This window comes from Dromiciops gliroides, chromosome 2 (genome assembly GCF_019393635.1).
Source record: "Dromiciops gliroides isolate mDroGli1 chromosome 2, mDroGli1.pri, whole genome shotgun sequence".
Classification (NCBI taxonomy): Eukaryota; Metazoa; Chordata; class Mammalia; order Microbiotheria; family Microbiotheriidae; genus Dromiciops; species Dromiciops gliroides.
This window is the reverse complement of record NC_057862.1, coordinates 307,122,572-307,266,750: the sequence shown is the minus strand read 5'-3', so window position 1 is coordinate 307,266,750 and position 144,179 is coordinate 307,122,572. Positions and strand designations below refer to the sequence as shown.

General features: G+C 41.9%; 2 pseudogenes; both read right to left on the bottom strand.

Moving 5' to 3' along the window:
* Window positions 1-10,290: 10,290 nt before the first annotated feature.
* On the bottom strand, window positions 10,291-10,685 carry LOC122743760 (annotated as a pseudogene).
* Window positions 10,686-24,748: 14,063 nt separating this feature from the next.
* LOC122743549 lies at window positions 24,749-131,259 on the bottom strand (annotated as a pseudogene).
* Window positions 131,260-144,179: the final 12,920 nt, after the last annotated feature.

The window sequence follows — 144,179 nt, the reverse complement described above, 5'->3', positions numbered from 1 at the left end:
TCATTCATTTCTTGATCCCAAACCATATTTTCCAACATACTTTTCATCATCTTTCCCTCAGCCCACCTTGGCATCAAGGTCTATGTTGATGTATACATGTTAGAGAATCTTGTCAGGTCCTTTATTGAATTGAGCTACTTCATCAATTGCAACAGAAGTCGGTTCATAAGCCACAATTGTCTTCCTGAGCATCTGTTTGCTTATGTTCATCCTGAGTGCTGCAAGGCATAATAAATGTGTGCCCTACAAAGGGTGTCTCCTGCTGCTCTGGGATGCATGATGAGAACAACTCAAATGATGGAGTTACAGGGTTTTAGAGTTATTAGGGACCCAAATGATCATCTAGGCCAATCCATACCGAAAAGGAGGAATCTCTACTATAAAGTAGATATCCAGCCTTTGCTCAGAAGCTTCCAATAAGTTGGAACTCACAATCCCCCCCAACCACCCAAAAAACTATCCATAGATGGAATGCTACCTTGTACAGTAGTTCTAATTAGAAGTTTTTCCTGTTATCAAGTCTAAATCTATTTCTTTGTAGCTTCCACCAGTGGTGCCTGGTTTGCCCTCTGGGGACACACTGAATAAATCTTATCCCTCTTCTACATACTAGCCTTTCAAATACTTGAACACAACTACACTGGCCCCCAGAGTCTTCTGGTCTCTAGTCTCTGCATCTCAAGTTCCTTTGACTGATCTTTACATGGCATGAACTCAAAGCTCTTGACCATCCTATCTGTCCTTCTTTGAAGACTTTCAAGATATCAATGTCTTTTCTACGACGCTGAGTGAACGGGATGTTCTAGTAGTGCTCTGCAGAGCGTGATGGGATCTCCTTATTCCTGGTAGGTATGTCTCTCTGTATCATATTAGTTGTTGTTGCTGTTGTTTTAGGCTGCCACATCATACAACTGATTCATATTGAACTAAAATCCTTAGATCTTTTTTGGATAGACCACCAACAATGATTCTCCAATTTTATGTTTGTGAAGTAGATCTCTTGAACACACGTATAAGACTTTGCATTGATACCTATTAAATTCTAACTTATTAGATTCAGGCCTAGTGTTTGAGCCTGGCAAGATCTTTTTGGATCCTGACTCCATCATCTGATCCCTGGCCCTTGTAGCTTCCTGTTATCTGCAAACTTAATGAGCATGCTATCTAAAGTTCCACCTTCTGCAACAAGCCTTTCCTAGTTGTCCTTAATCTTCCCTCTGAAATTATCTCCAAATTAACCTGGATGTGTCTTATTTGTACATAGTTGTTTGCATGTTGTCTCCCTTGTTAGACAGTGAATTCCTTTAGAGCAGGGACTTTTTTTTTGCCATTCTATATATGCCCAGAGCTTAGCACAGTTCCTATCACATATCAGGTGCCTAATATGTTTACTTGTTAATGACTAGAAATCTATGCTTTTATTCAAGCTACTGGAAAAAATATTAAATGGCACAGATCATTAGAGCATTCCATTAGAGACTTGTAAAATTAACATTTAAAAACATTTTTGTGGCAGCTAGGTGGCAGAGTGGATAAAGCACCAGCCCTGGATTCAGGAGGACCTGAGTTCACATCTGGCCTCAGACATTTGACACTTACTACCTGTGTGACCCTGGGCAAATCACTTAACCCTCATTGCCCCTCAAAAAAACAAAAACAAAAAGAGAAAAACAAACCAAAAAAAACCATTCTTGACTACTCTGAATTTGGTCATTCAGCCAGTTCTGAATCCCACTAATTGTACTATTGTCCAGGTTACATCTCTCCAAATTTTCCAAGCATGGTATAGTCTTAAAGGTTTACGAAGCACTTGACTTATATTATCATATCTGATCCTCACAATAATCCTCTGACATAGGTACTATTATTATCTCCATTTTACAGATGAGGAACCTGAGGCTTAGAGAGGTCAAATATAAGGCTAGAAAGAAAATGAGGCAGCATGATGGAGTCTTCTTGACTCCAAGACCAGTGCTCCATCCTCTACATATCCTAGCTGTCTCTAGAAAGCCAACTCCCATTTTCAAGGTACCACCTTCTTAGTCAGCTGTTCACTTCCCAAATTAAATTTTCTCTTGTTTATAATGGGCAATAGTGAGGCAAACACAACCTGCATGTTTCTCTCCCAAGGCTTCATCACCACTGGCATTCCTTTTCAGATTCCTTCTGCCAGCATCAATTGTGTCCATATCAATTACCAGAAAACGGGTAGTTGTCATCTGTGTTGCTGAGCCTTGGTTCTCTGTTGGGAAGTTCTGTTATGTTTTGGACATGTGCCTGGGAAGACAGAAGGCATTTCTATTGTTATCAAAGCAACCGAGTGCTGCTTCAGTATCTTTTTGTTTTGGGGGCTTTTTTGGTTTTTTTTGTTTTTGCAGGGCAATTGGGGTTAAGTGACTTGCCCAAGGTCACACAGCTAGTAAGCGTCAAGTGTCTGAGGCCGGATTTGAACTCAGGAACTCCTGAGTCCAGGGCTGGTGCTTTATCCACTGCGCCACCTAGCTGCCCCTGCTTCAGTATCTTTGAGCAGGGAATAACCAGTAACTTCTATTCATCTATCCTTCCTCTGACCCTTACTTGATGAGCTCTCATCTAATAGCTTCTTTGGGTTTACTCTATTACTCTTCTTCTTCTTCTTCTTCTTTTTTTTTTGCAGAGCAATGAGGGTTAAGTGGCTTGCCCAGGGTCACACAGCTAGTAAGTGTCAGGTGTCTGAGGCCGGATTTGAACTCAGGTCCTCCTGAATCCAGGGCCGGTGCTTTATCCACTGTGCCACCTAGCTGCCCCCTACTCTGTTGCTCTTTCAACAGCAAGTAGCTTCTTGCTTCTTCCTCTTAACCTAGAGCATCCAGCTCCTTCCTCTTCAGGAATGCCCTCAAATCTGTTTTTATGCTCTAATTAGACAGATATACTTTCCTTTCCCCTTCTTCCCATTTAACACTCTTCCACTCTCCAACACCCTACGTGACAAGGGTCAAATCTCCCCTCGTTGACTGCAGATTGCCTTTTCTTTCCCTGAACTTTTTTCTTGTCCACCCAGATTCTGGTCATTCTCCCTCCTTTTTAAAATGAGCTCACTGGCTGCCTCATAGTATTTCTCTCCATCCTAACTCTTGCCCCACTATAAGTGACTTCAATATACACCTCAAACTCTCCAATTTTCCAGGTCCTCAATCTGCTCAGTTCTTTTTACCTACTCCTCTATTCTGGGCAGCTAGGTGGTACAGTGGAGAGAATGCTGGGTCTGAAGTAAGGAAGACTCATCTTCCTGAGTTCAAACCTGGCCTCATTTACTAGATGTGTGACCCTGGGCAAGTCACTTAACCTTGCTTGCCTCAGTTTCCTCATCTGTAAAATAGGCTGGAGAAGGAAATGGCAAATCACTCCAATATCTTTGCCAAGAAAATCCCAAGCGGGGTCACAAAGAGTAGAGCAGGACTCAAATGACTGAACAACACCAACTTTCATCTACTCCACCTCAGCTACACAAAAATAATCTAACCTGTGATCTTGCCATCACCAACAAATGTTCCACTTCTATATCCATCAACCCTAGAATTCCTTTCTTTGATCATATTCTTTTATCATTTCATCTTTCCCCATGCCTTGAGATTCTTAACCCTGTTCTTTGTCCTCACCAAGACCTCCTATCCCACCACACCTCAAGACTTTCCCAGGCCATCACACTTGAACTCCTTCATCCCCAATTTCAATCCCTTGGCAAGCCAGTTCAATTCCATACTCTCCTCTGTTCTGGAATCTCTTGTTCCCTTTGTCCTTTTGCTGATCACACCTTGCAAAAACCCATTCATGCATTGCTGAACAGAGTTGAAGGAAGTAATAACTCTGCCTATTGTGTCCACTACAAATTTATGTTATCTAATCCCAGTTGAGCTCTTACCTGGCAAAACAATCCTTTTACTCTTTGTGTATTGATTCTCTATCCCACTCACACAGAGGTTGTTTTAAAACTCTTCCCTCCCAAAGCTTCTAATAATACTCCCTCCTTCACCCTCTGAAACAGCTGAGGACCCAGCTTCAAACTTCACTGAAAACACTGAAGTCATGTACTGAGTGCTTCCTTTTCATCTCACATCCCTCTGACATCACGCCCCACTATCTTCTCCTTCACTCCTTTCTGATGAACAGTTAATTCTTCTCTTTGCTAAGGCCAGCCTCTCTATTTGCACCCTTGATTCCATTCCCTTTGGTCTTCTCCAGCAAATCAGCCTTCTTTAATTCTCAACCAGTCTATAATTTTCAGTCTCTCTCCTAGGGCACTGAGGGATTATCCTCCATCCATTCTGTATATATCTTGAATGTCCCCATTTGTTTACATGTTGTCTCCATTAAGCTCTTGGAAGCCAGCTTTCTCTTGAGAGAGAAACAGCGAATGCCTTTGTCTTTTTGCCTTTCTTTGTATGGCCAGGGCTTAAATAGTTCCTGGCATATAGTAAGTAATAAATGCTTATTGATTGATTGATTGTTTCCTTTAGGAACAATTCATTCTCCTTAACAACCTGGAGTATAGAGAGGCATTAGTATTGTCCCTTCGACATTGCTTCCAGGAGAGAGATTGGTGTGAACTTGGATAATAAGTAGCAGCCTCTTGATGATGGCAGAAGATGATGGCAGAAATACAAGTGCTGTATACTTGGTGCAAGTCACTGCAGAATTTCCCCTACTTTCATTAAGGTTTTCAGCCTTGTCGTTTTGTTGCCTTATGTATAAAGCATCACCAATGTGCCCCATTCTATCCACTCTGTTAATCAGCTTTACCCTCTAGTCATTCCATTTACCTTTTCTTACTTGCCTTGCTTTCTAGTCCAAGAGCTTCTCCTGTGTCTCTTGTTTGCTTGATCAAATTCTACTCCCTAATCCCCTTTAGTCTTTTTATATCCTCCTTAATTATTTCCCTTTCAACCTGGAAGGAAAATCTGGACCAGAACTCAGGCCCAGATACTGCCCTTCAAAAATTCCTCAATTCCTCTTAAATTTTGCCAGATTTCTCCTCCCCAAATTCAGTCTCTGACACGCTTCATTATCCAACCCCCCCAAGTCACTTATACCATTTCCTACTCCTTCTTATCAGACTCAAGTCCCCTTCTTTCACTCTCTTCACACAAAGAGGCAGGAAGTGGAAAGGAGATTGTTCCCAGCAATGTCCCCAGCAGCTCTGATCCATGATCCTATGTGGGGTGGAAGAAGGAGATAGGAAAGCCAGGTGGCATGGGTTGATAAAGCATTTGAGTTGTTATGTTAGAAAAGAAATATATCTAATTGCATATTCTATTTAAGCTATCCTTATGCTAATGAGATCATAGATTTAAAGCTGGAAGGGACCTGAGAGGCCATCCAGGCTTGCTCTCATTTTACAGATGAGGAACTAGGGCTCAGACAGGTTAAGCAACTTTGCCCAAGGTCACAGAGGTAATAAATAGCAGACGTGGGATTTTAACTCAGGTTCTCTGACTCCAAATCTAATACTCCTTCCAGGTATTTAAATTGCGAATTCTATTTTTTTAATAGAAAGATCATGTTACTCCTTTAAAAAGAAAGATAAAGTTAACCATCTAGATGTGTGCAACATATCTGGCTGTTTCAAAACACAAGATCATATACAAGGTATTTCCTTCTCTCTTGGGCAGCTAAGTGGCACAGTGCTTAGCCTGGAGTCACAAAAACCTAAGTTCAAATCTGACCTGAGATAGTAGCTGTGTGATCCTGGAAAAGTCACTTAACCTCTGTTTGCCTTAATTGACTAGAGAAGGAAATAGCAAACCACTTCATATCTTTGCCAAGAAAACCCCAAATCGGGTCACAAGGAGTTGGGCACAACTGGAAGGACTGAATGCTATCTATCTAGTAGCAGCACAGCATAATTGCAGATAAAGTACCTCTGAGGAAATCAACACCTCATTTCTAAATCTAAACCCATAAAGTGATAGAAAACATATATCATCTATAACACAAAGAAGCAACATATCTATTCAGCATTCAATTATATTTTTTCTCCATCCAGGAAAATGTTAAAAGCCCAAAGACTCATTTTCTGTATAAAAATTCCCAGGTGGCACAGTAGATAAAGCACTGGCCCTGGATTCAGGAGGACCTGAGTTCAAATCCAGCCTCAGACACTTGACAGTTTACTAGCTGTGTGACCCTGGGCAAGTCACTTAACCCTCATTGCCCCACCATATATAAATAAAAGTTCCCAACTATTAAAAAAGAACAGTATTTTCTCCTTTGTTCAGGTTTCCCCTTGGACTATGTTACTGCTCAACCTAAATGGATAAGCATGGGATCTCTTGTAGAGTCTAGACTGACAAGGCAGAATTTTCCTGAAAGTTTGCATATTCTAATGGTAATATGTAGCACTAGGGACACAAGTCCTTAATAAATTTTATGTAATAATTATGTCTAACATAATAAAATCAAAGAATAAAGGCAAAACCATAGCTGAGTAATGTCTCAAGTCTGTAGCTGAATAACCATGGCAGGGAACTCAGACCAATGGTGAATGTGCAGTTCTGTCACTCTGAATCTACAGAAATTTTTAGCTAGCTGTGATGGCTAAAGCCAGCAGCAGTCTCCTGGAGCTTCAGCTAGGGGCAAGGCAAGAGTTGTATTGACCAAAACCAAAACTCAGTTAAGATCTTGCAAAGTTCAGACCATGAGGGCAACAATTAGACTTCATCTTGGTTCAGACAGTTTTTGGGTGCACTGAAAACTTGCAGATCTGAAACCTCCACTGCCCCTGAGATACTTGAATATAGCACTTAATACTCAGAGAAAGCAGGGCATCAGAGAATATAAAACAGGATCGACCATGGCCCAGGCATTCCTTCCAGAAGTTTATAGATGCTGGAACTAACACAAAGCACAATTCAAGAAGTCTGGAAGAATGACTTTTTGAAGAAAATAATTCTACCATAAAGAGCTATTATAATAACAGGGAAGGGGGCAGCTAGGTGGCACAGTGGATAAAGCACTGGCCCTGGATTCAGGAGGACCTGAGTTCAAATCTGGCCTCAGACACTTGACACGTACTAGCTGTGTGACCCTGGGCAAGTCACTTAACCCCCATTGCCCCTCAAAACAAAAACAAAAACAAAAACAAAAAAACCAACAACAACCATAATAACAGGGAAGTCCAAAACAAACCCAATACAATACAAGCACAGCTAGAATTCTTGAAAGAAATGAAGCAAAAGTTTTAAATCATTTTATAAATGGCATGAGAATATTAGAGGAAAGAACTAGAAAAGAAATGAGAGGTATAGAGGAAGACTTGGAAGAAAAATTAACAGTTCAGCACAAGTACTACAAACCTTAGCCAACAACAGATTTCTTAAAATTTTGAATGGGCCAAACATTGGGGTTAATGGCTTCATGAGACAACAAGAAATATTAAAGTCAAAAGAATGGAAAAAAAATGAAGAAAATGTAAGGTATCTTATAGCAAAAACAACTGGCCTGGGAAACAGATCAAGTAAAGATAATTTAAGAATTATTGGACCAACTGAAAGCCAAGATAAAAAAAAAAAACAAACCAGCCTGGACATCATATTCCAAGAAATCATGAAATAAAACTGCCCAGATCTATTATCACCAGAGGATAAAGTGAGAATAGAAATAATTCACAGGTCACCTCCTGCAAAAAAACCTAAAATGAAAACTCTTGGGAATGTCATAGCCAAAATCCAGAGCTTCCAAGTAAAAGAAAAAAAAATACTCCAAGCAGCCAGAAAAAAAGGAATTGAAGTACCAAGGAGTTACAGTCAGGATTACATAAGATTTAGTAGGCATCACTTGAAAGGAGTAAAAAGCTTGGAATAAGATATTTTAAAAGGCAACATATATAAGCTTATAACCAAGAATAACATACACAGCAAAACTATGTATAGTACTACAAGGGCAAAAATGGCTCTTTAATAAAACAGAAGACTTATCATGCATTCCTGATGAAGAGACCAGAGATGAGTAGAAAGTTTGAAATACTTTGAAATATAGGAATCAAGAGAAACATGAAGTTAAATAGGAGCAAGCAACCATAAAGGACTAAACAAGGATGAAGTGGTTACATTCTAATAGGAGGAAATGATACAAGTGTCCCCTCAGAACCATATTATCATCAGGGGCCAGAGAGGGAGTTAAATAACACAGAGGACCTGGGAGTTTTGTTTAAAGAAGAAAAGGAGAGAGAAATAAATATATCATGGGAAAAGGAGGAAGGAGGAGTGTGGGTAATGATCACACATAAAGGATGTAAGTAAAAAACTATATGAACAAAAAAAAGGGGGGAGCAGCTAGGTAGAGCAGTGGATAGAGAGAGCACTGGCCCTGGAGTCAGGAGTACCTGAGTTCAAATCTGGCCTCAGACACTTAACACTTACTAGCTGTGTGACCCTGGGCAAGTCACTTAACCCCAATTGCCTCACTAAAAATAAAAATTTTAAAAATTAAAAAATTAAAAACTATATGAACAAGGAGGAAAGGGTTGGGAGAGAAAACATTTGAATCTCACTTTCATCTGAACTGACTAAAGGAGAGTAGGATAAATATACATACTGGGTTGGGTATTTTCACAGGGAAGAGGGAACAGGGAGAGGGAATAAAAGGGGCTGTAAAAGAGAGAGTAAGCAAAATAAACCCTAACCATGGATGGGGGATAATGAAAAGGGGCTTAAAAGGAAAGAAAGGGTAAGAACTTGTGATTGGAGTATGAGTGAGTGAAAGAGAAAAGGGAAGCAGACTGTATCAAGTATAGAGTACTAGTTCTGAGCATAATCCTTTTTGCTTACCACTCTCTTCTTTGTAAAGAGAAGGCAGGAAGCAAAAAGGAAAAAGTGAATAGGATGGAGGAAAATACACAATTAACTGTTATTACTGTAAATATGAACTGGATGAACTCTCCCATAAAACAGATGAGGATGGATTAGAAAACAGAATATAACCATATGTTGCTTACAAGGAACACAACTAAAACAAAGATTCACACAAAGTTAAAATAAAGAGCTGGAACAAAATCTATTACACTTCAGTTGAAGTTAAAAAGGTAGGGACTGCAGCCATGATATTAGAGAAGGTAAAGCAAAAATAGACTTGATTAAAAGAGATAAACCAGGAAACAACTGTATCCTGAAAGGTACCATAGACAATCTATCAGTACTAAACATACACGTGCTAAATGGCATAGCATCCAAATACTTAAAAGCTAAATGAGTTATAGGGAGAAATAGACCTATAAGTTTAATAATGGGGAATCTCAATGTATCTCTTTTAGATTTAGACAAAATTTAAATAATAAGACGTTAAGGACCTGAAAAGAATTTGGGGGAAAGGGGCAGCAAAGTGGCATAGGCCTGGAATCAAGAGAAACTTGGTTCAAATCCAGCCTCAGACACTTAACTAGCTGTGTGACCCTGGGCAAATCATTTAGCCTCTGTTTGCTTCAGTTTCCTCATCTGGGAAATCAGGACAATAGTAGCACCTATGTTCTAGAGCTGTTGTGAGAATCAAATGATATAATAATTATGAAGTGCTTAGAACAGTGCCTGGCACATAGTAAGTGCTATATAAATGTTGACTAGAATTATTTTTTGTTTTTTTTTGGTTTTTTTAGTGAGGCAATTGGGGTTAAGTGACTTGCCCAGGGTCACACAGCTAGTAAGTGTTACGTGTCTGAGGCCGGATTTGAACTCAGGTCCTCACGAATCCAAGGCCAGTGCTCTATCCACTGCGCCACCTAGCTGCCCCTTGACTAGAATTATTATTTTTATTATATGATAGGCCTCTGGCAATTGTTGAATGGGAATAGAGCAGAGAATACTTTATTTGGGGGGGGGGGTAGGGCAATGAGGGTTAAGTGACTTGCCCAGGGTCAGGCAGCTAATAAGTGTCAAGTGTCTGAGGCCACATTTGAACTCAGGTCCTCCTGAATCCAGGGCTGGTGCTTTATCCACTGTGCCACTTAGCTGCCCCGAGAATACTTCTAAAGACAAGCAACTTTGAAAGACTCAAGAACTCTAACCACTTTGCTGACCATCATTCCAGAGGACCCAGGATGCAACATGCTGCTCACCTCCTGACAGAAAGGTGATGGACTCAGGGTACAGATGGAGAAATTTATTTTTTGGACATGACCAATGCAGGAATTTGTTCCTTGACCGTATATTTGGTTTTTGGGGGGTTTGGGGTTTTTTTTTTCAGGTCTTTTCACATTTTATTTGACACAGTGAAGGTAACCCACAGTCTTTCCCTCCTTTATTCCCTCTCCAACCAGAGAGGTCAAGCCTTTCCCATAGACCCTGCCTTGGCAGCCTGGGCATGCTGGAACTCCTGCTGCAACTGAGCCAGGGCTTCACGTTGTTTTTCAGTCTGTTTCTCAAGGTCTCGGAACTGAGATTCCTATCTTTTCATCTCTGCTGTGATATAGTCCAGTCTCTTGCCCACAGTAGCTTGAGCCTCCCCCAGTTCCTGTTTGACCAACACTGGGCCCAGAAACTTAAACACCACATTGGACCCATCCAGTAACACTAACTCCTCTTTCATGATGTTATTTTCTGTCAGTTGTGCCTCCAGCTTCTGTCGACTAGACATAGACTTACTCAAGTCCTTCTGTAGCTGCTGGTACTTCTCCAATTCCCCCTGAAACTTCTTCTGAATCACCTCCGCCATGGCGTGGAGAGGGGTCTGGGTATCACACAGAGAATAGGCGTGGGAGAGCGTCACTGCACAACTGGCAGCCTGGCACTGCCCTCTGCAGAGCCCCGTGCTTGTTCCGGACTGCCTCGGCCCCTACACGCGCCCCCAACCCTCCAGACCCAAAGAAAGCTCCCGAGCCACCGACCATATATTTGTTACAAAGATTTTGGTATTTTTCTAATCCAGAGGGATGCAAAATAGAGGTTTGTTAATTTTTTTTAAATGAAAAATTTTAAGAGAATATTCAACAAGTATACTTAAGTACTTAACTTTGATAAAGTCTGCTCTCCTAGTCTCCATATAGAAATGTGCCTGTTCAGCAGGTCAGGGTGTTGTGATTTATGTGACCTTGGGCATCTGCCAACTCTGACAGCCCCTTCTCCAAATGGGTAGGCCTTTTATGCCCTTAGGTGACCAGGAAGCCAGATCAATATGGCCAGAGGCCATATAGGAAATTTTCTCAAGGGAAGTACAGCTTGAACTCAGCCCCCTGGGCCAATCAAATTCCCAGGGACAGCTTTATAGCTTTTTAGGAAAAAGCACCCCAACTTGCATGGGAGAGAAGGTGTTAGGACATTGCTCCCACCACATCCCTGTACTTAGCATAATATTTTTCATGTAGTAAGTGATTAATAAATGTTTATTGGATTGTATCAAGAGCATAAGTGGAAGGGCTAGCCTTGGTAAGAAAGGCTACCTCATCATCTGAGACCAAAAGAAAAAAAAGAGAGCGGGGTGGGGAAAAAAAAAAGTTTTGAGGTATGGAAAAGGGGAGATGAGGATGCTCCAATGGATGTCCATAATTTCAATAATGTAGGAGATAAATTTCTCTGCTGAGAGAAAGGAAGGGTAGAAGTAAATTCAGAGACCAGAAAAGATTTAGGACAGTTGCTGAAATGATAGGCAATCACTAGGGAAGAACTCCAACTTTGAAGAGGATTTAGGCTCCTGTCCTACCCTGGCTACCCAGGTGACCTCAAACAAATCAGTTACCTTCTCTGGGCTCTAGTTTCCTCTTCTGTACAATGTGGGGTTTGAACTAGATGACCTTAAAGCTTTTAAATCTATGCACTCTGATCCTCTGAGTCAACCAGGTGAATAAAAGGATGGCCCAGGTAAGGTGAGATACCATGATTTTGTAGGGCAGCCAGCCAGCCCTGAAGAAGTAAAGAAATAGAACAAAAGGATGGATTTTTCAGCATCTTAACTGACTAATGAGGTCAGCCTGGTTCAGAAGATATGCCTCTGTGTCACCTGCACCACTGTATCCATCATGACTTTCCTATCAGGAAAATGGGACCAGATGCCAGATCATGTATCTGTCAATAATATCTTGATATTTATTTTTGTCCAAAAAAACACCATTTGTATCCAAAGTAGCTTTTTAAAAAATAGAGCTAGATAAGAATGGAATGGATTTTGATATCTACTTTCTTTTTATGCTTTTCATTTTTTTTCTTTTTGCTTAGCATCATACAGCAGAACTTCCAGGTAGATTTCTTATGCTGCTATCTAGCCCTCCCCCTTTCCTAGTCCCCTCTAATAGAGGAAGCTGATTGGTGTAGATGGTGAGCTAAATTTTAAATAAAAAGAATCAAAATTGGTCCCCTGACATTTTTGGAAAATATGTAAGAGGGTTTTTTTTAATTCATGTTACTCATTTTAAAAAACTCTCTTCAAAGAAATCTCAATCTCCATTTTGCTCTTAAATTGGGTTGACAGTGGGTGTTCAGTAATTCTTTCTCCATGATACTATCAAAGATTTGTACATAAAAACAAACACGCTGCTTTTGGGCTGTTATTATTGCTAATAACAAAAGGAGAAAGAGAAATGGGAAAAGAGCTGTGACAACCGGAGTTTTCTCTAAAAAGAAATCTTTTTTAAAAGGGGGGGTGATTTTTTTTCTTCTCTTGGGCCTTTATTGTAGAAACCTGGCTCTTTGTATTCAACGTTTTAAAAATTATTTTTGGTTTGGCATTTTATGATTTTTTTGGATGTGAAAAGGACTATCAGAATAGAGATTGCTGCGTTGTAATGGCAGCTGAAATAAATTAATACATTTTATGGCTCAGAAATATTGGCGAATGAGTCATCTGTCTCCATTCATTGCTTCTGTTGCCTGACAACAGTCTAAAAAAAAAAGTCAAGCCCTACAAATTTGAAAAAAACCATAGATTGGGAGGGAGCTGGAAGAGCTTTCTGCCTGGAACTTTTATACCTCCATTTTATCCTTATACATGCTGAGGACAGCAAAGATTAAAGTGGAAGCCCTGGCTGCTTTTGTTTTTTCTTTGTCTCTGTGGGTTTTTATTCAGTCCTGGCTAGCGGCAAGGGGTTTGACTGAATAATCTCTTAGCATCCCTTCTAGCTAGAACATTCTATTATTCCATGAAACCACAGCCCAATCAGGAAAGGTAAAATCAGTCCTGTGTTCTGGATCCTTCCATGGGTCCTTGCCAGCCCAGCAACGTTGTTCATTTAATCAGGGCACAGGGAGAGCCAGTCAAAATTAATTGCTCTTCAAGGCAGCTGCCTATGAGTCTGGCATTGCCCTCTTCTCTGAGTGATAACAGAAGACCATCACCACCACCACCATCATCATCATTTATTAATATTTGCCAACCCCCTCCATTCATGGAGCACTATCTGGCTGAGCAGCACTCCCTAAATGAGGTTCATGCCCTCAATGAAATCCCTTTTGGTCAGTCTTTTAGGATAATTTATGCCACTGAACTGAATGAGAGCCAGGTTACTAAATGACATGGGTCTGTTCATTACTTCTCTTCCTCCTTAATAAATTTCCTACAGGACCAAGCTGGGGAGGTGTTGCAAGGGTCATGAATTTTGAAGGCTTCTGACTTATTCAACTAAGCACCAAACTATTAATACTTTCAGGGTGGACCACACCAGGGAATCCAGCCACTCTTGCCTGACTGGCCCTGACATGGAATAGTACAGTACAAATTCAGCTTAGATTTCAATAGTTTGTTCTTTCTCATTAATTTTCTTAATATGAGGCTATGACCCCCCCCTCCCCTGCTATTATTTGCACTCAGCAGTTTTGCTCTCACCTTGAACTATTTCAAACAAGCCAGCTTCCATTTCTAGGAGTGGGCAATGTCTCTCAGCAGCCCACTTCTCTAAAGGGAGCCAAGCTGAGGGTTATCACCTGCTTCCACTGACTATGATGATAAGGGGACCAAAATAGCAATATTTGGTCCTGAGAAACCCCAGCAGAGAAAATTCACAGTAATTTGTATTGCAGTGTTAGGAAGGGTTCTCATTAATTCAAGCCAAGGGTGGGAGATAGAAAGGTGACATCAACAAGAGAAAGAAAATATTCCTAATACAAGCTAGAATTTACATTTGGAATATAAGGAAATTACACAAGTATTTAATTCTGACCACTCAGAACAAACAAATACTGTACAAATGGAGCTAAAGGGACCTTCTTTATTGTGAAGAACTTGGAAATTATCTAAAACAAAAACACACTAATCGAGATTTAAAGAGCATTTAACCACTCTGTACACAGACACATCTCTTGCCTGGACTATTGGAAAGGCTTCCTCTTTTGCTTCTAGTTTCTTCCATCTCCAATCCATGCTATGCAGCTGCCAAATTAATATTTTTAAATGTTAGAACTGACCATGTTACTCCCCTCTCAAATTCATTCAGTGATTATCTATTGCCTATAAGATAAAATGAAAAATTCTCAACCAGGCACTTAAAGTCTTCTACAACATGGATACCCTCTGCCTTTCTGTTCTTATTTCACATTACTACCCTTCATGAAATCTGTTTCAGCCAAACTGGCCTGCTAGGTGTTCTTCATACAGGATACTTCATGTCCTGTCTACATGCCTTTATATAAGCAGTCCCTCATGAGTGGAATCCTCTTGCTCCTCACCTTTAACTCCCAGAATCCTTAGCATCCTTCAAAACATAGTCCAAGGTCCACTTCCTATACTAGGCTTTTACTGATCATCCTAATTATTAGTCCTCCCTCTTTTCTTGATTTTTTTTTTGGGTGGGGCAATGAAGGTTAAGTGACTTGCCCAGGGTCACACAGCTGGTAACCCTCTCCCTCTTGAAATTAATTCTTATTATTCTGTAAACTTTGCTTCTCTTTTTTCCTTCCTTCCTTCCTTCCTTCCTTCCTTCCTTCCTTCCTTCCTTCCTTCCTTCCTTCCTTCCTTCATCCTTCCTTCCTTCCTTCCTTCCTTCCTTCCTTCCTTCCTTCCTTCCTTCCTTCCTTCCTTCCTTCCTTCCTTCCTTCCTTCCTTCCTCCTTCCTCCTTCCTTCCTTCCATCCTTCCTTTGTTCCTTCCTTGCTATCTTTCTAATTGTTGTTTAGTCATTTTTTCAGTTGGGTCTGACTCTTCATGACTCCATTTAAGGTTTTCTTGGCAAAGATACTGGAGTGATTTGCCATTTCCTTCTCCAGCTCATTTGACAGATGAAGAAACAGAGGTAAACAAGGTTTAGTGACTTACCCAGGGTTACACATCTAGTAAGTGTCTGAGGCCAGATTTGAACTAACAAAGATGAGTCTTCCTGACTCCAGGCCCACTCCATCTACTGTACTACCTAGCTTCCCTTTTCTTTCTGTGCCATCCTCTTATTATAGATAGGTGTTCTAAACCCTTTTTATGTCATGAAACCCTTTAACAGTCTGGGGAAACCTTTGGATCCCTTCTCAGGATAATGTTTTAATAAAATAATATACATAACATTACAAAGGAAGACAATTATACTGAAATAGAGTTATATATATATCTCTATCTCTATTTCTATATCTATATAGATATAGATATTTGGGGTGGGGCAATGAGGGTTAAGTGATTTGCCCAGGGTCACACAGCTAATGTCAAGTGTCTGAGGTCAGATTTGAACTCAGGTCCTCCTGAATCCAGGGCCAGTGCTCTATCCACTGTGCCACCTAGCAACCCCCAAAATATATTTTTTAAAAATTCACAAACCCCCAAGTTAAGAATCCCTGGTAGAATGTAAGCCCTTCTTTTCTATCCTGTATCTCCAACATTTTGCCCATGGTGGTGTTTGTTAGATTGTATTATTCGGTATTTTGTCAGTTATGACTGACTCTTTGTGACCCCATATGGGGTTTTCTTGGCAAAGATACTGGAATGATTTGCCATTTCCTTTTCCAGATTATTTTACAAGGAAACTGAGACAAACAGGGTTAAGTGACTTGCCCAGGGTCACACAACTGGGAAGTATCTGAGGCCAGATTTCAACTCAGAAGGATGAGTCTTCTGACTCTAGGCTCAGCCTTATGTCCACTGTGCCACCTAGTTGCCTTGGGTAAGTCCAGGACAAAGCTAAATATGAAGAAGTTAATCGAGCCGTATTGGTTAGTGATTGTGGCAGTGTTTCTTACCCTAAAGATGTCTCAGCTAGCAGACGCTAAAGCTGGCTTGTTTCCCAGATAAGAGGAAGACACATTGGGTGCATGTGACACAATATAATGACATCTCTTCTAGTCTTTTCAACTATTTTTTTTAATTAGACCTGTGATTTTTCAATAGTATATCAAACTTACAGTGAGAAAAATCCTTTTAACAATGCAGATGAGCAACTGTTCTGCAATTTGCAGTCTTAGAGAGTTGCCTGGGGGTTCTCAGGGGTTCAGTGCCTCATCCAGCCTAATATAGCCAATGTATGTCAAAAGTAGAATTATATTTAGTGAAATCTGGGGTCCTGCCACAAGTTTTCAAGAATGAATCTGAAAAGGTGGAGCCACATGGCAGAGAAGCAGGAAGAGGTACAGCAAGCTCCCCTCCCTGCAAAGAGGAACTTCAAACAAATCTAAAAAATGCATCAGACCAAATGCAGATCAGGAAATCCAAGAAAAAAAAATCACAGTGAGTCATTTTTTTCCAGCCCAGATGGAAGCATGAGGAGGCAGAGATATAGCTTTGCAGACACTAGGGATGGGGTTTGGCCAGTATTTCAGCACAGGGAGAGGTTATTTATCAGGGCTAGATAAGGTCCCAGATTCTGCACAGAAGGGACTGGAACCCATATCATTAGGCAGTTCTATTACTTATTCAGTTCTGAGTCACAGATTCAGGAAGGACTGCAGAGGAGACCTATTGAACTGTTTGAGAGCTGTTGTGGGACCTAGTCTGTGTAACAACAAAGGAATGAGTACAGAAACAAGCAGCAGTTGTATGGCTTTGATTCCAGGAGCTGAGCAGGGTCTCGCTAGATTCTAGCCTTTAGCCCAGACTGAAGCTTGAAGTGGAATAACCAGGGCAGGAATCCCAGCCTAAAGGAGAGCTTGTAGTTCTGTCACTCTGAATCAATAGAGCTTTCCAGATGTTTGACAGTAGCTGAGTCCAGCAGCAATCTACTGGAACTCCAAATGTGTCAAGCCCACAAGCCTGTTGCTCAGACTTAAACCCATAGCAGGAACTTGCAGTGCTCAGAGCAAGGTGGGAAATGATCAGAATTTGCCCTGGATCACATTACTTTGGGAATGCTGAAAACCTGAAGGTCCCTAGTCTGAACTGATCCTGAGATACTAGAGTAATACAATAGCCAATACCCCAAGAAAACAGCATTAGGACCAGTCTAGACCTTCCCTTCAGAAGTACATAGAGCCTGGCCTTAACATAAGAGTTCAAAGTTAGGAAGTAGGCCAAAAGAATGAGCAAGGAAACAAACAAAAAAGAATCCTACCATCAAAAGCTATTATTGTGACAGACACACTCAAAACATAAACCAAGAATAAGAGAATAACTAAATATCTACAAACAAAGACTCAAAAAACAAAAATTGGGTGAAAATTCAACTAGAATTTGTGGATGAAATGAAGCAAGGGTTTAAAAAGTCATAACATGTTCATATGAAATGAAAGCACTAGAGAATAAATTGGAAAAGAAATGAGAGCTATGGAAAAAAGAATTGGAAAGGGAATTAACAGCATGGCATGAGATGTACAAAACCCTATCTGAGCAACAAAATTCCTAAAAATTAGAACCTACCAAATAGAAGCTAATGATTTCATAAGATAACAAAAAACATTAACACAAAGTAAAAAGACTGAAAAAATAGAATCAATAAGGTATTTTATAGCAAATACAACTGACCTGGAAAATAGATTGAAGGGAAATTTTTTTTTAGAATCATTGGACTATCTCAACACCATGACCAAAAAGAAAAAAAGAGCCTAAGCATTATATTTTGAGAAATCTTAAAAGAAAACTGTTTAGATTTCTTAGAACCAGAGGGCAAAGTGTAAATAAAAAGAATCTATCAGTCCCTTCCTGAAAGAAACCCCCAAATGAAAACTCCCAAAAACATCATGACCAAAATTCACAGCTTCCAAGTCAAACTACAGTACTGCAAGCAGCCATAAAGAAAGAATTAAAATACTGAGGATCTACAGTTAAAATCACAAAGATTTAGTAGTTACTTCTATAGAAGAGTGGAGAGCTTTGAATCCAATACTCCAGAAGGCAATGGATATAAGCTTATAGCCAAGAATAATTTACTCAACAAAACTGAGTATAATCCTATGGGGGGGGGGGGAATGGATTAAATGGAGAACTTCCAAGCATTTTTTTTAGTGAGGCAGTTGGGGTTAAGTGACTTGCCCAGGGTCACACAGCTAGTAAGTGTTAAGTGTCTGAGGCTGGATTTGAACTCAGGTCCTCCTGGCTCCAGCGCTGGTGCTCTATCCACTGCGCCACCTAGCTGCCCTTATGTTGATCTGACTTCTTAAGTCTTTCAAAATTGTCGATTTTTTTCAGTATTGTAATATTATAAATCATTCTGGTTCTGCTTACTTCACTCTGCATCAGTTCATACAAGTTGTCTTCTTCTTCTTCTTCTTCTTCTTCTTCTTCTTCTTCTTCTTCTTCTTCTTCTTCTTCTTCTTCTTCTTCTTCTTCTGGAGCAATGAGGGTTAAATGACTTGCCCAGGGTCACACAGCTAGTAAGTGTTGAGTGTCTGAGGCTGGATTTGAACTCAGGTCCTCCTGAATCCAGGGCCAGTGCTTTATCCACTGAGCCACCTAGCTGCCCCATTCTTTCATCATTTCTTACAACAAAACAATATTCCACCGCATATACATATACCATAATTTGTTTAACCATTCCCCACTTGATGGCTAACACCTTAGTTTCCATTTCTTTGCCACTATCAAAAAAGTTGAGATATATATATACATATGTTATATAGATATAGATATACATATGTATATGCAAATACATGTGTATATCTGTATACATGTGTTTATCTCTATCCATACCCATACCCATACCCATACCCATACCCATATCCATATCCATATCCATATCCATATCCATATCTATATCTATATCTATATCTTCTATATCTCTCTATATTCCTTTTTCTCTGTCCTTGATCTCTTTGTAGTCTCTTTGTGGTATTACTAGGTCAAAGGATATGTATAATTTAGTGACCTTTCTGAATATAGTTTCAGTTTTCCAGAATGACCATACCAATTCACTGCTCTACCAACAGTATATCAATATGCCTCTTTTCCCACAGCCCCTCCTATATTCATTATTTTCTTTTTTTGTGAACTTTGCCAATCTAATGGGCGTATATTACAACTTCAGAGTTGCTTTAATTTTCTTTTCTCTAATTAGTAATTTGGAGCATTTTTTCACATGGCCGTTCTAGGTATTTCTGGTTTCTTTTTTTGAGAACTGGCTTTTCATATCCTTTGACTACTTATCAATTGAAAAATGGTTCTTATTTCTATAAATTTCAATGTTTTTATATATCTTGGAAATGAGACCATTATAAGAGAAACATGCATAACATTCAAATTTGTTTTATTGATCTGTACTCTAGTGTTGTATATAATGCTTTTCTGGTTCTGTTTATATCATTCTGTGTCACATTAAGTCTTTTCATGTTTTTCTAATTCTTCATATTTGTAATTTCTTATAACATAGTAATTACATTACATTCCTGTACCATAATTGGTTTAGCCATTCCCCAATTGTTAGGAATCAACTTTATTTCCAGTTCTTCACTACCACAAGAAGTTCTACTATGAATATTTTGGTATATATGGAGCCTTTCTATCTTTGACCTCCTTGGGATTTATATCTGGTAGTTAGGTATCTAGGTCAAAGGTCATGGAAGGATATTTTAGTTACTTTTTTTTCAACCTTAATTCTTATTTGCTTTTTAGAATGGTTGGACCAATTTACAGGGTATCTGTATCTTTTTACAAGAGTAGATTTGAATCCTGTCTGACAGCAAGATCCTACTTTCCAATTATAGTTTCCCAGAAAATATCATCTATCAGTGTGTTTCAATTAACATTTCAATTTTATTAACTTTCTTAATTGGCAGTAGTAGACATTTTACTTTTTGAGTCACCATAATTCTTGTTGGCCACATACATATATATGTATATATGTGAAATTATTCAATGAAATGATATAAAAAAGTCTTAAATGTGCTGACAAGCTCTACCATCTCATTAAATCTGAATATCTTTTCAACGTAACTTCATTTTTTAAAAAATGTGGTAGGAAACAGTGACATGATATTTTTAGGAACGTAGGTGAGGCAGGCGCCCACACACGCCACCACATCCCCTCTGAAGAGCAGAGACAGCTCCACACTCCTCCTTGAGGATGAGGAGATGTATCTGAAATGGCGGCAACACTTGTGTAACACATTTTCCATGATAAGCCCCCCTACACATTCTATCCCATCTGCCAATGAGCGACATTATGAATGTTGCCCCATTTCAAAGAAGAGAAGAACAGAGAGAACATGTCTTAGAGAAGTTATCAGTGCCCTTAAGATATGTAACTACAGAGACCACCTGCTACCCAGAGACCCCCAGGCTTCCTCCACCAAAGCTTGGACTATACAAATGCCCTATGGCAGTGGCTGGGTCTCTTGTTGATCTCTGCAGCCAGCTCAACACTGCTAAGCAAAAATAAGCAGCAGCAGCAGCAGCCTCAAATATAAAGGGTGATGTGATAGAGCAAATGTATGCAGATGTATACAGACACAGATGGGTACAAGTGTATTTAATTGTAAATGAGTCAGAACAGAGAAAATGAGACTTCCCTTATATTTGGGTTTTTAAAAATTAGAGAGAAAATTAGCTCATTGCAGAAAGAAAAAAATGCAGGAGGGGGTTCTGAGTCAGTGCAACATGTTGGAAAAATAACGTGGGTGTCTGCAAATCCAGAAGGCACTGGTGTTCTTCTATAGCCCCAATTGTTGTTTTTTAAAATGTCTTGGTTCTAGAGAGATTATACCCTGAGGCCCCAAAGGGTCCATGCTGCTAATTGAACAGAAACAAGTACAGACAACTAGAGCTAATGATGCCTTTGCTTCATCCAGTCTCCATGTACTAAAAGCAGATGGAGAAAAGAAGGCCATTGATGGTGATGACTTTCCCCAAGGAATGATCCAAATACCAGTTTTTCAACCTTTTCATGAAGAAGCTGAGAGTAAGACCTTTTCCCCAGGCCTGTATGACTCTTAAGAAGGAACTAGACTGTGATAGTGGAACACTCTCGGTTTGAAAAGCACTTTTTAGACCTCCAACTTTCCTAAAGAATACTTTCTAGCACAGGGCCTGCTGGGGAGCAGGCACTCTGTAAACACACTAATGAATGAATAAATATAAAGCTTATCCTCTCCTTTCCAACTTCTTCTAGAGAGTGGTACCTCGTATGAGAGAAAAGTGCCAAATTGAATTACCAAAATGGAAAGGCAAATTTGTTCAGTCCTTCCAAAGAGAAAAACAATTAGTTGTGTCTTGGGGTCTATCTGCCTCTTTTGGGAGAGAAACAACAGGCAAGGTATAAAATATCAATGAACTGACCTCCTAGATCTTGGAGCCAATGGGCTTTTAGTATAACATATTGCAAAAGAGTATTGAATGTAGAACCCTGGCTTGAAATCCCACTAGTGACACTCACTAGGTTTGGAAATACCTTGTAAAGATCACCCATATTGAGCTTGTGGTCCACTAAGATATCCCATATCTTTTTCATAGGAACCATTACATAGTCGTGATTCTCCCTTTCTGTCTTTGTGAGGTTGATTTTTGAACCCAAGTGCAGAATTTTATATTTATCTCTATTAAATGAAATAATTAAATTTGGCTCATTCTTTTTACCTGTAGAAATGTTTTAGACCCTCATTCTGTCATCCAATATATTAGCTATCTCTCCCAGCTTCATATTATCTGCCAATTTTAAAAGTCTATATTTCATGGCTTCATCAAAATCATTAATAAAAATTTTGAAGAGCAGAGAGCCAAGGACAGATCCCTCAGGTACACCACTAGAGATGTTTCCCCATATAGACATTGAGTCATTAATGAACATTCTTTGGGCTCAGTTGTTCAACCAGTTCGGAATCTGCCAACTGCTATCAACAAGCACCCATCCATCTTGTCCAGAAGGATAACATGAAAGACTACAAAATTTTTTGTTGAAATATCTAAGTATAGGGGCAGCTAGGTGGCGCAGTGGATAGAGCGCCGGCCCTGGATTCAGGAGGACCTGAGTTCAAATCTGGCCTCAGACACTTAACACTAGCTGTGTGACCCTGGGCAAGTCACTTAACCCCAATTGCCTCATCAAAAACAAAAAAGAAAAGAAATATCTAAGTATACTACATCAATAACTTTCTCTGGTCTACTGGTTCAGTTATGCTCATAAAAAAGGAAAGCAATGAATGAAAAAGCATTTATTAAGCCCTTACTTTGTGCCAGGTACTATGCTAAGACTAGACATACAAAAATAAGCAAACAAGACAGTCCCTGACCTCAAGGCACTTACATTCTAATCATAGACAGTCAGTTGACAAGCATTTATTGGGTGTCTGCTATATGCCAGCCACTAAGTGCTAAGTGCACACATATAGGACACAACAGGCATAGGAAGGGTGGTTGTCAGGGAGGAGTTTGGGGACAGAGAAGTCAGAGAAAATGATGAAGGGGGTAATATGGCAATTGATTGCCACATCCTTACCAGAGATGACAGTGTTGATTTGATTATTGCTCTCCACACTAAAGTAGGAAAAGAAGGTGGGTATGGAATGGAAATGGTGGGGAGGTGTTATAGTGGGTCTGAGACCAGGTGTGATAAAGTCAATGCTCACCAGTTAAAGCCCAGAATCATTCTACTTCCTGCTGGAGGTGAAGATTAGAAATAAGGTTAGTGTGGGATGATCTACCCCTGATAAAGCCATGTTGGCTTTTAGTGGTTGCAACTTCCATTTCTAAATGCTCATAAAGCATCTCTTCAAAATTGGGTTCTAGAATTTTGCCAAGAATAGAAGTCAAGTAAGCTGATGTATAGGTTATAGACTCCATCCTCTTTTCCTTCCTTCCTCCTCTTCTCCCATCCTTCAAGACCTTTCCGAGTCACATCCCCAATCCTAGGATTCCTTTCCCATTCACCATATAGTGCTCTCTTACCCTCTGCTTAATTATCTCTAGTTTCCATTCTCTGTTAACCCTTCTTGTTCTTTATTTTCTAGGTCGTTTTCTTTGGAAGAGAAAATAGAAGCAAATTAAAAGCTTAGTTGTTCAGGTTTCTTCTGTCATATATTCTCAGCAACCCATTTACCAAAGCAGTGATTCAATTCCTTCTTTGATCCTGCTCTTGCCCTAAATATAGTGGGGTGGTTTTTTTAAGGCTTTTTGTTCTTCCCAGCATTCCTCAATAGCTTTGGGGCATTGACTTTCACAGTGCTGCCTATTTTTACTGGACTATATTATTCTTTTATATTCCTCTTCAGTTACTTGCCCTTTCTTCCATCTTCTGTACTTTGTCTTTTTCAAAATCTGAGATGGGTTTTATTGAAATTTTTTCAATTGATATTCATTAATGACATTGGTCTGTGGTTCTCTTTCTTTACTTTATCTGACTATATTTGTCTCATCAAGAGTATGACTGTTTTCTTTCCAAGTTTTTGAGAATAATTTGTTTAGGATAGGCAGGGGTGTGTTGGAACCAGTATGAACCAGCTCACTGGGGCCAACTGTTAAATTTTCAGTGTGAACATTTACACCTTTGAAATTGGAGAAGTCTATAAATCTATTGTTTTGTTGGTTATCTAGACTTAAGAAAGTGATAGAGAAAATGTTAAGATTATACTTAAAAGTATATCATTGGGGGGCAGCTAGGTGGTGCAGTGGATAGAGCACCGGCCCTGGAATCAGGAGTACCTGAGTTCAAATCTGGCCTCAGACACTTAATACTTACTAGCTGTGTGACCCTGGGCAAGTCACTTAACCCCAATTGCCTCACTAAAAAAAAAAAATTAAAATTAAAGTATATCATTGGGTACTTTTTTCCCCCCTGGAGAGGCCATTCTTAAACATTTGCTAGCACACTGATTAATATAGGTATCAATTATCCTTGAAAAGTTTGATACCATTTGCCCATAAATCCATTTGAACCAGTTGATTTTTAAATTTTTTTAAAGGACAATTAAAAACTGAAACTAAATACTGTATGATTACAATAAGTAAGCCTGACCCTCAAAGAGGAGCTATGAGAATATACCTCCCTCCATTCTTTGAAGAGGTGGCAGACTATGGATATGAAATTTTGCATATATATGCAGACATAGTTACTGTGCTGGTTATTTTTTTTTCTTGTTTTTTTTTGTTTGTTTGTTTTTCAGGGCAATGAGAGTCAAGTGACTTGCCCAGAGTCACACAGCTAGTGTCAAGAGTCTGAGGCCATTTTTGAACTCAGGTCCTCCTGAATCCAGGGCTGGTGCTTTATCCACTGCGCCACCTAGCTGCCCCTGCTGGTTAGTTTTTAAAACAGATAGTTTTCCTTTTCTTCTTCTTTATTATAAAGGATGGCTCTCTGAGTGGGGGAGGAGAGGCATATACTAGGAAATGAAAGTAATATAAAACAAAGTTGATCAATGAAAAATTTTAAATTAACATAAAAAAATCGTTTGTTTTTTTTTTAAAGGTAAACCAATCATTTTATTTTCCTCTGATTAGTTCAGGAATTTTGATAGGCAGATAGATCTTTACATTGGCTTTGGAAGGGGTCTGGGGGCAGCACCAGCAGGTCTGAAGCGGGGTGGGAGTGTCCAATCCTTTCGTGCCTCACGAGACCGATTCCTCACTACCTTGCTGTGGATTGCGCAGCTCACACACAGTAATGCAGTTTCACATAAAGTTTGGGGAGCACATAAGAGTCGAAAACACTGGCCTCAGAGATGTCCCTGACGGCCGCTGCTTCCACGATGTTGCGGATGACGAACTTCTTGATGGCCTTGACCTTGGGCACACAACGGGCACAGTTGGTGCCGCGGGTGGGCTGCACTTGGCTGCAGCCCTTCTTGGCGTGCCCGTTGTTCCTCCTCTTCTTGGTCATCTTGTAAGTCAGAAGCTGAAAAAGAACATAAAAAATCTTAGTAGACCTCTAAGTCACTAGTGCAACCAAACCAGTTTCTTTAGGCAGCTCCCCATTCTCTGCTTCATTGGAATAATTTCTACTTAAGTCTTCAGAATTTCATTTGAGAATCAACCCATCATCTGACAAGCATTTATGAAGCACTGTGCTAGCCACTGTGCTGGGTATTGAGGAAAGCAAAAATGAGAGTTTCTGCAGTCAAAGAACTTAACATTCTATTGGAGGAAATAACGTGAAAATAAATATATGTGCACATACATATATATGTGTGTGTAGGTGTATGTATATATATACACATACACCTCTTCCCCATAAGGTTAAAAATCTGTTGAGAAAAAAAAATTGTCTTAAGTGTTTCTGAAACAATTGCTATATGAGAATTGATTAATTAAAGGATGTGGGGAGAAGAAAAATAAATAAATATATGAGAAATAAATACAAAATAAGTGTAAGGGAGTCAAATATGATGTACTTAGTGGGGCAACTAGGTAGTTCGGTGGATAGAGTGCTGGGCTGGAGGAAGACCTGAGTTCTAATTCAGCCTCAGACATTTACCAGTTGTGTGACTCTGGGCATACAACTGTTTGCCTCAGTTTCTTCATCTGTAAAATGAGCCACAGAAAGAAATGACAAACCACTACAGTATCTTTGCCAAGAAAACCCCAACTGGGGTCACAAGGAGTCTAACATGACTGAAATGACTGAAACAAAGAAGGAAAGGAGTTAGTGGGGGGAGGTACTAGCAGTTGGTGGGATCAGGTTTCCATTCCTCTTGGGGTGACTCCTCTGGCAATTTTTTTTTTGCAAGGCAATGAGGGGTTAAGTGACTTGCTCAGAGTCACACAGCTAGTGTGTCAAGTGTCTGAGGCCAGATTTGAACTCAGGTACTCCTGAATTCAGGGCCAATGCTTTGTCCATTGCGCCACCTAGCTACGCCCCGCTCTGGCAAAATTTTAGTCCATTTGACACCTCTCCTTTCTCTGAACCCTTTAAAACCTGTTCTCACAAATCTAAGTTTCTCCTTAGACTATGCCTGACTTCCTTCTCCTTCTCTATTATGTGCTTGGGAATGGAATTGTCACTTCCCTCTAGGGTTCTCATCAGTTCTACTTCACAGCCTATTCTTCCTGGTTAGTTAGAAGCAGCTCCAGAATAGCAGTTGCCATTGCTATTTCTTCCACCTCTCAAAGGATGAAATTACCATTAAGGCAAGACCAGAATTATCAGCTGCTCTGCTTGTGGCAGAGAAACCTGTAGTACATCCAGATTGTCAAAAACCCTCCATCTCCATATTTTCCTGCCTGTGTGCCAACTTTGTGGTCTGTTTCTCTAACTCCTCATCTAATTCTCCTTGCTGTCTAGGTGGTCTATAGTGTATTCCTGCAATAAAAGTTTGGATTTATGCCTCCATTAATCCTTGCCCAAATGTTTTCCATCATGTTTCTACCAATGCCAGTTTGCAGATTTCCTCACCTGTGCCACAATGTAAGTAAGGCAGCCTTTCTCACCTTGGAGTGTGAGTTTCCCTGGGAGAGTACTTCTTTTCCCATTTGTATGCTGGTCTATAAGAGATTATTCTCCTATTATTCCTTATTTATAAGGAAGGAGAACTTATAATGATCCTACCACATAGTTTTCCCTAAAAGACTTCACTACCATGTTGATCCAACATTGAGTGGAGAATTCTAGTTCTTTGGTCTATTGATCTTTTTTTGTTGTTGTTGTTTTTTTGTTTTTTTTGTTTTTTTTTGTTTTTGCGGGGCAATGGGGGTTAAGTGACTTGCCCAGGGTCACACAGCTAGTAAGTGTCATGTGTCTGAGGCCAGATTTGAACTCAGGTACTCCTGAATCCAGGGCTGGTGCTTTATCCACTGCGCCACCTAGCCGCCCCTTGGTCTATTGATCTTAGTGGAAGTTATTTTGCTACTGTGTTTCAATGAAATGTTTAATATTTGATTTATGGTTCTTCCTTGGTCTGTGAGTAGTCTTCAATGAATTGAGATCTATATTTTCTACCTGTTTAATCTGGGTAACATTATGGCAAAACCCTATTCCTGCGTGTATGCATACACACACAGTGCTGCTCTACCACCTCTTTTATTTATTTTGGTCCTTTTGAATAATGAATACCCTTCTAGGACCATACTCTTTTTTTCTGTTTGTTTTTATTTTTTGTGGGGCAATGAGGGTTAAGTGACTTGTCCAAAGTCACACAGCTAGTGTCAAATGTCTGAGGTTGGATTTGAACTCCGGTCCTCCTGAATCCAGGGCTGGTGCTCTATCCACTGTACCACCTAGCTGCCTCCTAGAACCATACTCTTGTCATGGGTCCCATCCCAGCTAGTCTTAGCATAGTCTTTAACCTAAGAAGTAAAATATGCTTCCTTGCATTATCCCCTGGTTGTCTTGGACTGTTTATTGCCCCATTCTTTGTGCATTTGTATATAGACAATGAAGAACATGGATTTTATTACTAACTCTTTTCATAAATAGAATTTCCCATGAATTACTGGTCCTCTATTCTGCTAATATTCTTTTTATGTTGTCATCTACTACCCTCATGGCACTAGGTTTGGCAGAGGTATATGAGCAGTTTTCTCTGCCCTCCTCCATTTTCAGTTTAAAGTTCTCTTCATTAGATTTACAAGTCTCCAGACAAATGTTTTTATCACCTATTGCTAGGCACACCTCATCCCTGGCTAATAGCTCCTTAATTCCTATATTTTAAGCATATTCCAGAAATCCAAATTCATTTCTCAGATATCATATTTTTTTCTCAAAAAATAATTTAACTGGTACCTTTTGTTTATATATCACAGTCATCCCCAAATATGTCCTTCCCTAACTCCCCTCTCAAAATGATCACTACTTTGAAATTACTATTGTTATTAGACCTGTTGCTAGATATAGAATTATATCAGAAATTTGTTTTCTTCATATCTTGATAACTATATTTCAGTATAATTGATTTCTTTTGTAATTCTATGTATTTTACTCTGTGTATAGAAGGGGTCCATAGGATTCACCAAACTGTCAGAGGGGTCTGTAACATGAAGAAAAGTTAAGAATATAGCTGTAGAATATTGTTTGCCACACCTTTTTCTTTATTTCTTTTTTTTTTTTTCAGTGAGGCAATTGGGGTTAAGTGATTTGCCCAGGGTCACACAGCTAGTAAGTGTTAAGTGTCTGAGGCCGGATTTGAACTCAGGTACTCCTGACTCCAGGGCCGGTGTTCTATCCACTGTGCCATCTAGCTGCCCCACCACGCCTTTTTAATCCTTCATTAAGAATGCTATTTACCCATTATGCATGTGGGCAGCTAGGTGGCACAGTGCATAGAACACTGGCCCGGAAGTTGGGAGGACTTGAGTTCAAATCTGAGCTCAGATACTTATTAGCTGTGTTACCCTGGGCAAGTCACTTACCCCCAATTGCCTTAAAAACATCCAGGGCTGGGGCAGCTAGGTGGTGCAGTGGATAAAGCACAGGCCCTGGAGTCAGGAGGATGAAAGTTCAAATCTGATGAGCCCTATGGGAGTAAGTGGCAGAGGTGAGATTTGAATTCAGGTCCTGTGACTCCAAGTTCAGTACTCCACATCATACCATGATGTGCACTCTGTTCTCCATCTAAGCCCTGGATAATCTCTCTCTTTCTCTCTCTCTCTCTCTCTTTGGTGGGGCAATGAGGGTTAAGTGATTTGCCCAGGGTCACACAGCTAGTAAGTGTCAAGTGTCTGAGGCCAGATTTGAACTCAGGTCCTCCTGAATCCAGGGCCGGTGCTTTATCCAGGGCCGGTGCTTTATCCACTGCGCCACCTAGCCGCCCCCAGGATTCTTCCCTTTCTTAAAGCAACGTTTAATTCTGGAGTCCCCAAGCATGCTCTTTCAGCTGTGTTCAGGAAAGAAACTAGAAGAGGTCCCCATCCATGAGAATATTTTATTTTTTGAGAGAGAGGACTCTCCCCATTATTAGGTTTTGCTTTTATACTGCTTTCTCAGTAGTGGTTGGAATAGCAATAAGAGGGCACCTCTGTCCTCACATGGACACACCTGTACAACAACCAAGAAAGTTCCTCCAGTAAAATTTAAAATTTAGTTAAATAACAAAGAGGGTCTTGGGGCAGCTAGATGGCACAGCGGATAGAGCGCCAGCCCTGGTGTCAGGACGACCTGAGTTAAAATCTGGTCTCAGACATTTGATACATTAGCTGTGTAACCCTGGGCAAGTCACTTAACCCTCATTGCCCTGAAAAAAGAAAAAAAAGAGAATTACACCCTCTAGCACACAAGCAAATTAGAATAAAATAGTCTTTTATTTGGGGCACTAGAGAAAGTTGACCAAGAGAGAAGTCACTGGCTTAGAGATCACATGATTGTCAGAAATGCATTTCTCTTCAAACAGAAGAAAGACCAAAGCTTTTATATGTGGTAGATGGGGTGGACAGATGGGGTGACCATCTGACTGTGGAAAGTTCCCTTTGGGAGTGGGGGAAGCTGGAATGAGGGGAGGTGGTCCTGACTTCTGGAGTTATCTCTGCCTCCTGGCTCAGATCAAGCAGCAGCCACACCTAATGGGTTTATCTCTCTTTTTTCTCAAGGTGTGTCTGTCCTTTAGTTTAGCTGGAAAGTTTAAACTTTCAAAGTCCCAAATTCCTTGATATGTCCCAACCCCATAATAGTCCCTTTTCTATTTCTTCTTGCAAAACGTCTAGATTTACAATACTAGAGTCAAAATGTGGCCTCTCTCTCCACTGTCATAAATGTAGGAATAAATTTGTTCTAACCTTTACATTTCCTCTCCATTTTTTCATGTCTGTTCTCTTTTCCATTTCAACCTTATGAAGCACCTCCTCTGGGCTGTCCCTTTTCCAGTTTGGAGTCAAAAGTTGGGTCTCCTGGGAGATGACTACCTCAGAGTGAAGGTGCTTTTTAGATCCAAACTCCTAAAATTTTAGCTTCTGAATGTCCAGTGATATATTAACTCCATTAATCAGCCAAAGAACACAATTAGCTCAAAGCAAAGGAATTTATTGAAATGGTAAAAACCATAAAACATTCCCCCCTAACAATTTCGGGCACACTTTCTTATAAATACAGACAGTATCAGTAGGAAGAGTGTGTGTATATGTATATGTGTATACATATACATACTTGCACACATATCACTAGTAGAGAGGCACAAACATAGGAAATGAACATGGCCAAGGCAACTTATACCTTCTGATATCTTTTTTCTTCTCATGGTATTAATGCTCAACCTCAGTGTTTCCCTAGGGGCAGTATATCTGCTAGCCGATAAACTCCACTTAGGGCTGTGGGCTCTCTTCACAATTCAATTCCATAGTTGGACCTCTCTGAGATTGCTCTTCCAGAATCTGACCACTGTTGCATCTCCTAAGGAGTAAGCTACTTTGCTGATATTGATGTAGGAGGCAACAAAATAAAGGGGAGGGGGGGTGTTAACAGAAAAACCCAAGACCTGAGCTCCAATTTAGATCTGAGCTCTAAGAGAGATTCAGACCCCAGTTAATGGATAACTTAAGATTTGAGTCTTCATTAATACAAGTCAGAGCCTAGGTTCCCGTTACCCACATTAATCAACACCCATAACAAGAACATAAAGAGGCAGGTCATAGAGGCCTTAACTTAACAATGATACACAGCCAGGGAATAGAAATTTTTTTGTTTGTTTGTTTTTTGTTTTGTTTTGGTTTTGGTGAGGCAATTGGGGTTAAGTGACTTGCCCAGGGTCACACAGCTAGTAAGTGTGTAAAGTGTCTGAGGCCAGATTTGAACTCAGGTCTTCCTGAATCCAGGGCCGGTGCTCTATCCACTTCGCCACCTAGTTGCCCCAGGGGAATAGAAATTCTAACTGATAAATGAAAATATTTCAAAACTAGGCATGGGAATGAAAAGGAGACACGCTCAGAAAAGGCCAAATTTGTCCCCAGATTCACCTTATGACCTGTAAACCCCAAAAGCACACCTCCACAGAAAAAGGTACCAGCCTTGGGAGTTGGCTCAAGCCTCCAGGAACTCCAAATTAGGATAAGCCCTCCCTTTACCTCCTTAAATGGAGATTATTATAATGAGACTCATAATCAATTTATCCATACTAGAAATCTAACTGTCTTGACTTTCCCTATTCAAGAGACACCTCCATGATGCACTCCCTGTGGTCATTCACAGTATTGCAATAAAACTTGGGAAAGTGAGTCACTGAGTCTTGTAATTCTTTTGGAACAACTCCTGATCAATTTGATCCTAAATCCATCCCACATCATTTGGCACCCAACATGATCAACTGTGAATGATTTAGCTATTCTCAGCAATACAATTGATGTAGGAGGTAAAGAAAGGGTTAATAGACAAACCTAAGACCCAAGCTCTAATTGAGATCTGAGCTCCAAGAGTGGCTATAACTTACAGATCCTGGTTCTGAAAGGGATTAATGGATAATTTAAGACTTGGGCCCTCATCAAAGTCAGGGCTTAGATTCTTGTTAACTGTTACCTGGAGGTCTGGCTCCTATTAATTACCCCCATTAATCACCACCCACAACAAAACATAAAGAGACAGGATACAGAGATCCTAACTGATAAATGTTAATACCCAGAAGTTAGGCCTAGAAAAGAAAGAGATCAAAAACACAAAAGACACTCTAACCTTGGAAAGTTAAGGTATGTTTTTATAAACATGCTCAGAAAAGGCCAAATTTGTCCCCAGATTCACCTTATGATGCATAAACCCCAAAAACACATCTCCAGGGAAAGAGGTAGCTGCCTCAGGGGTTGGTTTAGGCCCCCAGGAACTCCAAATTAGGATAGGCCCTCCCTTGTACCTCCCTAAAGTGGAGATTAGGATAATGAGACTGATAATCAATTTATCCATACTATAAATATAACTGTCTTCTCTTTCCCTACTCAAGAGATACCTTTCCATTTTTCTGGTACTCTCCCTATGGTCAACAGTCTTTCAATAAAACTTGGGAAACTAAGTCACTAAGTCTTATAATTCTTTTGGGATGACTCACGATCAATCTGATCACCTTAATTCCATCCCACATCACAATGATGAAAGACAATAATGATAGAGTCATGAGGAAAAATGCTATCCCACCTCCTGAGATAGAATTGATGGAGTCTGAATGCAGATCAAAGCATACTTAAAAAAAAACAACAACTTTATTTTTCTTGTTTTTTTTTTCCTTTTTTGGGGGGGAGGTATCTGTGTTCTCTTTTGTAACATGACTAATAAGGAAACATGTTTTGTATGACTGCACATATATAATCTATATCGAAGAGCTTGCCTTCTCAAGGGGGGTGGAGGGGAAGGAAGGAAGGAAGGAATTTAGAACTCAAAAATTATAAAAAATAAATGCTAAAAATTGTTTTTACATGTAATTGAGGAAAAAAATTCTTAAAAAAAAAGCATCCATAGCTGGCTTTCTAGAAATAGCTCTCTCTCTAATGACTTTAGCAACAAAGCCTTTTTTTCCCTGATGTTCCTATCTAGGGGACAAAGCCTAGGCAAGGTGGAAAGGGCCTGAGAAGGTAGGATGGATCTAGCTCGGAGGCTCCCTCCAGAGGTGTGCCCCTAGCTGGAGGGAATAAATCTATGTAAAGTACTATGTAAATGTTGATTATCATTTAGAGAGAGTACAGAGCTGGCTAGCTAGCTTTTTAAAAGCCACTGGGAATGTGGTTGATTGTTCGGCCTACCAATGGATAGCTGCCCTATAATTCCATCAAGCTGATGTAGGGACTGCTTTATTCTTCCTAAAGGAACAATCAAGTATAAATACTTTATAAATAAATATAAATACTTTAGCCTTTCTTTAAGAGCTTTGAATGGGCCACTCCCAGTTATGCAACCTTTAAAATCTGTCAGTAGGCCACTCAGGGTCCTTTACAAGCAGCAAAATGAACCATTCAAAATCTGAGAGATCTCCTCAATCTGTTCAGTTGTGTCCAACTCTTTTTTTTTTTTTTTTAGTGAGGCAATTGGGGTTAAGTGACTTGCCCAGGGTCACACAGCTAGTAAGTGTTAAGTGTCTAAGGCCGGATTTGAACTCAGATACTCCTGACTCCAGGGCCTGTGCTCTATCCACTGTGCCACCTAGCTGCCCCATTGTGTGTGTTTGTGTGTTTGTGTGTGTGTGTCCAACTCTTCTTAACCAACTTTGGGATTTTCTTGGCAGATACTGGAGTAGTTTGCCATTTCCTTCTCCAGTTCATTTTATAAATGAGGAAACTGAAGCAAACTGGGTTAAGTGACTTGCCTAAGGTTACACAGCCAAGAAGTGTCTGAGTCTGCATTTGAACTCAGGTCTTCCTGACTCCAGGCCCAATGCTCTATCCACTGTGCCACCTAGCTGCCCCATGTATGCTGTATCTATTTGAGTCTGACACCACTGTACTACTACCATGCTGCTTGTTTTTATAGGATTTATTATTTTTTTCCTATAAGTTCCCCCCCAATTATCAAGCATTTATTTTTTTGCCCTCCCCACTGGCGGGAAAGGGGAAAGGGGAGGGAGGGGGGAAGGAATACAAAACTCTTGCTTTTAAGTAAAGCAAAGTAGCACCCAGGTCCTTGCCTTCATTTTTCAGAGAGCATGAAGTATCAATATTCTTCTTGGGGGGAAAGTGCTAGAGGAATCTTTCATCCCCAGCCAAGTATGCAGAGCTGAGATTCTTTGGCTTCTCTCCAAAAGTCAATAAAGAATACAATACTAGCCTTATCTTCCCAGAAAGACCCAAGGGCTAAGTTGACCCTGCTGAGATTTGAACCTGTGGCCTCGGTTTGGCATTTCAGGTCAGATGAAAACTGATACTGATATGACTGATGTTCAGTCAGTGCAGCTCCACCAGCTATGTGGAGTGCGAGCCTGTCTCTGGCTGTGAGCTCCTCAGACCCTGGGAGAGAGCATCTGTTTCGATGTTGTCATTCCTAGGAGCTTCCTTCCCCCTCCTCCCCCACCCTGTCAGTTGCCAGGAGATACAAGAGCTAAAAAGGAAGGGTGGGGGGAGGGAGACACACTGCATCATCCACTAAGGTTGTGGGCAACAAGGGTTTGTCCCTCTGGTCCAAGGTCACCTGAAGCCAACCTCTTTCATGGATGGGTTTTACTTACAATAAAACGATGGTGAGTCGGACCAATAATGACAGATGTACTCAAGTGTTCATTCTTCACAGTTGTTATTTAACTGTTAGGTTATTTAACCATTTGGATCTGTTTACTAGATCGCTTCTCCCCCCCCACTCCCCCCCCCCCCCATTTCATCCCACTCTTCCTATTCTTCAACATCAGGCTCCATGGGCTCTAGTTCAATTCAACAAATATTCACTGGGTGTCTATTAGTTAGAATGGTAGGGCCCAAGTACTCTTGGCTCAAGAACTCACTTCTCTGACTACACATGTATAACCTATGTCAAATTACTTACCTTGTCAATGGGGGGAGGGGAGGGAGAGAATTCGGAATTAAAATTTTTTTTAAAGAATGTTAAGGGGCAGCTAGGTGGCTCAGTAGATAGAGCACTGGCCCTGGAGTCAGGAGGACCTGAGTTCAAATCTGGCCTCAGACACTTGACACTTACTAGCTGTGTGACCCTGAGCAAGTCACTTAACCCCAATTGTCTCACCAAAAAAAAAAAAAAAAAGTTAAGATTGTTTTTACATGTATGTAACTGGGGAAAAAATAAACTATTTTTTTAAAAATGGTTAGATTTGTTCACAACTTCACCAGCAGTGCATTATTGTCCCTATTTTTCCATATCCCCTCCAACGTTTAAGCAATTTAATTCTCATGCATATTTTAAAACCATAATAAAATGTTATGACAGCTGTGGAAGGAAAAAAACAACAACAACTTACGGCTCCTTTTAAAGATAGCTTCACAGAATCATGGATCCAGAGGCAGAAGGGACCTCAGAGGCCCTCTAGTTTAACTTTTATCATTTTACAGATGAGGAAACTGAACTTTGGAGAGGTTAAAGGGATTTTCCCAAGGTCATACAGCTAGCAAGTATCAGAGGTGGGATTTGAACCCATGGCCTCTGACTCCAGGGCCAGTGTTCTAGATATTGTATTGTGTGGGTTTCTTGTGCCCCAAATCCTCTCTTAAGTCCTTTTTAGTGTCCTTCCCTCTGTCTAACTCTGCCCGCTGTTCTTACCTCAAACTCCTGGTCCTTTCATTTCATCCTAGCCTCCCTAGGGATCCTATATCTATCCCTTGCATCGCTATGACAACATCTCCCTTCTTCACATCCTTCCACAGACTCTCAATTGCTTTCCACATCACATTTACCTCCTATCCTTTTCCTCACAGAGTTACCACATCTCCAGTTCTGAAGAAATTATTTCTTTTATCTCCTTTGACTCCTACTTCACCCCCAAGGCATTTTTTCCCACCATAGTCCTTGAACCTAGAATTATTTTTTTCACTTAACGAGCTTTTGTTCCATCTTCAAAATCCTCCTCAGAACTTGCTTCTTACAAGTCCTTCCTGTGCCATTTGTTAGCTGTGTGACCTTGGACAAGTGACTTTATTTTTCTGGACCTGTTTCTTCATCTGTGAAATGAAGGTCTTTGGCTCAATGATCTCTGAGGCCCCTTCTAGCTCTAAAATTCCATTCCATGGTACCTTCTACCTTTTCTCTTTTCATCCTTCTCCACCATCGTTTTCACCCAGTATCCTACACACGTGCATGTGTGGGTTTTTGTGGGTTTTCCTGTATATAACTTCTTTTTTACCTCTCAATGACTGATAGTGCTATCGGTCATCTGTTGGCCACAATCAAAAGATTTGTCTGTCTAGATCTCCCTGTTTTCTTAATATGTTTCAATATAGTTTAGCTAGCTATTAGACTTTCCTATGGGATGTCATCCAGTTATCTGACCTCTGGCCCTTGGCCAAGACACTAGGATCTAGCCAATATAGGCATCCTGCCATTTGTTCCACTGCCACTTGCCCCTTGCCACCAGGAGCAATGCCCTTCTGGACCTCAGAGATTCTGCACCACGCCCACCCTAAGGAAGTGAATCAATTCTGCTTTGGAACTGGTCCTGGGGCAGAACTGCCCTGGCTACTGATTAGAAGAAGGTGAGGTAATCAAATCACATTTCAACTCTGTAACCAGCCAGGCCCCAGATTAAGCCTCATCCCATTTAGCCATCCTGCCTCTAGCCCCTGATCAGGACATTGGGAACCTGGTCAGCACATACACCTGGGCATCCGTGCCTCTGGAGCCCTCAGACACAGCCTCTCCTGTTTACCTCATATATCTGTGACTCAGGCTGCCCAGGCTGAAGCTTTCTTCCTTAGCCTCCACTCTCAGAAACCTCATAAACTGTCCATGTCCACCCTATCCCCATTCCACTCTACCATCCCCTTCCTTTATGTGCTCTGGAAACTGATTCTATTGTTGACAAAGTGTCTTTCCTATTAGACATCTTCTCGTGTTCTTTTCATCTCCTAGCAGGTAACAGAAACCACCCAGCTCCCCTAGCAGACACCCCTGGACAATCTATCTAGGCCTGGTTACATACCCTTTCTCCTGCCCCTCTAACACACTGGTCCAGGCAAGGGGAGTAGGCGTGATTTTGTTATTCACAGCAACTTCTAGGTCTTCCTTCCCCTACCACTCATTCTGCTACCTATTCTCCTTGGAGGTTAATCCACATGAATACATGACCCTCTCTATGTCCCGGTGGCTGTTATCTGCCAGCCCCCAGGTCATTCTCCCTCCTTTCTCAAAGAGATGAATAATGGGGCTAACAGTCTATGCTCCAACCCCTGCCCTTCACTTGGGGGTTTCATATGACCTGTTAATGTCCCTTCATATACCTTTGGTTCACTAATCTCCTCAACCCCCATGATCTTTCAGTTCAAACATTTGCTCCAGCTCAGTCACACACTGGGTTGATATCATCATCATGCATAAATGGTCCATAGCCACTATCCATACTCTATATGTAAAGATGGCTCAAATATTCTCCTTGGAGAAATGAATAAAAGTTAGAACATGGCTTTGGGTTTTGCTTTTTTTTTTCTGGTAAGTTTTTTGTGGGGTGGGCCAAATGAGGGTTAAGTGACTTGCCCAGGGTCATACAGCTAGTAAGTGTCAAGTGTTTGAGGTCACACTTGAACTCAGGTCCTCCTGACTCCAGGGCCGGTGCTTTATCCACTGTGCCACCTAGCTGCCCCTGGATAGAGAGGTTTCTAAATGTTTCCTATCCTTCCACCCCTTCCTAAGACTTTTCTCCTTCCTCGCATCAACCTCTACCCTCTCGTTTTGCAGATGAAGAAACAGAGGCCCCCCCAAATTGGTGTGAAGTTAAATGACTTGCCCAGGAGCTCACAGGTAGCAAGTGATAAAGCCAGGATATCCCCAGGCTCTTCCCTGTTGCCTACAAACATAATAATAATAATAATAATTGCCTATAAACATAACAACAACAACAACAATAATAATAATAGGGTTGGTTTTTTTTTTAGGCAATGGGGGTTAAGTGACTTGCCCAGGGTCACACAGCTAGTAAGTGTCAAGTGTCTGAGGTTGGATTTGAACTCAGGTCCTTCTGAATCCAGGGCCGGTGCTTTAACCACTGTGCCATCTAGCTGCCCCCAATAATAATAATAGTTTAATATTTATATAGGGCAGCTAAGTGGCACAGTAGATAGAGCACCAAGCCTGGAGTCAGTTAAACCTGAGTTCAAATCCAGCCTCCAGATACCTTCTAGCTGTGTGACCTTGGGCAAGTCACCTAACCCTGTTTGCCCCAGTTTCCTCATCTGTAAAATGAGCTGGAGAAGGAAATGGCAAACCACTCCAGTATCTTTGCGAAGAAAACCCCAAATGGGGTCATGAAGAATCGGACACAACTAAACAGCAACAGCAAAAATACTTACATAGCACATTTCTATGTGAGGCACTATGCTAAGTGCTTGACAATTATTATCTTATTTAATCCTCACAGCTCTGGGAGGTAAGTGTTATCTCCATTTACTGATGAAGAAACTGAGGTTAAGTGACCTGCCCAGGGTCACATAGCTGGTAAATGTCTGATGACAGATTTGAATTCAAGTCTTTCTGACTCCAGGCCTAGCACTCTATCCACTGCACCACCTACCTACCTACCCTAAATTTCCTCCCTTTTGTGTGTGTGTGTGTGTGTGTGTGGCAATTGGGGTTAAGTGACTTGCCCAGGGTCACATAGCTAGTAAGTGTTAAGTGTCTGAGGCCGGATTTGAACTCAGGTACTCCTGAATCCAGGGCCGGTGCTCTATCCACTGTGCCACCTAGCTGCCCCGCTGTCCTCCATTCTTTTTTTTTTTTTTTTTTTGCAGGGCAATGGGGCTTAAGTGACTTGCCCAGGGTCACACAGCTAGCAAGCATCAAATGTCTGAGGCCGGATTTGAACTCAGGCACTCCTGAATCCAGGGCTGGTGCCTTATCCACTGCGCCACCTAGCCGCCCCCTGTCCTCCATTCTTAAAAACAGACAAATGAAAAAAAAAGAACCCTACTTCTCTTAACTCCACTATTCCTTCAAATTATTGTCCTATATCTTTCATCCCTTTCGCAGGCAAAGAGTCCTAGAAAAAACTGCCTGTACTCCCTGCTTCCACTTTCTTATCTCACACTCATTTATGAACCCCTTGGCTTCACTGTCTGCCTTCACCCTCCGCCACTCAACTGAAACTGCTCTCTCCAAGGTCACCCATGACCTTTTTATTGCTAAGCACCATTACCTTTTTTCAATACTCTTACTTCTTGGCCTCAGAATCATGGATTTTGAAAATTGGAAGGAACCTCAACAGATATGTAGTCTAACCCATGCACAGAGGGAATCATCAATAAACATGCCCCTGAAGCATTCATACAGTCTCTGCTTGAAGACCTCCGAAGAGGAGGGAAGGGAGAAAGAAATAAACATTTGCTAAGCTCCTACTATGTGCCAGGCATTGTGCTAAGCACTTTACAAACATTATCTCATTTGATCCATACAACAATCCTGGGAAATAGGTGCTATTATGATCCATGTTTTGTAGATGGGGAAATTGAGGCACACAGAGGTTAAGTGACTTGTCCAAGGTCACACATCTGAGGTTGGATTTATTTTTTTAGAGGCAATCAGAGTTAAGTGACTTGCCCAGGGTCACGAAGCTACTTAATGTCTGAGGCCAGATTTGAGCTCAGGTCATCCTGACTCTAGGGTTGATGCTCTATCCATTACATCACCTAGCTTTCCCTGAGGCTGAGTGTGAATGAATTCAGGTCTTCCTGACTTCAGGTCCAGCTCTCTATTCACTGTGCCATCTAGTCTTCTTGGAGCTAACCAGCTCTCTAGGCCAACCCATTCCACTTTTAGACAGCCCTAATAATTAGAAAGTTTCTTCCTGATATCAAGCTTTTTTGCAAATTCAACCTATTGATCGTGGTTCTGCCCTCTGAAACCAAATGTAACAAGACTATTTCCTTCTCTACATAGTAGTTTTTTCAAATACTTAAAGGCAGCTGTTATGTTTCCCCTGACATCATGCTGGTGGGGGTTGGAGGTGGCAGAGTGAGGACTTCAGGCTAAATGTTACCAGTTCTTTCTTTTACTTCTATTCCTTTTTAAAAATATATTATTTATTTTTAACATTCATTTTTATTTTAAAAATTTGAATTCTGAATTTGTTCCCACCCACCCATTGAGAAGACAAGAAATGGGATATAAATCGATCCTTATATGACATGGACTCATAGTCCTTCACCATCCTGGCTGTCTTCCTCTGGGCACTCTCTATCTCTATGCAAATGACCCCCAAATCTACTCATTCACCTCTCCTCTCTTTCCTAACCCGGCTTGCATTTCCAGCTGTTTCTTATGTGCTTCTTGTAGCAGGTGACAATTGAATTGTTGGGCAGGAGGAAGAGAGTGGGCTATATTGCTTTTAGCAAATCACAAAGATCTCTTAGTGCCCCAAGCTTATCATGAAAGCCAAGCTCCATCTTTCTTTCTTTCTTTCTTTCTTTTTTTTTTTAGTGAGGCAATTGGGGTTAAGTGACTTGCCCAGGGTCACACAGCTAGTAAGTGTTAAGTGTCTGATGCCGGATTTGAACTCAGGTACTCCTGACTCCAGGGCTGGTGCTCTATCCACTGCACCACCTAGCTGCCCCATAAGCTCCATCTTTCTAATACCAATATTCCACTAATTCTTCTGAATGGCAATGAGAGAAGGAACATCAGTATCAGGGAAAAATAAAAAACAAATTATTGCCCATAGGGTAATGGGGAGGCCCATGGTGGATGTGGGCAGGCTGCAACATATAACTAGTGAGGAGCTTGAAAAACAGGAGTAAAAGATATCATTAAGGAGGTGTATGATAGGAAGAAAAGATGGACTGCTTACAAGGCAAGAGCAAAGAATGACAGGGGGACTGCCAGAATGCTCCTGTGGTACACCAGCAACATCAGGAGAAAGGGAGGAAGGCCTTCAGCATGCTGGCTGGAGCCTCTGTGGCAAACTGACAGGAGGATGCAGGTAAGAGGCACATAGGATGGGGAGTCACAGAGGGGTTGTGATTTGCCTCATTAGAAGGAATTCTGAAATTGAAGAGATAAGACATTCATTTGATCTTTTGTGTATATCTTGTATTTATTTATCTATGAATATGTTCTATTGGTATAGTGGATAAAGTGCTAGGCCTAGAGTTAGAAAGACCTGAGTTCAAATCTGGTCTTAGACACTTACTAGCTATGTAACTCTGGGCAAATCACTTAACCCTATTTGCCTCAGTTTCCTCATTTAAAATGAGCTGGAGGAGGTAATGTCAAATTATTCCAGTATCTTTGCCAAGAAAACTCCAAATGGGGTCATGAACAATCAGACATGACTAAAACCATTGAATAACATCAACAATGTTCTATTCCCTGGATAAAATGTAAGCCCTTTGAGGGCAGATACAGTTTCCCTTTTGTATTTGTATTTCCAGCAAACAACATAGTGCCTGGCTGTAATAGGCACCTAATAAATGCTTATTGATTGATTGGTTGATCTTTGTATTACCTGGTTACCCTAAGCAGGGAGGAAGGCAATGGATCTGTCCTGCAGAAAGGCATCAGTTTTTTTTTTTGAGGCAATCAGAGTTAAGTGACTTGCCCAGGATCACACAGCTAGTGTCTGAGGTCAGAACTGAACTTGGGTCCTCCTGACTCCAAGCCCAGCACTCTATCTACTGTACCACCTAGATGCCCCTATGCATCAGCCAATAGTCTTAATGAAGGTAGGGTATTAGCATCTCTCCTACTCTCAGGCTGACACTAAGTAGCATATCAAAGGGGCTTCTTGGTGGATGGATAGAGTGATTCCTTATACTGCAAATGCAGAGTTCTATATATTCATAGACAGGAAATCAAGAAAGCCAGGTGAGAACTTGTGTACCAATGAAGCTTTGGGACTATAGTACTCCCGGATAACTTTCCTTGTGTGTCTATAAACCCCTGTGCTGTGTGTATACTTGAGAAAGTCCCGTGCAGTGGTCTGTGCTTTGCTCTTGGGCATAGAAAACACCTAAGGGATGTATTACAGTTACTATGTGACCCAGAGTTGGCTATAGCTCTACCCTTGACAAGAGCTGAGTCCTTTCCTCTTCTCTTGGGTTTACCCATGTCAGAGTTCCAGGGACTCTGGAGGGGAAAAAACAAAGCTTCAGGACCCCAATATGTGCCAACCTGGCCCACAGTTAGCAAATAGCAGTTAACCGACATGTTGCTCAACAGGCTAGCAAGAAGTGGTATCAAGTCATGCATCATTCAAAAGTCAATTGCGGGGGCAGCTAGGTGGTGCAGTGGATAGAGCACCGGCCCTGGAGTCAGGAGGACCTGAGTTCAAGTGTGACCTCAGACACTTGACACTTACTAGCTGTATGACCCTGGGCAAGTCACTTAACCCCCATGGCCTCACCAAAAAAAAAAAAAAAGTCAATTGCATCAGGCCAAAGGTGCAATTCATTTATTTTTCCTCAAAAGTACCTTGATTATTTCGGGGGAAAAAAAGGCCCTTCAAGTCTGACCTGGGTTCTCTGCTTGTGGTCTCAATTCCAGTGCTTTCTCTCCATTAATTATTTCTTATTTATCTTGGATGCAGCTTGCTTTGTATATATTTGTTTGCCTGTTGTCTCCTCCATTGGATTGTAAGCTCCTTGAAGGTAGGGACTGTCTTTGGCCTCTTTTATCCCCAGCACTTAGCTCAGTGCCTGGTGCATAGTAGCCACTTAATAAATATTAATTAATCAATCAATTCTCAACAGGGTATACTCCATACCAGGCATCCCCATTTTCAAAGGGATCTCAATGGGTAGCAGCTCTGTTGCCTGATTGAGTCTGGGGGAATCCATTCGGAATCTGCCAGCCTACTACAAGTCAGAGCCCTGAACAGTAAGTGCCATTCCTTTCCCTTGGCATTATTTGGTGTTAAAAGGGGTGCCTTGTCATCACACTTCCACCCTGTGTACATAGGTGGCATGAAACAAATTCAGAAAGCACTCTGGTGATGTCAACACTCTCTGTTTACTATGGCAGGCTCAGCTTTTTAAGACTAAAGTAGTACAGAGAGAGATCTCAGCTGACTCTCATGAGAAAGGTCTTTATTTCTTTTAGGAAAGAAGCTTCTACGTCTGTCACTCTGAGGCAGAGCTGTAACTAGGAATGATTTTCTTTTCACCTGGAGAAAAAGCAGTTCTGGGCAGGGGTGGGTGGGAGGGGAGTCCATTGGCAGGGGACAGTCTGACTGGGTGCAATAGTGCCAAGAGAAGGGGGGTATCATCCTCTACCTATAGAGAATTGGGCTTAGGATTTAGGGGAGGAAAGGCTGGCCTGACAAGAGGGACACTGTAGCAACATGCCCCCAAGGGTGACAGGTGGGGTCAGGAACATAGTGTGAGGCAATGCTGAACTTAGAGTCAGATCCCCACTCTGCCAGGTAGTTGTCACCTGTGTGACCCTGGGCAAGGGACTAACTAACCTCTCTGGTCCTTACTTGCCTCCATGATCTCTAAGGTCCTTTGCAACTCTAGAACTATGATCTTATGACCCTGTGACATGTGATGCAGAATAGTAGAAGCAAGAGTTGTGGACAGCAATCTGAAGACATGCAAAGTCCCACCCCAATGACAGTGATCTGGGGGAAAGCCCTGATTTCCTGGTTCTAGTTAAAGCTCTGCTCTGAGGTATCTTCTTATTCAGTGGTGTCAAACTCAGATAAAAACAGATCCATTCAGGCCACATAGTGACTGAGAAAAACACAAATTAATGTGCAGTATTATGTTTTTATTTATTTTGTTAAACCTTTCCCAATTACTTTTTTTTTTGTGGGGGGGGGGGCGCAGGGCAATGAGGGTTAAGTGACTTGCCCAGGGTCACACAGCTAGTAGGTGTCAAGTGTCTGAGGCCAGATTTGAACCCAGGTACTCCTGACTCCAGGGCCGGTGCTCTATCCACTGCACCACCTAGCTGCCCCTCCAATTACATTTTAATCTGGTTCAGGCCCTATTCTCAGTTTTGTTGGCTACTTGTAAATTTGACACCTCTGCAATTATTATTGTTCAGTCATGTCCTACTTTTCATTACCCAGTTTGGGGTTTTCTTGGCAAAGATCACTGGAATGGTTTGCCATTTCCTTCTCCAGCTCATTTTACATGTGAGGAAGACAAGGTCAAGGGACTTGTTCAGGGTCACATAGCTAGTAAGTGTCTGAGGCCACATTTGAACTCAGGTACTCTATCCACTGTGCCACCTAGCCAAATTTGAACTCAGGTTTTCCTGAGTTTAGGTCCAGCACCCTCTCCACTGTGCTACCTGGCTGACTTCTTGGTACTCATAACAACCATAGTTTATGTTTATGACAGAAGAATGTTTGATTTAACCATTATTTTAGGTTAAATTTATACCTCAAATATCTAGACACATGTGCCCAAAGTTTAGCCAACAAGAAAAATGAACTAAAAGTCATAATAAAAGGAGACAGATTTAACTTAGTAGGTACCACTGAGACTTGGTGGGATGGAACCCATGTCTGGAATAGAGTAAAAATGAAATTGGTAAGATAACTTTGTCTTATAAATAGAATCAAGGATCAGAGGGGGAAACAGTAGAGTAAAGATCAATAGTGGGAGAAACAGAAATGATTTTGCCATCAGAGTACACAATAGACCACCTGGACAGAAAGAGGAAATAGATGAGCAGTTCAGGAAATAGACCAGAACCCTGTATTAAGGGTTAAAATTCTAGCTAAACTGTCTAAAATATCTAATGAGTGGTCGCCAATAAATTATAAGCTTTAGCAAGAGTTAGACTTTTAAGCATTTATTAAGGAGAATAAGAATTTGGTAAAGAGAGAGAAAAAGGCCTAGATTTCTATCTATTAAAGGGAGAGCACATTTCTAGCTCCCTTCTCCACCAGAGTCCAGAGGAAAGAAGCGCGAGACTGAGCGCCAGTCTCTTCCTTCCTCCTCCCACTAGCCCGCGTCACTTCCTGACTCCTGGTCTTGCCCTCAAAGACCTTCCCTTCATGGGCAGAACTCCTCTACAGTAAGTATCCAGCAGGTGGCGTTATTCCAATCGTTACAGTCCCCCCTGTTGTTCCTCAAGAAACAAAATGTTTCCTTGACGGAACAGTAAAAACAATATGATAACTATTGCTAACTAATAATATGTGAACAACAATATAGAAAAGGAAGAGAGGAAAGTTTTGTCCAGAGGGGCGATTTTTTTTGTCCTCATGAACCGACGCTTTGACATTAGTCTTGCAAAGGGAGGGCCTCTGCAGAGAATACATGTTACAGATGGTGTATATTATAACAGAAAGAGAAAAAAACCAACAAAAAGAACAAATCAAAACTGTTCATTTAAAGTCTCTGAAAGTCTTTTCTCAGATGTCCTCTAGGTGCAGTCGTGGAATGGAAGTCTTTTCAGGGGTTGATGTGTGGATGCTGGTAATCAGCCAGGAAAATTTCCTACAAAATTGAGCTTAACACAACTTTAAAATAGCTTTGTCAATAATCAAATCAAACAATGAAAGTTCTCAAAAACATGTCTAAGGGAATTCAGAATCTTAGTTGTTACACATGAAACATATAATAAAAAAAAAATTGAACCATTCTTTAAAATTATAATATTACTATAGTCCCCCCCTTATGGAGGGTAATTGAGAAGATAATTGCTGCGATATTAATTATTAAAAATAATTTTTTATCTTTGTTTCATCACTTTTTGCATCATCTGCCTAATTATCCTCATGCCATTATGAGAAATTAAAAAATCTAATATAATTGGTAACAGGTGTCAAGGCCAAATTCAACACTGTATTTATCATGACACCTGAGATAATTATGGGGGTTACCATAAAAGAACAGAGAAATGATGGGATATGAGCATTCCCACACTTGAGCAGTATGTACTGCCCATACAGTATGCCAGGCTTAAAAGAGGTGGATGGAATATATGTCCATGCCACCGAACATATTGGAAGAAACTGAGTCAGACTTAATCAGATGCATGGGATTGAGATGTCCATGGCATCAGGCATATAGGAGGGAGCATAGAAGCCAGGTGTAGAAGTGAGATGGGTGGGATCAATACTTCCAGCCATCTGTACAATATTGTGGGGAAAAATAAAATAAAATATTAAACCAAGAGAATCCAACCTCAACATTTGTCAAAAGCCGTTCCCTTGGCCATACCTTGACTTCATGCATGTCTCCCCTCATGTGTATTCCTCTTGTGATTGGATGGCATCTTGGCCAACTGGCATCTGATAACTCAGAATAAAGGCAATTAATGTCTTAAATGATAAGTTCCCATAATCCAAGTCTCATATGTATTTAAAAATTGAGGATAATAAATGATTGCAAAAAATGTGAATACATCTTGACTCAGAACACAATATATAATTATGCAACAATTTCAAATAATACCCCTTTTTTAAAAACTTAGTATACAATTACTTTTGTGAAAAATCTGAATATATTTAAATACAAGTTAAAGCATAACAGAATCTCAAAGAACTTTTTTTTTTTTTGAAAAAAGAAAACTTTTACAAATGTTCCCCTCTTTTTTTTTTTTTGGGGAATATGCTTATCAAAAATAATACTTCTAGAATCAATTTACACTTGCCATGGCAACCAATTTGCCAGGGAAATGCTTTAAAGAGTTTGATCAAATAATCAGTTGAGGAAAAAAATAGCAAAAACAAATAACTCAGAATATGGGAGCACAATACTCCTAGAATTAACATTGTATTATGAAATCAAAACCATGTTTCAAAATTAGATAGATGAATGAATAGAAGAAAATACACGTGGAATAATAAAAGACAATGAAATTCAAACTAGGGAAATCTAAATGAATATGAACTTAATATTAATAAGAGTATTACAAAATATAAACTTGATCGCATGACTATAAAAAGCTTTTACAAATATTCTCCTTGTTTTAGAAACTAAGTATAAGACACAATCTCAAAAGCATTAAAATCTCTATGAAAATAAACCTATACCATTAATTCCAAAATGTATATGTAATAGCATAGAAATCCTATGTAACCTCTGAACTGACATTAATAATCTGAGTGAATTCAGAACACTCTTGATTCCGATATCTAAAATCCCCAATACTCATATCAATACCTTGCTGCTTACTTCTACATTTCTGTAAAATATATATCCTTCCATGCCAAAAGAAGCATTGTCTTGAACTATGTTGATGGTTGTCATTCTCATTCAGCTTAAGTTTTTCTTCTTTAACCCCTCTATATTGTCTGTCAGTCTTTTCACCATACAAATGCTTTATAAGATTACTAATTAAAGACAAAAGCAGGTTAGCAAAATTATGAACAAAACGAGCATATCTGGAATTTAAAGGGCTTTCTAAGGTTGTCTCAGAAGCACAGCCAGGCTGGGGAAGGGCTGAGCCTGAAGCTGCAAATGTAGTTAGAGAAAGTTGCGCATGAGCATTAGATCTCTGGACTTTCCAGGCAGGGGAAGCAATGGGCTTGGCCATGGGAGGAGTAGAGGGTGGGGTCTGGAGAGGAGGGGAGGGACCAGAGCAATTTGAATCAGACTTGATTTGAACTCAGGCCTGGATTCCTCTTCCCCCACTTTGCCTCCAGGTGCTAGGGGATTAAAAGCTTCTAGAGGGTGGGTCATTGCCTCCAGGCATGCAAAATTAGAGCAACAATTAGTGTTAGAACTGGGAAAAGCTGCGGGAATCTCTACAGGTTTCTCTGAAAAAGCATGGTTGGGAGAGGGAGAGATATTTCCTTGTGTGAGTAAGTTGCTGGCTCTTTTAACAAAAATAAAAAGAAAAATAGAAAATCCACAAAAACAAAGCATTAACATGATCTTATCTCCCATTTGTCTGGTTAAACAGACTAAAATCAAAAATAGGATAATTAGGGAGTTTAAAAGGTCCATTCGAAAAAATTTAAAGGAAAACACAGCCAGTACACCAGTACTTAGCAGTTTAAAGGGTAGGGGAAATTTCTTACCCAACCGGAAGATCAGAAGTGAGGTTCAGCTTTCCTCTTCGTGGTCAGCCATCTATTAAGGGTTAAAATTCTAGCTAAACTGTCTAAAATATCTAATGAGTGGTCGCCAATAAATTATAAGCTTTAGCAAGAGTTAGACTTTTAAGCATTTATTAAGGAGAATAAGAATTTGGTAAAGAGAGAGAAAAAGGCCTAGATTTCTATCTATTAAAGGGAGAGCACATTTCTAGCTCCCTTCTCCACCAGAGTCCAGAGGAAAGAAGCGCGAGACTGAGCGCCAGTCTCTTCCTTCCTCCTCCCACTAGCCCGCGTCACTTCCTGACTCCTGGTCTTGCCCTCAAAGACCTTCCCTTCATGGGCAGAACTCCTCTACAGTAAGTATCCAGCAGGTGGCGTTATTCCAATCGTTACACCTGGTAAAAGGTAAAATGCAGTAGTGATGGGAGACATCAATTATTCAAACATCTGCTGGGACTCTCTGACAAAAGAGGAATAAGTAATGACTTTTTTGGCATTATCCTAATAATAATTTCATCCTTTAAAAGGTGAAGGAAAAAGGGGAGGAGGAGGGAATTCTATTCTAGACCTGAGTCTCACTAATGGGGAAGAATTTATTGCTGAGGTAAAAATGATACCTTGAGGGAAAGTGACCACTCCCCGCTAGAGTTTGTGATGAAGAGGAAAGCTAGATGTAATCTGACATGCACTCTAGCTTTTGAGAGAACAGATTTCAATGGCTTCAAAGGAATAATGGGTAAAATACCATAGATTAATATTCTATAGGGAAAATTAGTTGACTAAGGATGGGGAACTGGCAAGAATGAAATTCTGAAAGGAACAAGTATAGTTCTGAAAGACACAAAGGGAAACAATTCTGATGAGGAGAACCAACAGCAGTTTTCTGAAGATACCAGATACCCAGAAAACTAAGAAGTCAACTGATTTTTAAAAAAAATTTTAGCTTATATATTTTTTTCTTTTTCTTTTTTTCTTTTTTTTTGGTGAGGCAATTGGGGTTAAGTGACTTGCCCAGGGTCACACAGCTAGTAAGTGTTAAGTGTCTGAGGCCAGATTTGAACTCAGGTCCTCCTGACTCCAGGGCCGGTGCTCTATCCACTGCACCACCTAGCTGCCCAGCTTATATTTTTTAAAGGACATATACAACAATGGAGATTTGAAGTTTCATATACAATCTTCTCTTTTTTTCATTCTGTATATAGAAATGCTCATTGTGGCTGGTATTTGTTAAAATGTGTTAAAATAATAAGAAGAATAACTAACATTTAAATATTATGTTTCAGGTATGGTTACACACATTTTTTAAATGTCATCTCACAACAACCCTGGGAGGTAGGTGCTATTATTATCCCCACTTTAAAGTTGAGGAAACTAGGCAAGAGATATTAAATGACTTGCCCAGGGTCACACAGCTGGGAAATGTCTGAGGCTAGATTTGATCTTATGTTTTCCTGCCTCCAGGCCCAGCATTCTATCCACTGAGTCACATAAGGACAGGTAAAAGGGATAAATGAGTGTGGCATGGTCCTGTAAGAATAGTATTAGGCATGCTAAAACTAAGAATGAGCCAAGAACCACAAAAGGGTTTTATTTTGTTTTGTTTTCAGCTCTATTGTGGGAAAGAATAGGATCAAAGAATAAATGGTAGGGCTCTCCTTGGGGTGGAGAGGATGAGAACTGACAATAAAAAGAAAATGAGGCAGGTTCCATTCTTATTTTGCTTCTGCCTCCTCTGCCTCTACAGATGACCTGGAAATGGCAGAACAAAAATGGATAATGAAGTCATCCCTGTGATAAGTAAAGGAAATAAGCAAGAGAGCACCCAACCTATCCTTGCTGGATTCAAGTCTCCTATCCAACTGATTGGTATTCTTAGATACTAAAAGCACTGGTGGATGTGTGAGTTACTGTCTTGTATTTGCAAGACTGTAGAGAAAGGGGAAAGTACTCCAGGATTGGAGAAGGGGGTAAATGTATCAATTTTTTAAAAAGGTGATAGGCTTTTTAACTTGATTCTAATTTCTGAGAAAATTCTATCAGGGATCAATAAAGAGATGGTTAAGGAACATCTGGAAAACAAAATGGTGACCATCAAATGGTTACTATTTTCCATCAGCCCCTCTGCTTGATTTTGACTCCAGGGAACATCAATGCCTTATCCAGGATAAAGTAATCACCTAAAATCTCATCACCACTTTGATCAACTAGTTTTGGATACTCAAACTTTCTCAACCCTCTCAGCTGCCTCTCTCCTTTGATTGGAGGGTTGGAAGGTAGAGAGTTATAGAGGGCTCAGATCTGAACTCTTCAGGTAACTGTCCATTTTCCATCAGCAACTCTATTTGAATATTCTATTCTCCCCCTAGTCCCCGTTTTTTCAGTTTCCTTTTGTGTTGTTTTCCCCAATTAGACTCTAAGCTCCTTGAGGACAGGGACTGTCTTTCTTTTTCTTATTTGTATCCCCAGTGTCTGGTACAGTTTCTGGCACATTATAGGCACTTAATAAATATCTATTCAATTGAATGGATCACAGAGAGTCATCCAGGAAAAGATGACATATGAATTAGATAAACATAGACTTAAATGGAGTTGGACCTGGTTGACAAAATGCAGGGTTTCTTAAACTTTTTCTACTTTTGACCCCATTTTGCACGAGAAATTTCTATGTGATCCTGGGTATAAAGGTATATAAAATGGGTATACATAACCTTTTACTGTTGCCAAATTTTTTGCAACCCCCACATTCAGTTACATGACCCCATATGGGGTCTCTACCCACAGTTTAAGAAGCTATGACATAGAGTAACCATCACACAAATGGACTCAAAGAAGAGCCAAGTTGAATATGAATTTGGCAGGAGCTATCCTAGTGCTCTTCAGGTATCTGGCCCTGTGCTATTTGGTATTTTTATGAATGACTTGGATATAGGCAGGCATGGCAGGTTCATCAAATAAGCAGGGTCACTAAGCTGACACAATGTCAAAACGATTAACTCTGGATAACACTGACAACGTCTAATAAGGTCTTGATAGGCCAGAGGATTGGACTGAATTGAATAAGATGAAATTCAATGGAGATAAATGTAAAGTCTTACTTACAATTGGATTCAAAATGTCAACTTCAAGTAATTGTTAGGGGAGGCATAGTTAGATGGTAGTACCTTAAAAAAAATCCGGGGGTTTTAGTGCACTGCAGGCTACAAAATTAGTCAGTAGTGTAATGTGACAGCTAAAAATATTAATACAATCTTGGGTTGCATTGAGAGGCATTGCTTCCAGGAATAAATAAGTAATAGTCCCACTGTACTTTGCTCTTGGTAAAAAATAATATTTTGTAGAATTGTGTTCAGTTATGGGCACCATGATTTAGGAAGGACATTGATAAATTGAAGAGGGGACAGCTAGGTGGTGCAGTGGATAAAGCACGGGCCCCGGGGTCAGGACTTGAGTTCAAATCTGACCTTAGACACTTACTTACTAGGTGTGTGACTCTGGGCAAAATCACTTAACTGTGTTTGCCTCAAAAAAATGAATGAACTGAAGAGAACCTAGAGGAGGTCATCCAGGATGTAAAAGGCCTTGAATTCATGTCATATGAGGATTGGTTGAAGAAACTGATAATTTTTAACCTAGAGAAAAGACTACGGGTAGGACATAACTGTCACAAGTATTTCAACAACTGTCATATGGAAGAGTGATGAGACTTGATCTGTTTGGCCCCAGAGGGCAGAACAAAGAACAAAGAATGGAAGTTACAAAAAGGAAAATATAGGCTTAATGTCAGAAAAAAAATCCCAAACTTCAGATATCCAAAAATGGTGTAGATTGTTTCTGGAGTCAGTGGGCTTGCCCTCATTGGGAAATATCCTATCTGCTTCTTGTGATGGGCTATTTGACAATGCCAAGGACTTTGGAAATAAGAACTTTCTTTTCTGGGACTTGTTCTGTAGCCATGGCGGCTGAAGAGGCAGGGGCTATGATAGCATATCTACAAGGGTTGCTCCCCTGGAAAATAGCTGGGGGGCAGAAGGGAAAGTGGTTTGGATGGAACTGGGGCTGGTGGTTAGTGGGGCACTGCTATTCCTAGGGCTCTTCGGTATGGTGTTCTGAACTGTTTGCATTTAGATCTGAGGGGAAATAGTGATCAAGGTAGTGGTGGTGGTGGTGGTAGTGGTTTGAGCTGTCTGGCATATGCTGTTGTCTCCTGTCTCTCCCTCAGGTTGCCTTTCTACTCCAGTCAGATTGGCTTACCTGTCCCATTTGTGGCAGCTGGTGGTGGTGGTATCTGAGATGTTGAACCCTTTTCCCACAAGAGTTACCCTGCTTAATGATGGATGTGGAGATTAGCCTAAAAAAATGGCTGGGGACCTTGGGTATGTTGCTCTTCCTGTAGCTCTCGGCCTTACCTGGTCATTATTGGTTATTGGCCTGCAGTTGGTGGTAGCGATGTTGGAAATGTCAGGCCCCTTCTCCATAAGGGTCGCCCTTTGTTGGCATGTAAATTTGTCTAAGCCTCAGATGAGAGGACACATAGAACATCTGAAACTTTCCTTCATTCTGTTTGCTAGCCCAGGAAATATAGCTTCCTCACCCCTTTGAGGCTTTTTTCCTCTTAGAAAGATATTACCCTTTTACATCTGGGGCCTGAGAACAACCACACTGCTTGATTTCTTGTCCTTTATCTTGCTATTCTTTATTAACGAAATACTTTGGCTATTTGATTTAAAGGTCCTGCCGGTCTCTAACAGAGTATATGTGCTAGGAAGGGGGCTCAAATCATATTTGCATAATTCTGATTATTCCAAACACCACACACTGAACTTTGAGATAGCAAGGAGTTTCAGAGTTGAGGGGGACTTTGTCACAATATAAATAGACTTAACCTAGTTAAAATGCCCAAATCTTCTTGAGAAGACTTTCAAAGGAATGCCATTAAGAGTGAAATTTTCATGCAGATGCAGTGGAGGAAATATTTTTAGTCAGGGAGCCTATCTGGGCCCTTGGATCACAAAAGATGACCTATATTTCTGGCTACTCCTGCCTTTGCCCCTCCCTCCAGCTCTCAGACACATCCACATAGCCCAAATTTAGAGTTATAGATAAGAAATCAAAGAATAGGAATAAACTGGTGGTTAGACTGGGAGCTGAACTCATAGACTTCTGTTCCTCAGATCATTTCTATTATCATTGGAACCTTCCATTTCCTTTGTCAGAAACATGATCATTCCCTTAACACCTACTATGTACTCTGCAAGAGTATTGTGTGGATGATCTAAGACAATCCCAAAGGACTAATGATGAAGCATACTATCCACCTCCAAAGAAAGAACTGATATTGATTAGACACAGACTGAAGCATGCTATTTTTCACTTTATTTCTGTAGGGGGAGCTAGGTGGCATAGTGGATAGAGCAATGGCCCTGGAGTCAGGAGTACCTGAGTTCAAATCTGACCTCAGACACTTAACACTTACTAGCTGTGTGACCCTGGGCAAGTCACTTAACCCCAATTGCCTCACTAAAAAACAAAACAAAACACAACGTTATTTCTTTCACTATTTTCTTTTATTCTAGTTTTCTTATAAAAAATGACTAATATGGTAATGTTTTACTTAATTGCACATGTATAACCTATATCTGATTACTTACTGCCTCAAGGAGGGGGAGGGAGGAAAGGAGGGATAGAATTTGGAACTCAAAACTTTAAATAAAAATCTTTATTGTTAAAAAAACAAAAAAAAATTATTGTGTGGGAGGTACAAAGAGGAACAAGATGAAGTCCCTGGCCACAAATTAAAGAAAGGGAACATAATCATGAGACAGTTATAACTGAACAAACTATGGAATTTGAATGGAATGGGAATACTGTTGCACAATAAGAAATTATCAGTATGATTAATTCTTTTTTTTTTTTTTAGTGAGGCAATTGGGGTTAAGTGACTTGCCCAGGGTCACACAGCTAGTAAGTATTAAGTGTCTGAGGCCGGATTTGAACTCAGGTACTCCTGACTCAGGGCTGGTGCTCTATCCACTGCGCCACCTAGCTGCCCCAGTATGATGAATTCGAAGAAACACAGGAAGACTTGTAAGAACTGATACAGAGCCAAGGAAGCGGAATCAAAAAGAACAACATATACAATGGCTCTAATAAGGCAAATGAAAAGAGCACCAGAAGGAAAGTGAATTCCAAGTAAGTGTCATGACCAATCCTGGTTCTAGAGCACCTTTCACCAGAGAGGCAGGAAATGAGAGGGGCAGAAGATAGGATCACATATGGTGTTTTTGCTTAGCTGTTTTTTGTTTGATTTTGGGAGTGGGAGGTAGGGGAGCTCTATCCAGAAGTGACTATGATACAAAAACAAAAGGCCTCCAAAGGCATTTTTAAAAAATACACATCATATTTTTAATAACTATAAGCTCATTGAGGGCAGGGTGAGCTTCACTCTTGTCTTTTTTTTCTTTGCCCTATTCTAGTTTAACCACCAAGGGGGTGCTACCACCAAGTTAGTGATAAGTAGCCCAATGTTGAGAACCTCAACAGTAATGCATTCTCCCCACCACCAGAGTGCACTTGGAAGAAATGCCAAGTTTTCTGTCTTGGAGAGTTGCTATATCTAGACTCTGGCTCTGGCCCTTTTGTGGTTGGAAGTGCTATTCTCCTTAGTGTAGGAGGTACAGTCAGTGTGGATTTATCCAATTAAATTCTTGGCTTGGCCTTTACCCAATGGGAAATTCTGCTTTTTACCCTTCATGATACATATCAATAGATACTAATTTTTTGAGCATGGCATAATGGAGTCAACTACATGAGCAAAGTTTGGCTGTGTACCATATTTTACTCACAACCTATGTAGCAAATAACCAAACATATATGGCAACTGTGAGGAATACACAAGCACTGCCCCTCCTAAAACCAAAAAGTCTAAAATTAGTCTGTAAGCACTCTCTGAACACTGGAGTTCTGAGACACAGTTCAGGTGCTTGGACTAAAATCTCCTCTTCCCCCCAGGAGGAGGCAAGGATCCCCAATCTACTTCTCCACTGATGGCCCAGGCAACCTCTATCTGATTTTCCATTTACAGCTTTCTGAAGGATCAATATCAAGTCACTGAGGAGAACTTGGTACTCAGGGCATTGATTGTTCCTCCAACTGATTTTCCTTGCTCATTACTCTATTGCTGCCTGGAAACTTCAGTTCTGTCCTTTATATGCTTCCTGGGTTGTATAGGACTCAGTGGTTTTTGTTGACTGTTCTCTAGCAGAATGGCATGGGAGAATCAAGGTAGTAAGGTGGTCCAGTGGATATAATGCTGGACCTGGAGTCAGGAAGACCTGAGTTCAAATCTGACCTCAGACACTTAAAAGCTGTGGCTCTAGGGAACCTCTGTCTGCCTCAGTTTCCTCAACTGTAAAGTGGAGAATAGTAATAAATAGTAACTACCTCACTGGATTGTTGTGAGGATCAATCAAAATAATATTTATAAAACACTCAGCACAGTGCCTGGTACATATAGGACCTTTCCTTTCAAAGTCAAGTTCAGGTATAGAGAACAACTCCTTCAGTTGCTCATCCTCCCTCTCCTTTAACTAATGCCACTGCTTGAATGTCTACATTCTATATCTTTTTAAAAAATAAAATTTAAAATAATTTGTTATAAGCATCACTAATTTTCTCCCCAGGGAAGATTTCCCACTTTTGTTCCCAGAAAGCCATCTTATATAAAGAATAATATTTTAAAGACAAAAAAGGTGGTACAATGGTACAGTGGATACAGTGGTGGTACAATGGATAGACAGCACCAGCCCTGGAGTCAGGAGAACCTGAGTTCAAATCTGGCCTCAGACACTCACTAGCTATGCAACCCTGGGCAAGTCACTTAGCCCCAATTACCTCTCAAAAAAAGTCAAAAAAGGGAAAATGTCAAAACCAATAAACACATAAAAAAGTTTGAGAATATGTGGCAAGCACCATATTCATGGACATCTCTCCTCTGTAAAGGGCTGGAGTAGGGATATCTTCTCTTACCTCTTCCTTTGAGTCATGTTTATTCTTTGTAAATCTGAAACCTTCAGTTTTGACATTTTGGGTAGTTATTCTTTCTGTTTACATTGTTGTAGTCATTAGATAGATGATAGCTACGTAGATAGATAGATAGATAGATAGATAGATAGATAGATAGATAGATGATAGATATATTTTGCTTTCTTTGCTCTGCTGACTTCACTCTGCATCAGTTCATTAAGATCATTCCATGCTTCTCTGTATGGATCACATTCATCATCTCTTTATAGTACAGTATTATTCCATTACATTCACGTACCACTATTTGTTTAGCCATTCCCCAACTGATGAACATCTACTTTGTTTTTATTTCTTTGCTCATACAAATAGTGTTGCTATAAATATTTTGGTGCATATGGGGACATTCTTCTTGTCAATGGTCTTGGTATATAATTCCCCTTCCAGTCATTTCTGCCTAGTGTGATACAGCAATTTTCATAGTCTTGGCTTCATGGGTGGGTCCGACCCAGGATGGAAGTCCATGCCTCATTAGGTAAGACACAGATACAACCCCTGCTAACAGGCATCTAAAGAACTAGCCATTCAACTATATATTGGTAGGCAGGAACAGTAAGACTGATCTTCCTCTGAGTTCAAGGAAAGTGACTCAAACCTCCCAAGCGTTACTTCTGCTTTGGGCATTAGCGGGGAAAGGAGAGGAAAGAAAGTAGGACAGGCAGAATAGGGAAGAACATGGGGAAATGAGCTCTTCATTGAGGCACCAGACATGAAAGGCAACATGGTGGAGTGGAAAAGGGCACTGGACTAAAACGAGGGGTTAGATCCAATCTTCCAGCTCTAGGGTTCTGATTCTATGAGGAACCTAAGGACATTAGCCATACTAAGTTTCTCAATCTCAGGAAGACCCGAGTTCAAATCTGACACTTCCTAGCTGGGTGACCCTGGACAAATCAATTGTGCCTCAATTTCCTCAAGTGTAAAACGAGGATAATATTAGCACCTATCTCTCAGGGTTCTTGTAAGAATGAAACAAGATACTGATTGTGAAGTGCTTAGCACAATGCCTGGCATATAGTAAGTGATATAAAAACGTTAGCTATGATGCTATACCCATCCTGCTCCTTTCTCCCAAACCGCCTTGCTGCAGCCCCCTCTCCCTCTTGCAGGCTGCTCCCATCGCTAGTCTGCTTGCTAACATCTCTCTGCGGGGTTTGGAGGAAACTGTGCAAATTGAGCTCTCTCGGTTACAACATGATGCCTGGTGCTGCCTTTCAAGGCTTCAGAGCTGGCTGAAACACCAAGTACATTTTTCTTTTCCCCCAGCAGTTTTCTCCCTTAATTTATAATCCCTTATATAGTTCAAGGGGAAGAGAAGCAGCAAGTTCCTGATTCATTTACACTCACCTCATCCCCCTGTGGCTCTGAGAGAGAGGTTTGATGCGTGAGATGCTTTTCTCTGAAGCTGTTAAAGCTTCTCCTCTATTTGTGAACCAATGTCGAATGTTTGCCAAGAGTAAATGGAGTTTGGACCTGAAAAGGTTGGAGTTGGCTTTAAAACCTGGAATTGGTGTACCCTAAGGGGGCTCCAGAGTTGTCACGGGCACTTCTCTTCTCCCAATTAACATCTCTGCCCCTGCTGAGCTGTGTCTTCCATCTAAGCTGCACCAGTCCTTCTTTGGGTGGTACCCTAGGTGTACACAAGGCAAGAACCCAAAAGGCCTGCCTACTGCCTTAGCCCATGGTTTGACTTGGAGACAACAATTTCTTTCTTTCTTTCTTTTTTTTTTTTTGGCGGGGCAGTGGGGGTTAAGTGACTTGCCCAGGGTCACACAGCTAGTAAGTTTCAAGTGTCTGAGGCCAGATTTGAACTCAGGTACTCCTGAATCCAGGGCCGGTGCTTTATCCACTCCGCCACCTAGCCGCCCCTTTCTTTCTTTCTTTCTTTCTTTCTTCCTTCCTTCCTTCCTTCCTTCCTTCCTTCCTTCCTTCCTTCCTTCCTTCCTTCCTTCCTTCCTTTCTTTCTTTCTTTTTTTGAGACAACAATTTCTAAGATTTGAAAGTCCAGGGGCTCAGGAGGGAGGGAACAAGGAGAGATGCTTCCAGCTCCTGCTGCTGATTGCCCTGAAATGTGGGATTAATTCTTCCCCTGTTACCCTGATGTCTCTCTTTCTTCCTCTTAGCTTTGCTCTTCTTTTCTCTTCTTCTCCCCCCCTTTTTTTGTTTGTTTGTTTTTGTAGGGTAATGAGGGTTAAAGTGATTTGCCCAGGGTCACACATCTAGTGTCTAGTGTCTGAGGTAAGATTTGAACTCAGTACCTCCTGAATCTAGTGCTAGTGCTTTATTCACTATGCCACCTAGCTGCCCTCTTCCCTCCCTTTTTTTAAGCTTACCTTTTAAAATATTTTTTTTTTGGTGAGGCAATTGGGGTTAAATGACTTACCCAAGATCACACAGCTAGTTAGTATCAATTGTCTGAGGCTGGATTTGAACTCAGATCCTCCTGACTCCAGGGCCAGTGCTCTATCCACTGTGTCACCTAGCTGCCCCCTTCTTCCCTTATTGAAGGGTGGGGCATGGTCTGGGATGAGAGGGGCAATAGCTGATTTAGCTTAGGAGAGGGGTATCATTCAGGTTCCCAAATGTGCCCCAAAATGTGACACTTTTCCCTCCCCTCCCCCACCCTATACACCATGGTCTCCTAGGATTATTCATCTGAGACCAGGCCACTTTTCCTCATTGACTTTCTCATTTGATGTTCAGAATGTGATGCTGGGAACAAGAACTCCTGAGTCTGAAGGCTGGTTTTCCAAAGAGCCTTCTGTAAGGTCGTTTCATATTGACCTAGTTTTCAGGAAGGGTTTGTTTCTCCAGAGGTTCAGAGCCAAGAGCTTTCCTTGGCCAAATGAAATCAGAGTCATTTGGGGCTTTGGCCCAGAAGAGGCTGGGACATATGCCTTTGTCTCCTGGAAGGGAGAAATAAATGGGATGTAGTCTTATTTCCCCTCTCAGCCCTGTTTATGATGTTGCTGGGAATTTCATTTCATTAGTCTTTATAAAGTCCTTGGAGGCTGTCAGGTGCCAGGTGCTATAATAAGTGTGAAACTTAACTATTTTTTCATCAAGGAAAAAAAAAATCCTGCTTGCAGTGATTCAGGTACATGAAACCTCCTTTTAAAAGACGGCAACTCTATTGTCAACTTTAAATAAATTGCTACTGAAGCATGATCAGAGACCAAATTATCACCACAAGTCCTCCCTGGAGCTCTTACTGTCAAACAAGGGAATATCAACAAAGAGTCAAATCCCAGAGGGAAGCTGGTATTGACCAGTAAATAAATTCGACAGCCCTTCCTAACTGAACGTGGATGGGGTCTTCAAATAGCTCAAGGGTAATTTTTCTACAGTCAAACAGAGGCCTGCTATTCTCCCCCAGAAAATCTATTCCTATCTTTCCACACATTCCTCCCTGCCTGGTATACTCACTAGCTTTCCTCAGCCAGGACTATCTACTCTCCCCACCTTTCAAAGACTTTGCAGATTTAAAAAACAAGGTTCTATACTACCAATTAACCTTTAAAAAGTGGGAGTGCCTTAGTTCTCTGTAACTTAGAACACATACTTACAGCATATTTTCAATTCACAGAGTTTTAGTGTAACACCTAGAGCTCTATTCACATTCCCCCCCCCCCCCCAAGTTACCCTCTTCTTAGATCTCTGTAGGTCATCACATACTACTCAAAGCCACGGCTCATGAGCCTCCACAAGTATATTTACTTTGTTTGTTTGTTTGTTTTTTGGGCAGGGCAATGAGGGTTAAGTGACTTGCCCAGGGTCACACAGCTAGTGTCAAGTGTCTGAGGCCGGATTTGAACTCAGGTCCTCCTGAATCCAGGGCCGGTGCTTTATCCACTGCGCCATCTAGCTTCCCCTAGTATATTTACTTTTACAAGCTAACCAGAAAATTCAATTGATTCAAAGCAAAATTCAATAAGCATTTATTAAGCACTTCCTATGTGCTAAGCACCGAGGGTAAAAAGAAAGGCAAAAAACAGTTCTTGTTCTCATAAGTTTCATGGAGAGACAACGTGTTAAACAACTATATACAAAGAAGATAAGTAAGGATAAATTGGAGAGAAGGTACTAGCATTATGGAGGACTGGAAAAAGATTCTAGAACTTTAGCTTAAAGGAAGCCAGAGAATCCAGGAGATGGAGATGAAGTAGGAGAGCATTCCAGTCAAGGGAAACAACCAGTGAAAATGCACTGAGCTGGAAGATGGAATGTCTTTTGGGAAAAATAGTGAGGAAAACCAGTATCACTGAATCACAGAGTATGTGAAGGCGTGTCAGGTGTTGGATAACAATGGTTAATGGGTTTAACCTGGAAGAAGATCCAGAAAAGGAGACTAAGAAGGAGCAGACAGAAAGTCAGGAGAAGAACCAAGGGAAGGTGGTGTCATAAAAACTAAGAGAAGGGGCAGCTAGGTGGCGCAGTGGATAAAGCACCGGCCCTGGATTCAGGACGACCTGAGTTCAAATCCAGCCTCAGACACTTAACACTTACTAGCTGCGTGACCCTGGGCAAGTCACTTAACCCTCATTGCCCCGCAGCAAAAAACAACAACAAACAAACAAACCAACTAAGAGAGAGGAGAATATGAAGGAAAACAGGGGGAACTACAGTGTCAAAGGCTGCAGAGAAGTCAAGAAGTAGGAGGATTGGGAAAAGGCATTAAATCTGGCAAGTAAGAAATCACTGCTAACTGTGAGGAGGCAAGTTCACATTGAATGGTAAGGTCAGAAACCAGACTGTTGTTCCTCCTTTATTTTCTTTCTCTTTCTTTCTTTCTTTCTTCCTTCCTTCCTTCCTTCCTTCCTTCCTTCCTTCCTTCCTTCCTTCCTTCCTTCCTTCCTTCCTCCCTCCCTCTCTCTCTCTCTCTCTTTCTTTCTTTCTTTCTTTCTTTCTTCCTTCCTTCCTTCCTTCCCTCCTTCCCTCCCTCCTTCCTTCCTCCCTCCCTCCTTCCTTCCTTCCTTTCTTTCTTTCTTCTTCTTCTTTTTTTTTTTTTTTGCACGGGGCAATGAGGGTTAAGTGACTTGCCCAGGGTCACACAGCTAGTAAGTGTCAAGTGTCTGAGGCTGGATTTGAACTCAGGTCCTCCTGAATTGAGGGCCGGTGCTTCCTCCTTTATTTTTGAAGAGGCCTGATGACATCAAGGATGATGTCTTGAATTGGATTTAAGTGAGGCAGTTGTACAAAGCTGTCAGCTTCACTCTCTTTTCCAGAATCATCAAAGTCCAGTGGCAAGACAAAATGACTGGCAATGGACCAGGATACGGTGGATGACCTTGGCATTTTCAATGTCTGACCAAGCTCTAAGCATTTCACAGTGCCTGCTTCAGCTAACTTCATGGCCATTGGAACAGATTGTTCTCATCTGCCTGTTTCATGGGGTGGGGTTCACATGCTTAGGGTAGACATCCCCTTGACTCATTGACAGGTTTGAGGCCTGTGGTTATCCTCAACCTGGTTTAGCCCCATCTGTTGAGATGGTTTTACTGAGGTGTGACTGTCGCTTATGCTATAGCTTCTTGGAGCTATAGGTGAAAGTTCGGTTAGTCACCAAAGGTAGATGAGCCGTTCTGAAAAGGGCTTGGCAAGCCCTCCCACCAGAGGTGATAGTCCTCCCTGATCATCCCATATACCCTAGAAGCAGACTGTAGAGAATTAAAAAGAGACCAAGAGGAAAGGAGGTGGAGGCATTGATTATTGAAGGTCTCAAGGAATTGAACCACAAAAAGAAGAAATATAGGATAATAACTAGTGAAGATAGATGGATCACATGAGGGGGTGTTTAAAAGATGGAGAGACAGTCATATTTATAGACAATAGAACAGTATTGCCAGTAGAGAAAGAAATTGAAGATCAGTGAGAGGATGGGGGATGATAGATGGGGAAATTAGCTGGAGAAGGTGGGATGGAATGGGATCACATGTGCATGTAGAAGGGTTAGCCCTGGAGAGAAGGGTTACCTTTTCATGTGAACCAAGGGTAAATAGTGGTAGAATACTGTGAACCAGACACTGAACATGAGGAAGAGAGGAAAAGAGAGAGCTCTTGGCTAATGGTCTCTTTTTTTCAATGAAATATGAAGCAAGGTTGTCACCTCAGAGTATGAGGTTTGGGAGAGCCATGGGAAATTTGAGGAGGGGTGAAAAGGTTTGGAAAAGCCACTTTGCTTAGGAGGATAGTGAGTCAATGAGGGAGCTATAAAAGGGAGGATCCAATTGAGATTGTGCAATATAAATTCCTAGAGGACACAGTCAGTAAGTTTAGTGATTTTTCTCTACCTAGTTTTAGCAGCACATGCAAAAGCTATGGATAATACAAGTAATAGATTCCTTGGATTAGGTTGGGCTTAGCAGGAGATAATTTGCAATAAGATAAGGGACCAAGGGACTCACAGAAGGAGACAGTGTAGCAATGAACTAGTTCACTAAGGGATCAAGTTGGGGAAGGGAAGAGAGTGTAGTTAGTGCAGGGATGACGGCCTGGGAAAGAACTAAAGGAAGGAAGAATTAGAAATCACAGTGGGGACGAAGAACAGTTTGGAGTTTTAAGGGAGAGGTGGAATGACAACAGATTATGATCCGATAAAGGAGTTTCAGAGTTCACAAACATGTTAATGGAACGCTTATGGCTGATGGCAAGATCAAGGGTATGGTCATCTCTGTGTGTGGTTGAGTTGGGGTGGAGGGATAAATCGTGGAAAATGTGCAATTGCAGAACTGGGGCATTAGGGTATTTGAGGGAGCATCTGTCTGTACATTGAAATCCTCTAATATGAGCGCAGGAGCTGGGGAGAAGAGAAAGACTGTGAACCAGACACTGAACTCACTGAGGAAAGAAGGAAAGTGACGTAGGGGTCAGCAGATAACAGTTATTGGAACCTTGATTGGGTGATAAATATTAATTGAATCAACTTTGAAAGAAGAAAGGTTGCTGAGTGATAGTGATAGAGGGTTAGTCTGGAAGTAGCAATGGGGAGCAAGAAGTTATCTGCCGGGGGCAGCTAGGTGGAGCAGTGGATAAAGCACTGGCCCTAGATTCAGGAGGACCTGAGTTCAAATCTGGCCTCAGATACTTCCTAGCTGTGTGACCCTGGGCAAGTCACTTAACCCCCATTGCCTCGCAAAAATTAAAAAAAAAAAAGTTATCTGCCTCCCCTCCACGACTAGTGGGAAAGGAGTATGAGTGAAAGTATTAGAAAGGGTAGCCATATAAGACATTTAATCAAACAACATAACAAATAAAATGACATGAAAAGACCTCTACACCTCTCTGTGTATACACAGAGGGCATACATGTGGTAAGAGTATCTCATGCTGCAGAGCCTCTGATGATGACCCTCTTCTGATTTTTTTCTAACTGTTCTCTGCCGAGCATCTTATCTCTACTCTTTGTTGAACATGTTGTCTCTACTGAGCATCTCTATTCAATTTATCATCACCTAACTGTTTTCTGCTATCATCTACTCATCTTTAGCTATTTAGCTTTCTAGGTCCATTTTCTTTTTACTTCCATTTACTAAAGAGTAGTAGCTAAAAAAGCCTCTCCTTGGTAGGGAAAGCTATGGTCATTTTAGCACCCATGGCCAAAGTTAATGAGCCATCACAAGCTAAAGTGTCACCAAAAGTCATCAGAATGTTCTAGGCAAAGATTAAGTATATTCTTTTGAGTACTTTCTCCTGGTGTGAACTCAAGGTCCTTGGTTCCAGACAACTTTCTGACTCACAGTTAGAAAATTCCTTTTAACCCCCATAAACCTTCTGATAGGGCAGCTCGGTGGCACAGTAGAAGGGCCTGGTGTTAAGAAGACTCATCTTCGGGGCAGCTAGGTGGCGCAGTGGATAAAGTACCAGCCCTGGAGTCAGGAGTACCTGAGTTCAGGGTCCGGCCTCAGACACTTAACACTTACTAGCTGTGTGACCCTGGGCAAGTCACTTAACCCCAATTGCCTCACTAAAAAAAAAAAAAAATAAGCAGAAGAAAGAAATGGCAAACCACTCTAATACCTTTGCCACAGAAACCCCAAATGGGGTCACAAAGAGTCAACCATGATTGAAACAACTGAACAGCAACAACCTCCTAATTATGAGTATTCAACCCCAAAACCCATTTTAGGGATTTCTCCTCTCCCCCAAAGATCTGTGTTGCAGATGAGAGCAACAAATCTCCTTTCAGTTCCAAGATCCTCTTTGGTTAGCATATCCCTGCCTTTAGTAGGTATATATACCAGTGATTTTTTATATTTCATTTAAGCCAATACAAACCTTGAGGTTCTCCCTATACTGAGAAAAGAGAACATTTTGCCTTCAAAATAAATTCGGAGGGGCAGCTAGGTGGCGCAGTGGATAAAGCACCAGCCCTGGAATCAGTAGTACCTGAGTTCAAAACCGACCTCAGACACTTGACACTTACTAGCTGTGTGACCCTGGGCAAGTCACTTAACCCTCACTGCCCAGCAAAAAAAAAAAAAAAAAAAAAATTAGGAATTTAGAATTTGCATAGGGGAGAAAAGCAAACATGGCAATTGAAAGGATCTGAGCAAATTAAGCTATAGAAGATGAATCAGGCTTATGCCAAGTATGAATTTTCTAATTAAGGATCATGAAATAGGGTTCATGTTATCCAGAAAGACTCTTCAGTTTTGAGGACACTTTTGCCCAATTTGGAGATGGCTCTTACTTTTTTTATGAAGCAGGACTCCATTTTCTCCCCTCTGCATCTTTCACACACACACACAAGATCATAACTATTCTCTTCTCTCAGTTGCCTAAGTATATGCTTATTTAACTAATAATACTTAATACTCTTTACTTAACTAAATTAGAAAGGCTACAATAGCGTGGCAGAGAGCAGGAGAAGGGAAGAGGCCTTAAGAAATGTAGCAGAGAGACCCCCATTCCAACCATCCTAGTTCCCAAAATGACACTCTATCAAGAAACTATCAAGTGGCTGCCTCCAACAGTCCCGTCCGAATTTCAGGGGTCCCAAATCTATCTCACGGATTTTCCTTAGCATCAAAAAAGGGCATGTATCGCTAAGGAAGACTTTGGGAAGGCAGGGCTGTGGGGAAAGCTCTCTTTAGATTAGCAGGGTCTCTGATCAGAGTTCTCACCAAAAAAAGGCAAGGGCAACTGGGGGTCTCCATGCTGGGCTTTTCACCAGCAACCCCATTCCAACACTGCAGCATCTCAGGCTAAGGAAATTCCATGTAAGATATATTAGCATCACAAAAGTTAATGACCAGAAAAGAGAAAATTAACATAAATTAACTTCGGCTGCAATCTTGCCTCTAACAATGAGTGAATCTAACAGAGCTTCGGCAGAGAGAATAAGGCACTGGGGCTAAGAGGCATTAATGTGATAAGGAGCTGTGGTGCTAAAATATCACCTCTAATGCACTTGGGTAAATGGTCCTTCCCTCCCTGCTCATCCATAGCTAGTAACAAGTTACTCCAGGGGAAATGGCGCCCAAGTCTGATTTTACTCCTGTCCCTTCCTGTCCTGCAGCATTCCTACCTTCACTCAGTTAGTCACAGAAGCTCGCAGTTTAAAGGGTTCTCAGAGACCATCCAATTCAACTGATATCCGTGACCAAGAATCCTCTCGAGGATACAGCTAGCAAATGCTCTCCTACTATTGTGGAAGAAACACCAGTCCTCCAGGCAGCCAGTCTACTTTAGGACAGCCCTAGCTATTAAAGCTCTAATTTCTTTATTGTGTAGTTTAATTACTAGAGTAATCTAATAAATAAATATGATAAATCCTTACATACAACAAATATACATCAAACACTTACTGTGTGCCCATACTGGGCCAAAGAGGCCCTGGTCGGGGAGGGGTATATCAGTAGAATACACAGTCCCTGTATGGAGAGCATCCAAATTAGTGGGGGAGACAGGACCTGTGTGCATATGCAAAGCAGCCAAAGCCTGTTGCAAAACAGCTGAAAATCAAGCGTCAGATCTTTTAGCAAAAAGGTTATATTAGATTTAGTGCTATTTGTAGAGGGGAAAGATTATTATGTCTAGGGAGAAGCCTCAGAGGATTCTGGTCTCAAGCTGTACCTTGAGGACCTTTTAGGAAAGATGAGCTCAAAGATTCAGGGGTCTTATTTACAAGGATTTCCCCCTTTGTCCTTCAGTTTCCTTTCTTCTCCCTCTCTCTATTTCCCTGTTTTGGCTCCCTTCAGTTCAAGAATCATTTTTGAGTGCCTGTTACATACATGGCAACTGCATTGGGAATTGGAAATGCAAAGATAAAATAGAAAACAAGCCTTGACCTCAAGTAGCTTCCACAGATTAGATGGTAGCATGGTCCAGGAAAAATTTTAAGGAAATGGTAGGTAAAGTTCTGGTGAGGTTGGAGGTAGTATTGGGAGGTATGGTAGATTTGAGGTTTTCTCATTAAGTCATGATTATTGTCTCCTGTACTGTCCTGCTGGGCTAACTCTTTGGCGGTGTGGTGGAAGGCCAAGTGGAGCCACGCTCTGGTACCTACCTACTCCCATTAAAAGCAAGGCCATAAGTCTTCCTGGGCTATCTCTCCTTCCTCCTCAAATTATCATATAGACATTACCTGATTGCATCTTGTATTCCTTCAGTAGAGTGGAAGTTGTTTGAAGGCAGGGATTGTATTCTGTTTTGATTTTATTTCCCCAGCATAGTACCTTGTACATGGTAGGTACTTAATGGAGAAGGGGGAAGAGAAAATGGGAAAAGAATAAGCATTTATATAGTGTCTACCATATGCCAGTCATTGTGCTAAGAGCACTTTTCAAATATTATCACATTGGATCCTCACAACAACCCTGGGAGGTAGATGCTATTTTTACTCCCATTTTAACAGTTGAGGAAACTGAGGCAAACAGAAGTTGTGACTTCCCCCCAGGTCACATAGCTAGTATGTATCTGAGGTGGGATTAGAACCCAGGTCTTCCTGACTTCTATCCATAGTGCCACCAGCTGCCTTTTACTTAATACTTTATGGAATGCATTATATTGAAATAGAGAATAAATGAATGAATGAATGCATGAATGCATGAATGAATGAATGAGTGAAAAAAGCATTTATTAAGTTCTTATTCTGTTCAAAGCATTATGCTAAGCATTTGGAATACAAATAGAAAAGACAATCCCTGCTCTTGAGTTCATATTCTAATGGGAGAGACAACATGTATAGGTTTCAACTGTATGCCAAGTAGAAAGGTCCCATAGTCCTTAGGGTATAGTGGCAAAGCAAGGGATAATCCATCTATTTTAATGTCATTTCTATGAATAAAATCAAATCCATTTCTGATGTTGAACCATCTGACAGCAATAAGGACTTTAGTGGTAAAAACTGTCTTTTTCCAGTCTTTGATACCTGCGGCTGATGATGAAGTGGGGCTGTCATATCTGCCGAAGCATCTTTTCAAGAGTTGCTTTCCAGGATAATGTCTATGGGGGGTTTGACGGCCACTGGAGGGGCAGTCACATTTTGCTACAGTCTGAAAAGAATTCATATTGTAAGCTGCTGAGTATACTTGCTGAGGGGCCTGTCACCTAATGCTTTCCCTTAATAGGTCTCAGTTTCCCTTTCTATAAAATGGGGCAACAGAACCTAACCAACTCCTAGCCCTCACTATGATGTAGTGAGATGGAAGTGAAACCTCTAGGGTCTCCTTTGAAAAGGTCCTGTCTCTACTCTGCAGACATATCTTTACTCTGGCTTGTGACAGGTCTCTCAATTTAATCCAAGCTAGAGCTGAACAATCCAGTTGTAACTGGTGGATGGGGTGAGGGTGGGGAGTCCTGGGTATGACTTTTCCCACTAAGGGAGCCTTACTCTGAGCTCACATACTCATACCCAGGTTCAGGAATGGAAAAGCCTTTCCTCTAAAGAGAGAAGTAAGGTTATTTCTTATTTTCTTTGGCTCTTTATTTTTCCAATCTGGAGCCCTAGAGAAAATTACTTAAAGAAAGCTTAGTTTGGGGGGTGGCTAGGTGGCGCAGTGGGATAAAGCACCGGCCATGGATTCAGGAGTACCTGATTTCAAATCCAGCCTCAGACACTTGACACTTACTAGCTGTGTGACCCTGGGCAATCACTTAACCCCCCCATTGCCCCACCAAAAAACCCCAAAACAAACAAACAAACAAACAAACAAACAAACAACAAAAAAAAAAAAGCTTAGTTTTGGTTCATGTCTAGAGTCTCCCTAAAAGGGAATATGAAGGTATCCAGTATATAAGGGAGATCAGGTATAGGACAGCTATTTATTTTCTCCACATAAAAAAATACTTAAAGCCTAAAAAATTCATTAGCAATCATTAAAAAAGACTAACCACAATACATAAAAATAACTTCTATTATACTCTCCCAGGCAATGGATAATTAGAACATTGAAATGTAAAACACTAAGAGGAATTGTTGAAAAATGTTTCACCTTTGTCTCCCCTATGCACTATCCAAACAACTCGCATCAAATCGATACCTCCCGGAAAGCCAGGATATGGCATGGACTCATTCTCTTGTCTGTGGTCATCTTCTTCAAAAATAGTGTATTTGCAATAAACTTTTGATACTGCCAGAGAGCTTTAAGAGGGGAACCCAAGAATTCTTGGATTTCTGAGGTAGCCATTCTCAAAAAAATTCATCTCTCAGGATGAGTGTTTGGTCCAGGAAAAAATTATAAAGCAGAAGCAGCATCTAGAGACCCAAGGTCCAGGCTCAGGCTCTCCTAGGCAGCACATATACCTGCTACCATATATAAACAGTCACCATAACTGGAAGGGGGCTGGGATGAGAAGAGGGAGATAAAACCCATAGGAAGCCCAAGTGGGAGTCTGGAAGAGACTTGTCAGATGGAAAACAGAAAATGCCAGACAGCAGAATCACTCTTTTTAAGGTCTACTAACTGGGCTGCTCTTGACTAGTGGCCACCTTTGGCTTCTTTGAGGCAGTCCACCTCATTATGGGCCAGGAAGAAGCAAAGGGACTGTGCTTGTCCTTGTAAGAATGTATTGTGATTTTGGGATCCCACCCTTTGGCTAAGGTTAGAAATCCTCAGTGCGCTCCACGTAGCTCCCTGCCCCCCCCCACCCAAGCCTCAGGGAGTCAAGCCCTGGCCTCCTCTGCTCAGAGGACTCTCCACCAGCAGCACGAAAAACCCTGTGCATTGTGCACTGACTCCTTCTGGGTGAGGTTTCCTGTGAGAAAAGGGTTTTTAAAAGAGGACAGAGGGGCAGCTAGGTGGCACAGTGGAAAGAGCATGGGCCCTGGATTCAGGAGGACCTGAGTTCAAATCCGGCCTCAGACACTTAACACTTACTAGCTGTGTGACCCTGGGCAAGTCACTTACTCCCAACTGCATCACCAAAAAAAAAAGAGGACAGAGTAGTGAGAGGGGGGAGGACAAGAGCAGAGGAGAGGGCCTGTGGCTGAAGAAAGGAGACACAGGGAAATGCTCTGGAGAAAGGGAGGTTCGGCAGTGAAAAGGGGAGACGTAGTGAAGAATTTGGGAGAAGCAGTTGGGTAGAGGGCAGGCCCTTACAGGTTGGGTCCCCGTACAGGGGTTAACAAACCCAGGGGGATTCTTTAAAAGCCCCCTTACAGAATTAGGCCCCTTACAGACTGGCATAGGCAGCTAGCTGCTTTCAGATGCCTACCCAGCTAATTAGGAGTTATAGAGAGTTTCAGATGGCAACCACGTAGGACTTACAAGTCACTATAGAAAGTTACAAATAGGGAGCCAGTATAATTTTTCATCCTTAGCAAGGGACTGAAACCCCCCTTTCTCCCATCCAGCACAGTGCTAACGCACATGTTCCAGTGAGATCTCCTCTATTATACACTATGAACCTTTTCTGGGGACTCCAGTTTTTGCAGGTGCTAGGCTGAGCCCCACCCTGGCTCTTTTTCATGAAATTCAAGAATCATGTCTTCAGCACATATTATGAATGCATATGGCCCTATGCTAAGTTGCTGGAGCTCCAAAGCTAAAATTAGTATCTCACAGTGCAGGAGAAGGAGCCCTGTAAGAAGATCTGGGTTTGAACCTTGACTCTGACACTGTATGTGTGACATGGGCCAACATTGGCTTCTTCAGATCAATGCTTCTTCATCTATTAAAAGGAGAATAATTATTCTCATTCCAGGTGACTCTGAAGAGAGTTTGATGCTAACCTTAAAGCCCAAGAGAAGCAGCAGCCACTATTGTGATTCTTGATTAGTATCAAGAAGATGAAGCCTCCATGATAGCCAAGTCGGTCTGTCCCACAATCTCTCAGGCCAGGGAGGGAGGTTCACCTTCTCTAGGGATATTGGCAGGAGAGAGGATAAGAACCATAAAAACTGCATTTCTAGACCTTAGCCTAATCATATCAGAGTATTCAATGAGGCAACTTCGTGGCCTGCAAAGAGTTTGGTAAGTACAAATTATTTCTATCAGAATGCGACTATGGGTAAACCAGGTTAGAGTACATTTGATTCATATTAAAGTCATGGTTAGGTCAGGCCTGGGCCTTCCGGTAGTTACTTTTTCCGCGGCATTTTTCCCTGGTCCCTCCACTCTTCCCCTCCCTTCCCCTCCCTCCCCTCTTCAATCCCCTTTTGGCTGGATCAAGCTGGAGACGGGCCTAATACAAATAAATGCATTAAAATAAAATAATAGGAACAAATGGTAGAGCTCAGAGGAATTACGCCTGAGTAATGGGGAGTATAATAGACTTGGACAACCAGCCTGGCCTTCTCATCTAACTTCCTCTAGGCAAGGAAAGGGTCACATTTTGATTTGGGGTCATTCCTAACACAGTAAACAGGAGAGAAAACGGGGATTTTTAAACAGAAATAAATAAATAAATAAATGCTACATTTTGCTATGGTTAGACCTTCTCTGAGGTATTGTCCTCAATTCTGGGTGCCTTATTTTAGGAAGGCATGTGAAAAACTAAGGACATTCACAGGAAGGTGATTAGGATGGTGAAGGAACTTGAGATCATACCCTACAAAGACTGAGGGAAGGAACTAGGGATGTTGATAATGAAGAAGAGAAGACTCAGGGCATTTGATCGTTGTCTTCTTACATTTTAAGGACAATTAATATGGAAGGGCATTAGACTTGTTCTGCTTGGCCTCAGGGGACAAAATTAGGAGCAACGGGTTGAAATTATTCAGGTTTAATGTAAAGGAAACCTCCTAACACATTTGTAGCATCCCCAAATGAAACAAGCTACTTGATGGGGAAAGAATTCCCTTTCAATGAAGGTTTTTTTCAAGCAAAGGTTGGATGATGACCCAATGGGCATCTTGTAGTGAGGATTCTTATTCCAAGACAGATTGAATTAGCTGACCTTGGAAGTCCTTTCCAACAGCTGAGATCCTGAGATTTTATTGAAATTAGTATTCCCTCCATTGAGGTGGGTATTCCCTCTACTTACATGGGATAACCACCAACCCCGGGCTTAGTGTAATAATGAACACCTGGAATCCCAGCTACTGGGGAGGGCTAAAGTTGGTGCATGTCTTGAGCCACAGTAGAGCTGAAGCTGATGTTAGGAGTATGCACTATGTTGGATATGAATATGGTGAGCCCCTAAGGGGAAGGGGGCACCAAGGTTACCTAAGGAAGGGTGAACCAGTCCAGGGCAGCAATAGAACAGGTTCAACTCCTATAGGGATGGGTAATGAGATTGGCCTGTGAGTTGCCCCTGCATTGGGGGGATTTTGGGGGGTGGAGAAAAGAAAGAAAGGGAGGGAGACACAGAGGGAGGGAAAGAGGGAGGGACAAATTGAGAGAGGTGTGGGAAGAAGGAAAGAAGGAAGGGAGGGAGGGAGGGAGGGATGGAAGGCAGGAAAGAAAGAAAGTAAGAGGAAGGAGGAGAAGAGGAAAAGAAATTAAGTTCTCTAGGAGGGATGAACAACATATTCACAGACAAGTAAATACAGTATACATGGAAAGGGACTGGATGTTTCTGTGGAATAGGGAATTCCTGGTTGAGGAAACTTGTCCTACCAATGCAAATGAGAATGTTCTCTGTAACTTAGAGTCTTAGAGAGTTGTCTGAAGCACTGAGAAAATAAATCCAGGGGCACCCGGAGAGGTGAGTCAGAGGCAAAGACTTGAAATCCAGAACATGTTCAGAATAATATAAAGTGATTACAAGGAGAGAACTGATGAATGAGGGAATCAGGGAAGGTCTCTTAAGATGGTAGAAATATAAAGAGGACACCTGAAGCTGGCTTTCTGAAGCTCCCCCCTGGGGAGCTCTGTGTTCTAGTCCAATTCTCCAGGCAACCCCACTGAGAGTCAGCTGCATTCTGGCTTCTGTTTCACTGAGAAGCTGCAGCTGCAAACTTAGGGTTTACATACTCACTCATGCCTGCATGTAGCTTTGCTCATAGCATGTACTTAATGCAGGCTGCTGAATGAACACTGAGGAGATGAAGATCCCTACATGCTCATAGCTCCCCAGCAGCACCTGATGCAATCCACTGAGGGGAGTCTTTGTGGTTCCTTTTTTTTTTTGCTGATGTCATGCAGACCCTGGGTCTTGCTATGCTTTAAATGAATAGAAGCTCCCAGGAGGGCAAGAACCCTTGGGACTCAGGGATATGTGTCATCCTTCATTCACAGTGACTCAGCACTGAGTAGGTACCCTAGACTAGTGGCATCAAATTCAAGCCACATTGCAGCCTACAACAGTCCATAATGAGCAAGAACTTAGATTAAAATGTTATTGGGAGGGCAGCTAGATGGAACAGTGGATAGAGCACCGGCCCTGGATTCAGAGTACCTGAGTTCAAATCCGGCTCAGACACTTAACACTTACTAGCTGTGTGACCTATGGGCAAGTCACCTTTACCCCCAATTGCCCCGCAAAAAAAAAAAAATGTTATTGGGAAATAAAAAATAAATAAAAATATGGAACATAGATAATGTTAATATGTGGTTTTCTAAGTCAATCTGTGGCTGGCAGGAATCCATTCATACATTTAGTGACTCCCCTTTCAATCTGAGTTTGAAATCACTGGACTAGACTAGTAATAATACTTTGCATTGCTATAGCACATTCATACATTTCAAAGTTCTTGTCTTATTTAAATATTGTTTTATTGGGGGAAGCTAGGTGGCGCAGTAGATAAAGCACCAGCCCTGGATTCAGCAGGACCTGAGCTCATAATCCAGACTCAGACACTTTACACTTACTAGCTGTGTGACCCCTGGGCAAGTCACTTAACCCCCATGGCCCCACACACAAAAAAAAAAAGGTTTTATTTAAGCCTAACAACATACACTGTGAAATAGATAAGGAACGTTATCACCACCCCCATTTTATAGATGAGGACACTGAGGCCTGAAGAATTTAAATTGCCCAAGGTCACACCTAGGTCTCTGACCTTTACTGTCATTAAGTGATTTCTTTCACCTCACTGTACTAACCCACCTATTATACCCTGAATAAGGGATGGATATGGGTCATGAAAAAAACAAGATACAGTGGCCACATTCAAGGGGCTCACAACTTTTAGGATTTTGTCTGGGGTTGGTGCCTAAACCTACCTTTGTCTGTCTTATAGAAATTTTCCATGCCTACTTCCCCAGGGGACTGTGAGGATGAGTAAGAGAGTATCTGCAAATGCTTTGAGACGTAGGGAGAGCAGCCTTCTGGGTACACACGGTATCATCATCATCCCTGCCATCACCATTTATGGCTATTTTGCTTCCATATTGGGGTGAGTCACTTAGGGACAGCTGGGGGCCTCATTGAGCACTATTACCATAAATATCTGCTGCTTCTTATTGTTCTGGGTAATGGTCATGTTTTTAAGCTCCCTTGGGAGTCTGAGTTTTTGGTTAGAAGCTCCCTCAAATCTTCCTCTCAGTGTGAAATGTATTACTACGTTCTCAGGGCTTAATTATCTGGACCATCTAAAAGCACTCTGCAAGTAATGAAAATATAATCCAGTCCTTTTTTTTATCAAGAAAAAAAATAACTCAGCCACCTCCTGTTTGTATTTTACTGACATCAGCCAACCCGGATATATGAGACAGCTTCCCTTCAGGAGTATCTCTGATGGGCAAGCCGTGCGGGGGGCGGGGAGAGGAATCTGGTAAATGGCCCTAGCAGAAAGGTGTCCCAGTCACATCTTCTCAAGCTCATGGCTTTCTAAAATGACAGCTACTGGATTCAAGGAGCCAGAGGACACAGTTATGGAACACTGTAAATATGGAAAACCCTTTTTGTTACTACCTTAGAGAAGCAAGTTATTTCTATGAGAATCCTAAGCTTATTGGGTGTTCTGAAAATGGATGGGTTTACTCTAAGCTTAAATTCCTGGACCTCTCAAGTCAAAATCTATAAAGGATGGGGCCCTTTTGGCCCATTGCTCTCAAAGGTTCCTCCTTCTTTCATGGGACCCCAAGATTTCTGGGGCTGCTTTGGCATTAGCCAGGGCTATAACTCTTCAATTTCATGCTTTTCCCTATGAATTTCTCCTTTAGTAGATATAAAAGTCTTATGATATAAAGGCGGTAAAGAAGGCAGCAGAGAAGAAAAAAATTCTGGAAAGTAATGCTGATGGTGATGATTATTGTTGTTGTTTGGTGGTGGTGGTGATGGTGATGGTGATGGTCCTTCATTCTCAAAAAGGACCATGACATTAGAAAGGGTGATGTCATACTTGCAGTGAATTGGATTTAAGTGAGGGAGGGCTGGCAAAGTCACCAACTCACTCTCTCCTCTAAAGCCATCTGGGTCCAGTGGCAAGATATATATCAGAAGAACTAGAGATGGCTCCGGATGTTTAAGCAATGGGGCTAAGTGACTTGCCCAGGGTCACACAGCTAGTAAGTGTCTAAGGTGAGATTTGAACTCAGGTCCTCCCTAACCTTTAGGGCCAGGGTTTCTATCCACTGCACCACCTAGCTTCCCCTAAAGATGATTTTAGACTTAAAATTGAAAAGATTAGACTGATTGTATAACACATGCAAAAGATGCAAATGATAAAGGAGAAGATTGAAGTGATGGGGAAGTCCAGCTCCCTGCTTCCATTGGCCTTATTGCTTTGCATTAAGGGCAGGGAACATTTTCCTTAGACCGTTTTTTTTCCATAGGCACTAACCTACATTAAAAAGAAAAAGAAATCATTCAAGAACTAAACAAATATAAACAATTTAATGTTATAGGTTGTTTCATTGAAGAGGGAGAGGAATATAAAACAATCTATTTATCCTCTTTTAAACTAAGAACAAGAGAAATAAAACTCCATTCAACAAATAGATTCTCCTTTCATATACCAATATACAATGCCTGGGAAATAGCAGTTGCTTAACAAATGCCTATTGATGGATTTGTGATCTCACTGATATCTCCCTCCAGTAGTCAGATTCAACTCATTTGCACCATTTATCCTATGCAATCTTTGTCCATGTCTTCTCATAAATTCTTAGAAAAATCTATTTAACATACTGGAGATCTTCTTTTAATATTCAGTAGGAACCAATGTAGCAATAAGGTTATTCATCTGTGATCCCTCTCATTATAAAACCACTCCACCATTTTTCATAGTATATACATTTCCTGAATGATAGCTCTATGCCACTTCTTGTACACATATCACCATTTCTGTACCACCCAGGGCCCACCTTACCCATGATCTTCCAGAAAGTTACCTCAGGTTTAAGGTACTAAACATCATAACTTAAGAGCCCCTGCTAGTGTATTTGCTTTTACTAGGCAACTGGAGGACACAGTAGTTCAAAAGCAAAATACACTCAATTAAACAGCGTAGCAAATTAATTGAAAGAAAATAGCTACCACTACTACCCCACCATGCATGTATGGGATGCACCCTCTCATAGGTTACTATCAGTGGGGAAGAGAGCACACATGTAGAGAACAATGTGGGCAGGGGTATGCATGAAAGGCCCACACGTAGTAAACATGTGTAACCAGAGAACATTTAAGAAGAACACTTCCATAGGAACTATATTTGGCCAGGGAACATGTGTAAAGGCATATTAAAGCCAGACACTCGTGTATGCAAGATACACAAAAAGAGGGTACATATGTAGGGATATATTTTGTCATGATATAATGTATGATCAGAATAACATACCTTTGGTGTTGTAGAGTTGCCAGTACTCTCTAGTAATATCATTTCACTGTTTTCTGCTAAGTACTGGAGTACTAGGTACTGGGCAGCTGGGTGGCACAGTGGATAGGCCTGGAATCAATAAGACCTGAGTTCAAATCCAATCTCAGACACTTACTAGCTGTGTGATCCTGGGCAAGTCATTTAATACTGTTTGCCTCCCTTTCCTCAATTGTAAAATGAGCTGGAGATCTTGTGGGTGGGGGGTTCGATTGGAGGGTGGGGGAAGAGAAGTTGGAGCACAAAGTTTTAAAAAAAATTGATGTTAACATTTTGTTTTTACATATATTTTGGAAAATAAAAGTCTATTAAAAATGAACTGGAAGAAGGAAATGGCAAACTACTTTAGTATATTTACCAAGACAATACCAACTGGGGTCACAAAGAGTTGGGTATGAATGAAATGACTAAACAACAACAACATCTTCATGGGAATGGTGTCTTCACCTCTGTTGATTTGGTCTCTGCTACCATCTGCTGATCTTCTGAATCATCGGGTCTATCTTCTAGTCTCTGCTACCATCTATTGAAGTGTAGCAGTTAGTAAGCCTCTACCTGGCAAGAAAAGCTAAAGCTCTTTTAGTGTGTAGCTAAGGATTATTGAGTCATCAAACCCAGCTAGAAAATGACAAAAAAACCAAAAAACAAAAAACCAAAAAAAAAAAAACCCCCAGCAGAATATCATAGACAAGATTGTCTCTTCTTTTAACTAACTCTGCTTTTTCTGCTATATCCTTTGATTTCCTCAGTCTAACCTCTCATCTGAGTTATAGTCAGGAAGTAAAATCCCATTTAGTTCTCATCCCAGTGAATATTCTTAGGGCTCTATGCTTTTCAAAACAGCAAAGGATCTAGGTGAAGCTATGGAGGGGTAGGAGAAGAATTGCTTTCAACTCCACCCACTCCCATCATACTCCACGAGTTCTATTCAAATAACAGGGGCTGGGGTGAGTGGGAAGAATAGAAAAAGGGCTGGCAAGCTCTGATACACTCTCCTGGCCAGCAAAAACCGTTGTTATTTGTTACTTTTGTGGTGGCCAGTACAAAAAGTGCCATCTCACTACACTGCGGCTATTATGCCAGTGCCCACTTTTGCTGATTTCTGGTCTCTATATTGTAACCTGTGGGTTACACATGGTTTTTGATCTTCAGAGGTTGAAGTCTATTATGATTCATAGTCAGATAACAATCCTGGAAGAACACTGAAGTTATAAAAAGATGAATTTGTGTAATAGAGAGAAGCCCGGAATCATTGAAAACACTGCTTAATTTCCTAAATGTTTTGTTCCTCCTCCTGGATTCTAAACCCAGATCAATATCCACAGCACTTGTCAAAGTTGGATAGTTTAATAGACTTTCTTCATCCACTTGTTTTTTCCTGTGTAGATTGATAGGCTGATCTCACCAGGGAGGCCCTGCAGTATTCTGGGGCTTATGGCAAGCAGCACAATGTCACCTGTAGTCTTGGACAAACGATTAAATTCTCTGGACCTTAGTTTCTTCATCTATACAATGAGAAGGTTAGACTAAATAACCCCTGAGGCCCCTTCTGGATGTAAATGTATGATCCTATGATCTTAAATAGCAACACCTGGTGAACTTTACCATCTAGGATTTTAATATTAATATAACAAATACTGGTTCTGAATTATGACTAGGAGGTGTGTGTGTTGGGGGGGAAGACAGTGGGAACTGAAGAAGGAAGGAGGGAGACAAAATTATACCCCCCAAATTTACCAAAGTCCTAAAAGCCAAGGATCTAACTCATTTAGTGATATTGATCTTTAAAAAACAATTAAAGGGGGCAGCTAGGTGGCACAGTGGATAAAGCACTGGCCCTGGATTCAGGAGTACCTGAGTTCAAATCTGGCCTCAGACACTGACACTAGCTGTGTGACCCTGGGCAAGTCACTTAACCCCATTGCCCGGCCAAAAAAGAGTAAAAACAAACAAAACAAAACAAAAAAACAATTAAAGGGGCTGCTAGGTGTGCAGTGGATAGAGCACCGGCCCTGGAGTCAGGAGTACCTGAGTTCAAATCCAGCCTCAGACACTTAACACTTACTAGCTGTGTGACCCTGGGCAAGTCACTTAACCTCAATTGCCTCACTTTAAAAAATTCCTTCAAAAAACAATTAAAAAGCTGCCCTCTAGATTATAAGAAACATTGTTGTTCAGTTGTGTCTAATTCTCCCATGACCCCATTTGTGGTTTTTCTTGGCAAAATACTGGAGTGGTTTGCCATTTCCTTCTCCAGCTCATTTTACAGATGAGAAAACTGAGGCAAATAGCTTAAGTGACTTGCCCAGGGTCACACAGCTAGTAAGTGTCTGAGGTTGGATTTGAACTCAGAAACATGAGTCTTCCTAATGCCCAGCCCAGTGCTGTAACCACTGCACCATCTAACTGCCCTTATAAGAAAAGTTATAAGAAATACATGTTTCTTCTCCCCCTGTACCCCAAGAATAAATGTCTCCAATTCGATATTAAAAGTGTTTTAATTCTTACCTAAATTTAGCAGCATTCATGTGATCATCATTTTGATGGAAACTCTCCACCCCCAACTACTTGATTCAATTTAATTCAGTTCAACAAACATTTATTAAATACCTGTCTATTAAATTCATTGAAGAAACTGAGAATGTTCAGGCTGGATAAGGGAAGGCACAATAGCTATCTTCAATATTTGAAGGTCTTTTATGTGGACGAGGCCTACACTTTCCTGCTTGCCCCAGAGGGTAGAATAGTAGCAACAGCATGGAAGAATCCAGTGCTATGTAAGCAAATACCTCCTAGCAGCTGGAGCTGTCCAGCATGACAGTAGTCTTTATTTCAAACCCTAGGTTTGGAATGACAACTCCAAGTAGTGTATGGATGGCCCGCTTGTTAAAATTATTAAGGAAGGGGTGGGGATTCTTATTTTGGGACAAGTTTAAGATCAAGTTGGACTAGATGGCCTCTGAAGTTCCTTATGGCTATGAGATTCTGTGCTCCTGTGGTATATTGTACAGAGAATGTAATGGGTACCAGGGAAAGATACAAAGATATAAAAGATACAAAAAATAAGTAAGACGTAGTTCCTGCCCTCATGGGGTTTATTTACTTCCTGACCTTCCTACTGTTAAAAAAACAAAAACAAAAACAAAAACCAAAAAAAAACCTCTCATCACCTCTCTTTCATAGAATAAAAAGAGGTCGGGGCAGCTAGGTGGCGCAGTGGATAGAGCACCAGACCTGGATTCAGGAGGACCTGAGTTCGAATCTGACCTCAGACACTTGACACTTACTAGCTATGTGACCTTGGACAAGTCACTTAACCCTCACTGCCCAACCAAAAAAAAGTAAAGAATAAAAAGAGGTCTACTTTCTGGAGCAGGATCCTTAGTCAGGGCAACTAGGTGTATAGTGGATAGAGGGTTAGTCCTAGAGTCAGGAATTCAAATCCTGCCTAAGATATTACTAGCTATGTCACCCTGGGCTAAAGTTACTTGAGTTCTCTTAGCCTCAGTTTCCTAATTTATAGAATGTTGGAGAATTAATAGCATCTAACCTTGAAGGCTGTTGTAAAGATTATGAGCACTTTACACATGTAACCTTCATGCTAGCAATTATGACTTTTATGGTCTTGTCATCAAAGCTCCTTCATGACTTTGCAGTTCTACGGATGAAAAGAATCACTTTTTGGTCCTTGTTGTGGGGGTAAAAAAGTTCCCCACCCCTGGTCTAGAGGAAGTAGGTTTTGGGGACCTAACTCAGACCCTAAACTACTGAGACAGATGAGCAAGCTGTCAAGGTGAGACTGTCCTCCCAGCTGAGCTCAGATTATTCCGGCTAGGTGCCCAAGCAACAAATGCTGGAGCCTTATCCAAAGCACAGGCAGATTTGCCTTACAGGCAACGAGGATGCATTTTAATTTGTTGATGTGAAATCTTAATTGAACTAAACTGCAAGAGGTAGTCTCTGTTCTCTGTCATAGTCTTAATTTAGTTGGCAAAACAAGATCTCATCGGAAGAAAATCACATGCAAAGCCGGCGTGCCCAGGAGGATTTCAGGAACACCTTCTCTGGGGGTACCATGCGGCTGGCTGGCACAAGGATGGAGAGAATTCAAATTATCAACTGTACTTTGCTTCCCTCAGGTGATGTTTGTGGAAATGGGGCCCAGCCAGGGATCAGACTGGGGGTCTGTCAAAAAGCCAAGACATACAGCCCTCACTGAACAACCAGGCAACCCACAGAGTCATTCAAACCAAAATAATTCCTGGGCTTTCTTTTATTCTCTGAGCAGAAGTGAGAGGACTAACCAAGCCAGTCACCATCATAGAAGGCAAATGATGCAAGTGGAAGGAAGGTTGAATAGCCCATGACTACTACAGTACATGATGCGTGGAAAGAACACTGGATTTAGAGCACTGGATTCAAATCCAAGGAAGTCATTTCACTTGGGAACTGGCCTCTAAGGACCCTTACAGCTTTAAAAATCATAATCCTAAATCTGAAAACATCTGGTGTACAGGAAAGAGCTCTTGTCTAGAGAGCCAGACAAAAAAAGTGTTCTTGTCCAAATCAGTGATCTTGGGCAAGTCACTTGCCCTTTCTCAGTTTCTTCATGTGTGAAATAAGGAGGATGGATTTGAAGTTTTCTTCCAGCTCTAATAATATTCTAATCATTCCCCTAAAGCATTTACTGACCAGCTGGTTTTGTGCAAGGTACCATGCCAGGCACGGAAAATATAAAACAAAATTAGGTGTCCACACTGACAGAGCTTTCATTCTATCAGAAAGATCCAGCATCTAGAAAACATGATAATTTGGGGAGGAAGGAGAGAACACAACTAGTAAAGGAATTAGGAAAGGCTTCTTGCAAGACACTGTTCATATACTGGACCTTGAGAGGAGGCAGGGACTCTAATATGCAGAGGTAGGAAGAAGAGCATTCCAGGCATGAGGTGGGTATGGATAGAGGAGATGGAGTATCAAGTTCAGAGAATAACCAAGTCTCTGGTTTCTGCAGAAAAACTGCAGGGAGCTACCCTGAATGCACTGTCCTGCATTGGTATCTCTGGCCCAGAGCTTGAACCCTTTACCTGGGACCTCTGCTGGGATTCATTTAGTTTTGTTGAATTAGAGCAAACCATACCCTTACCATTTCCCACTGACCTTAATCTCTTCCCATTTTTAGGCTGCAGGCCATTTACTAAAATGGTCTGAGCTGTGGATTCACACAATCATGAGCTGATTTGCATTGCAGTTGTCATGCATTTTTTTCCTATTTTTTTCACATCAGAGGCATCCCTAGCCTCTCCTCTTATTTCACCAATGTTCTAGTAGGCATTGCTTTTCTGCTCTCAATGACCATTAGTCTCTGCTTAGATCAGCCTAGAAGAAAAATTCCCTGGTTGGACTCTGGCTAATTGCTCACAGCCTCTGGTGCAGCTCTCAGGGTAGAAGGGAAACAGTCTGGAAAGAGGGATTGGCCAAACCTTATCCTCACATGCCCAGCTCTGTGGGAGGCAGGAATCTGGCCTTCTGGGTGTTATGGTCTCAGATTCCTTCATTATCTCAATCTCAAAGGAATTCCTCTGAAAGTCAGTTCCGGGTGAAATGATTCAGCCTCTGACTCACTACAGGAGGGAGGAGTGATGGAAGGCTACAGCCATGCTTCCTCAGGTGTCTTGCTACTGAGCTGGCACAGTGACTTGTACATAGTGATTTCTTGGCTAGCATATGAGTTCTTGGGATCAGGAAGTCTATTTTCTCAAGTCATGTGTACTTGAACATTCTGCATTTCTTAAGTTGGCAAGAATCAATGGTTTCCACTGCCTCCTGAATAAATTCCAAATGCCACAGCTTGGCATTCAAGGCCCTCTAAGATTTTGGTCCCTATTTACCTTTCTCTCCTATTTCTCTCTCTTTTGATTCATGCACCCAAGAGTCTAGCCAACCTAAGTTACTTCCCATTCTCCAAATGTGCCCCATATTTCCTCTGCTTCCATGCCTTTCCACCATTCTCCCCCTCCCCATTCCTTCCCCATTTCTACCCTGTCTACCTTCTTCTCCTTTGAGACTCATGATCTCTAACATTTATATAGCACTTGTGTCAGGCACTGTGCTAAGTGCTTTACTGATCTTTACAACAAGCTTGAAAGGTAGTTGCTATTATCCCCATTTTACAGATGAGGAAAATGAGGCAAACAGCAATTAAGTGACTTACCCAAAGTCACACAGCTTAACAAGTGTCTGAGGCTGAGTTTGAACTCAGATCCTCCTGACTCCAGGCCTGGCACTCTATCCATTGTGCCACCTGACTGCCATTTCAAATGTTATCTCCATGAAGACTTCTATCTTACCATTAACCAGAGAGTCTCCCCACCCCTGCACTTGCATTTTTTTGTTCTGCTTTCATATTCCTGAAATATAGTTATCTGTGTGCATCTTATCTCTCCTACTGGACTGGAAGCTGTTTGAGAACAAGAGCTATATCTTAGTCTTCTTTCTATCCCCAAAAGAACCTATTTGCTAGAGTATTTTGTACAGAGAAGGTCAGAGCCATAACTAGAAACTTTTGCACCTAGAGCAAAGTGGGGTGGTCACCTAATGTACCACCAATGAAGGAAGAAATCCCACTCTGATGCACTGTAAGGATTTTAGGCTATTGAAGGGAGAAAGAAGAAAACATTTAAGGGCCTACCAGGCACTGAGGTAGGTGCTGAGGAAACATAAAAATGAAAGTCCCTGCCCTCAAGGAGCTTGAATTCTATCCAAGGAGGTGTGCATGTATAAAATACACACAAAATTAATAATAGGTAATTGGGTGAGGGTGGGACCTTACTTACCTTTAGGGCAATAAGTTGGCAGTGGATAGAGCACCCTGCCTGGAGCCAGGAAGACTCATCTTCCTGAGTTCAAATCTGGCCTCAGATACTAACTAGCTGTGTGATCCTGAGCAAGCCTCTTAACCTCTGTTTGCCTCAGTTTCCTCATCTGTAAAATAAGCTGGAGAAGGAAATGGCAAACCACTTCAGAATCTTTATCAAGAAAACCCCAAAAGGGGTCACTGAAGAGTCCAACATGACAGCAACGAGGAAACAACAAAAATTGGGTGAGGGGAGGCACTGGGGTACTAGTGTGCGAAACAGTACCTGAGCTGAGCTTTGGCAGTGATAAAGGAGTGCATGCCAGGCATAGGGAACAGCCTGGGCAAAAGCAGAGGGATGGCACGTCATGTGAGGAATGAAGAGGGAGCTTCAGCGGGATCAGAGAGTACCTGACGGGCAGTAATATCTAATAAACCTGGGGAGGTTGGTTAGAGCCAGGTGGCCATGACATTTAGGGGTTAAAAGGGGTATTGTCTTTGGTTTTAGAGGTAACAGAGTCACCAGAATGACTCTAAGAAGCTGCAAGAAGAGAAAAGGAGACTTACATCTGTCCTGGTTCTGCCTGGAGACAGAGGAAGGACAAAATGACTTGCTGCAAAGGCACTGGAGGAGGGGGGAAGGCCGGGGAGTGATCCTCCAGCCTGCTGATGCAAAGTCTGATACTAGAATTACCTGACTCCTCGCCTCCGTGGAATTGACGGAATTCAGTGGGAGAGGTGGGGAAAATCCATTTGCCTCGGTCCTGGTTTGTTTGAGTTAACAAGCTTCCTGAAGCATGTTCCCAGCCCTGCTTATCGGTATTGGCATTTGGCCGGTTGGCACTTTTAATCATTGATGCCCTGCAGCTTGCTAGAAGCCCAAAAGGTAAACACAAGTCTGCTAGGCTCCTGCTTGCGGCAGGGTGCTAAAGGCTAGGGATGGTCTCTAAGCTGTCCCCAGGAAGAGACCAGCCTAGAGGCACAGGGACAGAGGTTGGAGCTGGGGCCTCCTTGCCAAGGACTAGTATAGAAGTCTCCCCCTCTCTAAAGGCTTCCAAGAAGAACATTCTTTGCATGAGGCAGGCACCATATTTTGACCAAGGTCTGAGCTCTCACATTTCTCACTCCATCACTAAGGCCAGAATCCCCTGGGGTGGATAAGGGAGGGGGGCGGGGGAGGGGGCATTAACTAGTTCTGATGCTACTAATTAATCATTTTTCTCCACCTCTTCCTCTCTTCCTCGGTCCTGACTTCATTAATCACTTCTCTTTATTTTCATTTTCTTAATAAGCCTAGCAGTAGTACCCACCCTGCCCCTCCCTCTTCCCACCCGCCCCCCAAGCCTGAAAGAGGCAAGTCCCAGCCTGGCCACCTTCCAGGGAAGCAGACCAACCCCTCTTGCTCTGGAATGTGGGTTAGAAATAGGGTCTCAAACTGTGTCCTCAACTCTCCTCCCTTCGAGTGTGGGTGTAGTAAGGCTGGGTGGGGTGGGGGGGGGGGAAGCAGTAACAAAGAATTATAGTTATTGTTTTGGGGTTTTGTTCTTGTTGTTGTTTTGGCCGGACAATGGGGGTTAAGTGACTTGCCCAGGGTCACACAACTAGTAAGTGTCAAGTGTCTGAGGCCGGACCTGAACTCAGGTCCTCCTGAATCCAGGGACGGTGTCTTATCCAGTTTGCCACCTAGCTGCCCCAAATTATAGTTATTGTGAAGTACTCTAGATTTAGAATCGAAAGCCCAGCTCTGTCTCTTACTGACTATGTGACTATGGATAAATGATTTCCCCTCTCTGTCTTTTTCATCTGTAAAATAAGAAGGTTGGAAAATTTTCATTTAACTCTAAATGCCCTGGTCCCATGATTTTTTATTTTTATTTTTTGTAAAGGAAATGGGGATTGGTTAGCATAGAGAAGGCCCAGGGATGCTGGGTGGGGAAAGAAGGGAAAGAAACAAACATTTTAATTAAGTACCTATTATATGCTGGCCACTTTACTCACAACAACTCTGACTGGTAGGAACTATTATTATCCTCACAGACAGAGGGTAAGAGACTTACCCAGGGTCACATAAGCTGGTAAGTGTCCAAGGTCACATTTGAACTCAGCTTTTCATGACTCCGGGTTCGATGCTCCATCTGCAGTGCCTGCCACCCGCTTGCCTCTGGCTAGGAGCAGGTTGTAGATCTGAAAGTAGTCTTTAAGGTGTAAAAGAATTTCCTGAGGGCAGTTTTCTCTTGTCACTGAGGAGTACAAGAAAAGGTAGGTTGACCCCACAGGAGGATATTTGAGGTCAGATTTGAGAAAATATTTGACACTAATGGTCCCAACTGCAGTAGGCAGGCTGAAGCCTTGCTCTTTCTGGAGGTCTTTGAGAAGATCAACCCCTATCTGTGTCCCATCACTTCATGCACTCACAGGCCTAGAGAGCTGAACAAGATGATCTCTGGAGGGCTCTGACAGTTTGGGGAGGGGGCGGGATGGGCTCTCGTTGTCAGCCTGGGTTAGAGTGACTGACAGGGGCTGCAGCCCTGGGGGACTAGTTTTAGGCAAGGCAACAAGAGGATCTCTATTTGATCTCTCTTCCCCTGCCATCATTTCTTCCCATGCCCGAAAACCCACCCTCCTCCTGCGTTCTTAATTAGCTTGTCAGCAGCTGTGCCGCCCCCGTGCTGTGAGCCCGGTACATCTCACAGGCTAAGCTGGGTCAGGCCCAGGCAGGGCTTAGAGGAGATACTTGAGGGATGTGGGGATGATGCCTGGCATTTCAAATGCTCCTGTGTCCCCCACCCCCACCCCCCCAACTGCTCTGGCTCCTCCTCACCCAGCCTAGCCTGAGGGAGGGCCCACCTGATGCCAGAGCTGCTCTGAGCATACCCATCTTAGTGCTAGGCAAGGAAGGCATCTCCAGGGGTCCAGAGCATAGTAATGTCGGGTAACTGCATCCCTCCTCCCTAAGCCTGTCCTTTCCCCCTCCTCTCCCTCTTGTTGTTTAGATCTGATTCTCACAGGCTTCTCTTCTCCCAGCCCTAGCAGCTGGGACATTAAGAGGGGCTGCTTCCCTGATTTCTTTCAGGGTCTGCAACCCTGTCTTGGGAAGAAGGCATGAAAGGAGGCAGTGGGGGATGGAGGCGACTAGGCTGGCTCTTAAGTGCCCATTTGGCCGGGGATGGTAGCTCCCCCCTTTTTTCCCTTAGGGAACAATGAAATTCAAAGGCTTTTGATTCCTGGCTCCTTCTCCCAACGACAGCCTGGGCTTCATGGCAGGAACCTTTGTGAATTCTTGTCCCTCCCCCTCTCCATCTCCTGTTTTCTTTTCCTTCTTGTCAAATTGCTGTTCATTTCTGGGGAGGGGACTAGGTCTAGACTCTAAGCTCCAGTTTGGGAGAAATTGTATTCCCTGCCCTGGACCGAGAGCATTGGAGGCTGAACACTAAGTCTCTGGCCCTACAAGGCGCCTTCCCCAGAGATGCCCTCTGTCTCTCTCCCTGTTATCCTGAAAAGGACAAAGACAACAGGTCCCCTGAAGGGATTGCTGAAGCATACACACTGTACCTCAGGGAAATCCTCCCTGGAGATAAAGGGAGCCTGTAAATAGGAGGTCTTGGCCTGAACTCAAATCTCCATCCATTGGTGACTATATAAGGAAGAGGCTAGAAATGTGACCTTAGGGACCAAGGGTTTGGGTTTTGAGAAGGAAGAGGGAAATTTGGCTCACCTTCCTTTGGGGAAAAAAAGCAAAAAAAAAGCAAGAAACCTTAACACTCTGTACAAATGCCAAGTAATAAAACAAAAATATGTGTTTTTGTGACAGTACAGAAGGCAGTATTCAAGGTGGTTTTTCTAGACCCTTGTCATAATAAATATTTGTTGAGTTCTTTGGTGAACAACAACTTTGTTGACAAGTTTGTTCAGATTTCCTCCTATTATTAATATCAAGTGAGGCATAAAACATCTTGTCAAAGGAAGTTGCCAGTGTTTCAGAGGACTCTAATGAGGGAACCAAATGTAAGATGGATTCCTTATAGATTGTCAGGTCCTTCAGATGCTCTTGTTGGTGGATGACATTGTACTGATCGAATCAAGCCCTAAAACACTGAAGAGTCTCCTAAATGAGATTCACAATGACTCAGAAAAGTTCAATCTGACTATCCACATAGGAATAACCAAGTGGATGAAGAATGCCTATGGTCCAGACTAAAATATGTGCACTGAGTTGTTCTATCAGTCTATATCTCCTGGAAAGATATGGCTAATAGACAGTGAAGTGGGCCCAGAGTGGGAAAGGAAGAAGGACAGCATTTGGGAAATTATGTAGTTCTTTCAGTGCCAAGATAATCCCTGAAACAAAAGTACTTCTTTTTGATTTTTTTTTAAGTGAGGCAATCGGGGTTAAGTGACTTGCCCAGGGTCACACAGCTAGTAAGTGTTAAGTGTCTGAGGCCGGATTTGAACTCAGGTACTCCTGACTCCAGGGCCAGTGCTCTATCCACTGCGCCACCTAGCTGCCCCTTTTATTTATTTATTTATCTATTTATCTATCTATCTATCTATCTATCTATCTATTTATTTATTTTTTAAATTTTATTTTAAAAGTCCTTCTTTTTGAAACCAATATTCCTCTAGTGATGCATTATGACTGCAAATTATGACTATCATTTCTATAGAATAAAAACTTCACACAAATTGTAAGGCAAAAAAAAAAAAACAGTAGATAAGTGGTCAAAAGATATGAAAAGTTTTCAGAAATAGAAAAGCGAATGATGAAAAAAATGTTCCAAAGGGCAAGAGAGATACATAGTGGACATACTTAGGTTCCAGAATATTACCAATGACCTTACCCACAAGAAGTAGCATAAATGATATATCGGTAAAAAGATACATTAGTGGAAAAGTAGTCAGGATGATCATGTGTCTATGCCAAGGGATAGCAGAAAGATAACTTGATTGTTAAACTGCTACCCATGTAATAGTGTTAAGAGACCTAGAGGAAGGTCCTGAGCATTTTGGATGGACTCCCTTCAGAAGATTTGCCAGAGGAAGGATATGGATAAGATCCAACAAATAAGAAAAGACATAAATAGATTGGGATAAGTCCTTCTGGAAGAAGCTTCCATATTGATGAGATCAAGGATCTATTAAGTCTGTGAAGTATTAGCTTATCACTAGGCAATTTCCATTCTAACAATGGATGATTGTAATGTAGTGGTCCATCAGAGTGTTGTAATGAGCTTATACAATAGTCATCTGAGTTATAATGAGCTTACACAAGAGTCATACAAGTTAGAAAACAAGTAATAAACGAGCTCTTCCTTGAGGTACATTTGGCATTTTCTTTCTCTAAGTGTTATTATTGCCTTAGGTTTTCACACCAGTCTTTTCTTCATTACCCAATGAATCCTTCCTTATAATAAAAAAAAAAACACATTTGCGCAAAGTCAACCAACATAGCAATTTTGACAGCTTATGATGTATTTCACAGTCCCCTACCTCTCTGTGGAGAAGAGGGAGATTTCACCAACAATTCTCTAACCAAGATTATCAGTTGTGTCCTACTCTTTATGACTCCATCTTGGGCTTTTTTTGCAAAGGTACTGGAGTGGTTTGCCAATTTCCTTTTCCAGATCATTTTCCAGATGAAGAAACTGAGGCCAACAGAGTTAAGTGACTAGCCCAGGGTCACACAGCTCAGGAGTGTCTGAGGCCAGATTTGAACTCAAGAAGATGAGTCTTCCTGATTCCAAGCTCAATGCTCTATCCACTGCACCACCTAGCTGCCCCAACCAAGATTATTGATTATAATTAATCAAAGTTTGGGTTTTTTTTTAGTTATCATTTACATTATTGTAGTCATTGTACATATTGTTCTCTCAGTTCTGCTTTCTTCACTCTGCATCACTTCATATACATCTTCCCATGATTCTCTGAACTCCTCATACTTGTTTCTTATGGTTCAAAAATATCCCATTTAAATATAACACTATTTCTTTAGCTGTTCTCCAACCAATGGGCACCCCATTTTATTTCCACTTTTTTGTTTTTACCAACACAAAGAATACGTCAAGGAATATTTTGTTATATATAGGACCTTTCTTTCTGTCATTGACCTCCTTGGGGTATGTCTGCAGCAGGGGAATTGCTATGCCATAGGGTAGGAATAGTATAATAATTTTTCTTGAATTATTCCAAATTATTTTCCAGAATGTTGAGAACAATGTACAACTTCACCAACAGTTGAGGCATATTTCCAGAGACTCTCCATCATGAATTGCTAGCATTTTAAATCATTATTTCCCATGTGGTATGTGTGAGGTGGAACCTCAGGGGTGTTACTTTGCATTTCTCTTATTATTGATGATTTGGAGCATTTTTTTCATCATTTGTCTTTCTTTTTCTAGAAACTTTTCATATCTTTAGACCACTTATCTACCAGGTAATGGGTTTTTGTCTTATATATTTGTGTCAATTCTATAAAGGGCACTTTGAATGCTCAGGTGTGACACCTTTGAGTACTATAAGGAATCTCAGTGGAAGGGATCCCCAATCTCATAGCATGTGTGTGTGTGAGCTGTCTTTTCATCTTGCCAAGATGTTACCAGACTTTCCAGGTAGCCACTCATTTAGAGAGTATTTGCTAAGGGTAAGGAATGGACAAGAGAGACTGATCACTTCTCCAGCCTCTGAAAATTAGCCCCTTGAACTTTGTGTGCCCTCCCTCCCCCATCCCACTTCCACCTATCTATTATCATCCTTTATCATCAAAAACTCCCTCATTAGGCTGCTGTCCTCAGAAGCACCTAAAACTCGATGGGCCCCATTACAGATGATTAATACTTAGCTGCCAAATCTCAAGATGATTTGTCACCAAAATGAGGAAGGAGGAAGTGACAGACACATAGAAAAGCAGTGTGAAAGAAAAAGAGAGAGCAAGTGAGGTCGAACAATGGAGAACCACAACCAGAAAATTACAAAGGCAAAAAGAGAGAGTCAGGCATATAGAAAACCAGCATCATCAGCCAGTTCCCTAGAGAGCTTGACCCTGCAAGGATGGCTGGGGGTAGGAAAACTGTGAAGTAGACAAACTTGATCTTCTGAGGGCTTTGGTCTCCCACCAGCCTTTGCATCTCAGTCTCCCTCCTTTGTGGAGGTCCAGGCCTGGTGCCCTAGTACTAGCCCCACCCAGTACTGCTCTTCCTCATAAGCACTCTGGATCTCTCTCTTCCCTTGTCCTCACCCCTACCCCCAGCTCTCATTAAGTAATGGATCTGATAATAACTCCCAGTAAACTGTTAATAATAATAACTACTTACAGCTATAGGATGCTGTGCTATTCACAAAGGAATTCCAAATATATTATCTCAGTTAATGACTATTAAATGTTTAATTTATTATCATGCTTATGAATAGTTATAGTTTTAGAGGGAATAATATCTGGCAACCTAAAGGAAAGAATCTCTAATGGCAGAATTTTAATGCATCATCCATATTCCTATGGGGAATGTATCTCAGGGTTGGGGTCAGCAATTCGGGCTCTGTCCCAGGACATTGGAAATTAGAGGCTGCTAACAGCATTTATACTCCTTCAAGAGAGATAATGAGCTTGTTGTTATTGTTGTTGCTGCTGGTGAGTCGTTTCCAACTCTTCACGACCCCTTTTGGGGTTTTCTTGGCAAAGATACTAGAGTGGTTTGCCATTTCCTTCTCGAGCTCCTTTTACATGAGGAACTGAGGCGAATAGGGTTAAGTGACTTGCCCAGGGTCACACCGCTACTAAATGAGGCCAAATTTGAATTCACAAAGACTCCTCTTCCTGACTCCAGGCCAAGCACTCTATTCAGTGTACCTGGTTTTTAAGATCAATTAGTTACAATAGAAAATAGCCCAAAATGTCCCTCCCCATCACTGGCTACACCAATAAACAAGTTCTTCCACAAACTTCCATGCACTGCTCTCTCCCTTCGACTTGGGCAACCACAACTGCATCAGTGCCCTGAGCTCCCACCTCACACGTGCCATGATTTCTCCCCACCTGGATCAACCCATCTATATTGACCTTCCATCTATATTGACCCTCCCCCAATTTCTGAGGTAGTCAATGCATGCAGGTTTGGAATTCCTGTCCTGAGCTAAGTTATCTTGACTGGTGAATGAATCAGCACAAATTCAACTAGGCTACTATATCTAGTCTATTCTTGACCACTGCTCTAGAGCCCTGACCATGTTTCACATTCTATCTGTCCAGCTAATCTGGCCATTTTACTATTCATCTGACCACCAAGAATATACCCTGACTCCATCCCCTCCCAATTCCACCTCTGGCTCTGGATTCAATGATCTAATCAATAGCACAATACTCCCATTGCTCCATGAAAAGTCACATCAGTGGGCTACCTTTTGGTTCCAATAATTCCATCCTCCCCATACTCCTTTCAATAGCCACTCCTTCTATGTGTGTGTGTTGTCTTCTTGTATTAGAAAGTAAGCTCCTTATGCCCATCAATTGGGGAATGGCTAAACAAACCGTGGTATATGATGGTGATGGAATATTATTGTGCTTTGAGAAATGACAAGCAGGATGATTTCAGAAAGGCCTGGAAAGACATGTATGAACTGATGTACAGTGAAGTGAGCAGAACCAAGAGAACATTGTGCACAGAGACAGCAACATTGTTTGATGAAGAACTGTGAATGACTTAACTATTCTCAACAATACAATGATCTAAGACAATCCCAAAGGACCGTTGATGAAACATACTATCCACCTCCAAAGAAAGAACTGATATTGATGGAATACAAACTGAAGCATGCTATTCACTTTCTTTTTTTTCTTTTAATCAAGTTTTCTTTCCTCTTTTTTTTTTGTGTGTATGTGAGGCAATTGGGGTTAAGTGACTTACCCAGGGTCACACAGCTAGTAAGTGTCAAGGGTCTGAGACTGGATTTGAACTCAGGTCCTCCTGAATCCAGGGCTGGTGCTCTATCCACTGCACCACCTAGCTGCCCCTCAATCAAGTTTTCTTGTACAAAATGACAAATATGGTAAAATTTTGCATAATCATACATGTATAACACATATCTGATTGATTACCACCTCAGAGAGGGGGAAGGGGAGGAAGGAAAGTAGGGATAAAAATTGGAACCCCAAATTATAAATAAAAATGTTTATTACATTAAAAATAAAAATAGAATAAAATAAATAAAGGAAAGTAAGCTCCTTGAAGTCAGGGTCTGTCTAACAAATACAAAAAATTACAAAACTATTTGTATTTCTAGCACTTAGCATAGCACTTGGCACATAGTGGTCATTACTTAATACATGCTCATTCATTCATTAATTCATTTGCAGGGTTTTTTGTCCCAAGGTCTGGGGTCTATCCCTTCCCCCTCCAAACTAAATGTGTTTTGAAAGGTTGATCTGAGTACACCTTAAGCAATGCCCATTTCAATGCCCATACTTGCTCTTAATGGCTCTATAAGGCATAAGCTGAATGAATGAATGAATGAATGAAATAAAATAAAATAAATAAAAGGTCATGGGATTTAGAACTGGAAGGAATCTTAGAAATTATCTAGCCCAACCATTTCAGGTTTTTTTTTAAGTAAATGAAAAAGTATTTATTAAACATTATGTGCTAAACACTGTAGGGATATAACTAGGGATATAAATAAAAAGCAAATACAATCTCTGCCCTCAAGGAGCTAATCTTCTTCTTTTATTTTTTTTTAATTTTCTAGAAAAAGTTGGCTGTTCCTAGCTCAGAGCAATTATCCTATCAGACAGGGTTCAGTGTTCCCCAACTGACAAAGAGGATTAATGTTCCTAGAGATATTCTGAAGGAAAACAAGTCTTGAGTCAGTACCAAAACCTTAAAAAAGAACCCATAGAATAAATTGAGGCTGCAAAGGCTAGAAGGGAGGTTCAAGAATTCCTCTGGTCCATTTCCTGGCCCTCAGACTACCCTTAGTGCAAACAGAACAGAAAGGGGTCATTCCTATTTCTATAATCATTTTTCTTCACCCCACCCCTCTCACTGAGGGGCAGTTTGCAACTTCCCTATGCTCCCAGAATATTTCTAGCACCTATTCCCTGGTGGGGAAAATTGACCATTATTAAAAAAAAATAAAGTTTTATTGTTGCCCCCCTTTTTAAAAACATTGGTCATTTCCAAATGTCTCCTCACACTTGAACTTCCAACTGAGCCTTTCCCTACAAAAAGAAGCCCAGTCCAATAAACAAATCAAAATCAGCATTTTGTCCATGTCTAATAATGTAGGCCTCACTCCTCACCCAGAGTCTACCACCTCTACAGATGAGAAGGGAGGCATACTAGTTCACCTTCAGTCTTCTGAAGTCACACTTAAGTTGATGCATTGACAGGAGTGTTAATGACTTTCAATACCATTTTCCCTTTTAAATTAATTGTAGTCATTATGTCAATTGTTCTGGTTCTACTTTCTTCACTCTGTACTAGTTCATAGCAAGTCCTCCTAAGTTTCCTCAAATTCATCATGATTTGCCATTTCTTATGACACAAAAATATTTCATTGAATTCATATAGCATAATTTGTTCTGTCATTTTCCATTTGATGGGTAGCCCCTTGGTTTCCAGTTCTTTGCTACAGCTAAAAGTGATGCCATAAATATTTTTCTATTTTATGGGAGCTTTTTCTCTGTCTTTGACCTTCTTGTGACATATGACTAGTATTTAGAAGCAGTGTGGAATTGTGGCTGGAGGTATAGACTTGAAGTTAGGAAAATCTGGGTTCAAATCTTTTTTTTTTTTTAATGAGGCAATTGGGATTAAGTGACTTGCCTGGGGTCACACAGCTAGTAAGGGTTAAGTGTCTGCTACCGGATTTGAACTCAGGTACTCCTGACTCCAGGGCAGGTGCTCTATCCACTGTGCCACCTAGCTACCCCCTGGGTTCAAATCTTACCTCTAACAGATATGTTACTGTGTGGCAAGTCACTTAATGTCTTTGAGACTCAATTTCTCCATCTGTAAAATGTTAATAATAATAGTTACTATCTCATAGGGTTGTTATGAAGATCTGATGAGATAATTTATGTAAAGTGCTATGTAAATGTGACCTATCATTAGGTCCTATTTGTTCTTTCTCAGAGGAAGAGAGACAAAGAGTTATGGGGACCTCTGCTTCTGAACTTACTAGCCAATGCAGTTAGTCAACATTTGATAAATATCTACTGTGTGCCAGGTACTGTGCTAAATGCTGGGGATACAACAAATGGCAAAGACAGTCTCTGCCCTCAGGAAGTTCACAGTCTAATGGGGTGGAAACATACAAATAACCATGTCCACTATGGGAAATAATCAACACAGGAAAGGCACTAAGATCAAGGAGGATCAGGTTCTAGTGGAAGGTAGGGTTCTATATAGGACTTGAAGGAAGCAAGAAAGAAGCCCGGAGGTAGAGATGAAGAAGAAGAGCACTTGAGGCATGGGGGAATGGCTGGGAAAATGTCCGGAGTCAGGAAATGAAATGTCTTGTTCAAGGAACAAGAGGCCAATGTCACTGAAGAGGGAGGGGTGGGTCAGGTGGTATGTGTAAGGAGTAAAAGACTGGAAGGGGGGGGGCACGGTAGTGAAGGATACCGAATGCCAATTTTATACTTGATCCTGGAGGTAATTAGGGAGTCAAGAGAGTTTACTGACTAGGGTGGTGACAGGGTCAGACCCGTGCTTTAGGAAGTTCACATCATTCAGTGGCTTAGCTTCCGAGGGATGTTTGGACCAAATTAGCCTTTACCATTGACTATTAAGCTTTGATCAGATAACTGGGTCCCTTAGATAAATTCTCTGGCTTGAAATTTGCTTGATTCCAATTCCTGGCTGAGTCACCTTGGGCATTTGCCAGGACAGACTAAAACCATTTCTGCCATTTCCAGACCACAGATGTAGGTACCTTAGAGGTCATTTGGTCCAGCCTCCTCATTTTACAGATGAGGACACTGAGTCCTGGAGAAGTGAACCACCCATGGTCACCCCAGCCATAAAGTAGCAGAGGGAGGCTTTGTCTTCTAGGTCCTATGACTCCAAATTAAAGTACCTGGCATACTCCACACAGTGCCCAGCTCTGGGCACCTCCCCTTGAGTTGTGATTTCTCATTCTGGGGGAGGCCTCCCTGACAGGGCCTTGGGGGAAGGGGTGGGCAGGACAAAAGAATGGTGCAGTGTGTTGAATTTTGTTTCTGAATTACAGCTGCACATGACTCACTCTTGCCGAAGACTGTCCGGGTTTCATCCTGTGGAAGGCCAAGGGGGGAAAGGGGGGGATTCTCAGAAACCACCTCTAATACAGACAACTGGGTCTGGTTTATGTGTGTAAACATATAGGCATGCATATAAATGCATAAATATTCATGAATACTTTGCATGTGTACATTTATGCTGCACAGGTTTCACATATGTGCCTTCAAGAGTCAATAAGGATACACAGAGTAAGTGCTTAATAAATACTTATTCATTCATTCATTCATTCATTTGCAGAAACAAAACAGGGGTCTGATTTTCTAGAGGATCCAACCACTCATTCCATCTGCTCTTAACGTCCCACACTCCACATCTCTCACCTTTCAGGCCCCTGGCAAAGAAGGGATTGAAATTTCCTTTGCCAATCCCCCTTGCACTGAGGGAACCAACTCATTCTTATTTCTCAAGAACTTTAATTTTGCCAAAGGCCAGAGGCAATGGTGGCAGATCCGAAAATCTGGCCCCGCTGTACTCTGGGCCTGAATAGGCAGCACAAAGCTAATTGCCTCTTGGAGAGTTTTTTTTTTTTTGGAATACACGCGTGCATACTCAGTGCCAGAGAAGCTCTCATTAGTAGAAACCCTGCACACAGCTTTTTCTACTTAATGAATAGAATTGATCAGCCATGGGAGACTGGGGAGTGCTCAAACCTACCCCAGGGAGTATGGCAAATAGGGGAATCAATCCCCAGAGGAGGGATCATTGCCTCCTTTTTCTCCAGGGCAGGTTACCCCACAGCTTGTATTTGGAGAACCCCTGCCTCATTGCTAACTTCCATACCCTAAGGTCTTACCACCCCTTTCAGCTGGGAAGGTCCTCTCAAAGTCTACCATGAATTCCTCTAACTCAGCCAGAAGACCCTTATGGCCATTCCAAAGGCCCCCTCTGCTGGATGGAAGTAGCTAGCCAGAGGCACAGAATCAGAGTGCTGAACATCCGGTGATGGTGGTAGCCTGGCCCATATCCTGCTTGCCCTGGAGGCTTGATTAAAGCTCTTTTGAATCCTGGCTCTGAATAAGGGACACAGAATTTTAATGATGATGAGTCCATATTTTCCCTCTGAATGGAAGTGACCAGATGGGTCTTGATATAACTTCTCATCCCCAACCATTTGGCCAATTGTTGTACAGAGATGGTTGCCTCCCGGACTACTCTTGTCAGCCCCTACCATACCACCCAGAGTCTATCTCCTCCAAGAAGCTTTCCTGGCATAACCCATGGCCCAGGGTCCCCTAAGGTTATAGGGAAGGGGAAAGGAATAAGCATTTCTATAGTGCCTTCTATGGGCCGCTTTTACAAATATAATCTCCTTTGATCCACCACAACAAGTCTGTGAGGTAAGTGCTATGATTATCCCCCATTTTACAGTTGAGGCAAAAAAAAAAAAAAAGAGTTTAAGTGTCTTTGCCCAGAGTCACAATTAGTTAGTATCTGAGGCTGAATGTAAAATGGAGTCTTCTTGACTCCAGGCCCAACATTCTATCCAATGTGCCACCAGCTGCCTCTAAGGTCACATGAAGCAGGTCTGTTCCTGGAGTGTGACCTCAAGAGGAGTGGATTCTCTCCCTGGCTTTTTGCCTCCTGATAGAATACTCTTAGAAAATCTCTAAAAGGCCCAGTCTCTTAAATGGTCCAAGGGACTAAAGCTTGAATCCTTGAGGAACCACTGATGCAACTTCCTGGTGGACCAGATACAAAAGCCAACTTTAGAAGAACCAGGAGCTCCTCTTTCAGGCTCTTGACCTTCCTGGTTACCAGAGAGGACATATTGAACAGTGAAAAGAACATGAAATTGGAGTTCAAAAACAAACAAATAAATAAATGGATGAATGAATGAATGAATAAGTAAATGAATAAATGAATGAATGATTAAATAAATAAGCAAGTAAATAAACAAATAACTGAATGAATGAATAAATAAATAAGTCAAAAACCCTGAGTTCAAATCCCAACTGTGAGTTTCCCTCCTCTCAGTCTCACTTTCTTCTTCTGGAAAAGGGGGAAAATAATGACCTACTTCACCGGATTGGGTTGTGAAGAAAGTGCTTTGTAAATTTCAAAGGACTAGAGAAATATGAATTTTTAGGATTGCAGACACAGAAGGTTTGTTTTTTTTTAGTGAGGCAATTGGGGTTAAGTGACTTGCCCAGGGTCACACAGCTAGTAAGTGTTAAGCATCTGAGGCCGGATTTGAACTCAGGTCCTCCTGACTCCAGGGCCATGCTCTATTCACTGCGCCACCTAGCTGTCCAACACAGAAGGTTTTTAAGAACCCTAGATTTCACTTAGCCTTAGACTAGAAGGGGATGGGCTCTGTTTCCTATTGGATTTCTAAGCTAAAGGACCAGGGTTCACTTCCAGCCTCAATCATTTGTTACCTTGGGGACCTTTGCACAAGTTACTCTGGACCTCAGTTTTCTGATCTGCAAAAGGAGGGGGTTGGACTGGGAGGCCTCTGAGGTGCCTTCTGGTCCTAGATCTATGATGGTAGATGAGTCTTTAAGCAAAATCCTCCCTCCCAATACCCCGCTTCCACCCACCAAAACCCCCCCAGTAGAATGTAAACTTTTTAAGGGCAGGAGTCATTTAATTTTTCTTTCCTGGTTGCCCCAGGGACTAGCACATATTGAGATGCTTGTTAAATTGAATTTAGGTGATACCAGCAGTGCCAGCTGCCATGGGGCATACATACATAGGCTTTGACCCTCACCCTCACAAAAGAAATGCCATTGAGATAAAGGGTAGAAACCTGGACATGAGGCCATATTAGAGTAACTGTCAGGGGGTGGGTGAGGATGGACCATGACCCCATTAAGTGTTCCAAGAAAGAGGCATTTAAAGAGAGGTCAGCTAATAGGTAAGAATCAATAGTGGATTGATCTTTGCAAGGCTGAAGAGGAAGACTATTATGTAAGCAGTGGATTCTCTAGCAACTTCTTGTCATTGGGATCATTTGCATGGGCAGGACTAAGGTTAGAAGAATGTGAGGTCTGGCCTTGGGGTACCCCTTTTCCTCCCAGTGAGCATCCATCTACAACCTGTACTTGCCACTTCCCTGTGACAACCAGGGCAGAAATTGGGAAGTGCGTCTGGAGAGAAGGAGACTGTAAATGAGTAAGCCAGGCATTTGAAAGAAGAAAAAATAAAAGTAGGTCAGCTGCTCCTCAGAGCCTCATTCAACCACTATGAAGAGAGGAGGGAAAAGCATGGCTAGACACATAATTGCAGCCATCCCCCTCCTTAACCTCAGCAAATGCAATTCAGGCTCCGGCCTCTCCAGACCAAAGACCTAAAAGATGTTTCCTAGACTGAAGACCTGGGGCAAGGGAAGAGACAAATTGACCTCAGGTGGGTCCTTATTCTTGTACAAAGTGCCTGTGGCACATCCTAGAGTCAGTCAAACTCTCCAAATTAAATAGATGGATATAATTTGGATTCTTCTCCCCCACCCATATACCCCATTCTGCCAATATGCCCTCATATCCCCAGGGCTTCAGCCCCTCTCATCTGATTTCCATGTCAGAATAAAGACGTGGTCTCTAGTTGCTACAGGGCCAATCCCTTGATCATTTAAGCCAAATTGGTACTGGGGAAGGGAAGAAATGAAATTCCATTTCTCTTCTCGATTCAGTGACTGGGCAGCTGTTTTGATGGCTTTGCTGGAATATTCTTTAATTCTAAGTTTCTCTTTCTCATTAAGAATGGAAAATTAAAATCCCTCTGCCTTGGGCAAGCCGAGTCAAAGTGAGGGACAGACTGTGCTACTGGCCCCCCTTACATTTCTTATTTAAGTTGAGAAGTTGGAGTATGACATTCTTCAGGGTCAGGTAACCAATAGAGAAGAGGAGGACAAGCTATCGCCCTAGCCTCCCACTCTCTCATAACATTGGTATTATGGATCCTCCCATTATTTCTGGAGCTTTCACTACCCCTAACCTAGTCATGAGTGCAATAACCCCAGTGCATTTGAATGGTACTTTGAAAATACTTTTGCATTTTTTAAAAACTTTTATTGATGGCTTTTGTTTTCTGTAAATGCTCAGGTCAGAAGTCCAACAGAAGAGCTCCTGACTCTTCTACTATTGGTTTTTATACCTGGTCCAAGAGGAAGCTATATCAATGGTTCAAGCCTTGGTTCCTTGGTCCCAATTAAGTCATGAGAATGGTGTCAGTGCCTTTTTTTCTGTGGGAGGGTGGCGATCAGGGTTAAGTGACATGCCCAGGGTCACACAGCTAGTAAGTGTCAAGTGTCTGAAGCTGGATTTAAACTCAGATCCTCCTGACTCCAGAGCCAGTACTCTATCCACTGCACCACCTAGCTGCCCCTGTCAGTACCTTTTAATGAAGAACTAGCCTAGCCTTTATGGGGTGGGGACCTAGGAAAATCTCCCTCCTCCCCCATATGTCTGGGCCTGAGAAGATTGCTCCTATCACACCATGATCCTATGAATTCTACGTATTCATGTTTTCTTACAATGTGACAATAGTCCAATACAATCATGGACTACAATTAGCAGTCTTCAATCATTCCCCAATGAATGGGCACCCACTTTATTTCCTATTCTCTGCCACCACAAAAAAGTGCTATTAATATTATCTTGGGGGCAGCTAGATGGCGCAGTGGTTAAAGCACCGGCCCTGGATTCAGGAGTACCTGAGTTCAAATCCGGCATCAGACATTTAACACTTACTAGCTGTGTGACCCTGGGCAAGTCACTTAACCCCCATTGCCTGCAAAAAAAAAAAAAAAAGATAAGATTATCTTGGTCATATCATTGTTGCAGTTAATTTTCACAGTGGCAGGTGATTATTATTCCCATTCTATAGTTGAGAGAATTGAGACCTGGGAACGTAAAGTGATTCACCCAAGGTCATATCATTCATTAATAGCAGAGCAGGGACTAGTACTGAGTCTATAGAATTTTAATTTCTTAGACCTCACTGTTTATAGACTGAGGACTGAGGGCAGAGACTTGTCTCTGAGTTCCTTTAGGTCCTACTATGCATTTGGTAGGTGCTCAGTAAATGTTCATGAATGAAGATGATTGCAATTATGAGGATAACAAGATATAAGACCAAAGGAGTGGGAAGCAGAATTGGGATATTAAAAACAACAACAACAACAGCAAGTCTATTTCTTTAACAATACCCCCAACAGAGGCAGCAGGTCATACCACATAAGGTTCAAGGTAATCACCAAAACTAACCCCATTTGATGTAGGCAAACCCAAACTTCTAAAGGTGGATGGAAACCTAGAGAAAAGATAAGGATGTGATACCAACTCTCATTTGCCTTTCTTCTCTTGTGAGTTTCGCTTTTGGGGATTACATTTATCCTTCATACATTTTGTTTGCAGCTAGATATGTTAAAAGGGAAACAAAAATGACCTCTGCAAAGGTCCTACTCTGATGTTTCATGGTTGTACACAGGCAACCCTGGGTGCCTAGTGAAGTGTAAAGTAGCCATTTCTACTATGTTTCAATGGCTTTAGGGACCATGCTGTCAAAAGACTATGTTTGCTTTCTGAGAATGAGTTTAGGCTCATTGTTGTTATTGAATCATTTCAGTTGTGTCTGACTCTCCATGACTTCACTTGGGGTTTTCTTGGCAAAGATACTAGAGTGGTTTGCCATTTCCTTCTCCAGCTCATTTGACAGATGAGGAATTGAGGCAAACAAGGCTCAGTGACTTGTCCAGGGTCACACAGATATTAAGTGTCAAAGGCCAGATTTGAAATCAGGTCCTCCTGACTCCAGGGCCAGCGTTCCATTCATTGCATAGGGGGAAGCTATTCACTTGTAGGTTGGCCACTGAATGATGGATTCTTTGACCATGCAAACTCATGGGGTGCAGTGGATAGAACTCAGGGCCTGGAGGAAAGAAAGAGCTGGCTTCAAATCTAGCCTCATCCTTAACTAGCCATGTGGCCCTGGGCAAGTCACTTAATCCCTGTTTGCTTCATTCTGTAAAATAGGATAATAATAAGAGTACCTACCTCCCAGGGTTGTTGTGAGGATCAAACAAGGTCATTATAAAGCACTTAGTATATGAAAATATAAAATAGCCCCGCATCCTGCACAGCTCCCTGCAGCAGTGGGGGCATTAGATACTAGAACTGCCCAGGAATCTTTAGACCATCTATAAATATTAACTTAACTGCTGGCACTCTTATAAAATGACATTTTATCCAGTGACCTTATCCAGTTAACATACTACTAGAGGAACTGAACCATGTCAATATTGACATTTCTTACTATAAATGAAACCCACAGACATGAGGAAGTTGCTGTTAATGGAAGGAACAGCTCACGAGAGTTGTTCAGTGAAGCAAATAAGGACTACTGGCAGGGTTGGTCTCATCGTGTGCCCCAAGGCAACAAGAAACATCACTTCATGGGACAGTTGGTGATCTTGCCTCCCAGTGTTCTTGATGAACATAAGCAAAGAGACCAACAATGATGGTAACGATAGCTCAACTGCCACCATCTGTTGCAGAGGAAGAATACTCCAAACCCCAATAGACTCATGGTCTTGTCGATTTTGAGAGGTTCTGTGCAGTGATGCTAATTGAAACTCATGCATGTCTGCCCATCCAGTTTGACTCTTGCCTATGTCTTAGATAGATATCTAGATAGATTAAAGAATTTAAGTGCTTGTTATGTAGGATACAAATACAAGTGAGGAAAACAGTCTGCCCTCAAGGAGTTTACATTCTAGTAGAGGAACACAACTATATAAAGCACAGCTAGAAAGTGGATGGAGGGGAGAGGGTGATGGCATGATATAAAAATGGTCTGAAAGTGATGTGAAAGCCTGGTCCCAAGCTAGATAAGACAAAGGCTCACTTTATTTGGTTGTAGCTCTGGTTGCTCCTGGGAGAGCACAAACACTGGCTCCATCTGGTATGAATCTTTGGACGAGTACCATTTGCAAGTGTTGGTGCCACAACAGGAAAAGGAAGCCAGATTTACCAGTAGAGTTAAACTTGTCCTTGTGAGAGGCCTGGTGGGGATTTCTGGCCTAAAGCCACATGGGGGAAGGAGGCCTAATCATCACAGCCAGCTTAAGCAGGGTCCTGCCTGGTCAGGGAGGCCATAGGTAGTCCACCCCTATATGCTGAAGGTCTTTCTTAGTTTCTCCTGACATCATGAAAGTATCAATGGAGCAGCTCTTAACAGTCACCCATAAATGCTTTCTTTTGCTTGTGACATTAACTAGCCCATCTTGTCTTCCTGTCATACAATTCCTTGATTCCTTGACACCTTTTATTCTTATTCTTCTTTGGGGTTCTTTATTGGTTATGTGCTATAGCACACAAAGGATGAAGAGCTGGAAAAACTACATGAAGAACTTGACAAGATCCTCCAAACCAAGCCAACATGAATGTAGATTCTAAGTCACTTCATTGTGAAAGTTGGCTCAGAGAGGAATCATGAAAAATAGGTTGCAAAATATGGTTCAGGATAGATGAAAGAGGTCAAAGGTTACTTAGAACCCTCATGCTTCAATAATATGCATACTTTCTTCCAGAAGAAAGTTGGAAAATGCTGCATATGGTGAGCTTCAAATAACAATACAAAAAATTGTTATATATATATATTTTTTTTTTGGTGAGGCAATTGGGGTTAAGTGACTTGCCCAGGGTCACACAGCTAGTAAGTGTCAAGTGTCTGAGGCTGGATTTGAACTCAGATCCTCCTGAATCCAGGGCTGGTGCTCTATCCACTGCGCCACCTAGCTGTCCCCTAAAATTGTTATATTTTAATAGACAGGGAACAACTGGTTGTATACATGGGAGTCATTTCAGAATGAAGCATGTATGTGTAATCAGATGACTGACTAACTAAAGTATAACCCATATTCCCCATAACCCTAGAATTAGCAGGGTCAATATATGAGCAGTTTTGGAAATAAGGGTATCTCATTTGGCTCAAGCCCTTATGTGATACCAGATGGAAACCTTTAAAATCAAGTAAACTCAGTGTGTACCTTATTGGTATGCCAAATGAGAAAGATACATTTCATTTTTAAAATCTTATTTTTACTGATAAAATTGGGTTTTTTATATCATCTTCATTTCCAAGTAGTTCCATCCCCTAACCATTAAGTCATACCTCCCTTTTAAAAACAAAGAATAAAAAATAAAGAGGGGGGGAAAACAGTTCAGTAAAACCCACCACTATGTCAATGTGTCTGAAAGTATATACACTATTCCATACCCATAATTCTCCACCTCTGAAGAGAAGGGAGGAAGGTGGATTTTCTCATATCTTTTTCAGTTTATTATAATTACGAGGAAAATGCATTTAACTGGGATTAATACAATTAACAAAGAAATAAGGTAAAAAAATTTTAACACAATTCCAAAAGGAGAGCAAATTCACCTTCTCCTATTCCTATCATCACGCTACCTTAGGAAAACAGAATATTTATTCTCAAGTCTCTGAAGTTGGAAGAAGTAAAAGATTCTCTCTCTCTCTTTTTCTCTCTCTCTCTTTTTCTCTTTCTCTCTCTCTCTCCCTTCCTCCCTCCCTCCCCTCCTCCCTCTCTCTGTCTCTCTGTCTCTCTCTCCAACCTCTCTCTCTTTTCCCTTCTCTACCTCCACTACAATTATCCCCTCCTCCCTCCAAGTGGAATCTTCCTTCATAATGAAGTAAGCATAATAAAGCAATGCATTGGCTATCCATAACAGTATATGCCTCATTCCATATATCCCTTTCTATAGACATATATCTTGCAGCTTCAATTGCTGCCAATCATCCATGGACAATCAGGGCAGCAGGGACTGCTTCAGTGCTAAAACATTTATTTCCACCACTGGGATACTTCCTAGAGGATGCCCCAGGCATGAATTTTCTCATGTTAGTAGCCTTGCTCCCTGTATGTCACAAATGGCCTTCATTCCTTTTATGGGACTCACCAATGCGTCTAATACACTGGGCCTATGGATAGAGCATCTGCCTCCACATTGGTCTTCGCTGGCCATTAATGCATGCTAAACTCATAGTTGGACAGGACCTTGGCCCTTCTCTGATTGGCAGTGTCCAATTTAGCATATGTCAGAATATATGACAGTGGATTATTGTTCATCCATGCTTACAATCAAACTCCATACAGATAATCTTGGTCCTATCAGTGATAAATCACTTCCGAGTCAAGAACTCCAAACCATTGATGGGATAATGAGCCTATCAGTGAGTCCTCTACAGGTCACCCTCACTATCCTGGTATCAGACTGCTCCCAAGCCCTCTGGGCTGGCAACAATTCCATTTACATGATACAGAGAGCTTGCTTTTTATCTACAAAGGTCAACATTGGTACATGTGGGAGGCATGACCAAGTCCCTACAGGCCTATTTGTATTTCTCTTCCCATCCATCTCCAAAAGGTGGGCACCAGATGGTTCAGCCAGATCTCACCCTCTTCCCCTTCTGCTTTGGATTCTTCTCTGCCATACAGGATTGAGGACATCATAGGGTTAGATCTGGGAGGGACCTCAGAGGTCATCTAGTTTGAATCCCCTCATTTTATAGAAGAGGAAACTAAGACACAGAGAAGTTAAGTGATTTCCCCAAGGTCACACAGGTAGTAAGTGGTAGAGTCAGGATTCAAATCCAGGTCCTCTGATTTTAGATCCAGTGCTTTGTTCACTGTCTGACTGCAGTAGAGTGGTGGTGCTGGAAACCTAATTGTATTTGCTGCTGTGCTTCACTGCCTTCCCATCCCCATAGTGAGGACTTTGAGAGGCTTTGCAAAGTTGGCATAGTACTTTGGGGGTTTCTGTTAGCTCCCAGCAGATCCTAGAAATGCCTTCAGCTTTCAACAATTCATCAGATGTGACCAAGGGTGCTCACTCCCTACTGAGACACTATCCGAACCATATTTGACAGAGGCTCTTGGAGTGGGAATTTGTTGATGGATAGTTTTAGACTTGTGGCTTCTAGCTGCCTTTTATTGTTTTTTCCTGACACTTTTAATGTCTTCATCTATACTAACAAATTGTCCAGATACACCAACACTTCCTTACCTCCAATCAATTTTCCATGAGCCTCTAAAAAGAGGTGGTGGGGAGGTGCTTCAAAGATCCCTTGACCTCTCTACTCAATTTAATAGAATCCCACTGGACAAATGAAGGCTGCCTTTTTCCTATCTTCCACTGTGATGGGGATTTAATGGCACCAACTGCATAAGGCCAACACTGAGATCCTTTGCCTGCTCTGAAAACATTTCAGGATATTTTGAATTAAAGGCATGAAGTCCTAGTCTACTATAGATTTTTAATTCATTGTCCACACACACCTGGATCTTCCTAGTTTTCTCTTTTTTTTTTTTTTTAAAGTGAGGCAATTGGGCTTAAGTGACTTGCCCAGGGTCACACAGCTAGTAAGTGTTAAGTGTCTGAGGCCGGATTTGAACTCAGGTACTCCTGACTCCAGGGCCGGTGCTCTATCCACTGCGCCACCTAGCTGCCTCCCAGTTTTCTCTTAAAACCTCTCTATTCTATTCTACTCTATCCTTTATATTTTATTGGGGTTAAATAACATGTACATAAACAATTAGATAATTTCCAGAGGGAGAACACTGGCAACTGGGGCGAGGGGGGAGGAGGGGAGCTAGGATAGGCTTCCTGGAAGAGGAGGCTCTTGAGATGAGCTTTAAAGGAAGCCAGGGGTCCTATGGATTGCATGTGAGTATGGAGTGCATAGTAGGTACAAGGGAAGGCCTTAAAGACAAGAAATGAAGCATTGTGCACTGGTAATAGATAGTAGGTCAGTTTGGGTGAAACAGAGAATATGTGGAGAGAAATGTGTAACAAACCTTGAAGGGTAGGAAGGATAAAGCCTGAACATAAATGGCTTTAAATACTAGGCTAAGGAGTTTATACTTTATCCTAGAGGGAATAGTGAGCTACTGAAACTTCTTGAGCAAGAGAGTAACATGATTAGATCTCTGTGTTAAAAAAGGAGTTAGAGACCACAGCACTCTGATAATTCCAGTAACTAACAGCTCCTTCTGGTGTTTCTTGAGGAGCTCTATGTCAAATGGAGTAATTTTCTAAGACTCATTCTCAAAAAGGTTGGGAGTTGTTCTGGTAGATTCACTCCTTGGGCTCCCAGAATGAAGCCAAAACACACCAGCCTTCTTGCAGAGTTTCTTCCTCAGAAGAGGCTTACTTGTATTTGGACACTTGGGGAGTCATCAGACTCAAACATTTCTGGATCCACCCATGATCTCCAGAGTTTAGCCCTTCCTTCAGGATCTTTGCTAGCACTATCTTTGAATAATTTTCCCCTGATTACATGTAAAAACAATTTTTAACATTCTTTTTTAAAAATTTTGAGTTCCAAATTCACTCCCTCCCCCCTCCCCTCTTCCCTCCTGGAGATAGCAAACCATTCGATGTAGATTATACAGGTGCAATTAAGCAAAATATATTTCCATATTAGTTATGTTGCAAATGAAAGCACAGACCAGAAACAAAAATAAAAACAAAACCCAACAACAACCTCCACACAAAAGTGATAAATAGTATGTTTTGATCTGTATTTGGACTCTATCTCAGTTTTTTCTCTGGAGGTGAATAGCATTTTTCATCATGAATCCTTCCAAATTGTCTTGGATCATTGTGTTGCTAAGAATAGCTAAGTCATTCACAGTTGTTCATTAACCAATATTGCTGTTACTGTGTACAGTGTTCTCCTGGTTCTGCTCACTTCACTCTGCATCAGTTCACATAAGTATTTCTAGGTTTTTCTGCCTGCGTTTCTTATAGCACAATTCAGGCTTCTACCTTATTAAAAACTTCTACATAGAAGGCATGTATTGTCATAATTCAAGAACTGAGTGCCACCTCCCTGCCCATGGTATTCTGCTCACAATATTGGAACTCCAGAGATATTTCCTGGGTCAAGCCACCCCAGGGCCATAGTCTCTACCTTATTATTGATACCCACAATTTCCATAGGAACCTTAAGACTCACTATGGTAGAACTCAACAATGGAAATTCCATTCAGGCCACAGGAACCTAGGGCTAGCACATGTAGTAGAGGTCTAAGCAAGTGTCTTTCATAAAATGACAGGAAGATACCAGTTGGTTGGATCTACCATATACTTATAACAGGACATTCTGCACCTTCAAATCTCACCATCACTTCTCTACAACATTCTTTGAGACTAGGTGGAAACAACCAAGAAAGGTAGGTGGGGCAAACAGTTCATCAATCAACTACCATTTATTAAGCACCTCTCATGTACCAGGTACTGTGACAGCTAGGTGGTGCAGTGGAGTATGGGGCCTGAAGTCAGGAAGACTCATCTTCCTCAGTTCAAATCTGGCCTCAGACACTTACTAGCTGTGTGATCCTGGGCAAGTCACTTAACCCTGTTTGCCTCAGTTTTCTCATCTGTACAATGATCTGGAGAAAGAAGTGGCAAACCACTCCAGTATCTTTGCCAAGAAAACCCCAAAAAGATCACAAAGAGTTGGACACAACTGAAAAAAACTGAACAAACAACACTTAGGTGCTCTCAAAGAGTTTATATTCTATCAAGTAATGTGTATATATAAGTATATACAAAATATATGTAAGATAATGGGGAGGGGGAAGTGCATTAGCAATTAGTAGATCAAGAAAGGCTTCACATTGGAGGTAGTAAATTTTTTTTCCTGTAGGAATTATATTACTGAGTTTTGAAGGAAGCCTGGAATTCTAAGAGCCAAAGTTGAAGTAAGAATATGTTCCAGGCTTGGGGGATGGCCAGTACAAAGGCATGGAGATGGAAAATGGAGTGCCATGTGTGAGGAGCAGTAAGCATTACCTTATTCAGGGCCTGGGGCAGCCTTCATCCCTAACCTCATCTCTATTTTCCAATTAGAGTCTGGCAAACATAATTCATCCTGCAGTAAACCAATTCCAGAATTCTACCAAGGATCAGAGCCTTAAGCAACAAACTTATTGTTATCTTCCCTAAGAATGGGGCCTCTAGACCAATAGTAAAACAGGCTATGTACCTCCTGACAGAGAGGAGATGAACTCAATATGTAAGAGACATACATTTTTGAACATGGCCCATGTGTGAATTTTTTTTGCTTGACTATGTATGCTTGTTATTAAGCTTTTGTTTTTCTTTTTTCTTTTCAGTTGTGGGAGGAGGTGGGAGGGAGAGAAAATAAATGCTTATTAAATGAGAAAAATCATTTTTAAGCAATGGTCCAATCTTCATTCTTCTCTGGTGCTTGAGAGAATTGACACCATATTCTACTATCACAGAAACCTTGAGGCTGGAAGCTCTAGTCTATTGGTACTATGTCACCATAGCTAGCAAATATCACCATAGCTCCTATCTCTTTTTCTCCTAATCTCAGAGATTCAAAGTCACTGGCTGTATGGGTTAAAAATTCTTTTCCCTGCTACCACTCCACTTTCTCTCATGACATCTACCTCGTCCCCATCCATTTCAAAGACCTTATCAACCTCTGTCCTATAATTTTCATTGTGTCCTCTGCATCCCTGATTCTATTGTTAACAGATTTCCTTCCATCTTTGACCTCTTCCTCTCAAGCTTCTTCCATCTTCTTGCACTCACAAAATCCTGGCTCTCTCCTCTATCAAAACACACACACACACACACACACACACACACACACACACACGTGCGTGTGCTAGAAAAACATCGATGCCCTGGCCACATTCTCCAGTCCTGGATACCCTTTTTCTCCTTTTCTTTTCTTGTTTGTTTCTCAGTTATATGTAAACACAGTTTTTAACATTTAAAAAATGTGTTCCAAATTCTCTTCTTCCCTCATCCTTGAGAAGAGAAGCAACTTGATCTAGATTATATATGTTCTGTCATGCAAAATATATTTCCATATTAGCCATGTTGCAAAAGAAAACACAGACAAGAAAGGAAAGAAGGAAAACTAAGAACACTTTCTTAAAGTATGTTTCAATCTGCATTCTGACTCCATCAGTTCTTTCTCTGGAGCTGGACAGCATTTTTCATCTTAAGTCCTTCAGAATTGTCTTGGATTGCTGAGAATAATTGCCGAGAATGGCTATACCCCACTCTCCATATTCCTCAAACATATGGAGACAGCAAGAGGAATAGGAATACTCTATGCTCCTCACTGGACACTTCCAGAACCCTCCTTTTGCCAATATTGCTCAGCAATCTCTTTGTACTTGAGATTCACCCCATCATTTCTATATCTATTTCTGTACCCAACCCACTCCTTCCAATAGTCAACTAGTGGCTTCCAGTCATTCTCCATCCTTTTCCAAAGATTCTATACTTGGTTAACAGTCTTCATCTCTAACCCAATCTCCACCATAATAAATGGGCATATGGTTGTCCCCTCAAACACCCTGGGCTTAATATGCCTGTACTTTCCTCTTTTTTGGTTGCATTTTTGTCTGTGTGTCCTTAGCACCTGGCACACTCTGTAGTAGGTACTTAATAAATAATTGTTGATTGACTGGAATCTTTAAGAAAGACAACAATCTTGGGGCAGCTAGGTGGCACAGTGGATAGAGCACTGGCCCTGGAGTCAGGAGGACCTGAGTTCAAATCTGGCCTCAGACACTTAACACTTACTAGCTGTATGACCCTGAGCAAGTCATTTAAACCCAACTGCCTCACACACAAAAAAAGATAACAATATTGAGGAGTGAAGATAAGGAGGGCACACATTCTGAGAACAGTCCAAATGCAGAGAGGCAAGAAATGGGGTATTGAGTTTAAGGACAGACCCATGCACTGTCTTCACACAGGTCCCCTGATCTCTCAGAGATATAGTAGGCAGGGGATTAATGCAGAGGGGAATGTACTAGTTACACAGTTGGTCAATTCAGTAATAGGACTCCTATAAACATTGTGGGAAAATCCTGCCCTCTGGCTTGAAGTACCTCTCATTCACTAACTAGGTCATGAGGTGGTGGCACCCTCAAGACTGGGCAGGAGGGGTAGCCTTTCCTTGGATTCCTGACCCTAGCAGATTTGGTATGGAGTCCAGACAAATAGGTAGGCTTAGACCTTGCAGCCTTACTCTGAGCACAACCTGAAGTGTCTTTCCTCATAAAAAGGACAGGGCACCTATGTGACAAACACCAGACACAACAGAAGGAGCAAAAAGCCCTGAACCATTCCCACCTCAACACACGCTTCCCCCAGAATCTTTCCTCCTGTTACCTGGTACTCAGGGCCAATGACTCCCAAGAGTCAAGGGTCCTTGTTTCAGTCTTTAAACCTGGCCTGGGCTGCCCTGAGGGCTCAGTAGTTTTCCAGTTTCCCTTTTGTTTGACTTCATCAGATCTGCCAGGAACCTCCCTGTGGGACTCTGAGCTGAAAGCTCATACACCCCCAAACCTGGCAAACAGCTATACTTGTTCTCAGGATGAATGTTACCCTTGGCTCCTTCCATCTCTCATCCTTTAGCAAAGAGAAAATTCACAAGAAGCTCCTTCTATGTTAGAACCATGCAACTCTATCTCTGAGGACCACTGTGGCCCTACCCCAAGTTAGCCTAGGGAGGGAGGTCCCTTACTAGGTCAGGAACTCATTCTGTATTCTCCCCGCCTTAGGAGTTCCAGGAGGTATGTCTCACTCAACGTGAGGCTCCTGAAATATTCTGTTAATTAATCATAGAATCACAGAGTTACAGCTAAAAGGGACCCCAGAGGCAGATGGTCCAGGGGTTCTTAACTTTTTTTGTGACATGGATTCCTTTGGTAACCTGGCGAAGCCTACAAAATTCTTCTCAGAATAGTATTTTTAATAAAATTAAAATAACAAAATACAGGGGATTGCAGAGAAAACCAATTATATTGAAATTAAGTTATCAAAACATTTTTTTAAAACCCTCTTTCAATGACACTAGTTTAAGAATCCCTGATCTATTCCACCAGAAAATATTTATCAAGTAGTTACTATGTGCTAGGCACTGTCCTTGGTGCTGAGAACACCAAGACAAAAATAAAATGGTTTTTGCCCTTGAGGATTTTACATTCTATTTAGGGAGACACCCTATACACATATAAGTACATATATGTACAAAATGAATACAAGATCATTTAGAGAACAAGTACTAGCTGCTGGGGAGGGTGGGGGCAGGATTCGGGAAAGGCTTCATGTAGGAGGTAGTACTTGAACTGAGCTTTGAAGGAATTAGGCATTCTAAAAAGTAGAGGTGAGGAAGGAATGCATTCAAGGCATGGGGGACAAGCTGTGCAAAAGTACCAAGATGGGAGATGGAATGTCCATATTTGAAGCTCAGCTTGGTGAGACTACAGAATGAATGAAAGGGAGTGATGTATAACATCCTGGAATGACAATGAATAATGGCAGGAAAAACCAAGTAAAATGATCTAGTGAAGGGGGCTTTGAACTTCAATTAGAAGGAGAGTGCAGTCTCTTTCCAGACATCAAAGAGTTGAAGAAGAAAGGTCAAGAAAAGATGAAAATAGCATGTCTTGATTTTTCAAGGCCCTTGTCCACAGACTGGGTGTTTGTTTGGGATGGCCCCCACCCCTGAAAGTTGCCTAGAATGAGAAATCATTTCCTGCCTCCTCTGTGAGAATTAAAGCCAAGCCCTAATAATAGCTGACATTTTTAGAGCACTTGCCAGCTTACAATGTGCTTTTCTCTCTCAAAGGGATATGGCACAAGCATTATTAGCCCTATTTTACAGATGAGCAAACTGAAGCTCAGAGGGGCCCGATGGCTTGCCCTCGGTCTCATACTGCGAGCACGTCAATAGTCTCTGAAGAGGTACCAATTGCAAAGCCCCAGGTTCAAGAGGGCTCACAGCTGTCCTTAGTGATTGATTACCCCATCGGCTATAAAAGAGCATCAAGGACAGTCTCCTGCCAGTAATCAGAAGAGCAGGCGGGCATAGTTGAAAGCCAGCCCCTGGGTGTTTGTGACAGAGGGTGTTGAGAGAAGAGTACAAAGTGTGACAGGCTTAGAGTGAATTGTGTTGTGAATTAGGAGGAGGGAGTGATTAGTTGATGCTACTGGGTACAAGCTGAAGGAGTGTGAGTCACTGCTATGATTAGGGGTAGGAGTTATTCAGCTGAAGATCACTGTGGCAGTTTGAGGGTGTATAGGGGAGAAGTGAAGTGAAGGGAATAATGAAAGCTAACATTTATATAGCACTTACAATGTGCCAGGCACTGTGCTAAGAACTTTACAAATAGTATTTCATTTGATCCTTACAACAACCCTGGGAAGTAGGGACTATTATATATTCCCATTTTATAGTTGAGGAAACTGAGGAAGACAGAGGGTTTTTTTTTAAGTGACTTGCCCAGGGTCCCACACCTAGTAAGCATCTGAGGCTGGATTTGAACTCAGGTCTTCTTGACTTTGACTTCAGGCCTAGTGTTCTATCTATCTATCTTGGCACCTAGCTGCCTCCTACTCAGCTTAAATGTCATCTCTGTGAAGACTTCCGCTGTGCCAACCAGCTGCTATAATCATGGGATCTTTGACTGCAGATCCTTAGAAGGTTCAAGAAAATGGAACGAATGGGTGGGGTAGCTGTGTGGTACAATGAAAAGATTGCAGAGGACTTGGGTTCAAATCTCAATTCTGTCACTTACCACCTATGTGATCCAGGGCAATGTTATTGCCTTCTTCTGAGCCTTAGTTTCCACATCTGTAAAATGGAGGATTTGGATTCTCACATCCTTTTCAGCTCCAAATCTAGTGGACTCTGCTGGAACACCAACCCCCAAATCAACTTCAGTCAGTCAAAAAATATTTATTAAGTATTTACTATGTGCCAGGCACCATGTTAAACACTAAGCAAAAAGAAAGTCCCTGCCCTCAAGAAACTTATATTCTAAAGGGGAGAAGACAATACATTAAAGGAGACCTGATTACAGACTGGGTCTTGAGTTCCAGTCCCCATGGGGCAATGAAGCATTCAGGGAGCTATGACACCTACATTGTTGTCGTTGTTGTTGTTCAGTTGTATATGACTCTTTGTGACCCCATTTGGAGTTTTCTTGGCAAAGATAATAGAGTGATTTGCCATTTCCTTCTTCAGCTAATTTTACAGATGATGAAACTGAGGCAAACAAGGTTAAGTGACTTGCTCGGGGTCACACAGCTACTAAGTATCTGAGGTCACATTTGAACTCAGGAAGATGAATCTTCCTGACTGCAGGGCCCAGCACTCTATCCACTGAGCCACTTAACTGCCCCCTAGCTGCTGTGGCAGATGTAAATACCTGATTGGCACAGTTCTGAACCCCCAGTAATCTCTACATGGGAAAAGAGAGTGTCTGGGTTGATGTAGCTACCATAAGGAGACCTGTAACTTGGTGACTGATTGCACTTGAAAATATGGGTCTGGGTCAGAGAGGATTAGAACCCAAATCTGACAGAGTATAGGGCTCTTTCTACCACACCATGATGCCTACTTTCCCAAGAGCTCCTGGGATCATGCATTTAATGATGTAAACAAGGCAAGGGGCTCAATTGACAAAAGCCTCTGGTTTCTCTTGGAAAGTTCAAATTACCCCAGAAACAAACAGTATTTCAGAATACTGGGGCCCCTGAGAGTCAGGAGAAAAGAGCAGCTCAGGTCAGATCAATTGTGTACTGGAGAAGTGTTTTCAAAGAAGTCCCTCTTCTCATCCTTTATGAGGAAGGGCTGTCTGCTGCCCCTGAATCATGGAACCTGGCTCTGGTACTGTCTAAATCTTCCAGCTTTCTACTGACTCTGGAGCAAACAGGCTGCACCTTCCTCTCTTCCCTTCTTTCTCTCCTTTCCCTCTCTCTCATTCCAGCTTATGGGATAATGGTGGTTATGTGCCTGAAGAAACGGTGAGATCAACAAAAGACAACTTGAAACTATCCCAGCAGGCAGATCTCCTCTGATTCCCTCAGACCTTCTCCTCCCTTCTCCCTTATTTCCCCTCCTCTTGTACATCTCACCTCTGGGAAGGTGGAATCCAGCATTGGCAGGGAATGTTATAGAAAATGAGGCCTCTTTCTCTGGGGATCTGGAAGCTTCTTACTTACCTCACTTGGTCAGAGAGGGGGCTCCCAAATGAGCAAAAGTGCCAACATTCTGGAGAGCTTACTCCTTCCAGTTCCCTCTCTTTTCTTCTCTTCCTTTTCCATCTCCCCTCATCCCTCCATCCCAGAACTGTAGCTACACTGGGGCTCACTGGGGGAGAGGGGCAGTTGTGAGGGCCGAACAGAACAAGAAACAGGGTATGGGGTCCTGAGAGCCATAGTCACAATGTCTACAAGGTAAGCTCCTCTTTTTCTCCTCCTCCTCCTCCTCTTCCTCCTCCTCCTTTTCCTTCTCCTCTTCCTCCTCCTCTTCCTCCTCCTTTTCCTTCTCCTCCTCCTCCTCCTTCTTCCTGTGATTGCACTGGCATCTGAGAGAAGGCATTCCTCCACCAATGCATATTAGACTCAGAGCTGGAAAGAACCTTGGAGGTCATCAACTCCAACCCTCTCATTTTACAAGTGAAGAAACTGAGGCCCAGAGAGGTTAGCCAATCAGCCCAGTTCATACAGCTGTTTTTTGATGTGGGATTGGAATCTAAACCTTCTTCATGTCAAGTCCAGCATCGACAAACTCAAATAGGAATGTGGTTCACTAAACTGCGTTTTTTAAAAATCCCTGCAGGCTACATATTAACTTAGTTTTAAAATGTAATGTGATCTTTATTTGTTATTTTATTTATTTTATTAAATAACTACAAATTACATTTTAATCTGATTCTCAAAGCACTGGGGAGGGTTGGAGACCTCCGTGTAAAACATCCTGACCTTCAAGCTTAATGAGTTGCCTGAGGCACTGAGAGGTTACATCACTGATTCAAAGTTACAGAGCCAATATGTGTCAGAATCAGAACTTGAACTCAGGTTTTTCTGGATGTGGGGTGATCTGTAGCTCTACTCCATGAGGATAAAAGGTCATCAAACCCTGGTTGATTATGATGACCAATTTGGGACACTGAATTATTGATGAAATACAACTTTCTCTCAGTAGAGAGGTAATTTGGTAACTATGGTTGTGAAATGTGTTATTCACTGTTAGACTAGGTTGCTTTATTAGTTGGTTTTGCTTTTTTCCTTATTATAAGGATTCGGTAGAATTTAGAGTTGGAGATTAAGGGGAAAAAACAATGGCGAGTAAAGAAAAGAAGGAAAGGGGGAAGGGAGAAGAGAGAGGAGAAAGAAAAGAGGCAACAATAAAAAAAGTACAAATAAAAATCAAGGCAGACTAATAGAATAAAATGCTGTGCTCTGATTCTGAGGTCCAAAGTCTGTGTAGCCTGAGAGTGGCTCATTACACATGCTGAAGAACCTAAACAAGATGATCTCAGCATCAGAGCTAATAGATACCCTGGAAAATCATGTTTCTTCCATCCTCTGAGACATTTTCTATCCTCTATTGCCTCAGTGCCTTTCAAAGAGTAGAGGCTTAATATTTGTTGAAATGAATTGAAATTAACAGAATGGCACTAAACTGTCTCTCTCCTTCTTCCTCAGCTGGCTACACTTGTAGAAATACAGAAAAGGGCAGCCAAAAAATTGTTTCTCTAGACTATCTTTTGATTTCCAGTTTGGACTGATTTTTAGCTTTCTTTTCCACTTCTTTCCCCTCTCCTTCTCTTAGCATGTGTGTATATAGATAGATAGATAGATAGATAGATAGGTAGGTATAAAGGTATAGGTATATGTTTATATACATATATATGCACACACACATACCTATACATAGCACCTATATATAGGTATATGTGTGTGCATATGTATGTACATAAGCATATACCTATGCCTATATACATATACGTGCATACATATGTGTATATATGAACAGGGATGATGGGACTCATCATGTGGCCTGGCCCCTTCCTGTGGGTTCATATGTTATAATGCTGAAGGACCTGCACAAGACTGACACTTTTTTTTTGGACATGGTCAATGAAGAAATTTGTTCTGCTTGGCTATACATATTTATAACAGGGGTTTTGTTTTTCTTGCTTTCTCAGTGGGAAGAGGGAGAAGGAGGGTGAAAGTGAGAGAAGCTCACTTTTGTTTGAAAACAAAATAAGTATAATTTTTAAAAATAAGGGACCTGTCCAACCCATGGCTCCTGGATGGTCCCCACATGTTCTCTGTGATTAGGGCCTGTATCAAAGATACAGCTAGGTTCTCAGCAGAGTATAAGAGCTATGGAAAAACTTCACCTTCCTCTCTTGATTGACCAGTGACTTTTGAGAGAAATCCCTTCCCTGCTTTTTGCTTTGGAAGCCATAATAGTCCACATCAAGCATATGGCAATGATAATCAACATGTACTTCCCTAGGCAAGCCTGAGATTAGACCTTGAGTCTATCTGCCTGCTTCTTATGTTTTGTTTCTTTTCCTGAGCATGGGACACTCAGGAGAGAGGAATGATTATACCACTTCATGAGCTTGAGAGGTCTGAAGTTCCAGGCTCATTGGGGGAGGTACTTCCTTCAAATACACTCTTTGAAGAGGAGAAGATGACCAATGCCAGAAAAATGTTATATCTAAAAGAACCAAGAAAGCTCAAGACATGTGTGGCTGACCAGAAGGTTTGGACCTTGTGAGTTGTTCAGATAGCATGGATCTGAGACAAAAAGAGTGAATTATCTATTCAGCAGTCCCGGAAGTCTCCTGGGAGTCCTTTCTCCCCAGAAGAATATAATAGTAGTGATGAGTTATTGTTTCATGTTTTAAGTATTTATCAATATGCATGTGAGTGACCCTTTAAGAAAATTACTCCTGACAGTTCATTTGTTTCAGGCAAAGGTCTGCTTAGAGTTCCAAAAGGGACTTCTTAGATATTGGTTGCTTATTTGAATGTAGCAGGCTATGGAATAGTGAAGCAAATAGAAAATACTATTATTTGTATATGAAGAAGTAGAGAAATTTTAAGTCATTAATTGAGGAAATATGGACACCAGAATTGTTCTGTAATTATGGGTCAAATGTAATTTACCTTATGATAGATAGAAGTTAAGAATTTGGTTATTAACTATAAGCTAAGATCAAATCATTCACAAAGATAATACTGAGTCTTAATTTAGAAAAACAAGAGGGAAATGAAAAAACAGAGAAATCATAACTCCCTCTTTGTACTGGTACTTATTACTCAAGGTAGGGAAAGAGAAGAAGAGTCTTTACATTTTTCTTTTTTTTTTTTTTTTGGATTTTTTGTTTTGTTTTGTTTTTTAGTGAGGCAATTGGGGTTAAGTGACTTGCCTAGGGTCACACAGCTAGTAAGAGTTACGTGTCTGAGGCCGGATTTGAACTCAGGTACTCCTGACTCCAGGGCCGGTGCTCTATCCACTGCGCCATCTAGCTGCCCCGTTTTTTTTTTTTTTAAGTGAGGCAATTGGGGTTAAGTGACTTGCCCAGGGTCACACAGCTAGTAAATGTTAAGTGTCAGAGGCCGAATTTGAACTCAGGTACTCCTGACTCCAGGGCCGCTGCTCTATTCACTGCGCCACCTAGCTGCCCCTGAACTAAGTCTTGAAGAAAACCAGAGAAGCTAGGGGACAGAGGAAAGGAGGGAGAATATTCTAAGAATGAGAGACAAACGAGGAAAAAGCATAGGTGATAGAGCTTCATGTGGGACAATAATAAGACCAGCATTGCTGGATGGGTGGAGGGAACTAAAGCATAAGAAGTCTGGAAAGGTAGAAAGGGCCCGAGTTGTGAAGAGCTTTAGAAGACCAGAGAGGACTTCACATTTGATCCTGGAGGTAATAGGGAACTTTTGGGGGTCATTGATCAGGGAAGAATCTAGATCAGGTTTTAGAAAGGACCTTCTTAATCACTTATAGAGGAGACCCTAGATATGAGTCATATCTAATCTTTGTTCTAGATAACTTCAAAGTGGAACATAATGAGTCAGACAATGGGAGGAAAAACCTTATTCCTTTCTCTTTTAGGAGTCAGGATTCCTCAGGACTGGACCTTAGTTCAATGAAGCTCAGAGCCAGAGCCCCACTACCTGTAGGAGCCCATGGCTCCTAGAAGCTAAAAGTGACACATACATATTTACATAAGCATTTCTCTCTCTCTCTCTCTTTCTCATACACACACACACACACACATACACACACACACACACATGCACCTATACAGAATCTCAGATGTGGAATAGACCTCGGAGGTCATTTGGTCCAATCCATATCCAAACAAGAATCTCCTTCACAACATATCTGACAAGTGGACATCTAACCTTTGTTTTCTGATATCCAAATGAGGAGTCTAATGAGGACTACTTCCTGAGGCAATATCCCAAGGAAATATGGCAGAGCTGTACTTAGAGTGACTAGAACTTTGTCCCAGAGCACCAAAAGTTACAGGGTACTCATAGCTCTTACACTTTTTTATCAGCATGTAAATAATTGACGTAAACCTATTTGTACAAAAATATAGTTACTCTTTTTGTAGTAGCAAAGAATTGGAAATTGAAGGGATGTTCATCAATTGGGGAATGGAATACTATTGTGCTATAAGAAACAACAAGTGGGATGGTTTCAGAAAAACCTAGAAAGACATTATATAAACTGATGCAGAGCCAGAACATTATACACAGTAACAGCAATAGCGTAAGGATGATCAACTGTGAAAGGTTTAGCTATTCTCAGCAATACAATGATCCAGGACAATTTTAAAGGACCCATGATGAAAAATGCTATCCACCTCCAGAGAAAGAACTGATGAACTCTGAGAATAGATTGAAGTATACTTTTTAAATTTTATTTTTTCTTGTTTTTGTATGTACAATTATTTTCTTTTGCAACATGGCTAATATGGAACTGTGTTTTGCATGACTTCACATGTATAATAGACATCATATTGCTTGTCTTCCCAAGGGGTGGGGAAAAGGCAGGAGGGAGAGAAAATTTGTAACTTAAAATTTTTTTAAACTAATATTCAAGGGGGTCAGCTAGGTGGCACAGTGGATAAAGCACTGGTCTTGGATTCAGGAGGACCTGAGTTCAAATCCAGCCTCAGACACTTGACACTTACTAGCTGTGTGACCCTGGGCAAGTCACTTAACCCTTATTGCCCTGCAAAAAACCCAAAAAAACAAAAGCACACAACGAAATTAATATTAAAAAAATTTCCACATGTAATTGGGAACTATTTAATGAAATTTTTAAAAAGAACTATCTAAGTCCCTAGCTAGCAATAATAATTAGTTAAAATAGAAAGCCACAAAATAGCTTACTTCCTTTCCCCCAACCCCTTACCATCTCTGCTAATCTATGGACCAACTGTCCCCTAGCCAGGCCCAACTCCCTTCCTTGGGCACTATCCTCCTCAGCAGCAAGTTTTTGCATTCTGGGGAAATACCCCAGGGTGTTTCCCTCCACCTCCCCTTCCCCAACTAAACCTGTCTTACATTAATTTGCGGTCCCATTTCATGATGTTCGCCCTAGGTGCATTTTGTAAAGCTTGTCCTAAGCCTCAACATTGCTGCTTATGCTTCAATAAGAGACACTGGGGAACTGAGCCAAAATTTAAAATTTGCCCTGGAAAACCTATCTAGTGGATAATCCACAAGACAGAAAATGTATGATGAAAATATATGCATTGCTGTGGTTAGAAATCCTAGAGCCAGGGGGCAGCTAGGTGGCGCAGTGGATAAAGCACTGGCCCTGGATTCAGGAGTACCTGAGTTCAAATCCAGCCTCGGACACTTGACACTTACTAGCTGTGACCCTGGGCAAGTCACTTAACCCCCATTGCCCCACCAAAAAACAACAAAAAAAACCAAAACAACAAAAAAAAGAAATCCTAGAGCCATACCTTACTTCATAGGCTTCCTTTGGATTTAATCTAGATCAGAAGTGAAATGTTAGAGGTATTGTCCCAGGGGAAAAAAAACTAGTGCTTCTCTCCCTCCCTCTCTCTTTCTTTCTCTATCTCTGTCTTTCTCTGTCTCTCTTTCTCTGTCTGTCTCTCTCTGTCTCTGTCTCTGTCTCACACACACACACACACACACACACACACACACACACACACACACACGAAAATTCTTGTCTTTCCTCAGTCAATTAAAAGATGAAACTAATCCAGCTGGGCCTGCAAACAGGGCAGAGGACTGGTTCTCTCAGGGTCAGACACAGAGAAGAGGAAGAGGATCTGAGAACCTCTGTGGCATTATTGTTATATTTCACTGCAGTATTTTTTTTTTAGTGAGGCAATTGGGGTTAAGTGACTTGCCCAGGGTCACATAGCTAGTAAGTGTTAAGTGTCTGAGGCCAGATTTGAACTCAGGTCCTCCTGACTCCAGGGCCTGTGCTCTATCCACTGCGCCACCCAGCTGCCCATATTTCACTGCTGAAATCATGGTGCCATATGTCCCAGTACTTTCTTGGGAGGCAACACAAGGAAAATGAGAGCTGTTGAGAACCACAAGCAAGAATAATCTGAGTGGGGCAGGATCTTCTTAAAACTGAGTTCCATGGATGATGAAACACAATTCTGTCTTCTTACTAGAGAGGTGAGAGTCTATGGATGCAGAATACTGTATATGTATCATAGATGGTTGTTGCATTCATTTTCCTTTACTGTTTTTTCTTTGTAACAAGGGAGGTTTCTGGGGGAGGGGAGACACTGGAAAATAACTATAGGATAAAACCAAAGTCATTCATAAAACTTTTAGAATTGTATTTTTTTTTAAAAGAAACTGAGCCTAAGGCTATTCTTGTCCACCCTCTAACTCTCCACTCTCACCCTCCCCAAATGATTGCCATCCCTGCTTCCCCTTAGTATTTCCTAGAGGATACTCTTCAGCCTTGCTTGGTATTCAGTCGTGCTGGCTTAAACTAGAGGCAAGGAAGAGTTCCCATACATGAGTATGAATATTAACATTATGTAAATGATATGCAAATGAACCACCAGCCAAAATAAATAGTGAGTCCTGTACAGGAATAATTAGTATCAGGCAGAGGACAGGGAGAGTGGGACAGGGGCTGGGGGAGGGGGAGGGGAGATGAAGACCTTGTTCCCCTGGGGTACCTAGCTTATTCCTTATACAGAGAAGAATTTTACAATGAACGATTAATCAACAAGCTTTTCCTAAGTGCCTACATAGGCAATCTAGTTGAAACAGTAAGTTTCAAAAAAAGGCAGATTTCCAAGAGCCTGTCCATCTGTCAGTCATCCAGCCAGTAAGCATTTATTAAGCACCTACTATATGCCAGGCACTATGCGAAGCATTGAGAATGCAATGAAAGTCTCAAAAGATGGTCCAGCTTTGAGTAGCTCACAGTCCAATGGGGGAGAAGATGCCAGGATAGAGAGAGACCTTTCTGTCTGGGACAGCTGGTCCTTGTGCTTTGTGCTGGCCTATCCAGAGAGAGCTTTGGACAAAATGATCTCTAGAGTATCAGTTCTGGAATTCCACTATTTCATGACCTCAGGCTATGTGACAATACTAAGTACTCAGGGAAAAGCTGCCTCACTGATGGGTTACACATCCATATTCGCTTATGATACACAACAGAGAGAATATGTATCTATATTAGAGAGATAGAGATAGAGATAGATACACACATATATATGTACATATGCATACACACATATATATATTTTGTATATCTAGACCATAACACAAACAACCTATACACAATGTACTCATGAATACAACTTGCATAATAATATACACATTTCCCAGCATCCACAGTCTCCCATCTGCTAGAGCCTGGGGTAGAGAAACCCTGGGAACACAACCTTATGAATGCTATATACTTTGTACAAAATAATTGGGACTATCCTTAATCACTCTCCTGTGACCGCATAGTCCTAGCCAAGTTCCAGGGGGTCTGCTTGAGGACAGTATCATGAGCATCCAAAGTAACAATGTTTGTCCAGGGATCCTGCTCCCAGATAGCACCGGGAAAAGGGAAACTTTTCCTGTATCCTAATAGATCTGAGAGGGCTTCCTGGAGGAGTTGGTGTGTTTTAGGTACCCTGTTTTGGATGTCCTGGGAAGCTTACTCTCCATTTTATTGAGACCCCTAGCAGGGGGGATGGAAGAAGAGATTTGGGTCCCCTGCACCAAAAAAAAGAAATGTGGACTTCCAGATTCCAATAGCACATACTCATGAGTCCCCACTAGGATGGATGTGAGGGGAGAGATAAACTGTGACATCAAAGGACACGAGTGTCCAATAAACTGCCAGAGACAGAAAGACAGGCAGCCAATGAAACTGCCTCAGGTTTACACCCACCCCATATTTCCGATTGGTTGAGAAGTAGGCTCTCTGTGCTTTCCTTCACCCCCACCCCAACCCCACCCCCGACTAGCTCCCTGAGAATGAGGGGTAGAGGAAGGAGGGGGAGGATGGAGAGGGATGGGAGAGATGCTGTTTCAGTGAGGAAAGGGGGGATAAGGGGGAGGATGTCAGTCCCGGGCTCCAGGGCCATGTCACAGAAAGGTGAGCTATGGGTGGCGTCAGGAAGGGTTGATTTACTGTTTCATTGCCACTGCCCTTCAGAGTGTTGCAAGGACAGTTCAATGTAATATATAATTACGGCTGCACAACAAGGCAGCCTCACACACAAGGCGCTCTCCACCTTCCTCCTTCCTGCCTGCCTACAGCCTATAAATCAGTTTTCAATCCTGAATGCTACCTGTAAGTGTTCAAGCTTGAGATCCTTGCCTAATCTTCCTGTATCCCTGGGGGGTGATAGAGGCCCCTCTAGCTCATCCCCTTTCCCAAGCCATGCTTCCTGCCCTGTCCTCATTTGTCCCATGACAGATGGTGGAGAGAACAGAGATGAAGCTGGGATTGAGTTTAGGTCTTCAATGACTGGGGCGGGAGGGAGGCGGGACAGATAGAGAAGCACTGACATTGGAATGGAGCCATGACTAAAAATCTTTTTGGGGGGTGTCCTGGTTGCAAGGTGGGGTGGATAATGGCCCAGGAAACAATTCAACTATAGAATACAATCAAGCATTCGGAGGGAGTGCTCCAGTCCTTGCCCTCACCAAGATGCGAAAGAGAATGTGAATCCAGAAAAGGGGCACCATGGCAACAGGCGCCTGGTGACAGAAGCTGCTCTGGATCACAAGGCCACCAGACAATAGTCACTGAAAAGAGAAAACTTGCCCCTGATGGATGTTGGTACAGTGGGGCAGAGCCTCATTTACCTGGGGCTAGTTATGGTTCTGGGGCAACTAGGTGGTGTAGTGGATAGAGCGCTGGGCCCTGGAGTCAGGAAGACTCATTTTCCTGTGTTCACATCTGGCCTCAGACACTAGCTGTGTGACCTTGAGCAAGTCACTTAACCCTGTTTGACTCAGTTTCCTCATCTGTAAAATGAGCTGGATAAGGAAATAGCAAACTACTTCAGTATCTTTGCCAAGAACACCTCATTTGGGTCATAAAAAGTCAGTCACGACTGAAAAATGAATGAACAAGTTATGGTTCTGTGTTGGCAGGCTTTCCTAGCAGAGCATTGAGGCCTTTCAAGAGCAGGGAGAGGCTCTATATTACTTGTCATTTTCTCAGGATAGACAGAGAGGCAATGGCCTGAGCCTCTGAACCATCTGCCCGATTATTTGGAGCTGTAAGGTTTTGTTCAATTAAATTCAGGGAGGTATTCTTGCCCCCCAGCCAAACAGGTGACATTTCCCAGAAGCCCTCCTGTCCTTATTACCTTCTCAGGAAGCCAGGATCATAGATTTAGAGTTTGGAGGAAACTTAGAGGTCACCTAGTCCAACCCTTTTTTTATAGATGAGGAAACTGACTTGGCAACTCACAAAGGAAGTAGAAAAAAGCAGGATGTCACTGAGGGAGAGGCTGGTAGACACCTGTCTTTTGATATCTCTCAAGAGTCAGTGAGTACTGACCATGAGGGCTGAACTGGGTTGAGGTGGGGTAAGAAATCCCATTGATTACTTACAGAACTTTCTTGATGATTAATTCAGTCCTCACCCATACTCCAAAGCTCCCTTTTCACTTTGGATAATTAAGGGAGAAAAAAAACCAAGCAAGTTCATTTTCATTTTTGTTTTTTGTTTGTTTGTTTTTGTTTGGCAGGGCAATGAGAGTTAAGTGACTTTCCCAGGGTCACACAGCTAGTAACTGTCAAGTGTCTGAGGCCGGATTTGAACTCAGGTCCTCCTGACTCCAGGGCCAGTGATTTATCCACTTCGCCAAGCAGGTTTATTTTTAGCATGCCCTTAGAGACTTCTATTCCTATCACCCTCAGAGTTGGAAGGGACATCATTTTCTTTCTTTCTTTTTTTTTTGGTGGGACCTCAGTCTCTGACCCATTTGACCCATTACTGAATAATAATCCCCTCTTCAATATGCCCAACAAGTGTTAATCTTGCCTTTGCTCAAGACCGCCAATAAAGACCTCCACTACTTTCCAAGGCAGCCTATTCCCCTTTCAAAGAGCTTTCATTGTTGGAAAATTATTCTGGACATCAATCCCAAATCTGCCATTCTGCAACTTCCATTCATTTTCCCCAGCTCTATCCTGAGGCCAAGCACAAATCTAATCCCTCTTCCATATTAACAACCCTTCTAATATATGCAGTGATTATATCCCCTCCTAAATCACATCTTCCCAAGGGGAAAAAAACCCATCCCCAGTTACTTCAACCTAGATATTCATATGGGTATGATTCCAAGGCCCTTCAACACCATCTTGGACATTCTCTGTGTTGTCAATGTTCTTCCTAAAATGTGGCACCTGGAATTGAACAGAATAGTATTACTTGATGAGGGTATGCCAGGGCTCTGGTCTCCTTAGTCTCAAACATGATATTTTCTTTAATGTAACCTAAAACCAAATGAGGTTTGGGGGGCTTTTATATGACATTGTTGACTCAGATTGAGCTTGCAGGGTTTTTTCAGACAAATTGCTGTCTAATCATACCTGCTTTATCTTGCACTTACGAAGCTGACTTTTTGAGCCCAAGAATAAGACTTTACATTTATCTTATTTAATTTTTATCTACTTACATTCAATTTGGAATTGAAATTAGAACGAAAAACACATTCTAGCTTTGAATTGAAATCTCCTTGACTCTGTCATCCAACGTGGTAGCTACCCTGCTTTGCTTTGTGTCACTTGCCGGTTTAATAAGCACGCCATCTTGGCCTTGATCTAAATCATTAATAAAAACGATAAAGCAGCATAGGGTCAAAGACAAATGTTAAATAGCCCAGAGCTCCCCGTTATAAAGTAAGATTGGCTCTTTTCCTCCTTCCCACCCCTGATTCTTCCATTGAGTCATGCCTGAAGAAAGGAAGCTGACATTTTTCTCTCCTCTATCTATTACTTAGTCCCAGGTAGCCAGGCCACTGAACAGAGGATGTGCATGAGCTAAGGACCAAGGCTGTTTTTCTCCTGGTCCTAAGAAGGAGAATATTCGTTGCCAAGAACATAAGCCCCTTTGCCCTCTGGAAAATTTGTCCCATTCCTCCCTATGCCCTCTGTTCACTTTTTCTTTTCCTTTGGGATGCACACTAGGGATGTTAACAGGACCTTGCTGTGTATTTGAATATGATGTGCAAATTAAATGTAAACATTTAAAAATAGTTTTATTAAGTCAACTACTCAGTGGTTATCAAAATGGCTACATTAACCATCTAAAGAGGCTATTGAGGTATGGGGTATTCAGGGAGGGCTAGAACCTCTGATGTAAAGGCCGCTAAAACCCTTCTTAGGGCTGCTCATACATCTTTGGGGTCCACCTGTCACCCAACTCTTGCCTGTGGCTCCAAGAAGCTATAGCATGTGCAGTGGCTACACCCTGGTAAAACCATCTCAGTAGACAGGCTAAACCAGGGTGAAGGCAACAACAGGCCTCAAACCTGTCAGTGAGTTACGAAGATGTCTACTCCAGGCATGTAAAGACTTCCCCTAGTGTGAGAGGCAGATGAGAACAATTTGTTCCAATGGCAATGAAGGTGGCTGAAGTGGGTGCTGTGGAGCACTTAGAACTTGGTCAGACGTCAAAGACACCAAGGTCATCTACTGCATCCTAGGATAGGAAGTTCTTCCCATCAGATTTCACATTTTCTTCTATTTTTCTAGTCTTTTAACTTTGTTTCATTATTATTTGATGTTTCATTGGGATATTAGCTTCCATTTGCCCAATTTTAATTATTAAGGAGTTATTTTCTTCAATAAGGTCTGTACCTCTTTTACCAAGATGTTACTTCTCTCTTCATATCTTTCCTGCATAGCTCTCATTTTTTTCTCTTTCTTCTTCTATCACTCTCATTTGGTTTAAAAAAATGTTTTTGCTCTTTTAAACAACTTTAACTCTTTTAGGAATTCTTGTTGGATTTGTTTTTGCATGTTTCTTTGAGGTTTTGCCTTTAGATGTTTCAAGTCGGGGCAGCTAGGTGGTGCAGTGGATAGAGTACCGGCCCTGGATTCAGGAGGACCTGAGTTCAAATCCGACCTCAGACCCTTGACACTTACTAGCTGTGTGACCCTGGCAAGTCACTTAACCCCAATTGACTCACCAAAAAAAAAAAAAGATGTTTCAAGTCATTCTCTTCTGTATTTGTGTCTTGAACCTTCCTGTTACCTTAGTAGTTCTTTATGGTCAAGTTCTTTTTTGTTTGCTCATTATTCCAGCATACTCCTTGTCTCTGGATTTTATGTTAGTGTTGAGCTGGGGGTGGGAGTGAGGGGATGTCTGGCCTGAGCATCTGGCCTTTTAAGTCCTTCTTCTTTCATAGCTTAGTCTGGGGGCTTACATGTTTTCATTGCTCCCAAAGTGCTGTGATAAGGGTTCACAGCCTTCCTGGCCTGATTTCTACAAGCTCCTGACCCAAATTTAAGTCTGATAGCTTGTTAGTGGTTCAGTTTCCACAGACTGCTGTTGGACTCAGTCATAGTTTGCCTGCTGGGAGTTTCTGCAGGTTTAGAGCAGCTGAACTGCTGGTTCCTCTTTGGCTTGAGATACCTGCTCTGGTTATTCCACTGCATGTTTATGTTCTGGGCTAACAGCTAGATCTGAGTTGCTACATGACTGTGTTTCTGGAACTAAGTTCTGTACTTAGTACTCAGTGAGGGTCCCAACTTGCTCACTCCTCTCCTTCCTGGATCTGTGACCTGGAACTGGGTAACAGGTGACAGATGGCCCCCATTCCTGTACCCAGCACTAGTTTAGGGATCCCCAGGATCTCCTTCTGCCCTGGTGCTTCCTGCTCTGGCTCAGTGTCTCAGGCCCCTTTCTGTCCCTGGGCACAGGAATGCTCCCTGTCCTTCCTGCTACTCACCCACCTGAGTGCCCACAGACCTCTCCGTCTGCCTTTCCAAGCTGCCCTGGTTTAGAAAAATGATTCAGTGTGACATCTTCTTGGCTTTCTTTTTTCTTTCTTTTTTTTTTTTTTTAGTGAGGCAGTTGGGGTTAAGTGACTTGCCCAGGGTCACACAGCTAGTAAGTGTTAAGTGTCTGAGGCCAGATTTGAACTCAGGTCCTCCTGACTCCAGGGCCGGTGCTCTATCCACTGCGCCACCTAGCTGCCCCTCTTCTTGGCTTTCTAATCAGAATTTGGTCTTTCATGTTTTCCAGGTTGTTGTAGAAGAGGTATATTGGGTAAGTAAGCTAGGCAAAATTGCTTCCTCTCACACCACTAACTTGATATAACAACAACAACAGGGACAACTAACATTGATATAGCACTTACTATATGTCAAGCACTGTACTAAATGTTTTACAATTGTTGTCCCACTTGATCTTCATAACAACCTTGGAAGGCAGGCGCCATTATTATTCCCATTTTACAGATGAGGAAACTGAGATAGAGGCTGAGTGACTTGCCCAGTGTCACACAGCTAGTGGTAATAATAATAATATTTATATAGCACTTACTATGCGCCTGGCACCTTGCTAAATGCTTTATAACTGTTATCTCATTTGATCATCACAATAACCCTGAGAAGTAGATGCCATTATTATTCTCATTTTAAAGATGAGGACGTTGAGGTTGAGAGAGTGATTTGCCTAGTTAGTGTTTGAGGTCAAATTTGAACTTAGCTGTACTTGACTCCAGGCCTAGCCCTCCATCTGTGATGCTTCCTAGCTGCCCCTCCCCCACAAAGTTCTTCCTAGGATCTCTGACCTCAGCCTCTAAGTCCCCTGGGGAGGGATGCTCATGCTGCATTATGAGGACAAATGCTGAGCATGCCTCTTGGTGTCTATATGCACATTTATGTGTAACAACCCTGGCCTCCCTGAGGCATCTCAGGGTTCCCTCCCCTCCCAGCTGTGTTCAGCTCAACTCCTCTCAAGGGGAGAGTGACTGGACTCCTTTCATGTCATGCTTTTCAAGGACTAATGATTTTTATTAGACTGATTATGAACCTATGACACACAGGGGCCCCTGAGCTCTGGAAGGAAGCCAGGAGGAATTGAGACCAGAATGGGAAGTAAAGCGGGGGGATGTTGGTGTTGCTGTTGTTCAGTCATGTCTGACTGTTAGTGACCCCATTTGGGGTTTTCCTGGCAAAGATACAGGATTGGTTTTCCGTCTCCTTCTCCAGCTCATTTGACAGATAAGGAAACTGAGGCAAATAGGGTTAAGTGACTTGTCTAGGTTGACCCAGCTAGTAAGTGTCTGAGGCCAGATTTGAACTCAGAAAGATGAGTCTTTCTGACTCCATGTGTAGCACTCCATCTACTTCACCAGCGCTGTCCTTTTTGGTTTTCTCCAACTGACCAGGTGGAAATAAACCTTCATTTTTTTCATTACTCTAGTTCAGGCCTTCTTTACCTCTTGCCTGGACTATTACCCATAGCTTCCCAATGGTCTCCCTACTTCCAATTTCTCCTCTCTCTAATCTGTCTTCCATACAGCTGCTAAGTTGATATTCCTAAAATTGATCCAGCCACATCCCCCTATTTACACACATTGACACACAAAACTTTTGACGGCTTCCCTAGTGAATCTAACCCTCAGCCCGGCATTTGAGGCCCATCTACAATCTGTCTTACTTACTTTTTCAGTCTTATTTCATATTAATCAACAACAAGCAACAAGAACTTAGTTCTTACTGTGTGCCAGGCACTGTGTTGGGGTCTAAGGTTACAAAAACAAAAGTGTTAAGTGGTCCCTGCTCTTACACTGCATCTTACATTGGAGTGGTGTGTGTGTGTGTGTGTGTGTGTGTGCGCGTGTGTGTGCATGTGCACCGCACAAGTACTACAGGATATATGGCAAAGGAGTTCATAACCTTTTTTTGGATTGTGGACTCTTTTGGCAATCTGGTGAAACTTATTCTTCTCAGAATAAGCTTTTGAAATACACAATAAAGTATAGAGGATCATAAAGAAAAACAAATTATATTGAAATAGTTATCTAATTTTTAAAGATTTCATTTGTTGTTGATGTTCAGTGATGTTCAACTCTTTGTGAGCCCATCTGAGGTTTTCTTGGCAAAGGTACCAGAGGGGTTTGCCATTTCCTTCTCCAGTCCATTTTACAGATGAGGAAAGTGAAGCAAACAGGGTTAGGTGACTTGCCCAGGGTCACACTGCTAGTAAGTATCTGAGGATAGATTTGAACTCATGAAGATGAATTTTCCTGACTCCAGGCCTGACACTCTATTCACTGCATCAGCTTAGCTGGCCTATTTTCTCGTGTACACATAAACTTCTTGCGGGCCTGGACTGTTGGGGAGGGAGGGGGGAGAGGGAGAGAAAGATTTTGTTTTCCCAGTACCTAGCACAGTGCCCTGCATATAATGGACATTTTATAAATGTTTGTTGAATTGAATTATGTTCGCCCTCAGATGCCCTCATTTTAATCAATCATGTGCACTAGAAAGGAGCAGGCCTTGGGGTTATAGAGAATGTCAGAACCCTCTCCCCTTCCACGCAGGCCTTCCCTGCCCTAAAGGCCAGATCCTGCCTAAACAAGGAGAAAGTCAATTCTATATGGATAGCAGAGAATTTAGAGGGGAGGGGAAGAGGGGGCTTGATTCTGGCAGGTTCTGGGACCTCAGACAATCCACTTCTGCCCCCTGGGCTTTCAGCCAGTCTCCACTAACTGGTTTCACAAAGAATCCTTCATCCCTTTGGATAAGTAAGAATTTCTGTGCCAGGCAAGTAATCACTGTAGATGGGTCCATTAAGGGCTTATTAGAAAAGCTGTTTACCCCCACTAAGGAGAGAGCAGACTCGTCCACCGAGGGTCTCACTGGATGGGAAATGCTATCACCTTCCTTATATGGCGAGAGCTCCAAATGATTCCTCATCCTCCCAGCCCCAGAAGCTGCCGGCTGTGGTGGGGGAAGGGCGAGGGGCACAGCACTGAGATATATGACCTAAGAATGAGGCAAGAATGCCTGGCCGAGGCAGAGCAGCCGGAGAATCCAGACCCCAGGTGTCCATGCCCCTGATCTCCCTAGACCACCCCAGTGCTCCTTCCCCTCCCCCATCCTCCATCTCCCATCCCGCATCCCAGCCTTCTACCCAGGGCCCAGGGATGAGTCTACCCAGCCCCAGTCATGGTGACCTTTTGCTCACATCTGTAAATATATTCTTGGCAGGTCTTGGAAATGAAACTGTGCTCAACATTTGTAAAGGGCTTTTCAGCAGCACTGGTCTCGCCAGACATTAGCTAATTAAATGGCGAGGGAGGGCCATTGGCCTGCAGAGCTTCAGGGACTCTAGGCCCTCCCACCGTCAATTCCTCCCCCAACCCCCAACCTCCGCCCCCCCTCCCCCGCCCCCCCAGCCTCATTCTCATCCCTCTCTTTCCCTGCAACACTGGACTCAGGCCAGGAAGGCTTAGGCTTCTTGGGGACTCGCTGTTCAATCAGACAGACATCTGGGCAGATGGGAGGGGCTGCGATTCAATCATTCCTAAGAGCACGCAGGGCTCTTCAGCCTTCCTTCCTAGCCATTTCCCTGCTTCCTGGCACAGGAGCTCCTCCCCCAGCACAGACAAGGCAGGGAGAGTTTCTCATCTTAAAAACCTTCAGGAAAAAGGAATTCCAGAGCTTTCCTTTGTGCACTTACTTCCCTATCCGAGCATTTGCCTGTTTGACCTAAATCTCACTGGCCCCTCTGTATACCCCATTCACAGAACCACACAATTTCAGAGCTGTGGAAGGGACCCCAGAGACCTTCTAGGTCCACCTGTACCTTAGAAATCCTCTGGCCACATCCCAGACACGCGGCCATTCGGTCTTGGCCAGAAGACCTCCAGTAGCGTTCAGCCCATTGACCCCCTGCCTCCCAAAGTAGCTGGGGCCCTTTTGGAATGGCTCTAATTGTTAGGAAGGGCTTCTCTGCAATTTCCGCCCATTTTTCTCCTCCTATTTAGCCCACAGCAGAGATGGGGGTGAGGTTAGAGTCGATGCAAACGGATGCTTGCAACGACGCTACAGAAAGACAATGTGGTTACAAACAGTGAAATCAGAATGTTCAACTCGGAGTCAACAGGAGAGACCTGAGTTCAAATCCCACTCCCACTTACCACCTCTGTAACCACAGCCTCTTTGGGCTTCAGTTTCCTCATCTGTAAAATGAGGGGGTTAGAATAGATGACCTCTACTGCTAGGCTGCTAGATAGAGCACTGGGTCTGGAATCAGGTAAATCTGAGTTCAAATCTAGCCTCAGGCCCTCCGTAGCTGTGTGATCCTGGGTAAGTCACTTCTGTCTGCCTCAGTTTCCTCAACTATAAAATGAGGAGAATAATAATAGCTCCTACCTTGCAGGGTTGTGGGGATCAAATTGGGTAATTTTTGTAAAGTTCTTAGCACAGTGCCTGGCACATAGTAGGCACTTAATACCTATTCCCTTCCATTCTAGATCTAAGATCAGATGAGCTTATGACCTTATTTTATTAATTAATTAATTTATTTGTTTGTTTGTTTGTTCATTCATTCATTCATTTATTTATTTATTGCAGGGCAATGAGGGTTAAGTGACTTGCCCAGGGTCACACAGCTAGTAAGTGTCAAGTGTCTGAGCTCAAATTTGAACTCAGGTCCTCCTGAATCCAGGGCCGGTGCCTTTTCTACTGTGCCATCTAGCTGCCCCACTTATGACCTTATTTTGATAGGGCACAAGATCTCCTGCACATATCTGGCATTCAATAAATATTTATTGGATTGGATCGAATTGCACTGGAAACTGGGCAGACAATAAGAAGACCCAGACAGTCTGGAATTCATGTTGCTGGGGGGCAGCAGCCAGTGTAGAAAGGCTTTCCTTAAAAACAAAAAAGAAAGAAAATTGAAAAAGAGAGGCTTTCCTAAATCCCAGCTTTGGTTCTTCAGAGGCCTCATTTCCCCCTCCATTTAAGGAGATTTCGAACTGAAATGGCTCCACTGGCCCCTTTCCTCCTTCTCCCTACTCATTGCCTTCACCTCCTGCCCAACCCCAAGGCACCAGCCTATGTCAATTACAGAGCTGCAAACCATTCCCACCTGGAATCAAGCCCATACTACCTGAGAAAAGATGGAGAGGCTGAGAGAGGTGGCAGGAAAGAAGAAAGGTAGAAATAAGAAAGCCAATGGGGGAAAGGGAGAGAAAAAGAAGGGGTAGGCTGAGGGAAGGACAGGGAGATAGAAAAATAGGAAAGGGAAATGGGGAAAAATACAAAAAAAGAGAAATGGAGAAAAGCGGGCAAAGACAGAGAGAAATACAAGGCAAAACCTGGAGAAAAAAATAGAGGAAAGGATTAAACAAACAAACAAAATCTCCTCCCTGAGTTCATGTGGTATGCAACTGCTGCCAAAATATATTTACCACAACACGGAAATTATAGAGATAAAAACCCGGGTTTTATTATTGTGTTCAAGCAAAGGTTCAGGCCTCAGGAAAAGCCTGAAACCCTATTAAGATTCTCACAAGCCCTCTTATAGGCAAAATTACGTCCGAGTGACAGAGAAATAATTCTTTTACATATTGCAATCTTGTGCATTCCTCTTAGGCTGTAAAAGTTAAAGAGACGATGGAGCCATAATTCCACACTTCCCTCAATGTCATAAAAGTTGAACAAACTTAGACAGCACAAAACTTTATGGGTAAACTAAGTCAGGTTACAGATTAAACTACATTTAGAGGTTACACAAATAGGCTGATTGCCAAGGAGTCAAGGTCAGCAGAGAGTCTTCATCTAGCTTCTTATTTAAGGAATGTTTAAAGTGTTAAGTAAATTTTCACATCCTGTGAGACACATTTTGATGAGGCCACAGTAATATTAACCAAAAGTTGCAAAAGGAATAAAAGGAAATAAATAATTTTTAAATCCCCAGTGGAAGGGAGAAAATAAAGGGAGAAGAGGAAAAGAGTCGAATAGAAAGAATCTTTCCCCTCTACAATCCAACCTCTACAACGGTTGCCAAAATGATCTTCCTAAAGCACAGATCCAACCATGTCATTCCTCTGCTCAAGAAACTTCGGTAGCTCCCTATTGTCTCTAAAATACAAACTCTCCATCTTGACATGAAAAAGCAACAGCCTCTCTTTCCAAACATTTCACAACACTCCCCTTCAGGCACACTGGTCTGGTTAGTTCCACCTCCCCTCTCTGGTACTCTTTGCAAAGACTGTCAACTATTGCTGAAAAATGCACTCCCTCCTCACCTTCCTTGCTCAGCATCCTTAGCTTCCTACAAGTCTTAGGTCAAGTGCACTAGCCCCTTCCTACAGAGAACCCTTCATCATCTGCCTAGGTGTTAGTGCCCTCCCTCTTCAAATTATCTTACATTTATCCATGTAAGATAGAATATAAGCTGAAGATGGGGGACTTGACAGGGAGATAGAGATATACATTTTTGAACATGGATTGTTTTGCTTCTCTATGATTGTTTGTGACAAGGTGGGTTTGTTTCTTGTTTTTAATTGGGGAATGGGGATTTGGGAGAGACTAGAGGCAGGGATGCCAAATAAAAGAAGTAAAGAAAGAGAACAGGATCATTATAGCATTTTTGAAAATACACAGAAGGTTTTGAAAGAGACACAGACAAGCAGGACAGCTTTGAAATTAACATGTTGAATTTATTGTCTTTAAAAAAGTAAATGCAATCTATATACAATAGAGTGATATGTTTTCAGGTGCAATACTCTTTTGTTTTGTGTATAGGGATGAAAAGGAAGAAAGGAAAGGAAGGAAGGGGAAGGAGAGAAGGAGGGAAGGGGAAGGGGAAGGGAAGGTCCCTAAGACCACCCCACATAGGGACAAAAAGCACTGGATCTCCACCAGGGATACCATCTTCAGTATCAAAGAAAGGGGGCAAGTTTCAGATTATGGATTTCCTAGGCAATCTTCTATCCTATGCAGATTCTGGGCATGCAAAGATGAGTTTTTCCTCTTCCATATGGTCATAAAGCCTAGGAAACTTGGCACTTTGATCCCCTGAATTTGAGAGCCAATATCATCAGCATGACCCAATTCCCCAATGCCCATTCCTGCTTGACCAGTGCAGATTGGGCAATCAGTAGCTTGGAAGACCCTGGCACACCAAACTGAGATGGTCCTGACCTCCTCTAGATGTAATTATCCATCTCATTAAAAATGGGCATTGAATTTAATAAAACCAATTAAAACTAAAGGGCCAGGGACTCCAGGAGATTTAGGAGGAGACCTAGGGAGCTCTGACAGCATTGGGACCTGTCTCCATTCAACAGACGGTGCCTGGATCCTGTCCCAGGACCTCCATTCTGAAAGAACAGGTTCAAAGGTAATATACCCAAAACATAACAGGAATTAAATCCAATAAATATTTTTAGATAAATTATGAGGGTAGCTAGATGGTGCATTGGATAGAGAATTGGACTCAAAGTTTAAAAGACCTGAATTCAAATCTAGTTTCAGACGCTAGCTGCATGACCTTTAGGAAATCAACCTCTCAGCCTTGGTTTCTTAATCTGTAAAATGGGGGTAATAATAGCACCAACCTCCCAGGGCTTTTGTGAGGATTAAATGAAATAGCATGTGAAGCCCTTTGCAAACCTTAAAAGTCCATGTAAATACTAGCTATTATTAAGTCTATACAACACTGAGTTCAACAGACAGACTAGAGGAATATTGAACATTTGGGTTTTCTTCCTTTCTTTTACCAGCAGCTTGAACCTGAAGTCTGGTTTCCACATTTTTTTAGCTCTCACAGACTAAGAAGAAATAAAGGTTTTCCCCTAAAGTTGCCAAGGCAACAATAGCAGACTGGGCACCCATCACAATGGTGGTGAGTCCATAGTAGGACAAAGAAAAGTAGACTTGAACACTAAGGTAGCCACTTGGGACAGCAAAGAAGGCTTGTCTGAAGGAGTAAAAAGAATTGGAGAGTGAAAATGAATAGAAAAGCTCTCTGGATGCTGAGCACCCAGCTCTACACACACACACACACACACACACACACACACACACCCCACACTTTTTCAAAGCTCTTTGTCAAGCTACAATCTTTTTTTCAGCTCATACCAACTAAGAAAAGGAGGAAAAACTGCGAGGGGGGAAGGAGGGGAGGATTCACTAAAAGAGATGCAAAAATTTGGAACCAGAGGGTTTGACAGACTTGCCTTAATGTGACATACTGTGAGTCAACTCTAAATCCAGGTATTCCATACCCAAGCCAAGGCTTGGTTCTTCATCAGACAGTCAATGACAGGCTCTCTATTCTACTCTGTCTGTGTTCCTATCTGTTTCTCTTAATCCTTCCCTCTGCTTCCCGACCCCCCCACCCCAGTCCTTCCCAAGCACTCAGATTCACAAGGCTGAAAACAGAATGCTTTTGAGCACAGTAGAGGTTGCAGAATGGCCCACGTATGGAAGAAAAGTCTGCACAAATATATGGAGGCAGGAAATAAAATGTTGAATTGTGTAAACAGCTAGCGGTCTAGTTTGGCTCTATGTTACCTGACCCCTATGGGCACTGTTAGCGTACCAGGGGTCCTCCTGAATCAATGAGAGCATTACCTGACATTAACATAAAAGCCAAACCAGAAAGATAACCAGCGTGGAGAGTTTCTAGACCTATCTGTCAGGTAATTACAGGCAAGATTATGACTCCTAGAAAACTGCTAATCCAGAATCTTGGGCTGTCAGACTTGTACATTACTTAGACTAACCTGAGGATTCTTAGATTTGGGTCTTAAACCAGGTCTTGGGAGGATAGATTCAGGAATAAGAAAACCTGACTTTGAATCTGGCTTAGAGACCTGTGAACCTTAGACAAGTTATATAATCTTCCACACTTTAAAATTTTCCCAGAGTAGCATCTCCTCCACAGCTAATTCCCCAGTTCTTACTTGCATTGGCAAGTGAGTCCCCAGAAGACAGCTTGACTACTTCCCTCCTCGGGCTTCTAAGGGGCTAGAGTTACTAGTATTGTTGCTCAAAAGCCCCTATTGGTGTGTTCCCCATTAATTAGAAATCAGACTTAATTAGTTTTTAGGGATGAGTGATTTTAAGCTGGACTTGTGATTCGAATGGGACAGGAAGTTCCCTAAATGAAGAAACTCTCTCTACCAATGGTGGTTAGCATTTTCTCAAAACCTTACAGTCAAAACAATAACAACAACAACAACATGGGAGCAGCTAGGTGGCACAGTGGATAGAGCACCAGCCCTGGATTCAGGAGGACCTGAGTTCTAATCCAGCCTCAAACACTTGACACTTACTAGCTGTGTAACCCTGGGCAAGTCAACCCTCATTGCCCTGCAAAAAAATAAAATAAAATAAAACAAAAATAAACTTATGGTCATAAAGGGTTGCCTAGAGTACTGAGAGGTTAAATGATCTTGCTCAGGGTCACACACCTAAGTATATCAGAGGCAGAACATGAATCCAGGTCTTCTTGACTTCAAAGTCAGCTCTCTCTCTCTCTCTCCCCCCTACTCTATGCTGGGATGTTTTCTAAGGAGGTATAATAAGAATAATTGTTATAAAAAACAATTCCCTCCAAAGTGGGGACATATTCTCCCCTTGCACAAACAAAATTCTTAGAAAGCATAGGCTCTTAGAAGTCCCTTTCTCCCTTTCTGGGGGGCCTCCTTAGCTATAGCTCTGCCAGGCTCAGAGGGTGAGGAAATATGCATGGACTCACTGAAGAAAATTTCCACTTTGAATAGGATCCACTAGAGGAAAAATAAGCATTTTTCTCTTTTGTTTTAGACAATAATTGGACAGTTTGTTTTCTAGTGTGTTCCCTTTGAGAGTCAGACCACTTCTTTTGAGATGACCTTTGCTTGTTTGAACGCACAAGTATTAATATCTGTTCTATTATTGAATCCTTTATGTAGTGAGGTGTATTCTGAATCACTCTCATAGAGCCCAGCTGGACACTTCGGTTCTTCAGAGTTCTGGGGGACAATCCTGAGGGACCGAGGAGGCTTTTTGCTACTGCAATCAGCTCAAGCCCCCACCTGGCTGTGTTTCAGCATTCTTAGGAGCCGATTATTAGTGACCCAGTTCCATTTAACCGCTTAACATAAATTAGCGTTTACAAAGTGATATTTGCCTCAGAAATATAGCCAGAACTATTGTCCAGACATTTTTCCCATCACCTTGGGAACATATTCTTGACTATATCATCTCAGTCTCTGGATGAAGTGTAGGCTTATAACTTAGCTCAGTCTCTACAGAGCATTGGTCCCACCAAGTTCAGGACCAGATATAACGTGATTGCTAGATGAGTCCCCCTCTCAGTTTTCAGTGGCTTGGGTGTAGAGGGTCATTCCTTGCTCCTCAGGGCATCACTGCTGAACTAGCTACAAACCCCATCTCTGGAATTAAGGGTGGTCAAGGTGCCCTCTGGCCTTTTAGACTCATAGGGTCAGTCTCCACTTCCTTCAGCTAAAACAGACCCAGAGAACAGAGACTGATGCCTATTTCTCTCAGAGCCTTGTGGCCTTGATGAGCAGAAGACTCTGAGGCCTTTCCCCTCCAGCCCGGTCTCTCACCAGACACTGCAGGCAAAGGAGTCACCGAATGGCAAGAAGAGAGATGGCCAAAGCTGACTCAGGCATTTTTTGAAGATGTCCCCAGTTCCAGTCACGCAACCAATTGAAAGAAAGCTCTTCTGGGCCCCATGGTTAACAGACCAGAACCAGTTACAGAATGTCTATGCATTTCCCCATCTCTCCAAGGCACTTCCCTAATCCATCATTGAGACTCTCTTGAAATCAAGAGCTTCAAATTTCCATGTGGAAGGATTGCATCAGCTGAGAAGTCTGATGGGGTCTTCACGTGTGCCAGACCCCCATTACATTTACAAGTATGGAGGCTGATATGAGAAAAATGGATTTTGTATCCCTAAAATACTTGTACTGGCAGTTCACCTGGAATATTTATGAGAGCTCATAAATATTCATTTTTTTTCTTTTACGCAGACTCAGATTACTTCCCTTATTGCAATGTGAGCCCAGACAGCTTGACTGAGATCCTGATGGACTTCGGGGTTTTTAGGATAAGGTTTGCCTGATGTCCAAGAAAGCCTGGATAATTAACCCCAAGTGCTTAATCCATCATGGGAGCTTCAGATCTCTTTGGGGTTTTTCCGGGTTGTTTTATTTTAGGTTAAACCTGATTGTCCTAGTGAAGAGTGAATTGGGAAGTCCTTTTGTACTGGCAGGATCCTTTGGAGAAATTCCAGGTGCCCCATGGTGAAGGGACCCAGAGGAATTTTTGTCTGGACCACCAGCGGGATTGTCTTATGTGTGAAAGGGACACCTGGTTGATGTCTAATCCAGACCTCCAACTGGATTACCCCATATGCTAAAAAAAAAAAAAAAAATTTAAATGGAAGTTTTCATTTAGGATAATTTGATTTCTTACCTGAAAGATAAGGAGGTGACTTCTAGTTAATCTCAGGTCCCTAATCCTTATGGAGAGAGCCCCACATGATCAGGGAGCTCAGCCGAACTAGACTTTCCCTTTGGGAAGGGGTGCTTAATTTTTTTCTTATTTTAAAAAAATTTTTATTTTGCGTGTGTGTGTGTTGAGGGAAGGCATTCTGCAAGCAATAAAACAAGTGGCAACCTATATTAATTTCATAAAATGATACCCTTTTCTTAAATTCTATCACCAATTATTTGTTATGGGGGCAGCTAGGTGGTGCACTGGATAGAGCACCAGCCCTGGATTCAGGAGTACCTGAGTTCAAATCTGGCCTCAGACACTTGACACTTACTAGCTGTATGACCCTGGGGAAGTCACTTGACCCTCATTGCCCCGCAAAAAAACCCCAAAACCAAAACCAATTATTTGTTAATGTGGAAGAATGTTAATTTTCTGAACTGTGTCATATAGATTTTTTTCTCAGACTTGGCACTTGGGGAGGCACAATAATGGACCCTCCCTAAATCACTAAAGAGCTTTCCAAGGTTTGGAACTATGGACTTCTCAAAAAGCATTTGAACAAAAGAATAATAGGATTTTTAAAAAGCAATGGGATTGGGCAGCTAGATGGCGCAGTGGATAGAGCACCGGCCCTGGATTCAGGAGTACCTGCGTTCAAATCCGGCCTCAGACACTTAATACTTACTAGCTGTGTGACCCTGGGCAAGTCACTTAACCTCAACTGCCTTACTAAAAAAAAAAAAAAAAAGCAATGGGATTTCTAAAATCCCAATTGATTTCCAAATACAGAAAAGTTTCACTGGTGGGAAAGGAGGGGTAAGAGTAGAAGTTTTCATTACACTCACCCTAATTAATGCCCTCTCAGAAGGCCCAGTCATCTAGATTGAAACAATAAATCAATCAAAGGCAAACTAGTTGTAAATGTCTTTAATCGATTTGAAAAGATTGTAAGGGTTTTGAGTCACTGGGTGAAAGCAAATGGTACCACATAGACATCTATGATTGGCAAAAAAGAATCAGTTTCTGACTATGAGTCTATCTATGTTTTAAAAACTCAAGTTGATCCAGAGCCAATCAATTAATCTATGAAGAGGGTGAGGATAATGTCCTCTCTCTGTTTTACCTTCTCATGCCATTGGACCCAGATGGTTCTGGAGGAGAGAGTGAGGTTGACAACCTTGCACAGGCCTCCCTCACTTAAATCCACTCCAAGTCATAACATCACCCTGATGTCATGATCCTCTTCAAGGAGGAAGGACAAACAACAACATCCACTGACCAGGTAACAATCCTGTTAATTTCAAAAGATAGGAAGGTCTGAAGTTCCTATTAGCAATGGAGGTAGTGTCCACCAGAGTCAGCTGTTTGCCCTTTGTTTTCAAAGAGGACCAATGATATCACTCACCAGTGACGTCTTGACTTGTGCATGGCTGCATTTAAGTGAAGCAGAGCTACACAAAGTCATTAGCTTCATTCTCTCTTCCAGAGTCATTAAAGTCTAATGGCAAAAGCCAGAATGACTGGTGATAGCCCAGGACGCAGTGGATGGCCTTGGCATCTTCGGTGGTTGGCCAAGCTCTAAGCGCTCCACGGTGCCTCTTCGTGGCTGTTGGAACAAATTATTCTCAACTGCCCATTCTGCTGGGGGAAGTCTTCACATGCTTGGGGTAGACACCCCCCATATTCACTGATAGGTTTGAGTCCTATCAGTTACCCTCAAACTGGTTTTGCCTATCTTCAGAGAAGGTTTTACCAGGCTGTGGCCATATGCATGATACAGTTTCTTGGACTCCATATCAGTGTCGCCAGTGGTTGATGGCAGACTGCATCAGGGGCTTCCAGACACATTGAAGATAAACTAGACACATACTGAGGAAAGGTAGTTTCAAGAGTCAAGAACAACATTTAAGGGAAACTCCACTGAGGACTCCATAAAGGGAGAAAAGGGCTTTCATCACTAAAGTTTTCTATACTCTTAAGTATGAGCTCCCTTCACCCAGGGATCTTGTGTGTGAAAGAGTAGTGTGTAGCCCAGTTTGGGAGGACTGTTTTTATAACAACTAACTGTTCTTCCTACAACAGTTTAATAAATGTTCCTGCTAAAAGTTGTCTGGCTGAAAATAAATGTGGAATGCACTGGTGGGGGCTCAAAAGTGACAGTGCTGGGGGCGGCGCAGTGGATAGAGCACTAGCCCTGGAGTCGGGAGTACCTGAGTTCAAATCCGGCCTCAGACACTTAACACTTACTAGCTGTGTGACCCTGGGCAAGTCACTTAACCCCAATTGCCTCACCAAAAAAAAAAAAAAAAAAAAAGGGACAGTACTGGAAACCCCAACCCCTCAGGGTTATACCTAAAACCATGTAATGAGTAGTAGTCAGTAGCCCTCTGGGGCTCCATATCCCCCAGATAAGTCAACATTGGGAAAGTCGCCTTGGAATGGGTGTTACATTTGACCTTACTAGTCTGTCTAGCTATCTTATTTTCATTGTTCAATACCTAGAAAAATATGTCTACCCTCACTGCCTTCACTTTCCCCTTCTGCCATACTCTCTAAGCCCTTGAAATTTAGCTGAAACTGTTTTCTCAAGTTACCAGCAATCTCTTAATTGCTAAATCCAATGGCCTCTCAATCCTATCCTCCTTGACCTTTCTGCAGCATTGGACAGTTAACCACTCCCTCTTTCGAATATTCTCTCCCCCCTCAGCTTCTGCCCTTCTGTCCTCTCTTGGTTCTCCCCCTGCCTGTCCCTTCTTAGTTTACTTCAGTAGTTCATCATATATTTTTCCACATTCCCTAAGTATGGGCATTCCTTATCATTCTCGACTAAGTCCTTTCCTCTTTATGTACACTCTTTTCGGTGATCTCATATATTCCCATGGGTTTAATTATCACCTCTAAATGGATAGCTCCCAAATCTATATGCAGTCTTGACAATAATTTCACAGAATTTCAACTATGGCAGAGACCTTAGAAGCCATGAATTTCAACCCTTAAACAAAAGAATTCCCACTACGATATACCTGACAAATTGTCATCCAGCCTCTGCTTCAGGGGACAATCCACTACCCCTCAAGGCAGCCCATTGCACCTCCAAAGAGCTTTAATCATTAGGTAGTTTTTTCCTTTCATCAAGCTCACGTTTACATCCTTCCAACTTCCACCCATTACTCTCAGCTCTACTCTCTGCGACCAAGCAGACTCCACTAAACACCCTCTTCCACATGATGAAGCCTCAGACAACTGAAGACAACTATTAAACCCTCCCCAACCCAATTCTTCTCTAATCCGAGCCAAACATTTCTAGTTTCTTTAACCTATTCTCACATAGGGACTTTTAGCATCAAGCTACCCTTCTCAGGCCTCCCTCTTGCTAATCACCATACTTCCAGAATATTGTGTGCATTTCTTGGTGCACACAATACTTGGGATATGCTCTTTTTTTTTCAGGGCAATGAGGGTTAAGTGACTTGCCCAGGGTCACACAGCTAGTAAGTGCCAAGTGTCTGAGGCTGAATTTGAACTCGGGTCCTCCTGAATCCAGGACTGGTGCTTTATCCACTGTGCCACCTATCTGCCCCCAGGATATACTCTTGAAATGTATCTTTTAAAAAGCTCATTTGGTCAATATAGCTACATTGATCTCTCTGGGAATAGCTGCCAGGAATCATTGGTTTCACATACCCTTTTGGAAATCTTTCTTAAAGCAGCCTTGGTTAATCTATGTAATCTAGTCCAGCTTCCCTGGAGGAAGATGGGAGATGGAGAGGCAAATAGAAACAGCAGCACTATCTTCCTCTGAATCCGAAGATTCAGTTGGAGGTGGCAGGTGGTATTGTTATCCCCATTTCACAATTGAGGAAACTGAGGCTGAGAGAGGTTAAGTGACTTGCCCAGGGTAACAAAGCTAGTAAGTATCTGAGGCTGGATTTGAACTCAGGTCTTCCTGACTCAAGGCCCAGCACACTATCCACTGCACTACCTAGTCACCTATTTTGTTTGTTTGTTTGTTTTTTGTTTTTTTTTAGTGAGGCAATTGGGGTTAAGTGACTTGCCCAGGGTCACACAGCTAGTAAGTGTTAAGTGTCTGAGGCCAGATTTGAACTCAGGTCCTCCTGACTCCAGGGCCGGTGCTCTATCCACTGCGCCACCTAGCTGCCTCTAGTCACCTATTTTTAATATTGCCAGTCAAGTGCTGAGGTAATATGTCCAACAGCCAGCTGCCTGAGCACTGGTCCCTTACAGAGGTCACAATAACTGGACTCCAGGGAGTGAGCACATCATTAAAAAGACTGATAGAGGCCATGGGAGACCTTGACACTTCAAGGGGGTGGAAGAGGAGAGCTTCTGTTGAAAGAGCAACAGCCCACAGACAGAATGCTTTAAACAGCAGCACCTATGTGGAGAATCAAGTCTGCTTCCCAGAGGTCAATCTGCCAGCTCTTTTCCTCATGTTTTTGTGCCGGGCATCCTCTGCACCCAGAGTGCATTCCTTCCTTGTGTCTGCCTAGTCTTCTTCAGAGACTCAGCTCAGATGCTTCTCTGCTACATGAAGTCTCCAGTCTTCCTTGATCACCCCCTATGATAATATGTATTCCCTCCTTACATTTCTCTGGGGTCTGGGTCTCCCTCTGATCTCTTGCCCCCATCGCAATCCATTTTTCTGTGGATATACAGTACCCCACCCCATTAGAATGTAAGCACCACAAGGGCAGGAGCTGTATAACTATTCATCATTGTATCCTTAGTGGCTAGCACAGGGCCTTGCAGATAGCAGGTGCTCAGTAAATCGATGATGAATTTCACAGGTTAAGCACGGAAGGTGGACTCAGGGATCTCTTAGGCCTGTTCCAGCTTTAAATAATATGGTTGTATAATCCTCTGACTCATTACCCTTCTGTCTCTCCAGCACCCTTCCTTCAGACACTGCGCCCCTGCCAGTCTTTGGCCTTGGATTCTCAGCCTTTAAGCTCCTCACTCCTCCCTTCCTAAAACCTTCCCAACAGCTCGAGTCAAGTTCCAAACACGTGTTCTCTTAGGGATTGGGATGCTAGAGAGAAAGCCCTAAACTAGGGCAGGTGGGAATGGGAGGCTGGGGGTGGGAGGCAAAAGCCCAGTCTCAAGGAGCAGGAGAACAGGTGGTACCACTAACTTAGTGAATTCCTCTGATGACCAAATTTGATTTGAAAGGGACCATAAACTACAGCATGCCAAGCAGGGGCTCATTGTATGAGAACAAGGGTAGAGACCAGAGGAACGCAAGGGACTATATCTATAGCACTGCGGACCCATCACTCAGGAAAAGTATGTTTATAGTACAA